The sequence below is a fragment of the Schistocerca piceifrons genome, chromosome 6, assembly GCF_021461385.2.
Source record: "Schistocerca piceifrons isolate TAMUIC-IGC-003096 chromosome 6, iqSchPice1.1, whole genome shotgun sequence".
Taxonomy (NCBI): Eukaryota; Metazoa; Arthropoda; class Insecta; order Orthoptera; family Acrididae; genus Schistocerca; species Schistocerca piceifrons.
In genome coordinates, this window is record NC_060143.1 from 487,698,121 (window position 1) to 487,842,299 (window position 144,179).

General features: G+C 41.9%; 1 protein-coding gene across 1 annotated transcript; it reads left to right on the forward strand.

Moving 5' to 3' along the window:
• Positions 1–2,751: 2,751 nt before the first annotated feature.
• Positions 2,752–82,658, forward strand: LOC124803068 (odorant receptor coreceptor-like). Its single transcript, XM_047264196.1, has 8 exons — positions 2,752–2,833; positions 14,605–14,859; positions 25,484–25,627; positions 38,112–38,617; positions 49,243–49,342; positions 55,292–55,405; positions 69,228–69,383; positions 82,430–82,658. Exons 1-8 carry the CDS (start codon positions 2,804–2,806, stop codon positions 82,475–82,477), a joined length of 1,353 nt encoding a protein of 450 aa, XP_047120152.1. The 5' UTR covers positions 2,752–2,803; the 3' UTR covers positions 82,478–82,658.
• Positions 82,659–144,179: the final 61,521 nt, after the last annotated feature.

Consider the following 144,179-nt stretch of genomic DNA (forward strand, 5'->3'; position numbering starts at 1 on the left):
TAGTTCAGAAGGGGCTGTAATTATGTAAATTGCCATGTTGATGTTATGTGCTATGACATGTAATTAACAATTCATCTTTTGTACCATGATGATACTGTAAACCGAAGACAGTTGTTACAAAAAAAGACAACAAACAGCTTTGTGTCATGCATTTAAAAAATGGAAATCGTTTCTCAAAAATAGAATTTTGCTAACGTTGAATGTAAATCGGAAGTCTTTTCTGTATGCCTTTGTCTATAGTGCAGTCTTGAACAGAAGTGAAAGGTTGATGTTAAAGAGTTCATCTAAGAAGAGAATACCATGTTTTGAAACGTGGTGCTATAGAAGAACGCTGAAGAATAGATGTATAGATAGATTAACTGATGACGAGTTGTTGCATAGAACTGGATAGCAAAGAATTATGTGGGACCACTGGACTGGGAGAAGGGATCCGTTGTTGCGACACATCTCAATGCATCAAGGCAGTGTCAGTTTGGCAATTGAGGGAACTACGAGAGTTTTAATTTGAAGAGCGAGTTTAGTAACATTTCTGGCTTTGCAGCCATCATATTCAGGTACAAGAAACTCTTCTTATAGCAGTTCAGAAGGCAGCAGTGGGAAGATTATGTGATGTGGTGCGAAGTACTGATGACCGATGGTTTGTTCCATATGGGTATCGTGAGAAAGACCGATTAAATTGTGGTCCTTCACCGCGATTGGCTGTTGCACTCGTAAGCTGCGAACCCAAAAGATAATCTTCTATTATTGACATTAGACAAGTAAACAGCGTATTTACTTGCATTCAAAATTCAAGCTTCTCTCGACAGCGCGCTATCATACCATTATTACGCAAGTATTAATAACCAACGGAATAATAAACAACTGCTAAACGATAAGGCAGACGAAACACTTCCGTGATTTTTGGATCTCGCATAACTAGGATGGCTGGCAAACAAATTCGGCTGTGAGCTGCTTCGACTGTGTCGGAGGACAGGCATGTTGTCTGCCGCGGTCGGTGTCAGTTAAGACTTTATTAGCAATTTTTGGTTATGTGGACATGTATCTGAGAACAGTGTGATAGTAACTACGGAAATACACAGTTCATTATTATTTTTTGAACAATGGAAATTATTTCTGACTCTAAAGTGGAATGAAATTGTCCAGTTACTCGTGTTCTGCTAATAAAAAGCGAGTGGCATCCAGTATAAACAAAATAACTGAAAATATCTTCACATACTATCAGTTCCTCATTAAGAGTTTCTTAAAACCTAAAGGTAGCGGATTCACGACCTATGTGCTGGGCAGCGGACAACAACCACAGAAGACTGAAAGTTGGTGAATATTTATTAGAGCATACGCGTTCCAATCAGGGGGTGGGAGCAAATAGGACCTTCGCGTGTACTGCAATCTTAGTACAAATGAGATGAGTGACACGTCATCTGTGGTAACAAAGCGGACTTATGAAGGAGAAAAGCTTTCGAGGGAAAGGGTTTATCACATATCGCTCTCTCTTCCTTCTCCTTTTCAACTTGCCGTAGTAGATCAAGCAGATTCAAATGTAAGTTGTAGTAGTTACGCAAAGGTGAAGTAACTTGTATAGAGTAGCGTAAAGAGCAGTATCAAACCAATCTTCAGGCTGAAGACCACAACAACAGTGATAGACCACTTATACAATTTTCTTACTCGTAAGCTGTTAATCGAGGAAGAAGAAATTCTTGTCAGTTATCAAATATGAATCATAAAGCGTCAGTCCGCGGCTCGTAGTCTTGCGGTAGCGTCTCGCTTCCCGCGCACGGGCTCCCTGGTTCGATTCCCGGCGGGGTCAGGGATTTTCTCTGCCTCGAGATGACTGGGTGTTGTGTGTCTTTCATCATCATTTCATCCTCATTCACTCGCAAGTCGCCGTAGTGGCGTTAAAGAACTTGTGGAGCGGCGGCCGAACCGCCCCGCGAGGGGTCTCCCGGCCGCCAATGCCATACGCTCATTATTATTATAAAGCGTCTGAGTGATTTGTCATAACTGCTATAAAGTCTTGTGGGTAACATTACTTGAGCTGTGAATCATATGTAAGAAGATAATGGTTTATTTGATATTATACAGTGTTCTTTGAGTACTAATGAATCTGGCAGCGATATAATTAATGCTCCTGGTAATCACATATGAGAGCGATCAAAGGGTCCCATTGGCAAAGCTCAGGCATTCGTTGGGGGCACTGCTAAGGAATGAGCTCGTTCTGGAAATTTCCGTAGAGCACTCGTAAATTCCCTCATGCATAAACAATATATCATGCGTGACAGCCACCGGAAGAATCTGAAGAGAGGAGAGGTAAGCGAATTGCCCCAGTACGTCTGTCAGTAAAAACTATAATCATCCGAGATTAGGGGTTCTGAATTCAAGTCTCGAAAAGAGCGGAGCAGCAGGGCCAAAAAATACTCCTGACTGTCACACGACATTACTCAACATTCTAGGGAACATCTCATAAATTTATGCGCTCCAGTAATGAATGACCTGAGGGACAAAAACCTGACCCAGAGACAACACAGTAGTCTGTGGCAAACGCCAATTAATGTCCGAACTCCACTTGCTCGAACTGTCCAGTAGTTAGCAGTCAGCAATACACGGCACTTAACAAGTTCTTCCCTCTATGAGCCACTACGTGATTGGAGAACTCTGCAGGGTAGGAACATCAAGGCCGGTACTTACTGGCCAGCGACCCAGCACGACGCTTAGACGCAAACAGTTAAGCGCCACGTCACGACACAAGCCTTGCCATTTAACTGCGACTTTTATACGTGGCTCCACTTGTTCTGGAGCAGCACAGGCGATGACAACTCACGTGCACACAGACGAAAAGGTATGACGGCAAATACCATCGATAGGAAAAAAAGAAAAACTGCAGATGTACTATTACACTCATTTATTAATTAATATTTAAGTCCGTTGTATCGAATATTGGTTTCTGTTTATTGCAATAATGTTATACTGCACTCCTCCATCTATTTTATGACGATTTACCACAATTATTCTTCCGCTTTTTATGCACTTTCACATTTATTGTGATGTATAACAAAAGACTTTTATGTTATTTTTTTTATGTTTGAATTAACTGTACTTAATAAAGCTTTGATTAAGTTTATTTGACAAATCAGTTACTATTCACAGTTGTTCGTAATTGATATTGCACTTACCACTTTTACTTTTTTGTTTATTCAAATGAAGATCGTGACTTTGTCAGTTGTAGCCACTAGCTCTTTGTGGATTGGATTTTGCCGTTTGAAAAAGAAAAATTAACATCGTGACTCAGTGTTACTACGTCATGGACCAGATATTGACGCAATAGCTGACTATATCGGCATTAAATGACAAGATAGTGTGTTCGGTAATATGTAATTCTTTAAAAAAGCAATTACGTTAAAGTCTCGTACTTGCGTAATAAATGACTATAGCTATCAGAATTAAATGGCAACATAATCTGCTTTAATATGTCAATTTTTTTAAAAAAAGCAATCTTCGTCTTTGCAAAATTATTATTATTATTTTATTTTGCTGCTGGCCGGAGTGGCCGAGCGGTTCTAGGCGCTACAGTCTGGAACCGCGCGACCGCTACGGTCGCAGGTTCGAATCCTGCCTCGGGCATGGATGTGTATGATGTCCTTAGGTTAGTTAGGTTTAAGTAGTTCTAAGTTCTAGGGGACTGATGACCACAGCAGTTAAGTCCCATAGTGCTCAGAGCCATTTGAACCATTTTATTTTGCTGGTCTGGAGCCTTTAACGCCATAGAACACGAAAGTTGTATGCAATGTCCATTGCATACAACTGTGAATAGTAAGTAATGTGTCAAATAAACCTTATCCAAAGCCTTACAAAGTACAATTAATTCAAACATAAAACAAAATAAGATATGACTCTTTTGTAAACTACCATAATACATACTAGTATTATTTAATAATTAAAACCTTGATTAACGAGTGACATACGTAACGGCCGAAACATATTTCAACCTAATTTTGATAGACTGCGCACAACTAAAGTCTGCTTAGCAGGCAGGAAACATACTGTATTTTTGGTTAATGTTTAACGCTCGAAGAGTTTCACCTATTTGCTGAGAAACTAGACGGTAGAAACGTAGTTCAACAAATCTGTTTAAATGTTACAGGGCACTCCATCGTCAATCGCTTTCAATTTGGAACACTGTTACATGCACCGTAAGTTCTATTTATGCTCTGGCAGTCAGTCGCTTCAGTTTGGGTTATTATACTTAGTCTGGCGTTTCTAACGATAAAATCACATAACTGTGCTGCTAGAGAAATAACGTAATGCAATACGTAGCTTGTTGTTTTATTGTAAATGCAGGAATAAACCACAGAATGTAAGATGAAAGTTAAATAGTTTGTAAGGTTTGCATACGCGGTGTACACATTACGATATTACCCTCAGTGCTTCATAAATTGGTCAACATATATGAAGAAGATTTATGTCAGGGATGTCAGACAAGAGAATGAATACTTCACCGTATCGGTTACCAATTTTAATTTTTTTCTATTTAGGTTTTATAGAAACAATTTCTTCCTTTTCTAATGTAGCAGTGTATTCTTCCTCACAACATAGGAATCGTCTTGGAAAAAGTAAGGAGTGTTTATTCTTCACAAAAATAGCTGCCACGTGTCCAGACGATCGTGGCCGGCAAAGATTTTTAGAAAGGGACTGCTTAGTTTCAATAGACTTTGGTGGACACTGGAAATGAAACTGCTGCTTGGAGGAAAATATCGGCCAGAAGTCGCGTTTCCTGAGTATTTTAGTACAAATCTCGACAGTAAATATTAACATGTAATGTTTGCAAATTACGTATCATTTTCAGTGTCGTCACAGTTAGTCCTAATGCTGGCCGAACTCCAAACAGAAAAAACAAATTATCTGCTGATGTGGCCAAAAAATGAGTAGCAAAATATATCCCTCCCCTCCAAGTTCATGATATTCATTCCCAAGTGACTTTCTTCATTTTCCAGCCTCTAAATTTGGTACGGAAAGAATATATTATCATCAGATCTGTACTGTAAATCGCAAGGAAGGGCGGTGCTCTCCTTTCCCCAAGTATAGACCGCAATTAAAGAAAAACCTATCGTCCATATGAAGAAAAAATTGAGGTCAGGACCGGACTTAAGTGCCCCATCGAGTTACCCAGAGTTAAATTCTCCGCTGTTTCCCTAAAATGATTAAGACGAATGTTGATGCGGTTCTTTTGAAAAGGATATGATCAATTTCCTTGCGCAGATTTCTCAGTTCGAGCTTTTGCTACGTCTCTAATAAAATTATTGACGGGCAGCCGTTTAAGCACAGTCTTCCTTCCTTCCTACAGTGAATTCAATTGTGGAAGGGTGGAGTAGGGATAAGAAAAATTGGTAAATAACAATGCAAACAATTATTTTTACTGTAATCTGTGTATTACTCACTACAATATCCCTGAGCTCGATGCATATGGTGCAGCTACAGACCAGTTATCTTTTGTTTCGTTGAGATAAAGGTTTCTAATCTTTCACAGTATTCTGTTGGTAGGGGCAGTGGAAGAAAGTGCTAACCATTAAGAGCATTTTTGAGCTACTGTGTGTTACATGTTTGGTTGAGATTTTCTACGTAAATAACCTAAAACTAAAAGACTTCTCACTTACATTTTTCTTTACATTACAATAGTTCTTAGGTACAATTACAAAGGCAATTTCTCAGATCGTTTTTTGCTGTAGGGCACCACAACCCCAAGGAATGTTCATCACAACGTGGTATAAAGAGCAGAAAGCCAATGTAAACATCTACAAATGCATATCTAAACGTGAAGAGCCGTCTGAAGATGAACCTGTCACTAAGGAAGGACAGAAAAACAGCTTGTGGTAAAAACTTCGGAAAGCCAAGATAGCGTATAAATTTAGTTATTTACAAACAACCTGTTTCGACAGACTATACTGTCTTCACGTCTTCATAACTTTGTTCATTTTCAGTTGGACTTCACTCCAAATTGTCGTATCCAGCTCAAACTGAACAAGTTTAAAAAAAATTTTGGAGACCTACAGCAAAGTCTGTCGTAACCAATAATTTGTAAAAAAGGAAATTTTATGCGATCTTCGCTATAGAAAATTTTTACTAAGTAAAACAGATCAACAATTTTCGAATAAAACCTGGATTAAATATTGACGATTTCAATTTTGCTATAACTGACAAAAATGCAACTATGTAGGATAAAAATGTTCCTTAGGCTATTGGGTCTTTTATATATCCTCCTCAGTTTCTAAACAGTTGAATACTTCGGTTTATGGGGGAAATTAGTAAGAGCGATCACATACGAGGTAACTCCTGATGGGCACGCAACACTCCCAACCCTAAAGGCAGCGTGGGGACGACCTTAACGGACCCTAGTTACTAGGAAAGCTATCGTTATCTACCCTTGCTTTGGCGGTCTGCGGTAATCTACGGTAGTTTTACAACACTAGGTAGGATATATCCTAAGGTGTTAAGGAATCGTCAACTTGGTAATACAGGGAGGCGAGGGGATGAAATTTGGCAGACGGGGGCCACAATTGGACTGCAGTATACTGGTCTATATGGATGTAGCATCGCAGCGTTGATGATACAAGATAGTAGCTGGAAGACAAGTCTACGGCTGAAGATCACACATCAGTGTGGGAGCTGTGGTAGAGAGTTCTTAGAACTATGATTGGGTAAGCCGCTACCGAATGCGTTGTTCGTTGACTTCTTGTATTTTTAAATGAGTGAATAGTTTTTCCTGGCCATTTGAATATGGCTCACACACCGCTGAAAGAATCGACGAACGCTATGACCTAGTGTGAGTATTTCTTTCGCAGAAGCACAAATCACAGATGTGGACTGCAAGGCCATCAAGCCGGGGATGGGGCGGGAACGGTTTCCAGGCTCCGCCTTTCTCCTTGCGTCAGCCAAAGCTCTCTTTCACGCTCATGACCACGACACGCTACCGTTACCGCGTTACACTGAGATGACAAAAGTCGTGGGATACATCCTAATATTGTATCGGATCTCCTTTTCCCTGGCGTAGAACAGGAGCTCGACGTGGAATGGACTCAACAAGTCGTTTATACTCCTCTGCAGAAATAGTGAGCCACGCTCCAACCATAGCTGTTCATAATTGCGAAAATGTTGCCCATGCAGAATTTTGTGCACGAACTGACTTCTCGAATATGTCTCATAAATGTTCGATGGGAGTCATATCGGTTGATCTGGTTGGCCAAATAATTCGTTCCAATAGCACAAAATGTGCTTCAAACCAATTGTGACCCGGTGGCATAGTGCATTTTCAGCCTATAAGTTCCAGCGTTGTTTGGGAACATGAATACCCTGTATGGCAGAAAATGGTCTCCAGGTATCCGAACATAAATATTGCCAGTCAATAAACGGCTCAGTTGGGCCAGGAAAGCAAGTTCATTCCATGGAAACACCGTCCGCACGATTATGGAGCCACCACCACTTCACAGTGCCTTGTTGACAACCTGGGTCCATGACCTTGTGGAGTGTCCCTAGACCTCACCATCAGGTCTCACCAACTGAAATGGAGCCAGACCATGGTTTACCAGTCGTCTAGGCCCAGGCGATTCGGTCACGAGGTCCGATGAGTCGCTGCAGGTGATGTCGTGCTGTTAACAAAGAGACTCGCGTCGGCTGACGGCTGCCATTGCCTATTTACGTCAAATTTCGCCGCACTGGTCTAACTCATACGTTCGTCGTACTTCGATTTCTGTGGTTATTTGAGCAGTGGTGCTTGTCTGTTAGCACTGACAAATCTACGCAGACGCCGCTGCTTTCGGTCGTTAAGAGAAGGTAGTGGGCTAGTGCATTATCCATGAGGGAAAAAGGTAATGCTTGAAATTTGATACCTCGGCCCACTACTGACACTGTATTATTAGGAATATTGAAGTCCCTGACGACTTTCGGAATGGAATGTCCCATGCATCTAGCTCCTACTACCATTCCGCCTTCATAGTCTGTTGATTCCCGTCATGCGACCATAATGACGGTGGTCACCTTGAAACTTTCCCGTCTCCACTATATGTCTTTTGTTACGCAACTTTCCCTTCTACAATAACCTACGAAACGTTCCCTTAGGATTTCTATCTCTTGCTTAATAATAACAAATGAAATCTTCCCTTCGAAATTAATTCTCTTTCTCAATAATAATAAGTGTAGTCTTCGCATACAAATTTAAATGCTGCTTATTAACAGTGATTTGCTGATTATTTCTACGAAACATAGAATGCGTCGTCGTCGTGGCCCTCAGTCGTTACCTGCAATAACCCAGGACTGTTCCTTATCTTTTTTACTGTTACTGGATCGCCGTCTGACTGCTACATCGAACTGCGACATGAATATGCTTACCAGTACTCTGTATTACTATACTCCATTAGCTGCTGGTGGGCTGTCTAATAAGTGGCTATATTTATTACCAAAGCTGACGTTATTCTTTAATAGCAAAGCTGAAGTTATTCTTTAATTAATTTGACTGAAGTTACGCAATTCATAGTTAAATTTTTTCTTGTACAACAATAAAATTTTGCAAAGTTTTACGTTGATAGTTTTTGATATGGATTATAATCAGTAATGCAACATTGTTGAAAAAAATTAATTATATTCTGAAAACGATTCTTCAGATATTCACTTTTGGTAATGACTTTTGGTAATGAAATGATGTTACAAACGTTCAAATGGGACTTACTTTTTACAATAATCCTAAAACTAGCATTGCGCAAACATACCTTCAGTAGTCTTGAGTTTCTTATAAAAGTAATTCAATAATATTAGTTCCTTTTATGATAATAGTTAGCTGATGTCTCTCTACATCCGTTTACAATCTCTAGTAAATCGTAGCTGGTGGCTGGCAAGCACATCGCTCCTCTCAACCTCTCGCTTCAGACCTGCTACCGACTCGCTTCACATCTCGCTTACTACTGACTTCCTACGAACGCTTAAGTGCGGTCTCTCCCGCCAAAAATGCTTTCTGGTGCAGACAATCCATGCTACCATTGCAAAATGTATCAATGCGCGGTCTTTACCGCTCTTTTCTTAAAATGTATCCATACGCGGTCTCTCCCGCCCTTTTTAAAATTATGTCAATGTGCGGTCTCTCCCGCCAACAATACTTCGGTGCAGACATTCCCTGCTAGCACAATTAATTCCATTATGACAAATATTAATTATTCCTACTTAATCCTGTTAATAAAATATCAACATCTTTCCGAAATTGTGGTTTGTCAATAGTAGAAATATACACGTCTTACAACCTCTTCACATGAATCGCCTGCGAACAAATGACAGCTCCACCAGTGCACTGCCCTTTCGTACTTTGTGTACGCGATACTACCATTATCTATGTAAGTGCATATCGCTGTGCTGTGACTTTTGTGACGTCAGTGTTCGCCATAGCGAACTGAATACCTGGTCAGGATGGCTGCACGCACAGTTTTCTCCACGCAAACAGGCAACGTTATCAGTAATATCGTATTCTTCAGTATCAGCACACTGCTACGGTAACACGCTACATGCCTATACGACCATTCCTTGCATTGCACAACAGTTGAAGACGGGCCAGCACTTTTGTTTGTGAATAGTCCACGCACACTTTGACAACAATTATTCACCGTAAAATGCACATGAATCGACACTTCGTCTGAATACACCAGTGACCATTTTCATACTTCTGCTTTATTTCTTCGTAAAAAATGATGTACAATGTTCCGTTTTTGACACCAGTCACCGCATTTCCTTGAAACGGAAATGTTGCTGTCCACAAACCGGCTTGCATTTAGGAACTATCGCTCTTGCAGGACACAGACTGTCCTTTTTTCGCTCGATACCCTGCGAATAATGGATGAAGGCGCAAATTGGAAAAAATCACATATTCCTACATTTCCTGACAGCGTTTGACTCAGTGCCGTAGTGTAGACCCTTGAGAAAGGTCAGAGCATTGCCACATACGTCAGTCGTTTGAAGACTTCATAAGTAACGTCCTGGACGATGAGTGATCATCAGAGACAAGAATGTCGTCAGGAGTGCCCCATTGAAGTGTCATATATCCTCTGTATTCACAAATAATCTGACGGATGGGGAGAGCATTAATCTGCGGCTGTTTGCCGAAGACGCTGTAGTGCACGGGAAAGTGTCGTCATTGCGTGAGTGGGAAGGATGCAAAATTTCTATCCGGTGTGAGGAATGGCCACTTGTTTTAAGTGAAAAATTTTATTTAGTAGAGGTGAGTAGGTAAAACAATCCCATAGTGTTGAAATATAATATTAGTGGTACGCTGCTATACACAGTCACGTTGATTAAATGCCTAGGCGTAACGTTGCGAAACAACTTCTAAAACAACTTAGCACAGCCACATTTGCACTTAGAATGTTGCAAAACTTGGGGAGAGATAAATCCGTACTTTGACATATCTTGCATATTTTCATTCAATGTCATATGCAACAATATTGCACTCGTCTTTAAGAAAGTCTGCATAGTTCAAAAACGAGCTGTAAAAATAATACGTGGAGCTCAGCCCATGATCATCTTGTAGACATCTGTTTAAGAGACAGGCCCTCTGGCCACGGTTTTACTGTATATTTATTCCCTCACGAAGTTTTTTGGAAGTAATTTACTACAGTTCAAAATGATCCAAAAAGAAAAATGAAATTCATTAATCCACAGTACGTTTACCTTTAGCGCAAAAAGGGATGAAAAATGCTGCAACTAAAAATTTCGATCACTTACCAGGGAATGTAAAATGCCTGACAGACATCAATGTAAAATTTGAAAAAAAAAGAAACTGAAAAACTTTCCTCTTGACAAGTCCTTCTATTCAGTAGAAGGATTTTTATTTCTGTAAAGGATGGTGGGTAGGATTTAGGTGCTCACATCTGTGTTTAAAATAAATAAATAAAGTACAATTTATAAATGTTCAACATGTGGCCACATTTACAAATTAATGTGAACGTGATATCACTCGCTGCATCTCATTACGATTTATCATGCAGAATGATCCACGGAATGTGAAAGTAACTAACTAGGTATCAATACGGAATGAAACAACTGACATTCGCGGCTGACTGCGCAAATATTCTGCTGCCGGCAATGTGTGTAATGCTTCGTGTAATGAACGCAGAGGCAAGATAAGAGAAATTAAGGCTCCATTTTCGAGTGCAATAGAAAAGTAGTACAAGATAGCCTCTGGCATGGTGGCTGGCGGTGTACGTATATAGATGTAGATGCATATTGCATCTTAGGCCTCAAAATTCAGTTCTGTGGAAAGACAAAGTGAAGTTTTCGCAAAGTTGAGGGTTGTATTCTTCATAACACTGCCGAAACTGCTGCGTGCTAACATATTTGTCAGTCAGTGGAATATTTACTGTGCACTTCGCTTCTTGATACTTGGCTCAGCATAATTCCTTCTCACTGTTCGCACACCATCAGTTTCCCTACGTATTGTCTTCACATTTCACCACTTTAGTTCTATCCTGCCAGTAATTTTAATGACGTTAACAGCAAGCTTTCTGTGCCGTTCGCCATTTTTCACTATTATTTTCCGTGCTTGCACTGCGGTGTAACGATGTGCGCTGTTTCGAACTGGATCGTGACTGTGTACTCACGAGGAGAACACGGTAAGTCCCAAAACCCGATTTTCCAGAAACTTCGCCCAGTGGAAGAAGGATCAAAGGAAGACATCACGTGTCTCGGTCTATCCGTAGGTGACCGTTCCTGAAAAAAAGTAAAAACTACAGTCAAAGTTTTCCAAGTGTTTTAGAGGTACTTTATAGCAAGTGATATCCTCAGCCGAAATAATGGATCAGTGGTTAGAGAGGCGCATTTTTAATTTTGTGCCATGTCTGAAATCAACTTATTACTTTTATTTTTGTTTTACATTCATTTATCCATGTCTGTAGAAGATTACTTCACCAATGTTTTATAGTGTATATGGACATGACGTTTTACTTACTCATCTGCTGACTATATGTCGTATGAACGAAGTAAAAAAAAGAGGAAATGATTCGAAAATGTTTTCGGTGAAATTCTTGTAGTGTATCTTGATTCTTACTCAATTGCAAGCCACAATTTTCTAAAAAGTTATCCGTTGTGCATGGTTTGTCGCGAAATTTTTCCCAACGCGCGAGATCTTCAAGATATGTTAACGACGTTTCTTACCCGAGTGGGACATGCACGAAGAAATGTCACTATGACTAACCTGCCTTCTTGCGTTGCTTGTGATTTTCGAAATATCTTTCTTTGGAATGTTTCTACGATTGGTATGATCCAAGGGAATGCACCAACTTTCTTCATGAAGAATGACGGTATGAATGAAACATAAGCACTATTATAAGTGCTGGTATGAGAATGGGATATCATGAAAAAGATTGTAAACGCTTAACGCACCATACACACATATATTATATAATAGATTTATGACACTTACGGCTAAACCCAGTTGCGATTTTACAATCACCATGATGCCCTGGCATCCCCGAATTTGATAAGAAACATTCGTGTAGTAACCTTCTACGAGTATGGACAGATAAATGAAAACAATAAAAATAGAGTGAAATAAAATAAATAAAAACAATAATTGGGTTTCGAAAACCGGGTGCAAAATTAATAAGCCTAAACGCTAACCACTGCGTCATAATTTTTTTGGTTCGAGACCACTTTTTTTTGCAATCCACCAGACGACTTTTCGTTATAAACACATCAAAAATAGTTTTGCATTAACCCGGGTCCCAAAACTACTGGAGATAGATGTTGACTGTGGATACTATATCACAGACACAGTCCCTTTGACTGTTGAGAGATGTCACTAAACCCGACCAAAGATGTAAACAACCATGCATGAACAGTGGCCTATTACACGGAGGGCGTCCGACAGCCGATCAGTTCCAGTCATTCCACCGGGAAGGAGGCACTCGTCTGTACTTCAACCATGCCCAGGTGGTCAATGCCGCGGTTCTATCGCATCCGCATTGTTACTTTGTGCTAGGAAGGGCTCTCAACAAGGGAAGTGTCCAGGCGTCTCGGAGTGAACCAAAGCGATGCTGTTCAGACATGGAGGAGATACAGAGAGACAGGAACTGTCAATGACATGAGCTACTACTGCACTGTTTTGGGATGGCATTTTGTGGAGTCGACGTACGCCGCTGGTGGTCATGGAAGGCGCTGTAACGGCTGTACGATACGTGAATGCCATCCTCCGACCGTCTTCATGGACGACAATTCGCGCCCCCATCGTCCACATCTTGTGAATGACTTCCTTGAGGCTAACGACATCGCTCGACTAGAGTGGCCTACATGTTCTCCATACATGAACCCTATCGAATACGCCTGGGAGAGATTGAAAAGGGCTGTTTATGGACGACGTGATCCACCAACCACTCTGAGGCATCCACGCCGAACAATAACTTGATAACGTATGGATAGTACGCCACACCGAATACAGGCATGCATCAATGCAAGAGGACGTGCTACTGGGTATTAGAAGTACTGGTGTGTACAGCAATCTAGACCACCACCTCTGAAGGTCTCGCTACATTTTGGTACAACATGCAATGTGTGGTTTTCATGAGCATTAAAATGGGCGGAAATGATGGTTATGTCGGTTCCGGATCTCCCAGAACCGAGGTGATGCAAAACTTATTCTGATGAGTGTGTTATAAAGAGGGGATGGAGGGGAGGGCACAGGGGGCAGAGTTCGTAACCAGCGGCCTGGCCACAGTATCCCTCTCGCCGTTAAGGTATTAGGAGTTGTGAGGGGAAAACAATATTGGGAAGGTTTTTTTAAGTTTTAGAATTTTTATGCATTTATTTTTTATTTTTATTTTATATATGGCACACTAAAATAAGTGTAAATATACACGCATCTTGCAGTAAGTAAACAAAACGAATAATCTCAGGACATTCCGACGCCGAGGTAATGTATATGGGGAAGCAAAAAATGTGCTTCGTACGCGATGCATAAGGATCCTCTGTGTTTACGTATGTTGGAGATTATCCCATCGATAATCAGTCGCGTTTCTGTCAGGTCCGTCAGTGGGCACCTTCTCCTACATGTTGATGATCCAGCTGCGGGGAGGTTCGCGTAGGGCACTCCCTAAGTAATTAGAAAATTATTGCCTGTACTTTGGGTTCCATACAATTTCATAATGACGTTCTTGTAGGTAGTTCCTTAAGTCCAATACATCTTTAGGTCCATTGTGAAATAAATATTTCACCATGTGCCCACGGACTCACGTGAATGCTTTGGTTTTGGTGCGTGGTAAATACAGTTAATCTGGGAAAAGCAGAAGCTGAGGTTCCTTTCAGGGTCGCCATTTCGTCTGATGGTGTCGTGCGGGCATACAGTACCTCAAAACAGCTCGAGAACTTTGACCGTAGACTTTTTTTTCAGAAACTGTTGGGTAACTACAGATAAGCCGAGACACATGTTCACTTTTTTTTATTTCTCTTTCACTGAGCGCAGTTTCTGGGAAATCAAGTGATGACACTTGCCGTGTGCCCCCTCGTCAGTCTCGTGACCACGTTAGCTGCCTCTACGGCAGTGTCTACAGGCAGTTCTCTTCTGTCTTTTACGCCTGTGCCTGGCAGCAGATGTGGGACACGACTGAGGAGGTGGACACGCTGCTGGGACCGTGCGCCGTCATCATGCGCAGAATTGGGATGTGGCAGCCGCCGGGCGGCGAACCCGCGGGCGCCAAGCTGCTGGCCACGGCCGTAGTGCTGCTCATGATTATCTCCATCGTCATCGCTGGCTGCGTGAAAATCATCGTCGACCCGCCGCCTGACTTCGATAGCATCAGCGAGGGGGTCTTCACAACCGCCTGCAGTTTCACCTGGGGAGTTAGGGTGAGCTATAAATCTGCTTTTAAAATTATTTTTGCATTATCTTCTGCCTTCTGATCGATTTTATACTGCCTGCCAATTTTGTTTGGTAGTGACCAGCAGCAGAAATACGAGGTCATGCGTGCGATACTAGAACCCCTGGAGTCTCGTTCTCATAACCGGCCAATCCTACAGATACGCAGGTCTAAAACTTACGGTTACTTCTTTTGCGAAACTAGAGATTTAGAGACACAGTGCTACGATACGATGAAATAAGCAGCCATACCCTACAACTTATCTTAGAAAATGGATTAAGGAAAGGCAAACCTATGTTTCTAGCGCTTGTAAACTTAGAAGGAGACGGCACGACCGTGGGGTCGGGGATTTGTCCGAAATTTTGTGTGCTGAAAGAAGACCCCTAACACCTCACGTGGTTAATATATTAGGACGCACTACTCGGAAAATCCCGAGAAAAATCGATCCAAAGTTTCTTAGGTCTGGCCTGGAGGGTAATAAATAAATAAATAAACAAATAAATAAATAATATCCACTGTGGTTCTTGTTTATAATTATTATATGTATAAAAATTGAATGTTTTCCAATCGACGTTGTTATTCTGATTAAAAAGCCAATTCTTTTCCTCATATACTTTACAATGAAAAATGGAAAACCCACCGCCATGAATTGTGTTGTTGACCAAAAAGAAAAGAATTTTTATTCAATAATGTAACTAATTTATTAAAGATCATGTAGGTTTGGGAAACTTCCTGAAAAATTGGTGGAATAAAAAAAGAAAATGAAACAGAAGAACAAAAAGTGCCAGAGGAGGAATCGAACCCGAGACCTCGGGCGTAAGAGTCTGAGCCATAACTATGCAGGCCAGACGGTGGCTCAGCAATGGACTAACATTTTATACTCATAAGGCACATAAGAAACTTTGGATGGGATTTTTCTCGGGATTTTCCAAGTAGTGTGTCCTAATATTTTAACCACGTGAGGTGTTAGGGGACCTCTTTCACCAGGGACCGATGACCGTCGTAGTCTGGTCCCTTTAATCCCCCAAACCAACCAACCAACCTCTTTCACCACACAAATTTTGTAACAAATCCCCGACCCCACGGTCGTGCCGTCTCCTTGTTAGAGAAAGCTTTTGACAATGTTGACTTGAATAACCTATTTCAAATTCTGAAGGTGGCAGGGGTAAAATACAGAGAGCGAAAGGCTATTTACAATTTCTACAGAAACCAGACGGCAGTTATAAGAGTCGAGGGGCATCATAGGGAAGCAGTGGTTGGGAAGGGAGTGAGACAGGGTTGTAGCCTGTCCCCGATGTTATTCAATCTGTATATTGAGCAAGCAGTAAAGGAAACAAATGAAAAATTCTGAGTAGGTATTGAAATCCATGGAGAAGAAATAAAAACTTTTAGGTTCGCCGATGACAGTGTAATTCTGTCAGAGACAGCAAAGGACTTGGAAGAAAAGTTGAACGGAGTGGACAGTGTCTTCAAACGAGGATGTAAGATGAACATCAACAAAAGCAAAACGAGGATAATGGAATGTAGTCTAATTAAGTCGGGTGACACTGAGGGAATTAGGTTAGGAAATGAGATACTTAAAGTAGTTAAGGAGTTTTGCTATTTGGGGAGCAAAATAACTGATGATGGTCGAAGTAGAGAAGATATAAAATGTAGACTTACAATGGCAAGGAAAGCGTTTCCGAAGAAGAGGAATTTGTTAACATCGAGTATAGATTTAAGCGTCAGGAAGTCGTTTCTGAAAGTATTTGTATGGAGTGTAGCCATGTATGGAAGAGAAACATGGACGATAAATAGTTTGTACAAGAAGAGAATAGAAGCTTTCGAAATGTGGTGCTGCAGAAGAATGATGAAGATTAGATGGCTAGATCACATAACCAATGCGGAGGTATTGAACAGAATTGGGGAAAAGAGGAGTTTGTGGCACAACTTGACTAGAAGATGGGATCGGTTCTGAGCCATCAAGAGATCACCAATTTTGTATTGGAGGGCAGCGTGCTGGGTAAAAATCTTAGAGGGAGACCAAGAGATGAATACACCAAGCAGATTGAGAAGGATGTAGGTTGCAGTAGGTACTTGGAGATAAAGAAACTTGCACAGGATAGAGTAGCATGGAGAGCTGCATCAAACCAGTTTCAGGACTGAAGAACACAACAACAACAACCACCTTCAAATTTCATGCAAGAATTTGAAAATCATTATCAGGACTTTCGAAAAAATGTTTAGAATTTTTGTATTCATGATACACCTTTTACAAACAACATAGATACGTTTCCATAAGATTTTCAGGTGGAATGAGTAGGCTAGAGATGCAGTCTGAAATCCAGCTAAAAGATATATCTTCCCAGAGACGAATATCCCAAGGTTCACGGTCATGCGTTATATATGTCATCTTGTTTGGAAGCACGTACGTTTGTGAAAGTTATTTTGAAGAGTAAACCACACAATGAGTAAAAATAAAACCAAAAACTCAGCTGAACACCTTCAAAACACTTTGAGATTTGGAACCACTTTGATCGAACCTGATATGCGCTCATTAGTTTCCCAAATTCAAAGATAAATGTCTCATTAATTCTGTGGTCTGTAATTACTTACACATAAAATTATTAATCAAATCTCATACGTTAAATGACAAATTAATTCCATCTTGCTGTTTTAGCATAAGGTACCAAAGTCAACAAAAATTGATTTTCAGTTTTTCAGATAATTATTGACCGAATTTAAAATAATCTACTAACTAAGAGCTACAATTATATGTCAAAGGTTTCAGAGAATATGTCAAGTATCAAATGGAGTGCAAATTACCCAGACTGTTTTCAGCCAGCAGTTGGGAATGTAACTAGCATATCCAGCAAATTTAACAATAACCTCAAATCTTTCCGAATCGTTGTCTTGTGTACAGCCCATAAAATAATAAAAGCAATGTTTTGACTGAAACTCTTAGGGACCACGTCCTTTCGCTATTGTAAGAACATGAAACACCTACGATCCTATTTATTGTGAAGCTACCAGTTTCGGCGCTTCAATGCGACACCTTCAGTCCGTAGTTCACGATGAAGGCAGTTGACGTTTGGAGTGCTGACATCACAGTTACAGATAGTCTACGTAAACCAGTTATATTGGGAGACCGATGACCTCGCTGTCTGGTCTCCTTCCCCAAACAACCCAACCCCCAGTTATATTGGCCAATGAGGCAGCGGTATATGGATCGTGGTAGCCCCTTCACCGTCAACGAAAGCCTGAAGATGGCTCATTGAAGCGCGGAAACTCGTAGCTACACAATAAATAAGACCATAAGGAAGACAGTAGGCGTTTTATATTCTTACAATAAAAGTAAACGTTCGTAGTTCATGCAATAAAACTTAACCAACAACCGTGAGGTTTTAATTCATTATTTCCTTACGATTTCGCCGACAGTATCCACGTGCAGCACTGAACATACTTTTTGATTACGATGTGGATGAATAATTCAACAAAAGTAAAACCAACCCATTTAGGGTATTCTTCACCATAAATGTGCTAGTCGTTTAACGTCAAATATTTAACACATGTCACTCATTTGCGAAGTAATCAGACGTTTCAAGCTATTTTATAACGGGAGTTCGACACATTAAAAGAACGGGGCTGGTTTCTGATTTAAAAAGTATTTGCTCAATTTATTATTATTAGAAGTTACCTGATTACCAACAATGAAACTGTTTTACTTGCTATACTTTTGTTAAAGAGTAATAAGAACGGATAATTTTTGGTGGGGTGGGAGGAAGGGCATCAGTCGGGTGAGTAGCTTGATGCAGGTTTCCACTATTACCTCTCCTAAGCGAACATAAGAGCAGAACTTAGACGTGAAGTCCTCGACTATTTGTTGGATTTATTCTAGTCTGTATAGCTAAAAAAATAGGATTTGCCAACAATTTAAAAGCATTCGACAATGTAAAGTGGTGAACAGCTGTTCGCAATTCTGACAAAAATAGGGGTAAGCTATAGGGAAAGACGGGTAATGCATAATATGTACAAGAGCCAAGACGGAACTATAAGAGTGGAAGACCAAGGATAAAGAGGTCAGATTAAAAGAGAGTAAGACAGGAATGTAGTCTTTCGCCCCTACTCTTCAATCTATACATCGTATGTCCAATGACGAAAATAAAAGAAAGTTGCAGGATAAGGATAAAAATTCAAGGTGAAAGGATATCAATGATAAGATTCGCTGATGAGACTACTATTCTCAGTGAAAGCGGAGAGGAATCTGTTGAACGGAATGAACAACCTAATGATTACGTAATATAGACTGAGAGTAAATCGAAGGAGGACGAAAGTAATTAGAAGTAGAATAATTGAGAACAGCGAAAAACTTAACATGACAAATGGTGAACACGAAATAGATGAAGTTACGGAATTCTGCTGCCTAGGCGTCAGAATAAAACTTGACAAATGACGCAAGAAGGAATTAAAACCAGACTAACACTTGTAAAAAGGTAATTACTGGCCAAGAGAAGTCTACTAATATCAATTTGAGGAAGAAATTTTTTGAGAATTTACGTTTGGAGTACAGTATTGCATGTCACTGAAATATGGACTAGGGGAAAACCGAAACAGAAGAGAATCGAAGCATTTGGGATGTATTGGTGTAGACGAATGTTGAAAATTAAGTGGATGATAAGATAAGAGTCGGTGAGGAGAAAAATATACGAATAACACTGACAAGAAAAAGAAACACGCTGTCAGGACATCTGTTAAGACATCACAAAGTAAATGGTTCAAATGGCTCTGAGCACTATGGGACTCAACTGCTGAGGTCATTAGTCCCCTAGAACTTAGAACTACTTAAACCTAACTAACCTAAGGACATCACACACATCCATGCCCGAGGCAGGATTCGAACCTGCGACCGTAGCGGTCACGCGGTTCCAGCCTGTAGCGGCTAGATCCGCACGGCCACTCCGGCCGGCTGACTATTTTCACCTTGCAGCATTAGTAACAAAGGTATAAACTCTGAACACCTTTTTCGAATGTTCCTTTACAAAGGTTGGTCTAGCTGTACTGGCCCTCTTCAATACTCACACCACTGAGACAAAAAGAAAGGGTGATGTAGATATTTGGGTCGATCCCATACTATTTTAGTGATCTGAGTTCTTTAACAGGTTTTCAGCGCCAGATAGAATCTCTGTGACACTCTGGAAAAAAATTGCATCTAACGGGTTTTATATGGATTTTGAGACTCAGTTAGCCCCTCTCTGTACGAAAATACACTGCAGATCCTCCGTTCAAAGAACTCTCCACGGAGGTTGGAAGAAAGCATAGCTGACGCCGGTCAACAAGAAAGTTTTCAGAAATAATCCACAAAACCATTGTCCAACATCATTCACGTCCATTTGTTTTATAATCTTAGAACGTTTTCTGAGCACTGGGGTAATAAAGTATCTCGAACAGAATGACCTCATTGTTAATCGGCATGGTTTCAGAAAGCATCACCGACGCGAATCTAAAGTGGCACGTTTCTCAGACGACATGCTGTAAGCAATATGGTGGATCTTATATCATACCACTGGTGTAGGAATCTCACCAGCCAACTGCAGCATACATTGAGAGTTCTGACTATTAATAATTTTATAAAAAATTTAACAAATTTCATTTCTTGCAGGTTTTCTTATGGTTTACCGATAATGGTGTGGGCAGAGAAGCTCTGTCGTTACATTCGACAGATTTCCAGCTGCGGCCAATGGAAACCCTTGCACATAGACTTGGGGGAGAAAATGTGCCTTTTGCCGAAATAATTACTGTGAACCACTCACAGATTTCGTACTCAGACTTAAAATATCACTCCCGCATGGTGCAGCTGCGACCATTAGCCAGATGCTGGGTCTCAAGCTCTGAGTATTTCACCTGGTTTTTAGATCTTACCTTGTCAAAAAGGAGTTCTTCCAATATCTTCTACAATGAAGTTTCTTTACCGGAACACAGGCTGGCCTTCTGTACCTTTCTCTGCAGAGACAGGACACTGGGGCTTCCCTGTTCTACAAACACTCAAGGACAGCTTTCAGGGTCAAACATTTGTAAGACACTGTGGCCCTTCTAAGTTAATTTCCTTGTCATGAGACAACTGAAGAACGTCCCAAGGCTGCAGAAAATAATAGCTCATAAAAGGAAAGGAGAATAAGAAGTTTGGCGAAGCAGTCATCAGCAGTTGTGAATACTGTCTGTAGTTTTCATGAAGCTTTGAAGTATGAACTATACTGACTATTGGGATGTACATATTCATTACAAAATAGGTTGTGTAGCAGTTTGGGCATGTAAAAGCTGGTAGAAAACATACACCTTCATTTGAAACGAAAAGGTCTGAGACTCTACGTCCCAAAAACAGCATAGTGTAGAAGTGGAGCTATGAGTAGTAGAGAAACAGGAAAAGAAGAAAGCTGAAGCCCTTCAAACTTTTTCAGAAACAGTTGAAAATTTAGTGGAACGATAAACTGAGAAATGAATGATTATTCTGGAGGGTATATTGTGCAATAGACCACAGATAACATAGACTCCCCATGACGTCATTTTACTGAAACCAACATCTAAGTCACGTGACTCGGGGCACGAAGCCGAGCATGTCATTACACATTTATAGTGCACATTTTTGTTACAGTCAAATGTTGTCCTTTTTACTAGATGCAGAAGTAAAGACCTTCACATATGCTTAGATTATAAAGTTGTTTCGTATCCTACAGATCAGGTAAAGTGACGAAAATCTCAGTTGTGTAAGCACTTTAAAGCACTTGCAGAGGTATTTCCATAAGATGAAAGGTAGTATGGATGTTGGTCCTTAGATCTAAAACTTGGTGATTGACTAAGATTTTGAGAAGCTATAACATTAATATCTAGCTCACTACACCAGTACAATCAACGTTTTGTAATATATTACGCTTCCTATCTTGATATCGTTTCGGTATCTGTACTGGATTAGGCAAAAGTCAGAGAACATACGTGCTTGTTTTGTGTAAATGCCTGACATTATGCCCATAAACGAATTTCCTTTCATACCAAAGCTTACTAAGGCATTTACACATATTGTGTTTGGAATCGTTAGAAAAATTATGCTGCGTTCGGAATCGTTATTTTGTCTTCCACTTCTGTGTTCTGTGGAAACGGCGAACTACAAGAATTCACAGCGAAAAAAAACTATTCACTAAAGAACAGCCATTCTGTCCAGAATGAGATTTTCACTCTGCAGCGGAGTGTGCGCTGATATGAAACTTCCTGGCAGATTAAAACTGTGTGCCCGACCGAGACTCGACCTCGGGACCTTTGCCTTTCGCGGGCAAGTGCTCTACCAACTGAGCTACCGAAGCACGACTCACGCCCGGTACTCACAGCTTTACTTCTGCCAGTACCTCGTCTCCTACCTTCCAAACTTTACAGAAGCTCTCCTGCGAACCTTGCAGAACTAGCACTCCTGAAAGAAAGGATATTGCGGAGACATGGCTTAGCCACAGCCTGGGGGATGTTTCCAGAATGAGATTTTCACTCTGCAGCGGAGTGTGCGCTGATATGAAACTTCCTGGCAGATTAAAACTGTGTGCCCGACCGAGACTCGAACTCGGGACCTTTGCCTTTCGCGGGCGCAAGAGCACTTGCCCGCGAAAGGCAAAGGTCCCGAGTTCGAGTCTCGGTCGGGCACACAGTTTTAATCTGCCAGGAAGTTTCAGCCATTCTGTCGCTTTTTACAAGGAATGTCAATGCGTTTCAACTTGACCACATGTAAAAACGATAACCACTGCTTTATTATCAGGTATTTCGAGAATATGTGTTAACTGCAATACTAAAAGTGTAAGAGTAGTACTACAGTTCGTTGACTTGTCAAAATAAATACTTGATTTCAGCTATAAACGACAGAAACTGTAACTGTCAGCTCCACTTCAGACAACGCGTAATGACAGCAACACGGCTTCCTGCCCGAGTCACGTGACTTAGCTGTTGGTTTCAAATGTTAACACAGCAGGGGTAGGGACATGCGCGGTCTACGTGTTGTGCTCAACATGCCTTTTTTTGCTTTTCCTGCTCCGTGGCTGTTAGGGGAGAAATGAGGGAATAGTTTATTCTTGACGTAGTGACTGGAGAAAGTGACTTTAGAATGACTAACTCGCAATAAAGACCTTATAACAGATTGTTTATTTGTCAACAACTTTTTATCTTGGCATAGATATTTGCTTTTAAGGTGAATAGGGTATATAAGGTGAGAACTAAAAATTCATTTTCCTGTACCATTTCGAGGTGCTAAAGGGAGTGGATAACCCATGGGAAGGACGAGTTGTTGTAAAGTGGTCGAGCGACTAAGAACCTGTGCTGAAGTCCAATTTCACTTACATTACGACAGTTACCAACTTTTATATATTAGCCAACAAGAAAGTGCATTGCACTCTGTACGACGGTCTTCGACATTTGGTTATCGAGTTCATGCATTCAGTTATTATAGAAACGTTCTGCGGATTGAAGAATTTTATTTCAGTTATAGACAACCACCAGATCCTTACTGCAGGAAGCCATATGTAAAGCATAGACACTATTATTAATTGTACTGCCCCCAAGTCTAAAAAAAAGCCTTTTGAGGACGTCTTCCTATTTCCTGTTTCCCTTAAGCTGGTCTATATCCTGCGGTGCAGCCATTAATTTATCCTGTTGTACTACCTGTACTTTTAATTTTTATATTTATGAACATCATAGTGACATCGTTTATAATCTGGAAGTTATCCACAAAACACCTTTCTACATTTTTATTGTCGCACAGGTTTTCCATCATAATATCGATCGCATAGGATTTGTCGGCCTAGAAAAGTGTTCATTAATATGAAGTAATGCAATACGTATGAAATTTTCAGTAAAACAGTCGGAAGCCATAGAGAACGACAATAATATACAAACAAGAACCATGAGGGAAAAACTACAGAATTCTTTGTATTAAAAAGGCCGTATGCTGTCTTTGACTTCTACTGCCTAGAAAGTGTATCGCGGAAGAAATTGTACAAAAAAGAACGATTCAGAAGTGGCGTTAAAATTCATGGTAAAAGGGTATCAATAATAAGATTAGTTGATGGTACTTCTGTCTTCTGTGAAAGTATGGGGAAACGGCGGAACTTGTTGAAAGGAATGAAGAGAGTATTTTGTTTTGTGTTGTCTGTTTTGATGTATCACGTCCAATTGATTGACGAACTGCAGGAATAAGATTAGCCGCCACAAAGTAGGCATAATGAAGGAATTCTGCTACGTTGGCAACAATATCTCACATGATGAACGAAGTAAGGAAAACATAAGAAACAGCCTAATACATGCAATGGAAGCATTCCTCTCTATGGAAGTTGGTTGGTGCAAAACATATGCCATAATTTGAATAAAAAAATTAGCTGAATGTACTGAACACAGCATTGTATGGAAGTGAACCATGAATTATGGAAAAACTGAAAAGAAGGAAACTGAAGTCTTTCAGATACTGTGTGACAGATGGATATCAGACGTTAAGTGCACTGGTAAAGTAAGAAAAGGAGAGCTCCTAAGTGGAATCAGCGGGGGAAAGAATATGTGGAACACATTGGCAAGAAGAGCATAAAGGCTGACTGGGTATAAGTTAAGAGATCAGGGAATAACGTCCATGGGAGGCGCAGAGGGTACAAATCTTACGGGAAGACAGCGATTGGAATAAATAATTGACAGTTTTGAACAGGAAGGCAGCGTTTAGAATAAGTAACTGAGGGCGTTGAGTGCGAGTGTTAATCTGTAATAAAAAGATTGGCACAAGCAGATGCAGATTGTTGTGTCATATTAAAGAAAATAATTGATTTACTTTTTAATAGTAGAGAAGTATTTACTGATGATAATGATCTCTAACGACATGATGTTAAAATCTAATTAATTACTTATAAATACTGTAAATAGTTTATAAAAACTAGAATTAATTCAGGGCCAAATATCGAAGCGTGAATAATTCTGTTATCATCCTTCTTTTATGATGAGAAATATGCATTTGGTCTCTATAACCCTGATTATTCACAAAATAAATTGATAGAAATATTTTGCTTAACGTAATGTCAAATGGTTCAAATGGCTCTGAGCACTATGGGACTTAACTTGTGAGGTCATCAGCCCCCTAGAACTTAGTATTACTTAAACCTAGCTAACCTAAGGACATCACACACACCCATGCCCGAGGCAGGATTCGAACCTGCGACAGTAGCGGTCGCGCGGTTCCAGACTGTAGCGCCTAGAAGCGGCCACGTAATGTCGCGCATGATATCTTAAAGCAAGTTAAAAACGGTTGCTCTAAATTATTTCCGACCTCAATCATGAATTTCCAGCTTAAAACCACAGAGCACAAAGCGTGATCCTGACGCATAACCGAAATTGATTCTGATTCTTGTTGCACATCTCTTTACACTCTCTGTATGTAATTACTAGTAGCTTCTCCAGCGCAACAGCACGAACTAGATTATTCATCAGCTTATAGCTGTTCCAGGTTTTTCGAATCACTAAAAAAAAAAAAAAAAATGTGCAGTTAAACACTAGCATTACGCTCTTTTCTTTCACAGCTTCCTAGTGTTTAAAAAGTCTCCTGTTTATATTATGTATTGTTTTCATTGCAGATAGTGTCGATTCTAGTACGTCAGAACCGAGTGCAGCAGCTGGTGGTGGATGTTCTGAACATGAGGAAGCGGTTCACAGAAAATAGCGCAGACCTACGCAAGTCCTACCACAGGCGCTCGATGATCGTCTGCGTTGTTTGGGTGGTATGACTTAATACAGTTACGTTATAATAGTTGTAATCAGCTACATAAAACCGTACGCACTGCACCTCTCGTGAGATTAAAAACATTTTTAATTTTGTGAGTGTCCACAGTATCCAGTCGTCAGCCAGCGGTTTCCAACGCCAAATCCTAAATACACTGCTGTCCAAAATTAAAGCAACAATCCGCCAATTTCCCGTCCTGTGCCTAATTCACAATATAATCACACAAACTGTCAACTAGATGTCCGTACGGTCGTGTTCTTCACGGAAGGTGGCATTCCGGTCACCGGAAAACCACACCACCGATGACGTCAAGACACCTATGAAACGAGATCGTATTTGCAGGGTAGCCCCATATTCCCAATCACTGTGTACACTGTTAAGACGGTGCAGTACGGCACAGAGGAGATGCCTAGCAGACTCTCTGCAGTGGAGGGCCATAAAAAGAAAGGAAGCAGAACAGTCGCAAATTGACTTTCCCCAATGGCTTAATGTGAACCTTTCTGTCGTTTCTCGGACCCGGTAACAGTTTACAGAAACCAAAACTGTATCCAGAAGTCCATGGTAGGGCCAACCACGAATGATGTCAGGAAAGAGGACCGTTATTTGGTTTAAGGGCACGACACTACTGTCTTAGTACCGCACGGCAACTGGCAGCTAACCTTTCAACATCCACTCGACTGTTGTATCGAGGCCAACAGCGTGCAGATGGCTTCGACAGAGTGGCCTTTATTGTCGAACACAAGCTGTATATGTGCCTTTGACGCTTCTTCATAGAATGGAGCGTCTAGAGTGGAGTGACCAACATGCCACGTGAATCGTGTGAAACCCAGCTCGCACTATTCTTCCACGAGACTCAGATGGCCACAGACACGGATTCCCAGGCAGATGCCGTGTTTCTTGACTTCCGCAAGGCGTTCGATACAGTTCCCCACAGTCGTTTAATGAACAGAGCATATGGACTATCAGACCAATTGTGTGATGGGATTGAAGAGTTCCTAGATAACAGAACGCAGCATATCATTCCCAATGGAAAGAAGTCTTCCGAGGTAAGAGTGATTTCAGGTGTGCCGCAGGGGAGTGTCGTAGGACCGTTGCTATTCACAATATACATAAATGACCTTGTGGATAACATCGGAAGTTCACTGAGGCTTTTTGCGGATGATGCTGTGGTGTATCGAGAGGTTGTAACAATGGAAAATTGTACGGAAATGCAGGAGGATCTGCAACGAATTGACGCATTGTGCAGGGAATGGCAATTGAACCTCAATGTTGACAAGTGTAATGTGATGCGAATACATAGAAATAATTTATCATTTAACTACAAAATAGCATGTCAGCAGCTGGAAGCAGTTAATTCTGTGAATTATTTGGGAGTAGATATTACGAGTGATTCAAAATGAAATGATAATATAAAGTTTATCGTTGGTGAAGCGGATGCCAGACTGAGATTCATTGGAAGAATCCTAAGGAAATGCAATCCGAAAACAAAGGAATTAGGTTAAAGTACACTCGTTCGCCCACTGCTTGAATATTGCTCACCAGTGTGGGGTCCGTACCAGATAGGCTTGATAGAAGAGATAGAGAAGAGCCAACGGAGAGCAGCGCGCTTCGTTGCAGGATTATTTACTAATCGCGAAATCGTTACGGAGATGATAGATAAACTCCAGAGGAAGACTCTGCAGGAGAGACGCTCATTAGCTCGGTACGGACTTTTATTGAAGTTTCGAGAACATACCTTCACCGAGGAGTCAAGCAGTGTATTGCTCCCTCCTACATATACCTCGCGAAGAGACCATGAGGATAAAATCAGAGAGATTACAGCCCACACAGAGGCACACCGACAATCTTTCTTTCCACGAACAATACGAGACTGAAACGGAAGGGAGAACCAATAGAGGTACTCAGAGTACCCTCCGCAACACAGCGTCAGGTGGCTTTCGGAGTATGGATGTAGATGTAGATGTAGACGCCACCTGGACGGTCGGACAGTGGGCAAATGTTGTTTTCACAGATGAGTGTGAGAGTGATTATCGACGGATAAGCATCTTGAGGGAACGTGGAACACGGTTTTGGGACCCAATCAGTGTGGAAAGAGACCGAGACTGAGGAGGATCCAGAAAGTGTGGTCAGAGATTATGTTTACCACTCGATCCCGTCTTCTTGACATGTGAGTCGGCAAGGTTTAACTGCTGTCACGTATCGTGACGAAATCTCGGGACCTCATTTGCGGTTCTTGCGAGCTGCTGTGGGCCCAGACGTCGTATTGATGGACGATAATGCTCGACCTCATATAGAGCGGGTGTTTGATGTTCTCTTGGAAGATATTGCACGCATGGCGTGGAGTGCGCCCTCTCCCGATCTGAATCCTATAGAACATGTCTGGTATGCACAAGGGAGACGGGTCGTATCACGTCAGCATCCACCAACCACTCTCCAACACTGCGAGCAGCTCTGCAGGAAGAATGGACGTTACTGCCTCAACATGAGACCGATGACACAATTGACAGCACGCCCCGTCGATGTCAGGCCTGTATAGCTGCCAGAGATGGTCACACCCCATACTGAGCACATTAAACAGCTGTCGAAAGGTGTATGCTAATCTTTTAAGGTGCAGAAAACGAAGAACATTTTTGTCTACCGTTATGCATGTTACCGATATTTACGTTCTGTATTCTTTATATTGTTGCTACTTTACTATCACCTGTTTATACTGTTTTGTGACAAAATAAACGAAATCTTGCAAAATTTCCTTTTGTCGCTTTAAGTTTGGACACCACTGTAGCGTTAATTTGGGCGCTTGGTTTAGACGTAGCCGATTCCAATTACGCATGTGCAAAAAATTTTCGTCACTGATAGATATTCGGCATTAGAAGGCCACAAATGGTAAGCCCAGGTCCTGAATCAATTCCAGTGCAACCCATATTGTGTCATGGTGGCAGGAGATGTTCCACTATCAGTGGTTACTGGTCAGTTTATCGGAATAGAAATTTAAGACCAGCAGCTCCATTGGTGCTACACGAGAACAATAGTCTGTGAGGTAGAACCAGATTTCAAACCTTCCGTTTACTCTTATCATCTATGACAACACAAACACCAGACTACATTATCGGTTCAAAAATTGCCAGACACCTAGTAGTGGTCATTAATATCAGGTATGTGCCTCTTCCGCCTTACGAAGGCCTAGAATTTGCTGCGGCCACCTTCTATGAGGTGTCTGAATGTCTAAGACGGAACGGCAGCCCATTTTTCCTCGCATGCCAAGACCAGGGACGGTAGTGATGTTGGACGTTGCGGTCTGAAGCGAAGTCGACCAACGAAGTCGTCCCAGAGGTATTCCTTTGCGTTCGTGTTGAGACTCTGGGCTGACCAGTCCATTTCAGGGATGTCACTGACCACAAACCATCGCCTCACAGATTCGGGTCTACAATAATCATTTCTATGGTAACATAAATAATCACCACTTCCAAACTATTTCGCTACCGTATGCAATATGCAATGGTATAAAGTGTGTTCATATCCTTCAGCATTTAGCGTTTTCTTATGTGCAATAATGGGACCACAGTCTAACCTAGAAAGACACCCTTATAAGGTAACACTGTCTCCTACGTACATCGTTGCTGACTCTACAAATGATGGCACGTGGCTTTCTCCAGGCATTCGCTAAACCCAAACGCTTCCATCGGTTTGCCGCCGAGTATGCCGTAATTGAGGGGGTCCGACGTCAAACGGCCGACTTGGAGCAGGAGAGGCACCACAGGACATTTTAATTTCCATTGTCTATACTTTTACAAATGAATTCATGAAACTCCGTCAGCATGACCAGAAAGGATTCAGAATTGACACTCACAGCAGTGTAAGTTCAAAAACATAACAAAATATTTTTTTTACGTGTGAAACTTCATTTTTTTCACTTACTATTGGCTGCATTTGTTGCTATAGGTACACTTTTCTTCATAAGTAAGAGATATTTTTAGATGAATTTTGTACAGCATACAAACCATACTCACAGGTATATGAAACTCTAGACTTTATTTAATTTATGGGAAAATTAATGACCTGTTACATTTTAAACTTCATGTTTAGAAAAAACTCAAATTTTGTAGTGAATTATCTCAATTTTTACCACAGTTTTCCATAGATTTGGACAATTCTAGAGTTTCATACATCTGTATGCTGTGTAAAATTCATCGAAGAATTTCTCTTACTTATGAAGGAAAGTGTACCTACAGCAACAAATGCAGCCAATAGTAAGCGAAAAAATGAAGTTTCACGTGTAAAAACAATTATTTTATTATGTTTTTGAACTTCCACTGCTGTGAGTGTGAATTCCGAATCCTTTCTGGTTATGCTGACGGAGGTTCATGAATTTATTTGTAAAAGTATAGACTATGGAAATTAAAAGTCCTGTGGTGCCTCTCCTGCTCCACGTCGGCCCGTTTGATGTCCTGTCCCCTTTAATCACTACAAATCACTGATTCCAGTTATGAACTGTTTAGTGACGTCTCTCTTTACACCACCTCAAGCGTCGATTAGAGCTGATTACATAGACGTATGTCTAATGAGGAGCTGGTCGATTATTGTATCCCATTATTTTTAACTCCATACTCATAGGCTAGTGGTAGCATTCTGCGACTCACAACTCAATCCTTCCGTTAATTTCACCCGAAGTTTACCAATCACCCTCTTCAATGTCCGACGGTCCCTGCCCTTCTCTATTTGAGACCTGCCTGGTCTTGGTTTATATCTGTGGTTGCTCCATCGCATTTGTGTTTACAAGGGCTGATATGTCCCTTATGGATGTATTACTCACGTGACATCGACTGTTGAAGTAATTGTGCTTTCCTGACCGACCCATTCTGTTGTTACTGATTCTCTAATGACAGCCTACCGTTCCCTGCCCCCTTTTATACTGCACAGCCTGCCTCTCGCGAATTAGAGCATACACAAAACTAAGAGCCAACAACAAAGACCAAAGACCAAGAACGAATTAGGATTAGAAATGTTGTAAAACATTGATACACACGTTTGCCCCTGCTGTTGAAACCGAAGAAACAGTGAAAGCCGGCGGGTGTGGCCGAGCGGTTCTACGCGCTTCAGTCTGCAACCGAGCGACCGCTACGTCCGCAGGTTCGAATCCTGCCTCGGGCATGGATGTGTGTGATGTCCTTAGGTTAGGTAGGGTGAAGTAGTTCTAAGTTCTAGGGGACTGATGACCTCAGAAGTTAAGTCCCATAGTGCTCAGAGCCATTTCTGAAACAGAGTAGTAAATATACGAGTGGTTTAAGAGAGGGATCAAAACTGAAGATGAATGCATATCTTTATTTGTAAATGTCCGTCTTGATAAGACTATTACCGATATCGGCTGCTGATATCTTAAGATCTCAAAAAAAGTGGCGCAACCAACCAAGTTCAGAAGTTCAGTTTCCTGAAGCAAAATTTGTAACAGACCTGACAATGACACATAACAAAAATTTAAAAAAATTTACAAGATTGACAACCATGCATACCAGCCATACATACCATAAAATATTCTGGTGTAGGTATCAACGTCAAAAATCTATACATGTAGGTGCATAATAAGTGCTGGTGATGGCCTGGATACGTCTGGTATTTATTAAAAAATCCAAGGCCAGCAGAGGGCACTATAGCCGGGATACGCGAGTAACTACTATCGTAAATTTAATAATTAAAATGCAGTATGCGTAGTCATTAATTAAAATTACTTCACATGAATAAATGAACGTCTGATAATAAAACATGAAAAGACATACAATATGCGGAATTAGATCCATACTTAAAATCGACATAAAAGGTGTATATGGTAATAATAGGAAGCTTCTAGACTGGCAACACAAATAACACTCAATCGCGTAAAACCCAGAATAAAAAGTTTCAAAAATAACATCACATCTATAAATTGAAACGTTCCAATGTGACAAAACACCTGAACCGTAATAGTAAGTGTAAAGTAGTTATCGAGACAGTTACCATTTACTAAAAACTCAATAGACGATAACACATCCGGAGTGGGTATCGAGGGTGCCGCGTCGTGTTTTCTCTGTATGTACGTCTTGTTTTCCCTGGCGGGGCTTGCGGAAGGATGCCAGGCTACGAGCTTCCCATTATTGGTCTTGATGATAAGAGGAACAGATGATCTTGCTATCCTCAGTGAAACTGAAGAAGAATTAAGGATCTGTTGACTGAAGTGGTCCACAGAGCAGAGAAATTGAATTGAGAGAGAACCGAAGAGAGAAAAAAGTAATGAGTAACAGCAGACAGAAGTTTGGCGATAAACATGACATCATATTTGATGACCGCGAAATAAACGAGATTATGATATTCTGCTACCTTGGAACCAAACTACGAGGGCGTGCTGAAAAGGAAGGCCTTCGAATTTCTTATCCAAGAACCCTTCAAGACTTTTAAATAAAACAGATTTCATTAACATTAACATTTAGTCTTCATGTCTATGTATTTATTTCAAAACATAGTCACTCTGGCGACGAACACATTTCTCCCAACGAGAGACCAGTTTGTTGCTACCGTCACTGTGGAATGTTTGACTCTGTTGACGGAGCCGCTAGTTGAACCGCTTCACAACTATCAAAGTGAAGTCTCTGAAGGTGTTCTTTAAGTTCTGGAAACAGATAAAAACCGAACGGGGCCAACCTAAGACTGGAGGATGAATAACAATGAATCCAAGACGTCAGGTTGCTGCAGGTGTCGCAGCGCAGTGCAGAACTCTCCTCAGACAGGTGTTATTCTTCTACGGATTTCAGTTGGAGGTACGTTTTCTGCGGTTAGAAACTCGATTACATCACGCTGTTCCTCACAAACCGACATCGTTACGTTACACACTGGCGCGTTACACGCTACAATTTGGAGTCTTTGTAAAATGACTTTTTTTAAATAGTAAAATCAATATTTACATATGTGTTTGGAGGGAGAGAGATTGATTTTTGATTGAGATTTTTACTTTAAGTCTTAACTGGTAAAGGAATTTTGGTTGCTGCCTCCTTGAATGATCAGCTTCTGCGCCAGTTGTTGACGTATTGCAATTTAGAGGAAGTTCTTGTTGTTTAAGGTTTAAAATACGACTGTATTAGTTACTTGGCCGTATTGCGGATAGATTTGAGCCCAAGTTTTCGTAGCTTTTCATACCTAAGGGACTACTGTTGTAAGTAAGAAAGATCAAACAGCAATCCGCTTTTCGTGAGAAAAGGAGATTGCTTAATACACAAACTTCCTTCAAACTACACGTCCTGCTACATCAGAATTGGTTAGTGGAGTTCAGCACCATACTATTGTACAAGAGCATAATCCAATTACTGCAATTAAGAAATTATGAGAGGTTGTTACTTACTGAATGAAAACTGTAGAGAATGCATTTCTTTTCCGGTATTTTAGTGAACTTTGTACACTTACAATTCTGTCAATTGATAGACGGCGACGACAATGTTCACCTCCTTTTCCAAAAACAAGATATTTCTATTCTTCACGTCCAGAAAATTTGTATACATAAATGTTTGACAACTCTTACACATACTTCACTCGGTTTTATCACTCAATAACAATTTTCATTAAATGTAACAATTCGTTCTGAGCGACGGCCTAGCAACACGTCCTCTTTCCACAAGATACAGCTTAACAGTTCTCTTTTTTTTTAATAAATCAATTGTCTTTTTTTTAGAGTCCGTACTCAAATATTCTCTAATACTGTCGTTGCGGGGATGGCGCGCTAAAGATTTTCTTGCTGTCCAGCTGCGCTCTACTTCACTTCAAATACTTTTTGAATTACGTTTACATTTTCGGTATTTACATACGTTACTGAGCTTCTCAGAATAAAATCAGGCAAAAATTAGTTAAAGAAAAAAAAGCAGTGAGTCACACTTAACATTACAACTTCTAGCAGCAGAGTGCTGCAAGGGGACATCGACCGAGTAATGTGCTTGCCACATAATCGTTCAAATGGCTCTGAGCACTATGGGACTTAACATCTATGGTCATCAGTCCCCTAGAACTTAGAACTACTTAAACCTATTAACCTAAGGACATCACCCAGTGATTGCCACACAATACTTCAGCCGAGTGTATGAAGAAGTTTTTCGCATAATCGGCGAAGAAAGGATCATATGGAAGACACTGACAAGACAGGATAATTGCACTTGAGTTAAAACGTCAGGGATATTTGGATCCGGTACTAGACTGAGCTGTAGAGGTTAAAACCTGAATACAGAGATTGAATACATCCAACAAATAATAGAGGACGTCGTGTGCAAATGCTATTCTGAGATATATTTTCTGCCGCAAGAGCTGAATTCTTGGCGGGAAACGCCAAACCAGTCAGAACAATGATTAAAAATAAATAAATAAGCTTATCTGAAGACCACAGACATGCATACAATCCTACCCAGACCACATACATAAGTCTGCCGGACCGGGAGTCGAGCTGAAAATTCTTGCTTGTCGTGAATAAGTACTCTGCATACTGAGCTGTTCGGGCACAATTCTTCCTTTCTGTTCGAAATCTTGAAGGCGACTATACACAGACACAACAGCAGTAAGATGCGGTTACCAACACTGCGGGTCGCCCCGATAGCTGAATCGTTAGCGTGACGGACTGCCGTTCTCAGGGGCCCGGGTTTGATTCCCGGCAGGGTCGGGGATTTTCTCCGCTGAAGGACTGGGTGTTGTGTTGTCTTCATCATCATTTCATCCCCATCAGGCGCGCAGGTCGCCCAATGTGGCGTCGGATGTAATACCTGCACCAAGGCGGCCGGACCTGGCCTGTAAGGGGCTTCCCGGTCAATGACGCCAAACGCTCATTTCCCATGTGTCTAGCTTCTAGTACCATTCCGCGTTCAGAGTCTGTTAATTTCCGTCACGCGGCCATAATCACGTCGGGCACCTTTTCACATCAATCTCGTGAGTGCAAATAACAGCTCTGCCAATACATTGCCCATTTATATCTTGGGTACGCGATACTACTGCCATATTCGTATAGGCATGTTGCTGTCCCACTACTTTATGACCTGTGTGTAGAGCCAAGCACTACCGAATGCAAGCTTGATGGTGAAGAGTTCGCAGCATATACCGTGAAGGAGTTCAACATCTTAGTTTTCATTTCCACTGTTGAGCAGATAAGTATTTTAAGCAGATAAATGGCTTTAGTAAATAAAATTGTTTTAATTGACAATTCGCAATTTTTCCAACATAATTTTTATTGATGTAAGTTCACAAGGTTGGTGATCGAACATACAAACGAAAGGCAACAATAACGAAAAAAGTCTCCTAATTGAGGCAAACCAAATTTCACTTCCTATTTTCCACAAAGGTTCGTGGTAACACACTCACACACTAGTAACAGTCAAATTCCGCGACGAAGGCGTAATCTTCGACGGTTGCAGTACACGAGATCGGCATCCGGCGTGAGCTGAACTTCGGGCCTGGTTCTAGCCTCTATTTAGCTGTCTCCAGCCAGTCAGATTTCGGCGTAGTGATACATCCTGCAGGCAGTGGCTCGAGCTCCCCCTGAAGGAAGTAGTGCTCGGAAGGCCTGTTTCGATTATGTTGTGTGTAAATAGCCAGTGTCTGCCACGCTGCTCTTGGGTACGCCTTTGGGCATAGACAACCTCGTCCTCTGTGTTGTTATATGGGTTGCCGGCCGTCAGAGGCTACCTTGGCTCCGGTATAACAAAAATGAAATGTAATTATTCTACAACGAGCCAGCAGTGACCATGAGTCCCTTACACCAGAGCGTTGAGGATAATGTACGTGAACAACTTCCGAAATTTTGTCTGTGGAACTTGGTTTCCCTCTCTACATCGGAAACATTGACACCAGCAGATGCCTCACCTGTTCGGCGTCATTGATACTTTTTAATCATCTGTGATGTTTGCGTATTTTGTAACTTTACATTATTTGAATTTGGTGTACATACGGTGAATCCAGTATCACGTAGCATTAGTAATACATCTCATGGTTGCAACAAACTCACCTTAGTTCAAACAGAGCATGTAGCAGCTAACTGTGAAGGTTTCTATCTCTTAAAACGTCAATTATTTTTTTGATAAATTTTGTAATACCTCATTCGAAGATCGTAGCGATATTAGTAACAAATTGGCGGTTCCATATGGCTCTAAATGACTCTGAGTACTATGGGACTCAACATCTTAGGTCATAAGTCCCCTAGAACTTAGAACTACTTAAACCTAACTAACCTAAGGACATCACACACACCCATGCCCGAGGCAGGATTCGAACCTGCGACCGTAGCAGTCCCGCGGTTCTGGACTGCAGCGCCAGAACCGCTAGACCACTGCGGCCGGCGGTTCCATATGGTTAGTCTCTTACACCACGCTTCTTACTGATACAACACCATGTTCGCTAAAAGATATACGATATAAATGAGTTTTTGATGGTGATACATACAAAAAAGAATGGGAGGTTTATAACACACGAAAGGAAGACTTGCCATGATGAAAACACGTCCTTTTTAACTGACGGTGGGTGCCGTCTAGAGCTTGCCCATATAACACGACGTTGGATGTTGGAGGGGGTTATGGGGGAGCGAGGATTGCAGCACTGGGGGAATTCACTGCCATTATGTTTTTTGTTACTCGTCTCTTACAGCCATTATGTTTCTTTTTTTTTGCGAGGTGCTTTGATATCGACGGTAAATAAGCGTTCGTTGTGCTTCCCGACAATTGGCAAGAGGTCTCACAAGGGAACATCACTCAGTTCATTGATGTTTCAGTCGGCTTTAAGTAGTCTCATTCGTCTAGCTCCAACTACCATTCTGCTATCAGATTCTGTTAATTCACGTCGGACATCATTCCACGTGAATCAACTGAGTAAAAATGTCAGTTCCGCCAATGCTTATATCTTGTGTACGCGATAACACGGCCATCTGTATATGTGCGTTTCATGATCCCATGACCTTTGTCACCTCAATGTATGAAGAAATAGTGTTAAAATATTTGTAGTATTGAACATGTGTGTTCATGTGTCTAAGATATAATGCACTCATATGACTCACTTCCTATTTGCGTAAAATATGTGTTGTCGAACAGGTTGGACAGATATGACCGCTGCCCCATTCTATTTACGTTGTTCTCTCTGCAGTATACGTAAATAAAAATTTCAAAATCCATGAACATGATGTAAGGCAAAATTGAAAATTTCATATACAGGTAGTAGGGACATCAGCTTGCCAAAATTCCATTACAAGTAGTGAGAAACGAATTTACAGTAGTCTTCATGTACGATGAGATTTAGTTCATATTTCTCACTTTTTAGTAAAACCCTAATGTCATACGCTGTTGGCAGCATCTTTAGAACCTGTGAAACACAAGACTAAATAAGAATGTGGAAAATATTTTACTGCAAGCTCTCTAGTAGATGAAGCGAATCGAGCACGCACACACACACACACACACACACACACACACACACACACACACACTCGTGCGAGAGAGTGCAGTTATATTATAGAACATAATTCTATCAACTCAACAAGAAAGTAGCAGAACCTGTCACAAAACGTGAAAGTGAATAAAACAAAAAGAAAAGACAACTAAATAACGTGTGGCGAACTTGATAGATCTTCAATGTGCCATTGCCTTGAGGTGGTGTACTTTGGTAACACGCATAGTAGCAAATCGAACCGATAAACAATGGATTTTCGAGATATCACTTTGCTAGTTCATTACCACGGTATATTTTCATAGAACTTCAAGTATGAGCTTCAACCGAAAACCAATAAAGCGTCTCCAAACTCTGAGCTGAGAGAAAATAGCGTGCATGTGACCTAAGTGGCGTTCTTCTATCTCACTGGTCTACGTTTAGACGCACATACAGAGAATTTGTCATGCTCGATATTGGCCTAACGTTCGTAATTACTCCCCACTGCTTTCTTCCACGCTGTCCCGTCGGAATAACGTTCGAATGTACGGTCCGCGTGGCGACTGCTTAAGGCGGTTGCAGCGGAGCGTAGCGGTTGACAGACAAATGTTTGGGCGACTGTTTAAAAGCGGCACATTCATATGGTCGGAACTGCATAGTGTCCAGATTTTGTCCCGGAATAGACGGTAAGTGAGCGGTTTTGTCAAATTATGTGGTCAAGTTCGTAACGTCACCTCGTCAGTATCATCGTGTTGGCTTGGCGAGGGTGACTCCAGTGAAAGCTCGCCGAAGTTCCATACTGTCGCAACGTTCTTAAGAGGAACAATGTGTTCCTGCACATTTCTGGGGTGTTGAAAGCTGATAGAGTACTTAATGAGTCACACGCCATAAATTGGTTCACGTATCCCCCTACAACGGCTCCACAAGAACACAAAAACGGTAATAGCTTATCGTTTTGCAACAATAATTTTGTCTATGAAAGACTAAGCGCAGCTGCTCCCATAATTTCCTTGTAACTGCAAGAGCATTTACCGCATATTCTTGTACCGCTTACGCACAGCTTCAACTCTATTTTGCAGATTTTCCCTCTGGTGGGCATACCGATGTGGTTTGTAGAACCTGCCCTGGCCAAGACGCTGATAACAACGCCTGAGAACACCACAATAGTCATACGGAAAACTCCGCTCATTATCTGGATGCCTATAGACACGCAGACGCATCCAAACTACGAGATAACGTACGTCTTTCAGCTGTTCATCCTCGCTACAGTGGTACAAGTGAACGTCGTAGTTGACCTTTTCTTCGCCTGCTTAATGATCAATGCAACAGCCGACATAGCTATACTGAATAACAACATCGCAAACATGCGCCTGCATAAAGAAGACGGGCTCGTGAAGAAGTCTGCAGAAGGGGACAAGATATCTGCTGCATGGGAAATCGTGTACAAGAGCAAGAAACCGGTGGCCGGCAAAGGTGAACCATATGGCGAGAATGCAGCCGTGCAGACACAGTACGACGCCAATCCTAGCACACAACTCTACAAGACGTTAGTGAAGAATATTCAGCACCATCAGGTTATAATGTCGTAAGTACATTTGTGCCTCATTATTTTTACAGTCTTTTACATCCAAACAGTTCACGTCGTATGACCTCAAAACACGGCAAAGTACAGCTCCAGTTAAATCATGTGCTTCTTTGTTAACCTGGCCAACTTTCCTGTGTGACTTATTTAGTGAATGATCAGAATGACTTAATAAGGATACCGAAGGTATGATATACATCTCTGGAAGTCGTCCCCCTAGAAAAATATGTAACATATTAGCAATGACTTAAGTCTATATGGCTGTGATGTTTTGTCTTAGTCATACCTATGTACATTTCAGAATGTTACTTTTGAATACATTGTGGGACTGAACAGTGATCAATGTGTTACAAATATTTACTATCAGAAACAGTCTTGATCAAAATTTATTTATCAGGGTGACCGGTTTCGACCACCACTGTGGTCATCTTCAGACCTAAAGTCTAATACAAATCTTTAATTAGAGGACTATATACATTAAAGAAAATGCATAAAGTTACAAAGGTATAAAAGGATGAATTACCAGTGAGTAAGAACCTCCTTCTGGTGGTAAATCGCTAATGGAGAAACCAGTGCACGCCTTACTATATATAATGGAGGCTCCGCCTGCTTCTGACGGAATTACACTTTTGCAACAACTTCGTTAGAAAGAAGCCTGCTGCCACATCTTTGGACTGGCGTTTATCCTCACCATGGCAACCAATAGTTTGCCTATCGACTTTACAACAAATTCAGTGGAAAGAAGCCTGCTGCCACATCTTTGAACGGCCTCCAACTTCACCATGTCAACCAATGGTTCCAAATGGTTCACTAACAGGCCTTGAGAAGGGAACCCATGTACTGTCAAATTGAAGTTCATTTATCCTATATGCTTAAATATTTTTAACGCTTCTTAATTGACAATAGCTGTTGAACAAGCTAAGTTTAGTGTGTGTTTATTTTCCTTTCTTGACAATGTTTTAACTAAGAAATTTTACATTGTTATTCGACCTATAACCCATTGGTTAGTAGTGACACCATTCCGTCAGAAGTGGGCGGAGCCTCCGTTACATATAGTAAGACGTGCACTGGCTTCTCCTACCCTCACTAACAACGCGTGGGATTAGCCGAGCGGTCTAGGGCGCTACAGTCATGGACTGTGCGGCTGGTCCCGGCGGAGGTTCGAGGCCTCCCTCGGGCATGGGTGTGTGTGTTTGTCCTTAGCATAATTTAGGTTAAGTAGTGTGTAAGTTTAGGGACTGATGACCTTATCAATTACGTCCCATAAGATTTCACACACATTTGAACATTTTGAACCCTCACTAACGTATGGTTCCTCTGCGTGGGCCACGATTAGTAAGTCCCGGATGCTGATGCTCCAGCGCCTACAGAATAAAGTTCTCAGGTGGAGTCTTCGCACCCCTCCGCTCACCAGGATTGTCACTCGGCATGAGGAGGCAAATACGGCCCTTTTCAAGACGACCATTCGCCGTAAGGCTCGCCAACTATACAGTAAAGTGGACGCCCTCCGTATCACTCTCGCAGGACTACAAACCATCGGCACCACACTTCCACGGCGCTGGCATCGCCACCCCGTTCCTCTCACCATCCTGGAGGACTCGGACTCCAGCTATTACTGGCGATAGGATCAATACGACAACGTTTTTCTGTCCGTTTTCGTACAGTTACTAGCAGTGGCCTATTCCCATCCATACACTTCCTTCTTTGACGATAGAGTTGGCGTATTACTTGCACCGTCGGAGGGTGGCACGGAACTTAAAGTTGCTCTGCCACACCTTCAACGTGCTATGTTCGGCTGTTATTCCACGGTTGCTTTGAGTCTCCTCTCACTTTTCCATCGAGACAGTTGGACCGGATCTGAACCGCTGTGTATTAGTCAACTACCATGAAAAAAAAAAAGTTTCTTCAGTAATGATTTGCCACCAGAAGGAGGTTCTTACTCATTGGTAATTCATCGTTTTATAGCTTTGTAACTTTATGCATTTTCTTTAATGTATGTAGCCCTCTAATTAAGGCTGTGTATACGACTTGTAGGTCTGAAGATGACCACAGTAGGGGTCGAAACCGGTCGCCGTAATAAATAAATTGTGATCAATTCTGATAGTAAAAATTTCAGAAGGTGGTTTGGCGTAAGGTATTATACACGATCCAGTCATATTAATGCGTTCACCGCCTCTGTTCTCGGTTAAGCGTTCACCGCCTCTGTTCTCGGTTAATGTACGATAACCACACACATATGGTAGGTGGCAGCACCAGCAGTGCAGGGTATATAGAGCGTGTCGAGGGGATTCGGAAACAGTGCAGTTGGTGTCGTAATGCAGAAACGAAGCGATTTATCTGACGTCCGAAAGTGCATGACCATTGGCTTTCGGGCCAAGGGTGGGAGTATTTCCGAGACGGCTGCGTCTGTAAACTGTTTTCGAGCAGCCGTGATTGAAGTACACTGTCCTTTGCTAAATGTTGCTATTCAAAAGTGATGCCGAGGCCCGTGTGATGCACAGTGGGCCATAGATGACTTGGGCTTTGCTAAATGTTGCTACTGAAAACTGGTGCCGAGGCGAGAGTGATGCACAATGGGCCATAGATGACATGGGTGAACGTCGTCCGCGGAGATGTGTACGGGTGAACAGACGTGCAACTGTTGAGCAATTGACGGACCAGGTAAAAATGTAAATGTCGTGTGACTATGGCCTCCAACTGGTAGACCGTTCGCCGGGTTCAAGTCTTTCGATTTGACGCCACTTCGGCTACTTGCGCGTCTATGGGGATGAAATGATGATGATTAAGACAACACAACAGCCAGTCCCTGAGCGGAGGAAATCTCCGGCCCAGCCGGGAATCGAACCCTTGATTGACATTCTGTCGCGCTGACCACGCAGCTACCGGGGGCGGACACCGACCAGGTGAATCAAGAGGCTACCAACAGTGTCTCCTCAATGATCGTTCAGAGAAAGTTCCTGGGTGTAGGCCAGCACAGTAGGCACCTGTTTAAGCATCTATGCAGAGTGCTGTTTGTCAGCGACGAACGCAACTGGACGTTCACAGAGTGGCGATAGGTGGCCTTTTCAGATCAATCACGCTGTGTGCCCAACCGATCAGGCGGCTGTTGGCACGTACGGCGTGATACGTCGGTAAACACACACACTACGACTATCGTCTGAACGTTACGGGCCTGAGGGGGAATGCTTTCGTGTCTTTCCCCTACGTGATCTCGTCATTCTGGAAGGCACAATGGATCAACACAAGTGCGCATCTATCCTTGTGTGACGTCGATGTCATTCGTTACGTCATATACAAAAAATTACATATATATTATATATATTTTTATTTTTTAATTTATCAGCATGCTTCTTTCTCTCAGGGATATTGGTCTTTCTTATCACTTTTACTTACGTGCATAAGTAAATACGAAACGGGTTCCTGAACGGCCTCAGTTATTCATGTACCAGCTTTAAATTTCGAACGTGATGACTAAAATATAGTTGCCGTTAACTGAATTGAATGTAATTTTGTTAATTTCTATCTATTGATTGCAACGCAAGGCTTGAGAGAATTTCGATTGTTGCCGTGGAGCTTACTTAACTTACTAAACTCATGGAATCTGTACAGTTTAAAAACTGAACTTTAACGTAAATTAATTATCTGTTGCAATTAAGAAAGGTTCTTACAACGAAATCTCTCGCATTTACATTTATTGTTAACACCTTGAAAAATAAATTAGTACTTCGGTGCGTAATGGCCGACCAGAGGCTGCATCGGAAGATGAGCTTCTCGCAGCGCAAATTACTGAAGAAATGCTTATTAAAAATAGTTAGCCACTGCGAGCATTTGAGGTGACAACGATTACAAAGAAATTCATTTTGTAATAATAACAACAAGTTTATTTTAGCAATAAATACGAATAACTTACATAAAATATGTGTAGCCGCTCAATGGCTGCCTTCCGTATAGCGAAACAAAAGTGTGCCCACCACAAAATACACCCTTCCTCCTCGGCCGTACAATCGCGTCTCTTTCGATCCTTTTTTATTTTCATAGACCTTAAATAAAGATGCTATCGCTGCATATCTGTTGTTTCAAGAACATTAACTATATCTTTTGCACTAATTACATTCATAAAATACGGAAACTACGATTTACAACCGCTAAAAACGTCAATATTTATGTGACATACCGTCACACTTGGATATCATATCCACACCCACATGCAGTTTGTTTTTCCTCGTCGCAATGGCATCTTTCAGCAGTACAATGCAACGTGTAACGCACCTCACTGGATATTTGTGTGGGACGAAGAACAACAGGACGAGTTTACCGTACTCCCCTGGCCACCAAACTCCCCGGCTTAAACCCAGTTGAGAGTCTGTGGAATCACATCGTTAGGGCTGTAAGCGCCGTGGATCGTCAACCGATAAACCTACTGCACCCGACCACGGCACTGGAGTCGACAGGTTGCACATCCCTGGCGGTAGCTTCCAGAATGTCATCGACTTTCTTCCTCCACACCTCGCAGCAATGCGAGCTGCCAAAGCTGGTTAATCACGCTTTTGACAGGTGGTCTCAATAGTGTGACTGGGCAATATAAATACTTATCAAGAACCTCGTAAACTCTATAAAATGCAAAGAAACCGCCTGAAGTTAAATCAGATGCAACAGCATAGTGCATAGTCCTCAACAGCGTTTTAATATTTCTTTTAGATAAGAAACCGTAATAACACTACACATTGTTTCCCAATTGCTCTGAATAAATTTCTTTTATGAAACAATAATGGTACCTATCAGTCGTGTGAATTTGACGTGGTGTAATGACTGCCAGTTATCTCTCAATATTAGTAAGTGTAACCTACTGCCTATAGCAAAGCGAAAATCCCCCTTTGTGTACGAGTACAAAATAAATGCCCAGTCTTTGGAAGCGGTACCATCCGTCAAGTATCTGGGTGTGACTATTCGAAATGCTCTCAAATGGAACGATCAGATTAACGGGTACGGCGAACTCTAGATTGCGGTTTATTGGTAGAATCCTGAAGCGATGCAGTCCAGCAACAAAGGAAATTGCTTACAATATTTTAGTTCGTCCAGGGCTAGAGTATTGTTCGTCTGTATTGGACCCTTACCAGTTGGGTCTGGTTCAAGAGATTGAGAGGGTCCAAAGAAGAGCGACAAGATTCGTGACTGGTACAGCAGTTAGCCATCGCGGGAGCGTTACAAATCCCATAGAAAGTTTGAAGTGGGACACAGTTGCAGATAGACGACGAGGTAATCGGAAGGGGCTGCTCACTACATGCCGGCCGTTGTGGCCGAGCGATTCTAGGCCCTTCGGTACGAAACCGCGCTGCTGCTATGGTCGCAGGTTCGAATCCTGCCTCGGTCATGGCTGTGTGTGATGTCCCTAGGTTAGTTAGGTTCAAGTAGTTCAAAGTCTAGTGGACTGATGACATCAGATGTTAAGTCCAATTGTGCTTAGATCCATTTGAACAAGTATTTATTTTTATTTTTATTTTTATTTTTATTTTTTTTTCTCACTAAATTCCTAAACCCGATCTTCGCCGAGGATATAGAGCATATATTATTACCACCAACTTTCATATCGCGCAATGGTGACCATTCGAACATAAGAGGAATTACAGCTCGTACTGAGGCGTTCAGGCAGTCGTTTTTCCCACACGCAATCCGCAAGTGGAACAGAGGGGGGATGGGGGGGGGGATATGACTTTGGCGCGAATAGTGCCCAATAGTGCCCTCCGCCATACACCGCTCACCGGTTGGTGGCTAGCGGAGTATAGATGTACACGTTAACGCAGATTTTCTTCTGCTTTTACTTCCTTTCATTAATACTGTTATTCAATATTTTTGTTTGCAGGTATACTGATTAAAACGGGTGCTGTGTATTTCTTGCCTTCTTAGAAACACAGGTGTTTTAGCGATTCATCTGAACATTCTACTCATGTACCTTTTATTCGAGATCATAAAAACTTAATTTAAATAATACTAAGATTTATGGTGCAATGTAAAAATTTTTTGATATTCCTTGGACAAAGATTCACTTATACCCTACTCCGCTAGTGAGGATTACTTTAGATTCGTTCTACAAGTTTCAACAATCTGTTATTAATTTGTGACATTTATGTGAAAATAACTGATAAGATAGCATGAATGTATTGGAAACTGCAAACTTTATGGTCACACTCAAACATGTAGATATACCACAATACAAAAATAATCTTGTATAATCTGTTGAGCGGCGATTTTATTTATTTTCGCCGCGTACCCCCTTACAGTAGCAGCTTCATTACACGCAATTTCGAAGTAGTATCAACGTCATAGTTTTCGACACGCTTCGTCATTCAAGTATTAGCCTATGATTCACTTCATTGCGACATCCAAACTATCAAAGCCATTCTATGAATAATATTTGCATTGTTCTCGCTTGACATAAATCAGCTTTGTATCGCACGTGCTCATGAGGTGACTCTCCAAGTTAGAGCGATAACCGATTTTAAACCAGTATTATCTGCCCTGTAATATTCTAGCACGCCAAACTGGACCGGTAAGTTAATTAGGTAATCACACCACTGATGTAAGGGAAATGTACTTGCCGTATAGAAGTAATAGAAGCAGTCATATCCAGTGTTCGGTGATGCATATTTAAAAACGTCAAACGTCATCGAAAACTTCAAACTGTCGTAGAACGTGACTTGACGAAGTGATTGAGGACAGGGACCGATATCCGCAACCGCCGATGCAACAGAGAATTGAAAATTTTGGAATTTGGACACAAGTGTGCAATATCACGTTATCCTAGCGTCTCTCGACACAAAAGTTACAGCAAAGAACAAACAAATTTAAAAAGTCTCTTTAATTTAAGGGACATTCTTATCAATACGATCATGAAGATATATAAGTCATCTGCTATATGAGCTAACACACAAAATTTTTTTTTAAAAGTAGGCTCTATTATTCAAGTTCATGGTGAAAGTGCAGCAACAAAATTTCTTAAAGGCTCAATTGCACATGTAACTACTGCAGTACCACAGACTAATATACTATCTCGAAGATGCGTGGTAGGATCTGAGCATCAGACGACAAATCAGTAATGGCTTTCACATGACTCCATTTCATTTCCTTACAACCAACTCTTCAGGTACTCATGGAAAACGAATCTCAGCCGCATTACGTCAATTGAATGAGATCTGTTTGCCGTGTTTCGATGGTCTGCAGCTTCGTTAGACAAAATTTGATCATGGATACCTGTCTACAATTTCCTTTTCTGTTAATACGTCATTAAGTAACTACAGCAGATATTTACTGCTATTTTCCCTTTAATGACATATAATAACGCAAGTAGTATCAGAGCCATATGCTGGTTAGTTACGTGGTTGTCTGAAGTGAACAGTCGTGATAGAGAGAGGTTAAATGGTCATTCTTAACACCCGTTTGCCTATCTGACCTAGTGAAACTACTGCCGTGTTCAGCAAATAAACAATCATTTCCTTTGCTAATTGAAGGAACATTCACTTAGTCTATCGTACTCAAGTTGTACCAACTATTTTTTCTACTGTTGAAGTCATTTTTTTCTGGTTGAGACACATCTTTGCTTTCTCCGGAAATAACAGTGCGTCTTCCATTACTCCAAAACAAATATACGTCAGTGTACTGTAAGGGTCTCCTTTTTCCAGTCGCGTGAAACGCTCCGTTGCTCCAGAAATCTACGGTAAACTGACGCTAGAAGAGACATCACATTCAATACAAAATCATACAGGGGTGCCATCAGATCTAGTGGCCTGTTGAAAGAAGAAATTTGTGAACAGTGTGTTAGAAAATTGATTTGTAGCGATTTATGTGTTGGATCTTACTATTGGTAACATTTCACGTCATTTGCATCATTTCACCATGTACAGAGCTTCGGACTCGTCTGGTGTTACCATATTTCTACACTGAAAAGCCTTATGTTTGAAGGCGGCAAGTAGACATATCGGAAGATTTCAAAGTTTGACTTGTAATGAAACAAAATCTTTTGCAGTACCAAAATGTCCCACAGGGCGAAATTGCAATTGTGAAAAAAATCTAAACTCTTCATGTCCATTATAATTATCCGGGCTGTGATGCCGTGGTCGGTTGATGAATTCTGTGTCAATTTCCAACGTTTCGTCCCCGTCTGCGGGGGACATCTTCAAGGGGGTCTGTAGCTCGATGGAAGGTCCAACACACCCACTGGCTCGCTACTGACTGCCGCTAAATTCCGTGTCTGCGCGCTCCCGCGCCCAGTCGTGACGTAATGTGTTTTGAAAACGTCAGTGCAATTGGCCGCTGTCCGCTGCCGTCGATCGCCGTTGCCATCACCCAGTGGTGGACGGGTGGTACTCGTACACATCTTCTTCAACACCGGCATCCATATACCGTTTAATTTCACGCCCTCCTCCTTTCGATTGAAATTATTAGGGTGTTTGGCGATTTCGATTGCCTCCCTGTAGAGCCCTTCGTAATATCCGCTTGTGCCGGCCGGCGTGGCCGTGCGATTCTAGGCGCTGCAGTCTGGAACCGAGCGACAGCTACGGTCGCATGTTCGAATCCTGCCTGGGGCATGGATGTGTGTGATGTCCTTAGGTTAGTTAAGTTTAATTAGTTCTAAGTTCTAGGCGACTGATGACTTCAGAAGTTAAGTCGCATAGTGCTCAAAGCCATTTGAACCATTTATCCGCTTGTGGCCGCTAGTACTTGCGTCTCCTCGAAACGAATATGATGGTTACCTGCCTGGAAAGCATGCTCCGCAACAGCTGATCGTTCCGTTTTCCTCTTCTACAGTTGCCCTTGTGCTCTTCCAAACGTTTTGAAACAGTTCTTTTAGTGGTACCCACATAAATATCTTCACAGCTGCATGTGATCCTATATACTCCAGCTTTTTCCAATGGTTTGCCAGCGTCCTTGGGAGGCTTAAGGTATTCCTGCATCTTCCTGGTGGGCTTGTAAATTACGGTAATATTCTGTTTCGTCAAGATCCTCCCTATTCTTTCAGTTACACTTTTAACAAACGGCAGGAAAACCTTAGATTTTGCAGTAGCCTGTACGTCACTATGCTTTCTGCGTGGCTGTCTCAACGCACGTTTCGTTTCGGCGGACGAATATCCGTTCTTCGTTAGTGCATTGTGGAGATGTTCCATCTCAGCGTCGAGCAACTCAGGTTCACAAATATTTCTAGCTCTGCCCGCTAACGTCTTGATAACACCCCGCTTGTGTTGTGGATGGTGGTTCGAATCCCGGTGCAAGTAACGGTCCGTGTGCGTGGATTTGCGGTATACTGAGTGGCCCAAACTACTATTTTCGTTTCTAAAAACAAGCACATGGAGGAAATGTAATTTACCTTCTACCTCCTCCTGCATTGAAAACTGAATTCTCGAGTTTATACTACTCAGATGTTCGTGGAACCGGCTTAGGTACAGACCCCCTTGAAGATGTCCCACACAGACGGGGACGAAACGTTGGGAATTGACACAGAATACATCATCCTACCACGGCATTAACATCACGGATAATTATAATGGACATGACATTTCCGGCCGTGAAAGTCTACATTTTAGTGTAATCTAAATTCTGCAGTCAACGGCGAATATGACGTCCTTTGCAAAATTCTACATGACCCTGAACCTCGACCATGAGAAGTTAATCAACTTATAAAATAATTCTCTATAAAATTTTGCGCAGGGATCAGCGAATTCTGTGCTGGCTGTTTATAAAATGAAGGTAGTTTTTACGAAATTCTATAAATGGATTCTAAAACCAAACTGCGCCAGAACAGACCATGAACGCCCAACGGTGCCGACCGGCCGCCGTGTCATCCTCAGCTCACAGGCATCATTAGATGTGGGTACGGAGGGGCATGTGGTCACCACACCACTCAATCAAGTAGCTCCTCAGTTGGCCTCACAAGGGCAGAGTGCACCGCTCTTGCCAGCAGCGCTCACAGACCGGATGGTTACCCATCCAGGAGCTAGCTCCACCCGACACCGCTTGACTTCGGTGATCTGACGGGAACCGGTGTTACCACACCGTAAGGCCGCTGGCATAACTGAATTATACCTAAAATTAAGGAAATAATAATATAAAGATTAATAAGAAATCTTCGTTTAACTATCTCTGAGTTTCGTGTTGGATGCCTTTCTAAAGCAAGTCGACTGCCAACGCCATGGCTATATCAGAGGTTCCACAATTTTTTCCCGAATCTTAATTTTGCCTTTTATGCTACTTAAACATACTCCAACTAGATTAATTCTATATAATTTCTTCGTACTTCAGTTACAAATCTCTTGACATGTTGAGTGACGACGGGCCAAATATACACGCTAGAAGTAAATAAAAAAAAGTGAAAAAAGATTCACACAAAGACAACATATGTGAATGAAACCACTCCAAAGCTAAGCACATATTTTAGTATACTCATCCACGAGTTACCAGCTTTTGGTACTTTATCCCAGGTCCTATCTCCATGTTATTTTTTTTCACTAATCTTAGTTACCGCTAAAGTGAAGACAATTACAGCGAGTTTGCTGTTGTTAGTTCGTACTAAGTCTGTTTATCCTTGCTCTTCTTTCGACATGAGACTGGTAAGAAACGGGCCGTCTTTGTTGTTACAGAATCATCAACGACTTGGAATCCCTGATGAGTGAATCGAGCGTCCTCATGCTGGGCGTAAATTCAGTAAACATCTGCTTACATGGCCTTGGATTTGTGGACGTAAGTACCGCAGCATTTGCTTAGACTACCCTCGGGAGGTAACTAAACGGATCACACACTACATCTCAGGGCAGCAGGATGGAAAAAAAATCAGAGCACTTTCTCATCAGTTAACTACCTCTAATGCTATAGTCTGTGCGACCAATGTGTCGTTTCTTCTCGACCTTTCAGTAATCGTAATTGTCAACAAATAAGGAATAATTCTCAATTTTAAATGGTTCAAATGGCTCTGAGCATTATGAGACTAAACTGCTGTGATCATCAGTCCCCTAGTAGTTAGAACTACTTAAACCTAGTTAGCCTAAGGATATCACACACATCCATGCCCGAGGCAGGATTCGAACCTGCAACCGTAGCGGTCACGCAGTTCCAGACTGTAGAGCCTAGAACCGCACGGCCACTCCGGCCGGCAAATGCTTTTTTTTATGGCATGTGACGTTTCTTGCAAGGATTCATTTAGGGTGTAATTAAATAACTGTGTACTGCTATATTCCCTATAGTAATAATAATCACTTTTACTGTAACAGAAAGGTGAAGACTTGTTGACTGCCGCGCGGGGTAGCCGCCCGGTGTGGGCGCCTTCCCACCGTTCACTCGGCTGCCCCCCTTGGGAGGTTCGAGTCCTCCCTCGGGCATGAGTTTGTGTGATGTCCTTAACGTAACTTAGTTTAAGTTAGATTACATAGTGTGTAAGCCTAGGAACCGATGACCACAGCAGTTTGGTCTCACAGGAACTTATCACCACTTCTTTACTTTGCCTATTTTTAGTCAGTAGTCTGCTAATATGGGGCGTCTCTGTCTGCTGGTAAAACCAGGAATCATTAACCAGGTTTCGCATCAGGGTCAAGTAATATCGATAACTGGGGGATTATATATGTGTGTATGTATGTATTATGTATGCATACTTTTGTAACACTTGGTCAAATTTGACATGAAGGTTTTGTTCACCGATGTATCCGTGACGGACACCATGAACATCTTAGAGGAACGCATGAAACCTGATACCTGCGAGCTAGTGCGCCACCTATTTCAGTTGGAAAGTGGATTTTTATGAGCAGACGGATGGTGTACCTATGGGTTCCCTCTTTTGCCTGCCGCAGCTGACATTTTTAAGCAAGCGTTCGAAGAAATAGCACTCCAGTCCGCACCATTACGCTAAGAATGCTGGCTACTATACGTTGATGACACCTTTGTTATCTGGCCACACGGAGAAAAAGAGATTCAGAACTTCAACTAACGTCTCAACCAGCAGGAAAGCAAAATTCACTTTACTATGGAGATAGAAAGAAAGGGGATATTGCCTATTCTCTACGTGGAAGTTTACCGCAAGTCTGACTGGAAGATTGGACACACACTTTATAGGAAGCCTACCAACACAGACAGGTACATGCATACATCCTCCCACCACCATCCTATGCAAAAGAAATCGGCCCTGCGAACTTTAACTAAGAGAGCCTACAGGATCGGCGATGAACACAATCTGAATACTGAACTACAAAACCTAAGGTCCATTTTTGAAGGTGATGGCTACGAGATGAGGATGATACACAAAATCTTGGCGCCGAAAGAGGAGGGCAATAGGGAAATGCAGAACGAAGCACCAAACACCGTCCTGCTATCATACGTGCAAGGGGTTACTGAACGCCTGGGCAGAATTCTCCGTCGGGCAGGTATTAAGCCGATTTTACCTGGCAACAACAAAAAATTGTTCAAATGGATCTGAGCACTGTGGGACGTAACATCTGAGGTCATCAGTCCCCTAGAACTAGGAATTACTTAAACCTAGCTAACATAAGGACATCACAAACATCCATTCCTGAGGCAGGATTCGAACTTGCGACCGTAGCGGTCGCAGGTTCCAGACTGAATGGCAACAACAAAATAAAAGAAGTTCTAGGCTCGACGAAGGATACAATTGACAAATGTCTTGCCGCCAGAGTTTATGAAATCGGGTGCGAATGTGTACTGGTGTATGTAGGTGAGACTGGGCGTCCAATAAGCGCAAGGTTAACTGAACACGAGAGATATATCCGCCTCAAACAATACAACAAATCAGTGGTGGTAGAACATCAGTAACAGTGCAGGATGAAGATCGAATTTTGAGAGGCCCGCGTATTAGCGTAACAGCCGTTTAGTTTGAGGAGGAAGACTAGGGAGGCTACAGAAATAGTCAAGGGACCCGACAACATGGATAGAGAAGACGGGTACCGACTTCCAGCGTCTTGACTGCCAACAGTGACAGCTTTGCGGAAGGACAGCTCTCGCAAAGCAACAGAAGCGCGGTAGGCGACAACGGCGGACGGTACACAGAGCGCTGACGCGCCCCAGTCTATACTAACAAGGGAACCTCCCCACCGCACCCCCCTCAGATTTAGTTATAAATTGGCACAGTGGATAGGCCTTGAAAAGCTGAACACAGATCAATCGAGAAAGCAGGAAGAAGTTGTGTGGAACTATGAAAAAAATAAGCAAAATATACAAACTGAGTAGTCCATGGGCAACATAGGCAACATCAAGGATGGTATAAGCTCAGGAGCGCAGTGATCCCGTGGTTAGCGTGAGCAGCTGCAGAATGAGAGGTCCTCTTCCCTCGACTTAAAATTTTTTATTTTCACAAAGTTATGATCCGTCCTTTCGTTCATTGACGTCTCTGTTCACTGTAATAAGTTTCATGCCTGTGTTTTGCGACCGCACCGCATAACCGTGCGATTAGTAGACGAAAGGACGTGCCTCTCCAATGGGAACCGAAAACATTTCATCGCAAGGTCATAGGTCAACCGATTCCTCCACAGGAAAACACGTCTGATATATTCTATACGACACTGGTGACGGCATGTGCGTCACATGACAGGAATATGTTGTCGACCCACCTAACTTGTACACTTGGCGAATGGGTAAAAAGATTCTTCTACCTTGCCCGATTTAGGTTTTCTTGTGGGTGTGATAATCACTCCCATAAAAGTGATGAAAACATAAGAGTTTGTCACATAAAGTGCAACAAATGAATGCAACAGTTTCACAGTCGCACAGTTTTCCCTGTGCTCTGTCAAAACATATGTTTTTAACGTTTTCAAATTTTTCCTTGTGTGGACCGTCAAATCCTGAATATGTCCAAGCAAATCTGAACATGTCCTGGAATTTTGGAGAGCGAAGTTGATTATGTGTGAGTGCCTGAACTTTGATAATTGACACACGATCACGTGAACAATACTGTTCTGTGTACCTGTGCAGCTTCGCAAAATAATTGTCTGTTAATAAAAAATTAAGCTTTTCACTCGAGGGAAGACCTGAACCAAGGACCTCTCGTTCCGCAGCTGCTCACGCTAACCACGGAACCATGGCGCTCCTGGGCTCACATTAGCCTTCATGTTGCCTATCTTGCCCATGGACTACTCAGGTTGTACATTTTGCTCATTTTTTTCATAGTTCCACACAACTTCTCCCTGTTTTTTCGAGTGATCTGTGTTCGGTTTTTCAAGGCCTATCCGCTGTGCCAACTTATAACTAAATCTGAGGGGGATGAGATGGGGAGGTTCCCTTGTAAGCAGTTAGTAAATAACGCTACGCTGCAGTCGCCCCTGAGTTTCCTTTTCGCCGATTTCCACCAACGGCAAGCAAGAAAGGAAACTCCAATGGAAAACGCCGATTTCCGCTAATAATGACACGCAATGCAAAGACCAATAAAATGAAATCGTAATACCCCTTCCTCCTCACCCTCATATCCGATGATAATACTCCTCCATAGTATATAAGTAACAAATAAGTTCTCATCAAGCAGTTGCTAATACACCCGGAGGAAGGCGCCTTGCAACAGTTGCCGCAAAGTCCGAATTTTATAGTTGACAATGCGGCCTCATACCCAGAAGAATTTTATTGACTGTGACAACGGCCGCGGAAGCCTACGTTTACATTGAACAAGTTATATTTCCCCACGTACCTGTACTGTGTGCTACGACAGTAGAGTCAAAATCGGACTTTTGTTACTTTTCTAATAATGTCATGTTATCGTGAATGGTTTGCTGTGTTACATTATTTAAGGGCCTTCAGGAGAGAAAGGCCCGAACCGAAAAAAGAAAAAAAAGTAATATGCAAATTAAACAAGAAGTACTGCTGTTCCTATCTCCGTAACGAACAAAATTATAAGGAAGGGACTCATTATGGTTAATCCACTGATAGCTAAGCAAGATTTATTTGACTTTTTTTATTTGCATTTTTTTTTACAAAGTAAGTTAGACATTATAGAGACAGTCCCAGAAACTTCTGTTGAATGTTGCGTTAGAGTTCAAAGGAACATCAATAAATGACAATGTTTTTCATAGTCACCACGTCTGCAGACATCCGGCACATGATTCTACCAATCGTTCAGTTCCTCGACAAAAGAAATCTGTACCTTGGTCACGTAGCCATTCGAGAACCGCTGCTTGAATGTTCACATCGTTGGAAAATCATAAGTAAACTTGGATGCGGGACTGCGGCTGATCACTAATTCGTAGAAAAAGTATACCAGCAGCTTTGATTCTTCCCAAAACATTATTAATTTCGAGGCTTTATTATTATCATCTTCAGGCCCCCAGGTGACAAAGACAACTGTCCTCGGGCGTGTGGAGTGTACAGGTAGAATAAATAGAAGTCCGCGGTATCCAGTTCAGTATGTATTGTACCTATTCTAAGTGCACCTAAGATCGGACGGCTCCTCCTGCCTCGGGCATGGATGTGTGTGATGTCCCTAGGTTAGTTAGGTTTGTTGTCGCTGTTGTCTTCAGTCCTGAGACTGGTTTGATGCAGCTCTCCATGCTACTCTATCCTGTGGAAGCTTCTTCATCTCCCAGTACTTACTGCAACCTACATCCTTCTGAATCTGCTTAGTGTATTCATCTCTTGGTCTCCCTCTACGATTTTTACCCTCCACGCTGCCCTCCAATGCTAAATTTATAAAGTTAAGTTTAAGTAGTTCTAAGTCTCGGGGACTGATGACCTCAGATGTTAAGTCCCATAGTGCTTAGAGACATTGGAACCATTTAGGACGGCTCAAATAATTTTCGTATAGTGGCCTGAAGATGTGGCTAATGAAGCGACGAAACTGTTTGCTTAAATAATAAAAGTGTTACGAAGACTTACGGTTAATAATACCCTTTTCCTACGAATTACCGTCTGTGATCAATGTCGATGCCCTTCCTTCCTGGTCAAATTGCTGGCACAGTTTCAGTACTCCTGGACGCAACATTACATTTGGTCCACATACCGCCAGAATTTCACAGTGATCCCTATGCAACTTAGCGTTTTGCTCACAAGGATCTTACTGTCCATCAAATTTGGAATGCGTTTCCAGTGGACGAGTCATTTCACTCTCACACTTCGGTGCACGTGTTTACCGCAATGCTGGTGTAAACGAACAAGGGTGAATGGTGAGTGGAAAGCAGATGATATGACTTCGAGGAACCGGGAATCACAGGAAGAGTAGAAGCAATGATGCTCAAACGCCAGTCTTTTACAATATTCGCTGGCTGGGGAATGTGGAGGGTTGAAACTGCAAAGTGAGAGCAAAGGCTTGAATACAGTTGGTAGTTTCAAACGGATATAGGTTGTAGTACCTATACAGAGATGAAGAAGGTTGCACAGTAGAGACTAACGTGAAGAGCTACACCAAATCATTATTCGGGCTGCACTAGATCCATACCAGAAACGTCATTGTGTTTTATATTACCTATGCCACATATTTATTTGAGAAATAGATATTGTTGTATTTAAAGCATGTAGACTGTCCTACTATTGTAAAGGTGATTCCTGTAAGCCCCTGTGAGTAGTCACGTAACTTTTTTTTTTTTTTGGGACATTTCAGCTAAAGAAATTTTACTTGAATCACTCGCTGCCTATGTTACAGGTACACCTCTTTCTAATAATCACTCCAGAAGCTCAGATGCAATGCAGATTTCTATTTGTATTTGCCAGGCTTTCCGTCCGGGCGCAAAGAGATCAACTGTTATGAAGAAAGTGCTCACCTTCCCAGCATACATCAACCAGACGGCCCACTTCTGCTGGTACGGCCAGGAAATCATAGACCAGGTACGTGGTGGAGCCGACTCAAGCCGATGATTGGGAGATCATGTGTCAATTTCGTTAGATGGATTGAGTGTTTATAGGCTTACTTTTGTAACTATATTAGCTTTCGTTTGTACTCACAAACAAGCGTTTGTACTCACAAACAAGCTATTGAAACCAGTTTTTCCGTTCCTTTCACTGAAGCTACTTGGCTAAAATTTTGGAAAATCGTCGTTTGTACTCAGGCTGCCGTACCACTGTTAAAGGAATGTTTTCGGTTACAATTGCACCAACGTTTGGCAGAATATGACATCATAATCGGATGCGTGACAAATCAAAAATTTTATCAGTCATCATATTATAAATTGGTATGCTAATTCAACTACAAAAATGGAGCATATACAACACTCTGAAGATCTGTGGCGAAGCATACGGAAGAATTATGTTTTATTCTGTAGGTCCGACTTCAAATTAAGAAATAAATTAATTTGTAAATTCTTGGAGTTGTTTCATTGGGCTCAATGAGTACCAGACTGAGGTTTATCCGATTTCAACGATATGATCCTCTGTCGACATAGGAGATATTCGATCATTTGAATCTTGGGGGTTCGAGAAAATACCTTCGAGTGAATATCAATGTAAATATAGTAATAAAATTGCCGAAGGTCATTTGGACTATGTTTTTCGGAAAATGTTTATTAACTAATTGATTTTAAGTCTACCGCTGGGTGACGTGCTGATAGCTTGTGCAGAGTGTCACGAACGTGCATTCAGAGAAGGAAAACTGAGTGTATATAGCACTGTAAGCATATGCTGCCAATCTTCATCGGTGTATCTAAAGGTTTAAAAAGCTTAAAAGCTTTCCCACAAGGAAATATATTCTCTATATGACTGTTAGCAACGAACAAGTGGGTCGTGAAACAGTGGCGAGGAATTCGGACGTCAGGTCTCGTTAAATGTAAATGTTGTCAAACACGAACTCCGGCCTACCTGCGATGTAATTCGCTTCATTGTATCTCATCCCAATATTCCAAAGAGTAACAGTAAAATGAGAAGATGGTTTTTCATCTCGATGAAGCATTTAACTACTGGAGGTAATGTGCACTTTCAGATACCGCGGGCCAGAAAAATCCAATTCTTAAATTACTTTACCACGTGATTCTTTTCCAGAGCTACTAAATATTTATTTCAAGGAATCTATTCCAATTCTAAAATTTTAAGTACAGTTTATGGAATTGTCTAGAAAAAACAAATTTGGTGGCTGTACTACGATTATTAGTATGGTCGCGGAGAAACACTGGTTGCATGTCATGACTCCTTGTAACTGTTTGTTAAGGTAGTTTAACGTGCAGCCACTCTTCAGTTTCACTTGGAACTGCCCAGCAGCATACCAGAATTTGCCGCCAGTAGTCACCAGACAACTGAAATAAGAATGTATGTATCTGCTCAGACGAGAATTTGGTCTGATCAGATATATACCTTCTTATTCAAGTTGGGGTAATGGGAACAGGATTGGCTTTGAGCAGAAAAGTAGGGCAGAGAGTGAGTTACCGCGTACAGTTCAGTGATAGGAATTATCTCATCAGAATCAACCAACAATTGTAAATACACTGTGAATACATGCAGAAGATGAAGAAGAAGAGAAATTATATGAGAATAATTAATAAAATATTAATAAAAATTAATAAAAATGTCAATAAAAATAGAAAGGGAGACGAAAAACTAACACAGCATAGTCCCGCTAATCCATACCCCAGTAATCCGACCGATCGGTTAATCCGAACATGAAGAATTTTAGTCTAAGTATGAACAAATGTGCGGTAAACTGCTGTACATACACACTACTTTAATTTACACATTACAGTAAACATGTATCAAAAAACTGGCAAGAAAACATTAGGTTTAAACATTGCATAAAAATGAAAGAATAGCTGTCAAACTTACTAAAATGCAGCGGACGTTTTATCCCTACATTTTAGATAACAAAATCTCAGTCATTGATTTTTTTGGCGTAATGAAGACAGTCTGTTATATGACGCATAGTTACGTCATGGTCTCATAAACATGAAATCAGCAGGTGTAGCAGTGTGCTGTTGCTGCATATAACGTAGCGCGAGGTCAAGGACTTCTGCTGCATCACTGCGTGGCACCAGCTCTCCTTTGTCACTTCCGTCACAGCAGTCCACTTCTCGAGTCACAGCAGCAACTAAATCAGCGTCAGGAAGTTTCTCCACACATGCCGCATCCGCTGCCATCCACTCATCTACGTCTCCTTCACTAGCTTCTTCACATCCAGGTATTGTCTGTAACATTTGCAGTAGATTTTCCTCTTCATTTTCAACTAGGTTGTCCTGAAATTCAAGAGATGTCCACAGTTTTCTATACTATTTCCCAGAGTATTTTCTGAAATATTCTGCCATGCCTCAGCGGCCCAATAAACAACATCCTTCACATTGGTCTTTTTATTTTGTCCAGTAAACGAATGCTATCATCTTGGATCAGCATTCTTAAAATTTGTTTTCTGTAAATACGTTTTAATGTTTGCGGTACGCCCTGGTCCATCGGCTGTGGAAGTGGTGTAAAATTCGGCGGCAAAAAACTTCGCCACTATTTCTCCATCACATAATTCCTCAGTGCTGGGGTGAGATGGTGCGTTATCAATCAAAAGAATTGCACGGGGAGACAAATGATTCTGCTTAGAAAACCGTCGAACGGAGGAAAAAAACTGGCAGTGAAACCATTTTTGAACAACTTACCACCCATCTATGCTTTTTTATGGTTGAGATAAAATACAGGCAGGGACTTCATGTTGCAGTTTTTAGAAGCTGTGAGCAGATTTGTCGATCAGCATTAAAGGCAGCCTGTGATTACCAGCGGCGTTGCTGCATGCTAGTAAAGTCACAAGATCTTAGCACATTTTAAAACCAGGAGCATGGTCTTCCACTTTTGATGCCAGGCTTTATGTTGGCAATGCCCTAAAATTAAGTCCAGTCTCGTCAGCGTTATAAATGTTTTGGGGAGAATACTGTCCCTTTCTTATCATTTTTTCAAACTCACCCAAGTATTCCCCTGCTGCGGAAGAAAGCTTCTCTCCAGTAATCGTTAGCTGACGGATTTCATGACGTTTTTTGAATCTGTCCAACGAAACTGTACTCGCACTAAAAGACTCATCACCATTCATTAACTTATTCAGAAAAACAGCCTTCTCCTGAACCAGAGATCCACTCAAAGGCGTTCCCCTTTCTATTTCCTGCGTAAACCAAAGGAAAAGAGCTTCATCCACTATATCGTACTGGGACTCTTTCAAAGTCTGCCGAATTTTGAGTGTTTTTCCTGAAGACATTGCACAGGACTGTCCAAGTTTCACTCGGTCCTTCTTCCAATCACAAATGGTTGCTTTACCATCACCCAGTTCCGTTACCAGTTTACATACATTCTCACCATTGTCTATCCACTTCGAAGCATTCACTTTTTGTTTGAGGGTTAACGTTGTATGTTTACGTTTACTCATGACGAAAATACGTACACCTCTACACCTGAACGAATATAATACAACTGTTACGCGTGCCAGCAAATGATAACTAACATAACCAGGCGCTTTGCGAGCCAACTTGGAAGTGCACTGATCGCAGACATTACAAAGGTCTCAACAATGCACAACAACAAGGACAGGTAGTGAGAGTGAGCCACTGTTCTCACACTTGTTCCCATTTGTTACCATGGTGTAACTAATTATCTTCTTGGTATATTTCATTCTAGAAGCTCATAACCGTAATTCGGGCTATTCCGAACAAATCGGTAATCCGAAAACAAGTTTCGGTCCCATTTAGTTCGGATTAACGGGATTCTACTGTAATTAGAGGGATTTGAACATCGTATAGGGGAGGGAATAGAAGAGGAAGTTATGAGGGGATATAGGCTCGGTAGCAACAGACAGGATAGGGTATACATGTACATATACAGAAAAATGGTTATAATTTTATAAGAATTGGATGATATATTCATTAAAAAGTGCTTCGCAAATTGAGTTAGTCAATAGAACATTGGTCTGTCTCTGGCCCTTATGCAAGCAGCTATTGGAACTGATTGACAGAGTTGTTGCATGACCTCCTGGGGGATACCGTGCAAAATTCTGTCCAACCGGCGCGTTATATTATCAAAATACCAAGCTAGTTGGAGGGCCTTGTTCATAATGATCTAAACGTCCTCAACTAGGGAGAGATCGGGCTACCTTCCTGGCCAAGAAAGGGTTTAGCAAGCACGAAGATAAGCAGTAGATACTCTTGCCGTGTGCGGCCGGGCATTATCTTGTTAAAACGTAAGTCCAGGATGACTTGCTATGAAGGGCAAAAAATAGGGAGTAGAATATCATCGACGTACCACTGTACTGTAAGGGTACCTGCATTGAAAAGCAGCGGCACCCCAGACCATCATTCCTCGTTGTCGGGCCGCCCGCTGTAGCCGAGCGGTTCTAGGAGCTCCAGTCTGGAACCGCGCCACCGCTACGGTCACAGGTTACAATCCTGCCTCGGGCATGGATGTGTGTGATGTCCTTTGGTTAGTTAGGTTTAAGTAGTTCTAAGTTCTAGGGGACTGATGACCTCAGATGTTAAGTCCCATAGTGCTCAGAGCGATTTGAACCATTTTTCCCTCGTTGTCGGGCCGTATGGCGGGCGACAGGTTGGTAGCCCACTGCTGTCTGAGGCGTCCGCAGCCACTACTTCGCTGGTCATTGGCTCTCTGATAGGAGCGCGACACATCCATGAAGATTCCAGTCAATGAGATTCCAGGCTGAATGTGCGCATACTAATGCAAACGTGCTTGTTGTACAGAGGTCAATTGCAGCCCGCTGAAGGCCCGTGAGCTTAGCCCCGTTCCTTTCAGGCGCTCATTAATGGTCTCTGTGGTCAGTGAAGCTCCATAAGAATGATCAAAACATTGCTCTTGTGCCTCCGTGACGATTGCTTCGCCCTCGTGTTCTGCCGTCTCTCTAGGTCGACCGTTGCCTTCTTGACGCTTGTTCAGCCGTGATTCACGCGTTCCAGCCAACATCATCGAATAGTGGCATCGCTCCTACTCAAATTACAGGGATTCACCGATTACTCAGACTGGCTTCTTTGAGCCCAACTTCACGTTCAGTCTCAAATGCTGACATTTGTGCATATTGTCCAAAATGTTTCAAATGGCTCTAAGCACTATGGGACTTAACATCTGAGGTCATCAGTCCCCTACACTTAGATCGACTTAAACCTAACTAACCTAAGGACATCACAAACATCCATGCCCGAGGCAGGATTCGAACCTGCGACCGTAGCAGTCGACTGGTTCAGAACTGAAGCGCCTAGAACCGCTCGACCACAGGGTGCATATTGTTCAAGTGCTGTCTGTGAGGCATAGGTACTGTCAAACTGAGTACACAGAATAAAATTTGCAAAGGCTTTATGCCGTAGTATCTACGGACGTTTCCAGATCTACCTCTTACTCCTGTAATTATTGAACAGTCTATTTAGTGTTCACACAGTTATCGAAGGAAAATGTACGACTCTAATTTTTGGCGGCCGATGTATGACTGTGTTACGCTGCTGCACGGTGAAATCACACAGCAGCGTCACACATTCATCCATCGGCCGTCAAAGTTTAGAGTCGTGCATTATCCGTCGGTAACTGTGTGAATATTAAATACGCTGCTCAGTCATTACAGGAGAAGAGATAGATCTGGAAACGTCCGGAGCTGTGAGAAAGTTCCAGCTGGATTACATCATGACGAGACAGAGATTCCGAAGTGAAGAATTAGATTGTGAGACGTACCGACGTACCCAGAAACGAATATAGAGTCAATTCACGATGTAGTAATAATGAAGAGTTGGATTTAATTTAAGAGAATCGGACCGAAGAACCAATGTAGAATGAATTGTGATTCTGAGATATTGTGGATTGGTGAAGAGCGTTTCAAATTCTCTTCGGCTAAAGTTACTGCGATACTGAACAAAACAGTGGGCTGCTCAGTTGAAGAGGAATGAGCATCTGTCGAAAGAGCAATTATGGAACAGGGGTAGACATAGGTGCGAGAAGGTAACTGGAAAGAAATCTTGGGTAACAGATGCGATACTTTAATTGGTCGTCCAAAGAAGAACGCATAAAAATGATCGGGAAAAGACAACAATAGAGCAGTTCAACATTTCGACATTTCGTGCAAAGGAAATACATGGGAAGTGCAGTAGCGCTAAATCAGAATGGCGCAGGGAAAACGTAAGAAGAAATTGTAATCGAAAGAACAAATTTATCATACAGAAAAGTTAATATAGCCGAAGGAGAAATTAAGGGCAAAGGCGCTAACATTATTAGTGCAAGAAGAATTGCTCTGTTAAATCCAGAGGAAAGAGCGTATCGACGGAAGGAGTGTATTCAAGGCCTCTACTGTCTAAAGCTACGTTCACACTGAGGGATGTGCCGCGGAGATTCGTGCCCGGCACAAGTCACGGAGAAAAGTTTCTCGGCACCGGTATCTCGCGACTTGGTTCAAGGACAAGTGCCCGGCACAAGTAGCAAACGTGTGCGTTCTTACTGGCGACATGTAGCCTGTCAGTTTCAAGGAACATGGCATCCGAGGCAGAACTTCTATTTCGTTACGCTAGCCCTTTGAATATAAAAGTGAACACGGGGAATAAGCGGAGAAAGGAACGTAGGTGATGGGTGCGTAACTTTCTCAATAAACGGGGTACTCATGGAGCTTGCACTTATGTGATGCGTGATCTTAAGCTTCAAGACAGACAGGGCTTCAAAAATACGACGGACTTCGAAGTATTGCTAAATATGACGGCACAGTACTACACACTGAATGACACAAATTTTCGAGAAGCTGTAACCCCTGCTGAACAACTTTACGCTTTTTACCTACTGGAGATTCGTACAGCTCTTTAATGTACATGCATAGGATCTCCAAATCCAGAATCAGTGAAATAATACGAAAAGTGTGTCAGGCTATTATAAAGGCAATTCAAAGTGCAATTGAGGTAAAACTTATTTTTAACGATTACTTAGAACAAAATAGTACTGAAGTTAACACACAGATGTAGATATTTAACTGTTTTCTCTTAAAATTTCCGTAATTTCACTCTGTTCAAATTCTTCTAGTTCTTCGAGTTTTGCCTCGAATATTAAATCCTGTATTTTCTTTTTCAGAATGGTAAGACGCTTTTTATTACGAAATTCTCGTGGTTCACATTCATTATATTTTGAAAATGACGTCAATTTATCTTCTTTTTACTTGAGGAGGTGCTCACTTGTCCTGTTTAAAAATTCAAGCGCAGCATCGGCAGACGAATTATTTTGAATCATTTTCGCTTTTTTCCGCGGTGGAATTTGGGATGGCTCCAAATGTGTACTAGAAGTACTACAAGTACGTGCAGTACTCTTACTCTGTATTTCTTCCAGTTGTGAGTCATCGTCTTCTCTTACTTCTTCTAATGTACCCTAAAAAAATGGAAAAAAATGTTCAGAATCCTTGTTTACTTTTTTCAGGTACCGTAGACTGAAGCACAATGGAAGCAAATTGCACGAGAATTAGAGTTTCGCTGGAATTTCGCTCACTGCATAGAGGCTTTAGATGGAAAACATATTCGAATTGTTAACCCTGTTCATGTTGAAAGCACTTATTACAACGATAAAGACACTTACAGCATTGTGTTAATGGCATTTGCGAATGCCGATTACCAATTTCTTTATGCAGATGTGGGAGTGCAAGTACGTATTTCGGACGGAGGTGTATTTAACCCAACAACTTTTAACAAACCCCTTCACGCAGGCGAGCTGCACATAACAGAACCAGAACTTCTGTCTGGAAGAGAAGTGTCTACCCCCTACGTAACTGTTGCTGACGATGCCTTTGCACTATAAGAACACATAATGAAACCCTTTCCTGGTAATCATACCAAAGGCAGCAAAGAAAGAGTGTATAATTACAGACTCTGTAGGAAATGGTTCAAATGGCTCCGAGCACTATGGGACTTAACTTCTGAGGTCATCAGTCCCCTAGAACTTAGAGCTACTTAAACCTAACTAACCTAAGGACATCACACACATCCATGCCCGAGGCAGGATTCGAACCTACGACCGTAGCGGTCGCGCGGTTCCAGACTGCAGCGCCTAGAACCGCTCGGCCACCCCGGCCGGCGACTCTGTACAGCCCGAAGAGTCATCAAAAATGCCTTTGGGATACTGTCGCCTTTTTCTCGTGTTCTGTGAAAACCTATTCATCTTGATCCTCATAAAGCAAATGTTGGGTTTTGTGCTGCATTTATCTTCACAACTTCCTAAGAAGAAATCGAGAAGCTCGCCTAATTTATTCACCACCAGGTAGTTTCGATTCTGAAAACCTAGAAACAGGGACTGTAGAACCTGGGAGATGGAGAGAACATCTACCACTTATCGCTATCAAGAATCGGCTGAAATTTTGCCGAAGACGCAAAGCAAGTGAGAAATGAGTTTGCAGCATATTTGTCACCGCTGAAGGACAAGTGGAGTGGCAACTTTTGTTTGCTTAGTGTCGAAGATAGTTCAGTGATTCCTCACCGAAAATACTTTTTTTCAGGCACTACAGCAAAGAACACATTCATCATTGCTACGTAAATGCAAAAAGTTTGTGATAAAAATCATCAGAAATAATTATGCTCTTACTTCCGTCAAACGTGGATAAACTCTTTCTTGGCGTGTTTATGTCCATCAATAGCAGTGAATGTAAACATTTTCTCTGTTCGATCGTGATGACTTTGTCGTTGATTTATTATATTCCCGGAGGAAATGAGATCTTCAATTATGTAGTTTACTGTCCATCTCTTTCTCAGAAACGCCGAATAAACACGTTAACAGATTAATTTCGTCCCGTTTGGCATTGCGAATTTTATAATCTGTGGATGACGGATCACACAAAGATCGCCTTTCACGAAATTCTTCAATTAGTTTCATTGTGTTGTTCTTCGTCCACTCCATTTTCGCAAGCGAAAGCAAAATAGGACGAGATTACAGGTTATAACACTAACTGCTACGTAACGTACACAACCGAACACGTGTACTCAAGATGCAACACTACGCGTCTGCATGTGAACTGCGCATGTGCAGTAGCAAATATATCTGCGATTTGTGCCGTGTTATCGCTCGGAGAATGGAGACAGGCACATGTGCCGGAACAGAGTATTTATCTGAATTCTAGCGTCGATGTTGCAGGTGCATGTCGCAGGAAGTTGCGACTTGTGCCATACCTCATTAGCTATACGTGCCGGGCACGAATCTCCGCGACAAATCCGTCAGTGTGAACGTAGCTTAACGACGTGACTGAAAATGAAATGGAAGACGATATGAAAGATAAAAGGGATTTAATGTTAGAGTCAGAAATCAGGAGATCTTTCGAAGATTTGAGATCATATGAGACGGATGAGACGCGAGGGATTACCCGAGCAGTCTAAGGCGCTGCAGTCATGGACTGTGTGGCTGGTCCGGCGGAGGTTCGAGTCCTCCCTTGGCATGGGTGTGAGTGTTTGTCCTTAGGATAATTTAGCTTAAGTATTGTGTAAGCTTAGGGACTGATGACCTTAGCGGTTAAGTCCCATAAGATTTCACACACATCTGAACATTTGACACGGAAGACACAGGTATCTCACGTCATTGGGAGAAGTTGGAAACAAAACGATTATTCAAGTTCGCCTATAGGATCTACGTTACTGGACACATAGCATTAGCATTCTAAAAAAAAATTATGTTACACACGTTTCAGAAGGTTGTCATGGCAGATACGTGTGACAACTATCATACAGTCAGCTTAGCAGTTCGTACATCAAAGCTCTCGAAAAAAATAAGATACAGAAGAACGTGAAAGAAGATTCAGTTTGGCTTTAGGAAAGGAAAAGACACTAGAGGGAGACAGCTGGTTTTGCGTTTCATAATGGGAGCAAGACTTAAGAAAAATCGTGACACGTTCATTGGATTTGGTGTTCTACAAAACGTGTTCGACAAAGTAAAATGGTGCAAGATGTTCGCGAAAGCCTAGTGTCTTCAAGCCCTCTTCAAATAATGTCTCCGCTTGCGAAACGAATTGTGGCCCTCCTGGTCTGCAAGATGTTGTCCATCAACTGCAGTAAGAGGTAACAGTCATTGCTTGCCATGTCGAGACCATACTGAGTGTGGTCGAAAAGCTTATAAAGAAAATCTGAGTCACATGACGTCCACTGACCTCTAGGAAACTCCAGTAACCTTGAATTCTAAATAAAACATAGTACTCGCAGTCTTGGAAAAGTTGGATTTTATCCTTCGGTGTGGACAGCAGTGTTTGGGCAAGCGTTAACGAGGAAGAGTACTATCCCGGACAACAGTTCCTCGTACCAGGCTCAGATGTTAGGTCTCACACATCTATTTCGCAATACACTGCAGCTGTAATACTTGAGCAATGTACCGTGAAATCAATCGAAAGAAGGCGTCTCAGAAACAATAGCTGTCATTTCTTGACTGGGCGGTCTCTAATTTATTCGGTATTGGCAACGTTGCACAATGCCACTGCTGTTTTGCGTTGGTACTGGTCATCAACGTCTAGTAGCCTGTAATAGCGCGGGAAAACAGGCATATTCATCTTGTAGATAGTGGTCCAAAACAACTCATTCGCAATTTTTTTTTTTTAATTTGTGGGGAGGTCTTACGGGACCAAACTGCTTGGGTCATCGGTCCCTAAGCTTACGCAGTACTTAATCTAACATAACCTAAGGAAAACACACACACTCATGCCCGAGGGAGGACTCGAACCTCCGACGGAGGAAGATGCGCGGACCGCGACAAGACGCCCTTAGACCGCCCGGCTACCTCGCGCGGCCCGCTCAATATTCTTCGTGTTTATAGATGGACATATTTGGCACCCACATTACACGTTTTGAGATATCTGAATTTTCCTGCGACAGGTTGATAAATAGCGGTGCACCCCAAACGACGTAATTCATCGAGCAGAACCCCAAAGTAAATCCATTACGTCGTAGTTTTATACACTACTTGAAATTAAAATTGCTACACCAAGAAGAAATACAGATGATAAACGGGTATTCATTGGACAAATTTATTATACTAGAACTGATATGTGATTATATTTTCTCGCAATTTGGGTGCATAGGTCCTAAGAAATCAGTGCCCAAAACAAACACCTCTGGCCGTAATAACGGCCTTGATACGCCTGGACATTGAGGCAAACAGAGCTTGGATGGCGTGTAGAGATACAGCTGCCCATGCAGCTTCAACACGATACCATACTTCATCAAGAGTAGTGACGGGCGTAATGTGACGAGCCAGTTGCTCGGCCACCATTGACTAGACGTTTTCAATTGGTGAGAGATCTGGAGAATGTGCTGGCAAGGGCAGCAGTCGAACATTATCTGTGTCCAGAAAAGCACGTGCAGGACCTGCAATATGCGGTCGTGCATTATCATGCTGAAATGTAGAGTTTCACAGGGACTGAATGAAGGATAGAGCCACGGGTCGTAACACATCTTAAATGTAACGTCCACTGTTCAAAATGCCGTCAATGGGAACAAGAGGTGACCGAGACGTGCAACCAATGGCACCCCGTACCATCACGCCAGGTGGTACGCCAGTATGGCGATGACGAATACACGCTTCCAATGCGCATTCACCGTCATGTCACCAAACACGGATGCGACCATCATGATACTGGAAACATAACCTGAATTCATCCGAAAAAAATGCTGTTTTGCCATTCGTGCACCCAGGTTCGTCGCTAAGTACACCATCGCAGGCGGTCCTGTCTGGGATTCAGCGTCAAGGGTAACCGCAGCCATGGTCTCCGAGCTGATAGTCTATGCTGCTGCAAACGTCGTCGAGCTGTTCGTGCAGATGGTTGTTGTGGTGTCACCGCCAGACACCACACTTGCTAGGTGGTAGCTTTTAAATCGGCCGCGGTCCGGTAGTATAAGTCGGACCCGCGTGTCGCCACTGTCAGTGATCGCAGACCGAGCGCCACCACACGGCAGGTCTACAGAGACGTACTAGCACTCGCCCCAGTTGTACAGCCGACTTTGCTAACGATGCTACACTGACGAAGACTCTCTCATTTGCCGAGAAGATAGTTAGCATAGCCTTCGGCGAAGTCAATTGCTACGACCTAGCAAGGCGCCGTATTCAATTGATATTTATTATATGAAGCATGTATCATCAAGAGCGATGTTCTACAATTATGGATTAAAGTTAAGTATTCCAGAAGCTAGTAACTTTTCTTTATAGCATTCATTACGTATCCTGTTTCAGACCTCACGCCAGCCTGCGTGAGTTTAAGCGCGTGCCTTTCGGCTTCCTCTCATTGTGTCTAGCCTGTCTTGTCTAGACACAACAGTTGTTGCCTTGCAATCGTCCCCATCTGTTAACTCGAGACGTGGCTGAACCATCCATTACAGTCATGCGGATAAAATGCCTGTCATCTCAACTGCTAGTGATACAAGGCCTTTCGGACCCAGCACGGCGTTCCGTATTACCCTCCTGAACCGACCGATTCCATACTCTGCTAACAGTCGTTGGATCTCGACCAACGCGAGCAGCAATGTCGCGATACGATAAACCGCAATTGCGATAGGCTGCAATCCGACCTTTATCAAAGTCGGAAACGTGATGATACGCATTTCTCCTCCTTACACGAGGTATCTTAACAACGTTTCACCAGGCAACGCCGGTTAACTGCTTTGCGTATGAGAAATAGGTTGGAAACGTTACTCACGTCAAAACATTGTAGGTGTCGCCACCGGCGCCAACCTTGTGTGAATGGTCGGAAAAGCTAATCATTTGAATATCACAGCATCTTCTTCCTGTCGCTTAGATTTCACGTCTGTAGCACATCATCTTCGCGGAGTAGCAATTTTAATGGCCAGTAGTGTGATTACCATTTGCTCGAACGCATTAGTCTTGACACTGGGCCTCGCGCTTCGTTATTCGTCTTGCACATTTGCACGGACACTTGTAAAGTGCCAACACAGTTTGTCTAACCTTCCCCTCACTCGTTGGTGTATCCACATAGACTAGGCACAAGCACTGATGAATTTGAGTAAGCGTAAATCCTGTGGCAAACAAAGATTGAATTACAACACACAGTTGAGGACCGGCGACCAACCTGTCTGTATGCTAGGCGTCCTAGACTTATATCTGAAGTTACTGTCTGGGGTGCGATTTCGTTTGACAACAGGAGCACTCTCGTGGTTATGCTGCGCTCACTGACTGCAAATTTGTATGCCAATTTTATGATTCGTCCTCTTGTGCTGACGGTCATTATCAGCATTACACCGGATGTTTTCCAACAAGATAAACGCTCACCCACATACCGCTCCAGTAGCCCAACATGCTCTACAGAGTGCCGACATGTTGCCTTGCCTTGCTCGATCACCAGATCTGTCTCTAATCGAGCACGTATGGGACATCGTCGGATGACAGTTCCTGCATCATCGACAAACAGCATTAACTGTCCTTGTATTGACCGACTAAGTGCAAGAGGCATGGAACTCTATTTGACAAACTGATACCGGCGTCCGTACAACACAATGTATGCATGTTTTCATTCAATATTCTAGAGGTTACACTGTTTATTGATGTACCAGCATGTCACATTTGCTATGGCTTATGTCGCGCTTATATTAATCTGTGACGCTGCAATGTTAGTAACTTAAATATGTTTCCTAGATAGATGTATTCCAGAAATTTCATTACTCTAAGTTAACTATTTTCCGGTGTTGCGATTTTTTTCTGTCAGTGCAATACTTATAAGTAATTTATTAGTTCCGATACGGCAAAAATGCCTTTTTTTGTTGTGTTTCAGAGCGAGCGGCTTCTGGAGTCTGCCTTCAGTTGTGGCTGGTCAGAGGCGGACAAGCGTTTCTGCAGCACCCTACGCATCTTTATGCTACAGGTGTCACGCCCGCTTAAGCTGCAGATTGGCAAGATATTCACTCTCTCCAGGAACCTTTTCCTTCAGGTACTTAAACCTGTGCATATGGTTTAAAATTAAAGGTTATTGGCAATCAGCTCATCTGAAAGGTAAACTGTATGTGAACATCCGGATGCTTTGAGGTTCATAGCTCTTGCAGCGCGGGATTAGCTCAGCGGTCTTAGGCGCTGCAGTCATGGACTGTGTGGCTGGCCCCGGCGGATGTTCGAGTCTTCTCTCGGGCATGGGTGTGTGTGTTTGTCCTTAGGATAATTTAGGTTAATGCCTTTGTCTTACATCCGGAAGGATGTTGCTGAAAGTAACATCGCTTGTGGAAAATTTGAAGAGCTATGAAAAAAAATGTTCAAATGTGTGTGTAAGCGTAGGGACTGATGACCTTTGTAGTTAAGTCCCATAAGATTTCACACACATTTGAACATTTTTTTTTCATAGCTCTTCAAATTTTCCACAAGCGATGTTACTTTCAGCAACATCCTTCCGGATGTACGACAAAGGCTTTATACGACACTAAAGCAATTTAACAACAGATGTTTCGACAGTCTCTGAAGGCTACTAAATTGCTGCATTCCGGGGATATATTTTGCCACCTTACGTCCCCAATTTCTTCTCCCAAGTTTTCCAATCTGTCTCCGTTTTTAGTTTTTACCCTCCACATCTACTGCCACGGAAGTTGCTCCCTGATATCTTTAACATATGCGTTGTTATCCTGTTCCTTCTTATTGTTAGTGTTCGCCGCATGTTGCTTTCTTCACCGATCCTGTGGAGAGCCTCCACGTAACGTAATTACTTCTACAGGACGACACTTGAAACGATTAGATTCTCTTCTTCTCAGGTTTCCCCATGTTCCATGACTCCAGACGTACATTCTCAAAAATTTCTTCCTCAGATTAAGGTCAATATTCAATACCAGTAGACTTCTTTTAGCAGGGAATAACCTATTGGCTTGTGACAGCCTGATTCTTACGACCTCCTTGTTTCGTTCATCTTGTGTTATTTTGCTTCCAAGTTAGCATAATTCTTTCTCTGCAGGTACTTCGTGGTTACCAACTTTGATGTTAAATTAATCGCTAATGTCATCTCTGCTACTCATCACTACTTTCGTCTCTCTTCGATCTGCATTCACTATAGCGACCTTTCCATTGAACAGGTCCTGTAACTATTCATCACTTTCACTGATGAAAGCAATGTCGTCAGCAAATCTTATGACTGAGGTGATTGATGCTTCTATTTCCGTCATTGCGTCTTCCATTTATAGACTGAAGAGAAGTGGCGAAAGGCGACGTCCGTGTCTTAACAGTTTCTAATCCGAGCACTTTGTTGTTGGCCTTCCGTTCTTATTGCTCCCGTTAGAAAAAACATGCGTTTTAGTCTTTCGTTGAAATTTCTGTACTTTGCCTACTCGGTTTCGGTACATAGCACCATCCTCAATCCATCCTATGATTAAATAATTCCAGTACCTAGAAACGTAGGATAATAATGTGAGAAAATTTACAAAATTAATTTTCTCTCTGTGATCGTAAGGCATGGTACACAGTGCCAACTCAAAATAACCCAGATTGCGGGCGGCAATGATAATAGTGCCGCCTAAGCATAGAGCTACATTTTTTACTTCTTACAGAAAATCACAACGTAAAAAATTACTAATAAATAAAAGTAACATAACATATGAAATTAACAAATTAAGTAACGAAGCAAAGTATAAAATAGTGCCCACTGCAATAAAACGTTAAAATCCATGTTTACACTTAGACAGTTTGTATACAGTTTATGTCACAATAAAAATCGATCTGACAATGAATCTTTTAATCATGTAAATGTCGTCAAAAGAATGGCGTTATATATTAAAAACCCTAAATTACTTTTATTAAAAAGATGTGAGCATTCAAAGGGAGTAGCGGCAATGTGAGGCTACCTATCAATCTTCTAACGTCAGATCATCCAAGCTTTGTCCACGTGTATGCTGGCGCTCTCAGCAACGTTACATCGCACTTCTCCACTTCTACACGGCCGTGATAACCACTGCACGTCGGTAATGGGCAACTGCGAAAAGCTACATCTATGAGTTTTGACATGAAGAGGCCACAAAGCTACGTCTATGAGTTTTGACATTGAGAGGCCACAAAGGACCACGACACTAATTCATACAAATATGCCGTGCTGTGAACGTTATCATATCGCAGCATTTTCATGCAGTTACTATATTCAGCACCTGGCTGTCCTGCACATCTGTAAGTGATGAGACCAATTTCGTCCGTAGCTACTTCCTGCATCTGCAGCTTACAACAGTAAGTCAAGCGCATTTAAAACATCATGGTGCTAGGGCCCCTATCGTCTCAAAATAAATCTTTCAGTCACTGATTTAAACTGATTTCAAGAGCTCAGCATTGACTTTTAATATGGGACATACGCATTTGGGAAGAGAGCGTGATGTCTGCTTTCCGGCGGTAAGGGGCCACTACACGTTTTAAGGTTGCAGTCCATACTATGCGCGTCCTCATAAAGGAATCAGGTTCACAAAATTCTCTTGCATTTTGTTCCAATTATTTTTTGAATGTATATTAGCCTGATGATCGTACTTTGTGCCTAGACCGGTAGCCAAATCAAAAATTTCTACAAAAATATATTTCTTTAAATTGTGTTGATCGCTGTTCGAACCTGCAGTATGTCGGGAATATGTTCCCTGTTGATTTTTGCTCGTGTTGTATATTACCCGTCTTTCCCTATTTTTTCAGAAAATCTCGAACATTTTGCGCCATTTTCATTGTCAAAAGCGTTTTCTATACCGACAGATCCAGTGAACATGTCTTTGTTTCCCTTACGTCTTGCTTCCGTTCTGAAACGGACATCAGCTTCCTGTCTGACACTCTTAACCTAGCTAAAACCAGACGGATAGTCCTCTTACCATATCAGCAGTTTTCATTCCCGTTCTTCACTGCGTCACTCTTCTCAGGGGTAGGGCTTCAACGCCATACTGAAGGTCACGGTGTAGCCTGACACACGCACTGACATCTGTGGAGTAGTTATGCCTGGTACCCTCAGTGTCAGAATGAGACATAATACTCGCCAATTCTTGTTGGGCCATTGCACGTGGTATATGTAAGGTGAGGTTGTAACACGATGTACGTTATGTATCATCCCCCCTCCTTCCACCACCCACATTTCTCTTTCAATTGCATGATATACAAATAGCGGGAAAATGGACGTCATGCATAGTGTGTGCCAGTTTTGGCTCAGATAATGATTTAAGATGATTCCACCCTCCACCTCCTACCCTTTCTCTCTCTAGATGAAGAGCATAGCTTAAATCAAGCCCTCATCGCCGTTTTATTACTATTCAACATGTTTGTGGATTTAATCATTTGAAGTCAGTACACTGTAGTCATCCTACTTAAAATGGAGGTGAATATTACCATAATTTATGAGATAAGACATCCTGGCACTATAGCGTGCACCTGTTGCGTGGCTGAGTTATTGCAATTTAATATCGTCATAGCATATTCTGCAAAAGCGCTAGGAAATATTAACGCAATTTATGAGGAAACATTCTTTGACATTACAGTGTGTGACCGAGACATAGCTGAATCACTATAATTTCATGGCATCATTTCATATTCTTCAAAATGATCTGAAATACTGACTTAATGTCATAAGACGATTTGGCATTGCTATGTGTGCATAGGCCACTCGTAAATTAATATAAATTAATGATTTCAAGGCATAATCAGCCAAATCGCAGAAATTAATAACACAATGTCATAAGTGATTTCAAATTAGAGTGTTTGACTGGGGAGCCGCTGAATTACTATAAAGTAGTGATATCATCTATTCTGTCAGCACTGTAAAGCCTGAACACATCTATCTACAACTTTTGACTGATATTACCAGACTTTTGAAGATCGTTTACCACAGACACGTCTAAGCATGGGACTGAATAATTACAGTAATATGATAACCAAACAAATCGATACCCTTGTTAAACAGTTTATGCTGGCTCTGAGCACTATGGGACTTAACATCTATGGTCATCAGTCCCCTAGAAGTTAGAACTACTTAAACCTAACTAACCTAAGGACATCACACACATCCATGCCCGAGGCAGGATTCGAACCTGCGACCGTAGCAGTCGCGCGGCTCCGGACTGAGCGCCTAGAACCGCTAGACCACCGCGGCCGGCACAGTTTATGCAAAGCATTATTTAACAACAAATGTATTCAAGCTGTGCATCGTCGACAAGCACTTTTGCGCACGAATAAATCCCATCGTTGCGTTTAACAGCCATTACAATTTTGCTGAATTTCTCACAGTATTTCAATGACACACACATATCTACAAGAGTGGATAATTATCACAATGTGATGTTTAAAAGAGTATAGCGATATCCCACGTTACATAAATAGTACACTGCAACAAATATATACCAAGATTGCAAGGGACACGCCCCTGTGTTATTAGAGGGTTAAAAAACAATGATCTCTCTATAACATTGTCTTAGAGAAATACGACACTTTTTTGAATGTAGTAACCTTGTAAATAATGACATAAAAATTCAAAGTTTAAACTTGAAAGTTTACCGTCTTACCTCCTTGCCTAGGGATGCCAGATGAAAGTTGATGTCGTCAAGCCCTGAATCAAAATTGCGCAACGGATAACTGGGGAGAGGAGCTTGAGAGCGCTACCTAGAGAGCGTGTCCTTTCAGTACGATACTAGGCAAGGGGCTGGAGGGCTCACACGCTGATGTGTGGGTCCCTGCATTCTATAGCTTTTATTTTAAATAAATTCCTTTAACTTGACTTCTTTGTGATTTTTAAGGTATGTTAAAGATTGATGACAGTTGATTACCTATTTATTTTAAACATTATCACTCGACTTTACTGCGATAGCCGCAATTGTTCCAGTTTACAGATATTACAATTTTACAACTTATAGCTCGGGTATATTATTTACTAATCTGCACGCACATTTCTACGAGTAAGACGGAATTGCGTTGGCCAAATGTATACCACCAAAGTCTCCCAATATTTTACATAGGACATTCACTATGTGAGGAGGATAACGGGCAAACTGGGAACCAGATACTTTAACACAGGGGGTCAAATTTCCGGAATTAAACGAGCACTTTCATTTCCTTACACAATCCGAAGCTGGAAATAAAAGAATTAGTACAAATATTCAAATACCTCTCTTCCATGCGTGAACACTGAGACAGACGCACTGAGGGCACGTCTTCTCACTTACGCGTCTTCTGTAACCCTCCTGGTATATGGCGGGCACCCGGAGGTCTTCCTGGGCCCCAGTGGAGGGGGTGGTCGAACCACTTGGCTGTGACCAACCTCTCCACCCCAAATCTTGTGACACTGGAAAGTCTTTGACTTTTACCTGCCTGTGCTGTCTCTCTGATCCCCTAGCCAGGAGTAAGGTTGGCACTACTATACTACAGAACTACTTCCCAACAAAGATTTGGCCACGCTTTACGGAAAGGTGTGAGGAGGATTAGGAAAGTTCATGTGCAGATTCACATCCACGTACAAGAAGTGCATAATACACGACACATATAAATACGTATTATGAAGCCTGACACATTTCTTTCCACCCGTCCACACGAGTTCTGTTGCACCCGCGGCCGGCCGCGTCGTGTAATAAAATTGGCTGGGGGAGCCGCCTCTGTTTCTATTTCCCGGTGCGAGCGAGCAGCGAAACCTGCTGCTTATGGAGCGGAAACTACTGTACCGTTTCACACTCACAACACGTAGCTAAATTGAGGACTGGTAGAGGAAGTGCACTTCATTTAAGGCAAACGAAAATGTGGTGTGTCATCACATCTATGATCAGGTGTGACACGGCAGATTGCCAGCTCAGAGCCTACTGCCGCCACTAATGTTCCACAAGAAGTAATGGTACAGACGCTAATTCTCTGCCAAAGGCTTCTGTACCTTGCATATATACATGTCATATCAGCTTTTAATCAGGGAACCACAATTTGATGGAGGTAGACAGAGGGAAGGAGGGATTAGCAAAGGGAAAGGCAGGGAGAGAGAGAGGGAGAGAGAGAGAGAGAGAGAGAGAGAGAGAGAGAGAGAGAGAGAGAAGGATAACGGCATTTCATGCGCTCTCTATTCCACTAACCACCAACCATCATAAATTCGTCCCCTTATGATACATAACGTCCATCTCTGAGACAGCCAAATGATTTGGGATTTACCGTCCGTGCCATGCACACTCTATCGCCATTACAATAGGTAGCGGCTAGTCGAGGAAATCGGCAGCACCGACGTTAACGATTATCACCCCAACAACTGCCCCAGTACTTCCCCTTGGGCACCGGAAAGAGCACTAGATACTGAGCTGGCAATCTCCAGAGTCATCCCTGACCATGGGTACGATTATAAATATAACATCGCATAACATTTTTGGTTTACCCTAAATTAAGTACGCCAATAGCCTCGCCGCAGAGGTAACACCGGTTCCCGTCAGATCACCGAAGTTAAGCGCTGTTGGGCTTGGCTAGCACTTGGATGGGTAACAGCCCGGGTCTGCCGCATTCTGTCGGTAAGTGGAGTGCACTCAGCCCTTGCGAGGCCAATTGAGGAGCTGCTTCATTGAGACGTAGCGACACCGGTCACGAAAATTGACAACAGGCGGGAGATGGGTGTGCGGACCACATGCTCCTCCGTATCCCCATCCAGTGATGCCTAAGGGCTGAGGATGACACAGTAGCCACTGGGTATCGTTAGGGCTTCAAGGCCTGTGCGGAAGTTTTTTTTTTATAATTCTAAATAAAGCAAACTAGGGTACGACGGTTCCACATGTCAGTGGCGGTTTACCGACAGCGTCTGTTCCACATGTTAGTGGCGGCTGATTTGTGTTTCAAGGCTCCACAACCTTGATCCTACCAACTGGCACATGTCAGACCAAAATACAATTACAAGTAAAATCATGGTTCGTGTATGTAATAACAAAAGTACCCCAGGTGGTGAAATCCACCCACCTAGCAGAAAGGTGGCAACCGGTCTATCGGATTCTGGGGAGACCGGACCTACACGACTTGTGAGTGGATCGGAGCACTCTGGAAAACTTCCCAAAAATGAAGATTACATTGGAACAGTAAACATACGGACACAAATACAAACCGGAAAATTATACACATTAACAGAAGAATTAAAGAAGCTGAAAATCCAAATCCTAGCAGTACAAGAGACCAGATTTCCTGATAATCAAATCACTGACTACAATGGCTTCAGAATTTTCAAACGTGGAACGGACAGAAAAATTGGTAAAGGGGCAAACATGCTTGGTATGGCCTTTATGGTCGAAAAATTCAGCAGTTAATTTTGTAAAATCTGTAAAAACTATTAGCAATAGACTAATGTTTCTTGGGTTGAAACACAAGAATAAATATTACACCCTAATTAATGTTCACGCACCCTGCAACGTTGACAATAGAAAGAACCTAGACAATGTGGATAAATTTTGGGAACGATTAGAACTTGAAATGTCAAAGATACCGAGGAATGATGTCAAAATACTTCTTGGAGATTTCAATGCACAGATTGACAGAGAAAAGAAATACAGGAAGACGGTTGGGCTATACCCAGCACACAAATTGACCAACAAAAATGGCATGCGACTAATCCAACTTTGTCAACAATTCAACATGAAAATCAGCTCAACGTCGTTCAATAAGAAACCACGAAAACAGAAGACCTGGAGATCCCCTATAAGCCAATTGGGAGAATTTCAAATTGACCATGTGGACATCTCATATAACTTCCAAAAAGAGATCAGAGATATCCAGGTTAGGAGAGGGGCAAATATTGACTCAGATCATTATCTCACAAGAGTTCGGGTCCAATTCACCCCAAGAAGGAAAACACCAAGAATTCCACCAGCAATCCCAAAATTTGACCTACAAAAACTAACAGAATCAGAAACAATTAAAAAATGGGAAAATTCTCCCTCAAACAACTGGGAAACATTCAAGGAAAAAATCACAAAAATAGCGAAGGAGCAAATACCACTGAAGAAGAAGCATAAACATCCATGGTGGAATATGGAATGCGAAAAGGCAATTCAAGTTCGTACAGAAGCCTTTGCGAAGTACAGTTCAAATAAAAATGAGAAAACTCTTCAAAACTTTTTAGAAACACGGAAACTTTCAAATAAACTTATTAGACAAGAGAAGAGAAGGTATGTAACTCAGCAACTGGAATCAATAGAAGCAGATTTTAAAAATTATAATACGCATGGATTCTACAAAACTTTTGCAAACCAAATTAAAGGGTACATCCCTCAAAATGCCTGTTTTCGGAAATCAGATGGGAATCTGGCACTAAGCGACGAAGAAAACTGTGAAGAATTAGCCAAATATTTTGAAACGCTACTAAACTGTCCAGAACCAACAGAAGCTCTTCCAATATCCAGCACTAAAGCCCCGCAACAGCAAGACTCTGTACCGCCAACTGAAGAAGAAATTATCAAACACATAAACAAACTCAAAAATAACAAAGTATCAGGAGAAGATGGAATTGTAGCCGAATTTCTCAAAAGTCTAGGGTCTAACTCAACAAATGAGCTAGTTAAAATTATTCAAAACATATGGGTTACTGAAGAAATACCAGAAGATTGGAAATGTGCCCTAATACATCCGTTACATAAAAAAGGGGATAAATCGGATGTGAACAACTATAGAGGAATCTCCTTACTTGCCGTCACATACAAGATATTATCAGCTTGTCTTCTTGAAAGAACACAAAAACTGCTAGAACCCAAAATCTCAGATTTCCAAGCTGGTTTCAGACCAAACAGATCATGTCCAGAACAAGTTTTAAACTTGAAATTGATTACAAGGATGAGACAAATGCGAAGGAAGCCTACAGTATATGTCTTTGTCGACTTTAAAAAGGCATATGATTCAATTCACAGACCCACACTATTTAAAATTCTTGAAGAACAAGGACTGGATAAGAAGACACGGAACATCATAGAGCAGACATTAACAAATACAAAATGCAAAGTGGAATTCATGGGAAAACTTTCAAAATCATTTGAGATAAAAACTGGGGTTAGACAAGGTGATGGATTATCACCTCTGTTATTTAACTTAGTTCTGGATAGAGTCATGGCAGAATGGGAAAAAGAACTCAAAAAAGATGACCTACAAATCCCCTACTTAGCCTACGCAGACGATCTTGCAATAATGGCAGATTCTAGTGCAATGGCAGTCAAACAGATAGAAACCTTAAAAGAGTGTGCAGGAAAAGTTGGCCTACAAACATCTTTTGAGAAAACGGTGTTTACAACAACAAATCTAGAAATTTCTAAGTTACAAACCAAATATGGAGAAATTAAGAGGGTACCATACTTTAAATATTTAGGAGAGATAATTTCTGAAAAATACTCACAACAAGAAAGAATATTAAAAGCTCGTAGGGGTCTAGGGCTGGTCCAAAACATTTACAATAAAAAATGTCTATCTATAAATACAAAAATTAAACATTGTAAGTCGGTAATTAGACCAATAATGCTATATGCCAGCGAAACCTTGACACTTAAAAGGAAAACAGATATGGAAAACCTGAAGAAAGAGGAAAGGAAAATCATTAGGAAAATTCTGGGACCAAGATGGACCAAAGAGGTGTATAGATTACAGAAAAATTCTAAAATTGAAGAATATTCTAACACAGAGATAGACATGAGGAAGAGGCGTCTAAAATTCTATGGCCACATAATGAGACTTTCCGATCACAGACTTACAAAAAAAATAGTAAGATACGTAGCATCCCTTGGTAATGGAGGAGAATGGATCAAAAATGTAAAGAAAGATCTGGAATTAGCCAACATTACTGCTGAAGACATGAACAAAAGAAACAATTTCAAACTTAAAGTTGACAAATGGGAGGTCAAACCAGAGACAAAAGCGCCGAGAACTGGAACAAAATGGAGCGAAGAAAGAAAAGCTGAATTCTCGCAAGGAATGAAGACCTGGTGGGCAAACAAGAAGAATAAGAAGCCCCAGAAGTGAACCATCTTTACTTAGCGTCTTCATGTTGGGAGCTTTACGACTAATAATAATAATAATGTTCATCTCCAAGACTATTCCTATCCAATACCGGCGGAGATGCTAACTGTTTACATTGTAAATTTAGCGAGTACTTAGATTTTTATTCCATGATTTACAAGTCTACTATAATCGTGTAGCGTTGTGTATCTCCAAAGCAGCCTTATAGTGATTTCATTGTTTTTAACACGCTGATAATCCAAGAGAGCCTTCCCTTTCGACCTGGTAGCTATTTGATGGAGTGTGCTATTTGTTTTGTGTGGGATATCACTGTATTTGTTTCAATGTCATGCGGAGTTAATTATTCAGTCTTGCACTTACGTTTGTATTTGGAATTCTGAGAGAATATCGACAAAACTGATTGAGTTATATATAGCAATGGAGGGATGTGTTCATACTTTCAAGTGCTTGCAGAATGTGCATGGTGGAAGTATATCTGTTGTTAACTAACGAAAGAATGGTTCAAATGGCTCTGAGCACTATGGGACTTAACTTCTGAGGTCATCAGTCCCCTATAACATAGAACTAATTAAACCTAACTAACCTAAGGACATCACACACATCCATGCCCGAGGCAGGATTCGAACCTGCGACCATAGTGGTAGCGCGGCTCCACACTGTAGCACCTAGAACCGCTCGACCACCATGGCCGGCGTTAACTAACGCTTTGTGGAATGTGTTTAATAGGGACATGTATATAATTTCGTTAAATGTCACAGTGTGGTAATTATCAGTCCTGTATTTGTGGGTGTACTTGCTTCACGATCTTGGAAAGTGGGAGAAAATCGATCAAAAATTGGAAACATGAATTAGAGTTGGTTATGCTTTAGAGTGCTTGCAGAAAATGTCAGGATGTCATTAATTTATACTAATTCAACAATTTCCGTGTCACAAAATGTAATATCAAAGTGTCTCACATCATAAATTGTTTTAATAAATCCTTCCATTTTGTAGAATGTGCCGTGCTGTCATTAACTGATAGAAATTAAGAAGTGTCCAATAACGCATGTGTTGTTAATATGTATGATGTCATAAATTATATTAATATTTCACGTTTTTGCAGAATATGCCATGACGTCATTAAATTACAGAAATTCAACCAAGCCCTGGCGACACACAGTAATGTCAAAATGTCTTGCCTCATGAATTATGGTAATGTTTACCAGAATTTTTTAATAGTAAAACTTTGCCGCTGACGATTCTTTCACTACACTACAGAGACCACGAAAGCTGTACCTCCCAGAACTGGATCGGTAATAAAAGGGGGATGAAGTAAATGTATACATTTTCTCATCATATCAAAACACAGCACAGCATTTTCTCCCTCACAGTCAGTTTTACTAGAAAATCTGCACGTAGTTCCTACACTATACATACGGGGTGCCTCTCCTTAGAGTCGGCAGCCATATTTTTTCTGGTATTTCAGCAGATGTTTGTAGTTTAGTTTTCGCATTGTGTAAATGGAGTCACCCCAAACAACTACTGCTAGCCACGTTTGTTATAGATGCCCAGTACAAACTACACTCCTGGAAATGGAAAAAAGAACACATTGACACCGGTGTGTCAGACCCACCATACTTGCTCCGGACACTGCGAAAGGGCTGTACAAGCAATGATCACACGCACGGCACAGCGGACACACCAGGAACCGCGGTGTTGGCCGTCGAATGGTGCTAGCTGCGCAGCATTTGTGCACCGCCGCCGTCAGTGTCAGCCAGTTTGCCGTGGCATGTGGAGCTCCATCGCAGTCTTTAACACTGGTAGCATGCCGCGACAGCGTGGACGTGAACCGTATGTGCAGTTGACGGACTTTGAGCGAGGGCGTATAGTGGGCATGCGGGAGGCCGGGTGGACGTACCGCCGAATTGCTCAACACGTGGGGCGTGAGGTCTCCACAGTACATCGATGTTGTCACCAGTGGTCGGCGGAAGGTGCACGTGCCCGTCGACCAGGGACCGGACCGCAGCGACGCACGGATGCACGCCAAGACCGTAGGATCCTACGCAGTGCCGTAGGGGACCGCACCGCCACTTCCCAGCAAATTAGGGACACTGTTGCTCCTGGGGTATCGGCGAGGACCATTCGCAACCGTCTCCATGAAGCTGGGCTACGGTCCCGCACACCGTTAGGCCGTCTTCCGCTCACGCCCCAACATCGTGCAGCCCGCCTCCAGTGGTGTCGCGACAGGCGTGAATGGAGGGACGAATGGAGACGTGTCGTCTTCAGCGATGAGAGTCGCTTCTGCCTTGGTGCCAATGATGGTCGTATGCGTGTTTGGCGCCGTGCAGGTGAGCGCCACAATCAGGACTGCATACGACCGAGGCACACAGGGCCAGCACCCGGCATCATGGTGTGGGGAGCGATCTCCTACACTGGCCGTACACCACTGGTGATCGTCGAGGGAACCCATCGTTCTACCATTCCTAGACCGGCAAGGGAACTTGCTGTTCCAACAGGACAATGCACGTCCGCATGCATCCCGTGCCACCCAACGTGCTCTAGAAGGTGTAAGTCAACTACCCTGGCCAGCAAGATCTCCGGATCTGTCCCCCATTGAGCATGTTTGGGACTGGATGAAGCGTCGTCTCACGCAGTCTGCACGTCCAGCACGAACGCTGGTCCAACTGAGGCGCCAGGTGGAAATGGCATGGCAAGCCGTTCCACAGGACTACATCCAGCATCTATATGATCGTCTCCATGGGAGAATAGCAGCCTGCATTGCTGCGAAAGGTGGATATACACTGTACTAGTGCCGACATTGTGCATGCTCTGTTGCCTGTGTCTATGTGCCTGTGGTTCTGTCAGTGTGATCATGTGATGTATCTGACCCCAGGAATGTGTCAATAAAGTTTACTCTTCCTGGGGCAATGAATTCTTATTTCAATTTCCAGGAGTGTATATATAATGTCCAAATTATTATTAGACTATCATATAAAAATTTTAAATTTGTACCACTGCTTCACATATGTCCTGAATTCTACCTTTCACATTATAAAATTTGTTTATCTTTTTTTTCAGATTTTGAACACATCGTATACGATCTTCAACATGATGATTAACTTCTAAAGATGAAAATGAAGCTGTTTTTGTTTTACCTTCATGCCGCTGTTTATTTCAAGGATCTCACATGTAAACCACTAATTAACGTACAAATGCTAGTATTTCTATCACACTTGACTGGATCTTTTTCTTCGAGATAGTCTGCAATCTAACACTAATAAAAGAGTATACCTCATATTTTTCGATGTACAACAGCAACATTTTGGTGCAATGTATTGTAGATATGCATTACAAGTAACCTAAGACATAATTACACCTGTACTGTAGTGATAGGAGTAAAATGTTAGTTGTACTACAGAATGCTACAAGACGTGTTCGACATTAACAAGATGCAATACAAAAAGTGATTTATAAGGTAAACGCAAACTGGAACTTAAAATTTTATTGTTAAACTAGTAAAGCTATGTCAAATATGAAGGCACTAACTGCACATGTCTGATAAATAAAATTTTATCTAGCATAAAATGTTTTTCCTGTGCAGTATTCTAACCACCTTTAATCCTACAAATTGCTTCCAATATCTATTACCAATTTTCTCATGGGAAACACACAGCTCCTTCATATGTGGATGAGCATCTATCTCTCTCTCTCTCTCTCTCTCTCTCTCTCTCTCTCTCGCTCCCTCTGTGTGTGTGTGTGTGTGTGTGTGTGTGTGTGTGTGTGTGTGTGTGTGTGTGTCTGTGTGTGGATGCACACGTGTAGGAACAGAGTAAAAGTGATTGGCTGGTGAAAAATAATACACCATCAACGAAAAAGTTTAATACTGCTTGAGGTAAGAATGAACAACTGAAAAATTATAAATATTCTCGAATAATAATAAGTGTACTGATTATAATGTACTGTCAATAGCGTGACATGCGACTGAAACAAAATCAATATGTGAAATGAAAATGACAGTAAGTATCCGGGAGGAAATGTGCGTATGTGTTCGGTGAATTAGATGTAAAACAACATGTTAATTCATATTGTCCAGTAATTATCTCCTTCCCACCAGTTCTGTAGTTATGTATTAAATGGAATATTTAAAATGGAAGAAGCTGTAGATACATTTTCCCTTTCTCTTTTATCAGTTGGAGAATTATCTTCGATTTGTTAACGGGAAAAGGGGAAATTTCTTCAATTTTTACTCAGTGATTCGTTTGTTGTATGAAGTACGGGTAATGTATATGATAGGACATATTCCCACTAAGATATAACTGTAACGATATGTGATATAGTTTTCATGTAAATTTATTAGAAACAGATAAAAATTATAACTTCGGTTACCGAAACACATTATACTGTATGTATACTGAAGTTTTGCATTTCCCTTATCAGATTTTGGGGTTCTCTTTACTGAAACACGCTATATCTGGATTGAGGTTTCACGATTTCCTTTCCAGATTTTCTCACTATGCTACTATGTATGCAGTCATCTGGCATTCGATTGTTCAACTTTCATTGATTTTTCAATCATTTCTCATGGTCACCTTCCTATTGGCCGAACCCGCCGAGAGATCATAATCACAACTAACTATTCCGTCACTTAGCGACTGTTTCCAGCAGCTAGAGAAAGAAAATGGTCATCCCTTTTTGACAAGGCTATTGACAGAACTAGGGTGACTCAGTGTACTGGAAGCCTACGGTAGCCGTTGTTGCTGACTTTCTTTCGGAATTTAAGCATTATCGGAGATTGAACCAGCGCCCTAAGATGCCCTGATCAAAAGTCAAATACGCTACCCACAGACCCCTATACTACGTGTCATGCATTCCAGGGTGAGCTGCATAAAAATATTGTTGTTCACACAAAGATAATAAGGAAACAGTGGCCTTATGATAGTAACAGGTGCACGATAAGTGGTATACATTACCAATGACATCTTTATTAGTGACATATAAACTGTGCTAGAAACTGAATGCTGATGATTCAAATTTGTATTAAGAGGATGATAACTGTCGCTGGTAGGAAACGTGAATTACACTATCTCCATAATAGTAACAGTTCAGCAATCTGGTGTGATGTGAATCGGCATATAATTTCTTTAATCGCTACATGCAGCCTAAATGAAATATAAAATATTTTACCTTTGTAATCAGAAGATGACTATCAGGAGCAAAAAGAGAAGCAAATTTCGTACAGTTCTGAATATGTTTTAAGATAGTCTTTGCATATACACGATATTTTTAATAGTTTATCGACTGCTGGGACTTTCAAAACTTACTTTATGCTCAAATTAGATCAGTGATACATGAATATTAAATGCCTGTTTCTTTACATAAAAGTTTTAAAAATATTTCTTTTTTATCTTCTACACAGCTTCAGGGGACCCTTCATCCTCATAAATTCTCCGTGAACTGTCATGCTACATCTACATCTACATCTATACTCCGCGAGCCACCTTACGGTGTGTGGCGGAGGGTACTTATTGTACCACTATCTGATCCCCCCTTCCCTGTTCCATTCACGAATTGTGCGTGGGAAGAACGACTGCTTGTAAGTCTCCGTATTTGCTCTAATTTCTCGGATCTTTTCGTTGTGATCATTACGCGAGATATATGTGGGCGGTAGTAATATGTTGCCCATCTCTTCCCGGAATGTGCTCTCTCGTAATTTCGATAATAAATCTCTCCGTATTGCGTAACGCCTTTCTTGAAGTGTCCGCCACTGGAGCTTGTTCAGCATCTCCGTAACGCTCTCGCGCTGACTAAATGTCCCCATGACGAATCGCGCTGCTTTTCGCTGGATCATGTCTCTCTCTTCTATTAATCCAACCTGGTAAGGGTCCCATACTGATGAGCAATACTCAAGAATCGGACGAACAAGCGTTTTGTAAGCTACTTCTTTCGTCGATGAGTCACATTTTCTTAGAATTCTTCCTATGAATCTCAACCTGGCGCCTGCTTTTCCCACTATTTGTTTTATGTGATCATTCCACTTCAGATCGCTCCGGATAGTAACTCCTAAGTATTTTACGGTCGTTACCGCTTCCAATGATTTACCACCTATGGCATAATCGTACTGGAATGGATTTCTGCCCCTATGTATGCGCATTATATTACATTTATCTACGTTTAGGGAAAGCTGCCAGCTGTCGCACCATGCATTAATCCTCTGCAGGTCTTCCTGGAGTACGTACGAGTCTTCTGATGTTGCTACTTTCTTGTAGACAACCGTGTCATCTGCAAATAGCCTCACGGAGCTACCGATGTTGTCAACTAAGTCATTTATGTATATTGTAAACAATAAAGGTCCTATCACGCTTCCTTGCGGTACTCCCGAAATTACCTCTACATCTGCAGATTTTGAACCATTAAGAATGACATGTTGTGTTCTTTCTTCTAGGAAATCCTGAATCCAATCACAAACCTGGTCCGATATTCCGTAAGCTCGTATTTTTTTCACTAAACGTAAGTGCGGAACCGTATCAAATGCCTTCCTGAAGTCCAGGAATACGGCATCAATCTGCTCGCCAGTGTCTACGGCACTGTGAATTTCTTGGGCAAATAGGGCGAGCTGAGTTTCACATGATCTCTGTTTGCGGAATCCATGTTGGTTATGATGAAGGAGATTTGTATTATCTAAGAACGTCATAATACGAGAACACAAAACATGTTCCATTATTCTACAACAGATTGACGTAAGCGAAATAGGCCTATAATTATTCGCATCTGATTTATGACCCTTCTTGAAAATGGGAACGACCTGCGCTTTCTTCCAGTCGCTAGGTACTTTACGTTCTTCCAGCGATCTACGATAAATTGCTGATAGAAAGGGGGCAAGTTCTTTAGCATAATCACTGTAGAATCTTAAGGGTATCTCGTCTGGTCCGGATGCTTTTCCGCTACTAAGTGATAGCAGTTGTTTTTCAATTCCGATATCGTTTATTTCAATATTTTCCATTTTGGCGTCCGTGCGACGGCTGAAGTCAGGGACCGTGTTACGATTTTCCGCAGTGAAACAGTTTCGGAACACTGAATTCAGTATTTCTGCCTTTCTTCGGTCGTCCTCTGTTTCGGTGCCATCGTGGTCAACGAGTGACTGAATAGGGGATTTAGATCCGCTTACCGATTTTACATATGACCAAAACTTTTTAGGGTTCTTGTTTAGATTGTTTGCCAATGTTTTATGTTCGAATTCGTTGAATGCTTCTCTCATTGCTCTCTTGACGCTCTTTTTCGCTTCGTTCAGCTTTTCCTTATCAGCTATGATTCGACTACTCTTAAACCTATGATGAAGCTTTCTTTGTTTCCGTAGTACCTTTCGTACATGATTGTTATACCACGGTGGATCTTTCTCCTCGCTTTGGACCTTAGTCGGTACGAACTTATCTAAGGCGTACTGGACGATGTTTCTGAATTTTTTCCATTTTTGTTCCACATCCTCTTCCTCAGAAATGAACGTTTGATGGTGGTCACTCAGATATTCTGCGATTTGTGCCCTATCACTCTTGTTAAGCAAATATATTTTCCTTCCTTTCTTGGCATTTCTTATTACACTTGTAGTCATTGATGCAACCACTGACTTATGATCACTGATACCCTCTTCTACATTCACGGAGTCGAAAAGTTCCGGTCTATTTGTTGCTATGAGGTCTAAAACGTTAGCTTCACGAGTTGGTTCTCTAACTATCTGCTCGAACTTGATAATCCTCACCAGTTGCAGAGAGTATGTCACTGTAGAAAGTTGCTGAATTCCAAGAAACGCTTGAGCTGCATTATACCCTTCTTCTTACCTACACTCACATGGTTTATCTTGGGAATAACCGCAGCATGTTTCATGGCTCTGAACGAGGGAATGTTTCACTTGCACCTCTTCCAGCTTCAGTTTAACACCAAGTATATTCAGAAATGTTACCAGGATCTTGTTTTTGTTCGTGTATCACCACAATCAGGTTATACCATACCTGCCATGCGTAAAAGGCTCCTCCAATAGAGAGCTCTGGCAGAGATCGATTTGTTGTATGTCGGAGACTACTTTTACAGTGTCTTCAGATTATATATTCAGGAATACCTATAACGGCTTCGGCAAGCTAAGTAGCATGAAGTAAGTTTTGTAAATACCCCTACATATGCATGAGGCAAGTTTTGCAAAAACAGGCTGTATTCTCTATTCTGTAAGTGTGAACTGAAACTAGTTTTGCTAAAGCCGGCTTCATAGGCTTGTAGAGGAAGTTGAACAGTATTTGTTAAGAAAAAAACGGTTCTCAATTATCAGATGAGGCGAAGTGCTGAAAGTACGTGTTGATGTAAAACACACGTAATACAAATACGCCTATCTATGGAAATATCTAGTGCAGCACAATGACAATCAAACCAGACTTTGTGTTGATAATCGTTGCATTTGCTTCATATCTGAAGGCAACTCAAACCGAAAGAGCCTTGTAATTATGTCTGAAACTGAGTATACCCGAAAAATCGTGATTTTACTGTCTGTGGAATCCATACAAACCAGATCGTTTAAAAGACTAATTTGCCTGAATGGTTACCACCCTGAAACCGTCACTTAATCTGAATCAGAAAGATAACGTTACTTGCAACTGTCTTTAAACCGAAGATTGGTTTGAAAACCACAGTGCTTTGCTAGGCATGGCCCTCCTAGAGGTAATAACCTGTTTTGTTTCTTCGACTTTTGAACTGACTTTTGAAGGGGACCTACATATTAATGCTGCGTTCACACCATGTTGTTATTTCATCAGGTGATATTCGATAAGGACACAGTTGTGATCAGCGACTGTATCCATTTCAAATAGTATAGGAGACACCAGTCAGTTACAATGATGTTTATTGTATACGTAGATTTCGGTCACTGTGTGGCTCTCTTCAGTGTAGAGAATGGAAGCTAAAACATTAAAAATACTTGTACCTGCAAATAGTCACAAACAGACTATGTTCATATACAAGTGTTTTTAATGTTTTTACTTACATTTGCAGCACTGAAGATGGCCACACAGTGACCGAAATCTAGGAACGCAATAAATATAATTGCGACCTATACTATTTGGCATGATGTAACTTGTCATTTTTAACATGTACAAATTACTGCCGAAGGTCAAATAAGCCCCAAGTATTCATAAAACTAGAATATATTACAGATTAAATGCCTAACGCCAGTACAATTCACTATTCGCATAATACGTACAATAGCTTCATTTCCATCATCTTACAAATTATCAGTCAGTGGAGGTGCAAGTTGCTGTTCCGATCTTGAATCCGAAGACTGGTATCATGCAGCTCTCCATGTTACTTTATTCTGCGCAAGCCTCTTCGTCTCGTAATAAATACTATAACCTACATGCTACTGAACCTGCTTCCTGTATTCAGCTCTTCGTCACCCTCTACAATTTTACTCCCTCATCCCCACCCCCCACCCCCCCTCTGATGTCTCAGATTGTGTCCTATCAACCGATCCCGTCTTTTAGTCAAGTACCACAAATTTTTTTCTCCCTAATCTGTTCAATAGCTTTTAATTAGCTACATGACCTACTAATCTAATTTTCAGAATTATTCTTCAGCGCCACATCTCAGAAGCATCCATTCGATTGTAGTCTGAACTTTTTATCGATCACGTCTCACTTCGATACAAGGTATACAAATACCTTCAGAAAATACTTCCTAGCACCTAAATTTATATTTGATGTTAGAAAATTTCTTCTGAAATGCTTTTCTCGCCATTACCAGACTGCATTTTGTATACTCTATATTTCGGCATCATCAGTTCTTTATTGCCCTAATAGCAAAACTCATTTACTAGTTTTAGTGTCTCGATCCCTCAGCATCGTCTGATTTTATTTGACATTTCATTAGTCTGGTTTTGCATTTACTGATCTTCAGCTTATATTCCGTTCCTCTCAATTGCTGTTCCAAGTCCTTTGCTGTCCCCGAAAGGTGTACAATGTCTTCTGCAAAAATCAAAGTTTTATTTCTTCTCCATGAACTTCATCTCCTTCACCCAGTTCCTCTTTGGTTTTCTTTACTGCTTGCTCAATCCACCGATCGAATACCATAGTGAACAGACTACAAGATTGCCTCAATCACTTCTCGACTAACACATTCCTTTCATGCCGTTTGGCTCTTATAATGGCCGCCTGAGTTCTGTACAAGTTGGAAATAGCCTTTCGCTCCATGTATTTTACCCGTGCTACCTTCATAATTTCAAAGAGTGTATTCTGAAACATTGTCAATAAGTTTTCTCTAATTCTAGAAGTACTGCAACGTAAATTTGTTTTCCCTAAACCGTCTTCTAAGAAAAGTCACAGGGTCAGTATTGCCTCCCGGTTTACAACATTTCTCCGGAACCCAAGACGATCCTCTCCAAGGTAGACTTCTACCTGTTTCTTCTTCTTCTGTAAACGATTTGTGTTAGTATTTTGCTACCATGACTTATTGAAATGACAGTACGGTAATTTTTACATTTTCTGCACCTCATTTCTTTGGAATCGGAATTATTACATACTTCTTGAAATGTGAGAGTATTTCGTATGTACTGAAAAACTTGCACATTAACGGAATAGTTTAGTAAGGATATCAGTAGTTCTGACGAAATGTTTATTCCAGGAGCCCTGTTTCGACTTACGTTCTTCAGTGCTCCGTCAACTGCTTCTCACCGTATCATATGGCCTATTTCATATTCATCTGCGTCATCCCCTTCTTCATTTGCATTATCGCTTTCATTTCCCTTGAATAGCCCCTCTATATACTTATTTCCCCTTTCCCCTTTCAGCTTTCACTTTTTCCTTAGTTTTCGTTTTTCATCTGTACTCTTGGCATTCATACAGCTGTTTCTTTTTCCTTGAAAGGCCACTTTAATTTTCCTGTATTTAGTTTTATCTTTCCTTTAGTTATATATGCATCTGTATCCTTACATTTGTTCTCTAGCCACCCTTGCTTAGCCATTTTGCATTTCCCGGCAATCTAATTTTTTAGCTGTTTGTAGTCCTTTTCGCCTGCTCCATTTGCTGCGTTTTTACATTTTATGCTTTGATCAGTTAAGTTCATTATGTCTTGTGTTTTCCAAGAATTTCTACTAGGCCATGTCTTTTTATGTATTCGATCCTCTGTTCTCTTTAGTATTTCACCTCTCAAAGCCACCCATTCATGTTCTACCGTATTCCTTTCCTATGCTCTAATCAATCATTGCCTAGTTATTTCAGTTCTCATCTCCTTAATTTCCTACCTTTTTGCTATTTTTTTCAGTTTTAACATATAGTTCAGGGTCCATATCTGCCACTGCCTTACAGTTTTAAATCTGGTCCCGAAATCTCTGTCTTACCATTATATAACCTATCTAAGGCCTTCCAATGTCCCTAGGTTTCTTTCACGTACACAACCTTCTTTCGTGATTCTTAAACCAATTGTTAGCGATTGTTAAATTATGCTCCATGGAAAAAAAATTTCAGGCGGCTTCCTCTTTCATTCCTTTCCACCATTCCATATTCACTTACCATTTTGGCTTTTCTTCCATTTCCTATCACCGAATTCCAGGCCCCCATCACAATTAAATTTTCCTCTCTATTAACTGCTAACTATCTGAATGATTTCCTTTGTTTCATCATACATTTTTTCAATCACTTCGCCATCTGAGGACCCATTTGTCATATCAACTTGTACTAAGGCGGTAGATTCGGACTTCGTGCCTATCTTGGCTACGGAACGGATTATCTGTGCTACTCATAATACCTTACCGCATTCCTATTTTGTTTTTCATTATTAAACCTATGCCAGCATTACCCCTAACTGATTTTGTATTTATAGCCATGTACTCACCTGACCGGAAGTACTGTTCATACTTCCACACAACATTACTTATCTCCACGATATCTAATTTCAACCTATCGAATTCCCTTTCCAAATTTTCTATCCTAACCACCCGGTTAGGGGATCTAAGATTACACGCTCCGTCCCTATATTGTTGTCAGGTAGTTTTTTCCGATGACGATGTCCCTCAGTGGCCTCTGCCCGGAGATCCAGACGGAAGACTATTTTACCTCCAAAATGTTTTACGCAAGAGTATACAGTACAACTGCATGCCCTCGGGAAAAATAACGGTAGTAGTTTCTACGTTCTCTGGAAGTGCACAGTCACCAAGAATAACGTCAACAGTAGCAACAAATCCTGCTATCCTCACACTGAACCTCCGCTATGAACTAATAAATATCAAGAGCAAATGGATGTGAATATGCTTCTTGACACGGTTGCGCCATAGGAAGCTTGAACCAAGTAAAAACAGAAAAATTTAACAAGTAATGAATGAAAACACATACAGCAGTGGTTAGTATAGTAAAAATAGATGTTTCAGCCACCAGCTCAGAGCTACACTAAATTTTTCTGGTTGTTAGTGCCGTAACTGTCACAACACAAAAGCCGTGTTCTTAAAACGCAAAGAAGAGAATCACTTTCTTCTTGAATGATGGTTGATACGTCAGGTGCATATACCGATGAGCTAAAATATTACGATTATCTGCTTAATATATTGTTTGTCCATCTTTGGAACGAAATACATCCCTGACTCTACGTATCAGGGCTTGGAAACTTTGTTGGTAGGTTTACGGAGATATGTGGCTTTAGATGTCAACTCACAGGTCATGTAATTCGCGTGAATATAGGTCGCTGATTTCCTTCCTCGGTGATGGCGCCCGATAGCGACCCAAGTGGGCTTCACAGGATTTACATTAGAACGAGACATCAATGTAATGTTCCACAGACCGCTGTAGCACGGTTCTGGGTCCGAGACACGGACACTTACAGGGCTGAAAAATGACACCGCTGTCGAGGATGACATCAAGCATGAAGGGGTTCAGGTGGTTCTCGATCTCACCTGTCTTCGATTAGTACCACAGGTCCTATACAAGCGCAGGAGAACGTCTCCCATAGCATAATACTGCTCCCGCAAGCCTGCTTCGGTGGCTCGCTGCGTATTTCGAGCCACCGCTCAACTCGGTAATGGCATTTGTGGAGACGACCATCGATCTAGTGTAGCTAAAATGTGATTCACCTCGCGTTGTGTTCTTTTGGCAGAGATTCCACAGCTCGCCATCTATCCTCCTTTACAGAGCAGACAAGCCTCCGAACCCCATGGCTGTGAAGAGTCGTGGACGTCCAAACGTTTAGCGCCTAGTGTTAGTTTCACTGTCCTCCCACCTCTTTCCATAGATGCTCGCAACAACAGCTCGTCAACATTCAACCGGCTTCGCCGTTTTCGCAGGCTCTGCGTAAAAATAATCTGCTCTTTGTCATAGTTGCTCATCTCAATGGATTTCCCCATTTGCAGGGAAGCAGTGGTTGAGAAGGGAGTAAGACAGGGTTGTAGCCTCTCCCCGATGTTATTCAATCTGTATATTGAGCAAGCAGTAAAGGAAACAAAAGAAAAATTCGGAGTAGGTATTAAAATTCATGGAGAAGAAGTAAAAACTTTGAGGTTCGCCGATGACATTGTAATTTTGTCAGAGACGGCAAAGGACTTGGAAGAGCAGTTGAACGGAATGGATGGTGTCTTGAAGGGAGGATATAAGATGAACATCAAAAAAAGCAAAACGAGGATAATGGAATGTACTCGAATTAAATCGGGTGATGTTGAGGGTATTAGATTAGGAAATGAGACACTTAAAGTAGTAAAGGAGTTTTGCTATTTGGGGAGCAAAATAACTGATGATGGTCGAAGTAGAGAGGATATAAAATGTAGACTGGCAATGGCAAGGAAAGCGTTTCTGAAGAAGAGAAATTTGTTAACATCGAGTATAGATTTAAGTGTCAGGAAATCATTTCTGAAAGTATTTGTATGGAGTGTAGCCATGAATAGAAGTGAAACATGGACGGTAAATAATTTGGACAAGAAGAGAATAGAAGCTTTCGAAATGTGGTGCTACAGAAGAATGCTGAAGATAAGGTAGGTAGATCACATAACTAATGAGGAGGTACTGAATAGGATTGGGGAGAAGAGGAGTTTGTGGCACAACTTGACCAGAAGAAGGGATCGGTTGGTAGGACATGTTCTGAGGCATCAAGGGATCACCAATTTAGTATTGGAGGGCAGCGTGGAGGGTAAAAATCGTAGGGGGAGACCAAGAGATGAATACACTAAGCAGATTGAGAAGGATGTAGGTTGCAGTAGGTACTGGGAGATGAAGAAGCTTGCACAGGATAGAGTAGCATGGAGAGCTGCATCAAACTAGTCTCAGGACTGAAGACCACAACAACAACAACAGCCCATTTCTTCGCTAGCGTGAGCCCCGGTACGTGTCTGCTCCAGTTAAATACTTTTGTTAACGCGTCACGTTTCTGCAACGCCACCAAGCGGAATACAACGTCGTGTGGGCAGTGGTCATGTTGTTTCGGTTTATCACCGTATTTAAATAAGCACAAACTCGTCGGTAGATAGTGTCTAAATATTATTACGAAACACACTATACGCATGATAGCAGGAATGAAACATTAAGGTAATAATAATTTATCATTAACCAAGCTGCACTGAAGTAGTAGTATTCATAAACGAGATGCTAAGAACACAAATGATCTGTGTTATTGAGGACTACACTTTATCGGGATCAACAGTAAGAACATTATTCTACTAATATATCTCTGCATGATGTTGGCAGTACAAACAAAGACACTGTAAAAACGAGGAGACGTTGCGAAATTTATCGCATTAACTTCATACATGATTTAGAATAGTATGCCGCGAGGAACATACGTTACAATTCTTTTCCTTGACTATCTTGTGCCTGGTTAGATACACCCTGCACCAATCACTTCTTCCTGTCCTGTCAATATCACTTCAGTTCAGACTGACGCTACGCCTTCAAGTATTTGCTGATTCTACCCCTACAGTTTCTTAGCAGTCAATGGCCACCTCTGATGTCAGAATAGTTATTTCCAGTCTTAACACAAATCCTGTTATCCTGTTCCTTTTTCTAGTCAGCGTTTTGCGTACATATCTTTACTCTCCACTCTTGAGGATAACCTCCTGGTTACATATGAGCCTACTTATCTTTTGTCATCCTTCGGTAACATCACATCCTTAATGCTTCAGTTCTCTTTACCGGTTTTCCCATAGTCACTTCGATGAAATTCTGAGCTTCAAACATACATTTTGCGAAATTGCTTCCTGAAATTGAGGCCTATGTTTAGTACTAGCAATATTCGTTATTGGAATTTACTGCTCTTGCATTGGAGATGTTAAGAGATAAAATTATTGCGTATGAGATCTCCACTCTTATGCAAGACACTTTTCTTTCACATGACCCAAGTGTGTCTCAGCACCCTTCTGCTATAATCAGTGGCTTCTATTTGTCGAAACCTGTGAAATGTGAACATATTTCAGGTGTCAATTAATCTACAAATATTAGGCCCAAAGCCAGTTTTTGTTTGTTGTTGTAATTACCTCAAGCTAACGTTATTCATTTACGCAGGACCTACTGTACATTTTCATGTATCTTCTCATATGCAACTAAATGATGTTAACATCACTTTGGTTGGTTAGTTTACACTTCATTTTATATCGAAACGCAATTTCCTTGTGTCAGGATATTTTGTGCGTATATTTGCTGTAACTTACGTTTTGCTTTGGCAAATCCTTGTTCATTTGCGTTCTCATAAGGTAATGGCAACCGCACAAAAATGCTACATTTATTTTTCAAAATTTCTTTCGTCAATAACTTTTCTTTTACTTTGGCAAAACACAGTGTAAACTGTACATACAATAATAACGTTCACAGTGTGTTTTGGCGAAGTAAGAAGCGTTATTTACAAAATTTTGCTGAGTATATTTAAAATTTGTATGTGCGGTTTTTCAGTATCTCATGAAAATGCAAATGCATTATGATTTGCCAAAGCAAAACGTAAGCAATAGACAATGTGGAAGGGATATATCTGGATCAAGGAAATTATGCTTAGGTAAAAAGTGATGCGTTAACTCGACAGTCAAATTCTCATTAACATCATTTAGTTGCAGATGACAAGCTTGTGGGAAAATGCTTTTCTATCTTAAGGAAACTTATTATACACGAAATGAGAATAATTTCGAGAATTATTCAGCAAACTGATGTGAAGCATATTTGCCAGTAATTTTTCGGGTCCGTTCTTGTACACTTCTTATATACAGGAGGCACCTGCTTTTTTTTCAGTCGCTTTAGACTTTGCGATGGGCGAGAGATTCGCAAGCTAATTAAGGGACTAGCGCCATAGAGTACTATTTGTAAAACCGAACTGGAATTCCATCAGAACCTGGAGACTTATTTGTTTGCAACTCTTTCAACTGCTTCTTTACGCCAGGTATGCCTATTAGTATGTCCACATACGGGAGTATGTGCAATGGTCAAACGACAGTATGTTTATATAATGCCCCTGCATGAACGACTCCTTAAACGCGACATTAAAACTTCGACTTTCCTTTTCCTACCTTCTATTGCCACACCAGACTGGTCAATGAGTGACAGGATAGAAGTCTTTGACCTGCGCAGTTATTTTACGTAGGACCAGAATCTTCTTCGATTCTCGGCATTATATTTTGGGAAGGTATGACGGTGGTAGTTGCATGCTTCGCTCAGTTATCTCCCTACAGACGCACGAAACGCTACTGATTTCTGCTTGCCGTCATTTCTGTGTTCTCATTTGAACCAAGAGTGAAACAGTCTTCGCTCTCTCATCATTTTGTGAATTTTTTTAGTAAATCACGTTGGTACTTTTTTCGCCTTAATCCACTTAATTCGCAGTCAATTCTCCACAGCGCGATTTCCAATCAGTTTAAACATTGCTCTTAATTCCTCTGTGGAACTGAATTATGTCCACTCGTTGTCTATATGGGATGCTAATAACCGCTTATCTGCTCTTTCTAGCAAAAACACTCTCCTAGACTAATTAATCGATTTATTAACTTTAGTAACCATTATAGCTGTGATGACGTCATGATCAATAATCCCTCTTTATGCCGACACCATCGATATAGACGGGCCTGTTCATAACTACCGAGGTCTGACACATATCCACAGCATGTGGGCTGTCGAACGAGCTCTTCAAGGCAGCTTTCTGGTAAGTGCTCAAAAGGACCTCACAGGACCACCTTCCCGTACCCTCCGTATTTAACCCTCAGATATCTTCTATACTCGATGTGTTAAAGTCACCTGAATTAATATTGCATGAGCTGGGTATTCCTGCGCTACTAAGCGTAAGACTGTCAATGACTCTAAAACTGTCACGAGAGAATCAGGTTGCCGGCAAAAACATCCAACAATTAACATGATTTCACGTGGATCTCTCATACAAGTCCAGATAACTTCACAGTAACACTCTAATTCGACCTGAGTAGGGTCAATGTTTTAGTAAACTGGAATGAACGCTTCCCCATCTTTGGCGTCTAATTTGTCTTTACAAAATATTCCATGAATCGTCAAATATTTCAGAGCTTCCTACTTTACGTTTCAGCCACACCTCGGTCCCAAGAATAATTTAAGTGCTAAAGATTTCGCCAAAGGCAGTAAATGAGGGAACTTTGTTACGAACACTTTGACAATTTACAGAAAAAATTTTGAGAGTCGAAATGTCTTTACTCTGAAAGCGGTCTCATTTCGCTATGTATGTATCGAATGGCGAGTGTTAATCAGAGTACTTCAAAAGAGCCCCTAGCCTAAAAAAAAGTCCGCATGTGCAGTCAATAAGCACCCGAGTAGCTGCTTCCTTTGTGTAGTATATTGCTATACCGACGCAACCTGCCTTAATAAATATCGATCGTAATATTTTTGGTTCAATCGCATAGTGAATTTTTGCTGTGACATTGCACTGTGAGATGACCCTAGTGGGAATAGTAATCCAAAAATTAATAGTTTCTTAAGGTACATATCTTTTTCAGTAATCGCTGAGTTTAAAGAAAACCCTCCTAACCAACAGCAATTTTTTTCAGTAGCACACAGCTGGAATCTACACAAGTACACGAAAAAAGAGTGGATATTCAAGTGACAGCTTAATGATACACTGACGGAAAAAAAGTCGCAACACCCAAAAATAATTAATGGAGAGTGATGAAATTTCTGGGAAAATTTTTTCTAGGTATCGTATTTAAGTTGTTAACATTTCAAGATAATGTAAGCAGGAGATAAGCCATTGGAGATGTGGAGCACCGGTTCACTCATAACCGGTGCAACCCCCTGAATGTTGAATGCAAGCGGGCAAACGTGAATGCATTGTGTTGTACAGGTCCCGGATGTCAGATTGTGGGATGAAATTCCACGTCTGTTGCACTTGGTCGGTCATCTCAGGGTGTTGATCGAGGAGGCCAAGGCAACATGTCGATGCTCTGTAGAGCATGCTGGGCTACAACAGCGGTATGTGAGAGAGGTCTGTTGCGAAAGACCCCTTCGTCTTCGTCGCCTTACAGACATTCTTGGCTTATATCAACTCACGTCCAATATTAATGTTAACTATCGCTCGCGACCGTTACAGCGTATACAGGGTGTTACAAAAAGGTACGACCAAACTTTCAGGAAACATTCCTCACACACAAAGAAATAACATATGTTATGTGGACTTGTGTCCGGAAACGCTTACTTTCCATGTTAGAGCTCGTTTTATTACTTCTCTTCAAATCACATTAATCATGGAATGGAAACACACAGCAACACAACGTACCAGCGTAACTTCAAATACTTTGTTACAGGAATTTTTGAAAATGTCCGCCGGCCGGTGTGGCCGTGCGGTTAAAGGCGCTTCAGTCTGGAACCGCGAGACCGCTGCGGTCGCAGGTTCGAATCCTGCCTCGGGCATGGATGTGTGTGATGTCCTTAGGTTAGTTAGGTTTAAGTAGTTCTAAGTTCTAGGGGACTGATGACCACAGATGTTAAGTCCCATAGTGCTCAGAGCCATTTGAACCATTTGAAAATGTCCTCCGTTAGCGAGGATACATGCATCCACTCTCCGTCGCATGGAATCCCTGACGTGCTGATGCAGCCCTGGAGAATGGCGTATTGTATCACAGCCGTCCACAATACGAGCACGAAGAGTCTCTACATTTGGTACCGGGGTTGTGTAAGCAAGAGCTTTCAAATGCCCCCATAAATGGAAGTCAAGAGTGTTGAGGTCAGGAGAGCGTGGAGGCCATGGAATTGGTCCGCCTCTACCAATCCATCGGTCACCGAATCTGTTGTTGAGAAGCGTACAAACACTTCGACTGAAATGTGCAGGAGCTCCATCGTACATGAACCACATATTGTGTCGTTCTTGTAAAGGTACATGTTATAGCAGCACAGGTAGAGTATCCCGTATGAAATCATGGCGGTGAATCGAGGAAGTACAGTACATTCTGACGAAACTAAAATGAGCTCTAACATGGAAATTAAGCGTTTCCGGACACATGTCCACATAACATCTTTTCTTTATTTGTGTGTGAGGAATGTTTCCTGTTAGTTTTGCCGTACCTTCTTGTAACACCCTGTATTTACATCCTCTGTAGCTGGTGAGATATCTGAAAATGGTTCAAATGGCTCTAAGCACTATGGGACTTAATCATGTGAGGTCATCAGACCCCTAGACTTAGAACTACTTAAACCTAACCAACCTAAAGACATCACACACATCCATGCCCAATTCAGGATTCGAACCTGCGACCGTAGCGGTCGCGAGGTTCCAGACTGAAACGCCTAGAACCGCTCGGCCACAGAGCCCGGCTAGAGATATCTGAATAGATATCATGTTTCATCCACATCTACATCCATACTGGGCAAGTCATCTGACGGTGTGTGGTGGAGGGCACCTTGAGTACCTCTAACTGTTCTCCGTTCTATTCCAATCTCGTGTTGTTCGTGAAAAGAAAGATTGTCGGTATGCCTCTGTGTGGGCTCTAATCTCTCTGATTTTATCCACATGGTCTCTTCGTGAGATATACGTAGGAGGGAGCAATATACTGCTTGACTTCTCGCTGAAGGTAAGTTCTCGAAACTTCAACAAAAGGTCGTACCGAGCTACTGAGCGTCTCTCCTCCAAAGTCTTTCACTAGAGTTTATCTATCATCTCCGTAACGCTTTCGCAATTACTAAATGATCGTGTTACGAAGCGCGCTGCTCTCCGTTGGATCGTCTCTATCTCTTCTATCAACCCTGTCTGGTACGGATCCCACACCGGTGAGCAGTATTCAGGCAATGGGCGAATAAGTGTACTGTAACCTACTTCCTTTGTTTTCGAACTGCATTTCCTTAGGATTCTTCCAATGAATCTCAGTCTGGCATCTGCTTTACCTACGATTAATTTTATGTGGTCATTCCATTTTACGTTACTCCTAATGTCTACTCCCAGATAATTTATGGAATTAACTGCTTCCAGTTGCTGACCTGCTATATTGTAGTTAAATGATAAAGGATCTTACTTTCTATGAATTCGCAGCGCATTACGCTTGTCTACATTGAGATTCAATTGTCATTCCATGCACCATGTGTCAATTTGTTGCAGATCCTCCTACATTTCAGTACAATTTTCCATTGTTACAACCTCTCGATACACTACAGCATCATCCGCAAAAAGTCTCAGTGAACTTCCGATGTTATCCACATCGTCATTTATATATATTGTGAATAGCAACGGTCCTGTGGCACACCTGAAATCACTCTTACTTCGGAAGACTTCTCTCCATTGAGAATGACATGCTGCGTGCCACCTGAAATCACTCTTACTTCGGAAGACTTCTCTCCATTGAGAATGACATGCTGCGTTCTGTTTTCTAGGAACTCCTCAATCAAATCGCACAATTGGTCTGATATTCGATGTGCCCTTACTTTGTTCATTAAACGACTGTGGGGAACTGTATCGAACGCCTTGCTGAAGTCAAGAAACACAGCCCCTACCGGGGAACCCGTGTCTATGGCCCTCTGTGTCTCGTGGACGAATAACGCGAGCTGTGTTTCACACGATCGTCTTTTTCGAAACCCGTGCTGATTCCAACAGAGTAGATTTCTAGTCCCCACAAAAGTCATTATACCCGAACATAATATGTGTTCCAGAATTCTACAACTAATCGATGTTAGAGATATAGGTCTATAGTTCTGCACATCTGTTCGACGTCCCTTCTTGAAAAGGGGATGACCTGTGCCCTTTTCCAATCTTTTAGAACGCTACGCTCTTCTAGAAACCTACGGTACATTTCGCTTCGTGTAATTTTTGTTTGTCTGCAAAGCTTTGGCTATGTTTATGTTTGTTGTGAAGTTCCCTTTTAATACATTTCAGATGTAGAAACACGCCTAACAACTTCCGGTTGGATGCACAACCTTTTTTCTTGGTGCTGCAATTGTTTGTCCGTGATGCACTAAAATCAGTGGATTGTTTTATAATGGAACGTCGATTTTGCTCCTAAAACTTAGTTGCGACGTATTATTATTATTATTTTTTTGTAATATCATTTGTTTTTCTAAAGGCCAGCAGTGTCCCTTTGTATTCATCTAACAACAGACGATTAAGGGACAAATGTCTGTAGACATAGTCATTCCACCTATATTAATTATACAGGCTGTAAAAGATAGTTGTTTACAACGTAGCGTAGTGGCGTAACTGAAGTCGAGAAAAAAACAGTTTCACATGGGACACTTTTAGTTTATCAGGCCAGGAATAGCCTCAAAATGGCCTGCAAAAGCCACCTCAGCTGCACGATATTTTGGCTAAAATCATTCACGAATATTAAAAACCCTTTGTTCATACATTTACAGAATGTAAAATTGAGATTCCTGTAAATTTTACCCCATAATTTTGTGAGTTTTAACAGCATAAAATTAACAATAAATCTTATTGCATCTACGGCCTTCGCACTACGAGAAAACCATGCTTTTAAGGATTTAGATTAGATCGAAATGGAAATGTAACTAGTTTTTGCGTAACTTTCCACAGTCATTGCCCTCACAGGAAACACTAACTTACTAATTACTAACAAAAACCAATGATATTAGAGGGCGAGAGGATACTGAAAAATCTGGAATGGCGCTCATGCACTGCAGGTGCTGTGGATAGTTATCGTTTACACCCTGCATGTATCATTTTTTTATGCGAGGTTAATTACTTTATTCTACTTATATTTTCGTTAATTTTGGGTAATATCTGACTGTCCTCGTCTATTCAAAACAAAACTGCTCTAAAAAATGCTTTCTGCGTTCCCTGACAACTCAAACGGTTCACGCAGCGATTGGGATTTCCTCGGCATCTAATGTTCATGTTATTAATAAAGAAAACTTATTTCGAGTCAGGAAAGACGAGCAGTACAATCCAACACTCAAGGAAGTCACGTTTTGCTTCCCATATAAATAAATTACGTGCCTATCGTAGCAGCCAGATTCCGCAGCACAACTCCACATGTTTTGGTACTAGAAGTTTGTTACGGGACATTGCCCACAGCAAATTAAAACTGAATGAGATTCGAGGTAAACTGTAAACGAGCACTGAATTACGAAGGGAATCTGTCCTCAGGTCATTAGCATTCAAGTCACTCGGCAATTTACAGATTAATTCATTCTGTCGTCGGCATTTGGACAAGAAGGAAATCTGGAAAATGACACAGTGGTCTGGAGCCGTTTATAACAAGCGTCAGTCAATAATTGATCTCCGCTTCGTTGTAGTCTCGGCCATCAACAAAGCGCGGTACTTAGAAAGTTCTCTACGTGCGTAGTTGTAATTGATGTCAAGCTGCAGACAGAGGACACAAAAATCGTCGAGAGCGGCACTTAATAAACCGAGACTACCGCCAGCACACAAAAGTGTTCGTCTGCAGGCAGGGTTGCCAGGAGTCAGTCGTCTGCTGACGTGCTCACTGCTCGCTGGCCTTCCGCCGTCGCAGGTCGACTCTTCGAAGACACAGTAGTAGTCAGGTATGACCTCCTACCATAAAATGAGGTGAAAGAGTGACTGGGTTTTTAATGAATACAAATAAGTAAATTCATACCCCCGTTAGTGAATTGGATCTATTTCGCACAACTGACTATTTTTCCTTGCCTAGTTTCAATGAACACAGTGTTGTTGTTACTTCTACGTACTGCCCATAGATGCCAGTTACGACTCTTACCACCGAATTTTGTTTTTTGTCTGTGTCATTTTAATTATTTTCTTTTAGGAATGTAACTATGTGCTCACAGAGGCTAATTTTGATGGATTTTAACCCAGACTGATTATTCTAACAAGGGAATGGTCCAATTCGACATGACGAATCCCAAACTGTCATGTTTAATGCAGGAAGAATACAACGAAAGAAACGTACTTTCAAAATTTTAGCTGCTGTTATGTTGATGCATAATTCGCAGCACTTTTTTTTTGCATGCCGTTATGGGTTTATTTATCGATTGTCTTTTTTATTTGCTGTTTGAGTTTACATACTGTTATTTCGTTATTTGGAGATAGTGAGTGAAGATGTGGACGCTGGAAAACAGGGCGTCAAGTGGAGAAATCCGAACATTTTCGACATATTCCTCTATTTGAGTTTAACGGACGGGTGGCAGTAATGCAGCAGCCAGGAACACTTGCGCCGTGTATCTACTGCACAGAACACAGCAAGAAAATGGTTTTCTCGTTTTAAGGTGGATCGTTTTGACATTAGCCTCTCTTCTCGTTCAGGAAGACCTTCGGCGTTTGATGAAGTTCGTTTAAACGCATTAATCCGCAATGATCCATGACAGTATACTCTATAACTTGCAAATATGGTGAAATGTGACCATTCCAACATCGTGTGACATTTGCACTGTGGACGTTTCAAAAACCTGATATATGTGTACCGCATGCTCTAAGTCAAAATCTTAAAAATCAGTAGGTGGCTATATGTACATCTCCGCCTGCTGTCGTCAACTGACTCGTTAACAACACCAACCAATGCTATTCTGCTGGTAACGATGTTGTTGTTGTTGTGGTCTTCAGTCCTGAGACTGGTTTGATGCAGCTCTCCATGCTACTCTATCCTGTGCAAGCTTCTTCATCTCCCAGTACTTACTGCAACCAACGTCCTTCTGAATCTGCTTAGTGTATTCATCTCTTGGTCTCCCTCTATGATTTTTTCCCTCCAAACTGCCCTCCAATGCTAAATTTGTGATCCCTTGTTGCCTCAGAACATGTCCCACCAACCGATCCCTTATTCTTGTCAAGTTGTGCCACAAACTCCTCCCCAATTCTATTCAATACCTCCTCATTAGTTATGTGATCTACCCATCTAATCTTCAGCATTCTTCTGTAGCACCACATTTCGAAAGCTTCTATTCTCTTCTTGTCTAAACTATTTATCGTCCACGTTTCACTTCCATACATGGCTACACTCCATACAAATACTTTCAGAAACGACTCCCTGACATTTAAATCTATACTCGATGTTAACAAATTTCTCTTCTTCAGAAACGCTTTTCTTGCCATTGCCAGTCTACATTTTATATCCTCTCTACTTCGACCATCATCAGTTATTTTGCTCCCCAAATAGCAAAACTCCTTTACTACTTTAAGTGTCTCATTTCCTAATCTTATTCCCTCAGCATCACCCGGATTAATTCGACTACATTCCATTATCCTCGTTTTGCTTTTGTTGATGTTCATCTTATATCCTCCTTTCAAGATGGCGTAGTTATGCTAACATAAGGAAAAGGAAGGAACTGCTGTGATCAAACAAAGCTGCTTCTCCCCGTACAAAGACCTGCACGCATCCACAAAAGATAATGTTATGCATCTTGTGGAACGGTGAAACAGCGGCGGTATGATGTATTACGAATTTCTTCCATGAGGTGTAACAATCACTGCTGAGATTTATTGACGACAACTGAGACGTCTTGCACACGCATTCCTAGAACAACCATCGGAAAGACTGCGTGAAGTGATGCTACTTCTCGATAACGCCCGTCCGCATTCTGCTAGACTTATACAAAACACAATACAGGATAAACTTCCTTTATTGTACGTCCATGGTCACAAATGTTTTGTAATCAGACTACCAGTTTCGGTCTATAATGACCATCTTCAGAACTGTTTTATAAAAACTTGTCCAAACATACTGGAGCCATAGTGGCATCGTTTGACGATGCCATTATGGCTCCAGTATATTAGGACATGTTTTTATGCAAGAGGTCTCAAGATCGCTATTATAGACCGAAACAAGCACTGTGATGACAAAAAATTTGTGAACCTAGACATATAGTAACGGAAATTTATTCTATATTCCGGTCACTGCTCAATTCGCGATCATGTCTCAGTTTGTGACTTTATACAGGAGTTGGGTTGCAATTCATTCCGTGCCTACGTTTTTCACCTGATTTTATGCCCTGAGATTTCACTTTTTCCGATCTCTGTCGAATAACCCTCAAGCAACTTCCTTTTCGGATAAAAATGCGTTCTGAACATGGCTCGATGAGTTCTTCGCCTCAAAACCACGTCATTTCTACAGTCGCGGAGTGGAAAAGTTACCCCTGGTTTGGCAGGCTGTTGTACATAGTGAAGGAGGCAACATTATTGATGGCCAAAGTCTCTGTTACGTGTATCTGTTGTGTTTATTAAACTTACAGTAAAACGCTACGAACTTAATCACCAACCCAATAAAACGCACTGCAAGTATTTCTGAAAAATTGTTGAATTTACGTGTATTTGTCGCACGAAGAACCGCTTAAGGCAGCGGTTTTTACAGCCCTTCTTGCCTAGAGCGCGATCAGCCGTGTGCAGCAGAGTGCTAAAATCCGGAGTGACACAAGCGAAAATGGAGCACCTTAACAACACAAAAAAGTCACATGTAATTAATGTTTTGAATAAGACGCAGTTCGTATCGACAGCTAAATTATTGCATCTGTAATTTTCACAATGGTGACTAGCAGAGGAAAATAAAACAAGGCAGTGTTTGATGTTATATCACAAAATGGTTCAAATGGCTCTGAGCACTATGGGACTTAACTTCTGAGGTCATCAGTCCCCTAGAACTTAGAACTACTTAAACCTAACTAACCTAAGGACATCACACACATCCATGCCCAAGGCAGGATTCGAACCTGTGACCGCAGTGGTCGCGCGGTTCCAGACTGTAGCGCCGAGAACCGATCGGTCACCCCGGCCGGCGTTATATCACAGAAGACTTAGGTCAATCGTCACTTTAATTTATTGACACGAAATATTGCTTACACGTGTATCATTGTACGACAAGTCCTGTAGCAATTCTTACGATAAATTTTGGATAATACACATTTTAGTAAGAATGAAATATTTCCCTATTTATTCCCGGAGTCGTCACAATGAAGCCAGGCGTCATTTCACTGACGAAAACATTCTCCTTACGGCAGGCACACCTGCCGAAAGAAAAATGAATGTTTTCAGGCCCGTCACAATAATTACTACTTTTGTTTGGACAGAAATGCTGTGGAGTAAGAATTGCTCTTGGCCGCTGCTCTGCTTATTGTGCTGCATACCAGCTTACTTAAAGCAATTCGTAAAATGTGCTGATGCAAACGAATAATGGACAAATGACTCAAATTTAAGAACACTGTTCTCCGGATAAACCTCAAATGACATGTAGCTGTCAGAAATTATATTGCCCGACAATTCCCTTTAAATACTTGCCACTGTCGAAAGCTTCTTTACAAAGAGTCCCATTGGTTATTCCGGGTACGGTCTGAATTACTTGTATATCAACAGTCTTTTCGCTGTCGTCGTGAACGACAGGGATGTCGTTATGTCAGGCCAAGAGCCCAGTAAAAGCAATGAATTAATTTCTGCAACTGGTTAGAAACCGTTATTAATGAATGGTTAAAATTTTTCTTCCCCATTTTTTCAGATTCTTATACAGTAAGTATAAGACTTTTGCTATTAAACAATCCTCTTTTTCTTAATGTCTGGTCCTAATCGGTCGTGGGGTCCCTGAAGACAGATATAAAACTGTGGAAACAGTAACCCATTAATATTTATCACTGTCATTGTTCTATGTGAATGCGTCATAGCATTAATTGATTGTAAAACAGACTCTGCCTTTTTTCATCCGCAAATGGTGAAGTGCAGATTACTCTCAGGTCTTTCATGAAACCTGAATGATTGGCGATAGACACTGCAGATGTGGGGATGACAGCAAGCTTCGTCTTACGTCAGCTACGAATTTATGTAAATCTCCTCCACACTTTTATTGAAGTAAACTTCGTTGTTTAGTGCCTTCCTATACTATACGATTTCTTGACTCAGCTTAACCAGGTTGAAGAAGACTTGAAATCACCAATTTCCATCTCAATTGGAATTAGGAGGGCCCAGTCCCATACATCTCCTTCGGTAGTGGTACAGTGATATTTGGTTTGTGGGCCGCTCAACTAGGCGGTCATCAGCGCTCGTACAAAGTCCTAATTTTTACACAGTCCATTTTCTTTTCGCAGTCCAATCTAGTCACTCTCACAAATGATGGTGACGATGATGAAATGATGAGGACAACACAAATACCCAGTCCCCGAGTTGAGAAAGTCACCAGTCCGGCCGGGAATCGAACCCGGGACCCCTTCATCCAGAGGCAACAACGCCAGATCCTAGCCCACGAGCTGCGGACATCTGTATGTAGTGGTACAAAGCCTCTCATCAACAGCTCTGCATGTTTCGTATCTCTAAAGAACTGTTGTTCACGTTATATATTCAAGTTTAGTTTATCTTGGTTATTCATGTGGGTTAACGGGACCTTGTGTCCAGCCTGTACAGTAAATCTGTCGGATAGTTTTTCTTTCACAGTTATGCGAGATTCATTCATTCAAAAGTAGAGATTCAATATATGGTGCAATTCAGGAAAACATGCATACACAATCGCTGTAGAGAATTTCATTAGCAAATTCTATTCTGGTTAGCCTTTAAACTGACGTTATTTCTTTCATTATGAACCGTTATGGCTGTGACTCAATAAACAATAGTGAAGTAACAAAAAGTATCTCCGTCCATGACTTTACTTACGTTCACGAGTCCATACAGTCAGGTCATAACGTAAATTTCGATGTGCTGTACGTCAAGAATAGCTTTTTTGGAGTGGACAAGTGATATATTTTTAGTAGCCAGGGCTGGGTGACGAGAAGGTTGAACGTCAAATTCCGCCAGTAGCGAAATACTGACGTCAAAACCATCATTATAACGTTAAATTGGCTAGTCACGTCCATGGCTATCAAAAACACTTGTGCATCAAGAATCCTGTTGTAGATGTAAAACACAAGGGAAATTGATTATGGCGGCATGGTAGTCGAAATGGAAATGAATTGAGATCGATGGAGATGAAGATTACCTCATCTCGTGAAAGGACGATTGAAAAATATGCTGTACTTTTTTATGGAGGAAGCTTCAATTACATGATCTTTAATGAATACAGGTGCCATCGCTCCCAGTCTTATACCAACAGCATTATATGGCTCGGTGGCAAAGATCTCCTTCGTATTCCATATCTCGTCGAGTAACTGTGTAGTTAGAGAGGCGTTCCTTTCCAACAGAGACTGAAAAATGTTTTTCGTATCATGTGAACGGTTGTTTGTCAGGAGCAGTAAACAGAGAACACTTTATTAAAAAGAGTCTTTAACAAGGTAATACGGAATATAATAACCGAAATAAGGTACAAGGTGCACAAATGGGAATAACAACGATTGTTCTCGTTAGCTGAACGACATCTCTTTCTACCCTTCAGTGTTGAAGTACTTTCTTCAGCATGGGATACGCTGTCATGCTTCCTTGTAGTAAAAATTCTGAAAATAGCCAAACAGGTGGCAACGTTTCATTAAAATTAGTAAAATGTTGCAAACGCGACTCGGTATTACCCTTTCATCGTCACGTCAACTGTTATCAGTAGTAAGTCCGTTATTTATTTTACTGTGACCCGATGCGTTTTTATGTGTGAACATTCTCTAGTCATGAATTGAATATTGCTGTCAGCTGTGAAGTGCCTATTGAATTATTAATTCCCCCATGTGAATATTGCAGATTTTTCGATGAACGTCTGCTGCCGCAATATTTCGCGCATTGAGGTTCAAATGGTTCAAATGGCTCAGAGCACTCTGGAACTTAACATCTATGGTCATCAGTCCCCTAGAACTTAGAACTACTTAAACCTAACTAACCTAAGGACATCACACAACACCCAGTCATCACAAGGCAGAGAAAATCCCTGACCCCGCCGGGTATCGAACCCGGGAACCCGGGCCGCAAATTGAGAAAACGATTTACAGTCCAAACTCCCACCCGATAGACCTTTTGATTTTACGCTTTTTATTAACACACGTCACGCCCACAGCTATACCCGCATGGTGTGCAGTTATGGCCAAAACAACAATTTTTGCGTGCTCCTGCGTATGAGCTACTCTGGCAACTCGAGAGAAGAAAAGGAAGAGGACACTGGCGAAACTAAGAAGGTCCAGCGAGTAATATATATTATTTTTGAGTATTTAGTTACTCATATCTTCTCTTTTTTCTCAAGTGCAGAGGTTGCACTTCTACGACAGGTGAACCGGAGCTCCACCGACGAACTTTCAGAGGTGAAAGAAAAAGCTAATATACATTTTCTTTAATATGCATACCTTAAGAGCTATCAGCTCTTGTTCATCTTCTACGCCGTGTAACTTGTCTTTTCTACAGCATGGTCTTTGATTACCATATTTACGGTGGAGGTAGTATGTATCAAAACAAAAAATAAAAAAGTGTCCAGTAAACATGGACTGTAAAACTCATACCTTGTGAGGTATGAGAACTTCTTCAGTAGAAGACATGTGTTTCACAGTAGCGAGGACGAACGAGTGCACATAGAGCTGGTTTACAGCCAGCGCGAAGCTCTCAGCTTCATCCCTCCTCCCTTGATAAGGAATAAGGTTGTCGTTAACCTATCTACGAAAAATAATGAGGTTGCTCATGATATCACCGTGAGAGTCTAAAACCTTTTTTCAAGATCGGTAGTACAGATGTAAACAGTAACTTCTGAAATACTGCGCACCATAGCTAGTCCATCTCCTCGACAATCAACAACGTGAAGTAGTTAAATGGAAGAGAGAGCTGCAAAATCTTGATCAATTCATATATTGCCCCCGTGCTAACTTCCTTAAATTTCAGGTGGTTTTATCGTATAATCTCTTGAGTCTCGTCTATACGAATATTGGTTTAAGGATTTATTATATCAAAGGATGGCAGAAAAGCACTTCAGGGAATATACGCAGATATTCCTGGCTCTGTTGGCTACGTTGGCTTCCAGTTTGATTTTGACTTGGTGAGAGGCGTGTGCAGATGGTGATAGTCTCTCTGCCAACATTTTATAAAGTTTGTGTTAACACTTTGATGTTCATTGTTGAGATCAAGCACTTCCAGTGCATCTATGATTGAATTCAAGCAACTAGTTTCTGTTACACTTGAACTGTTTACTGTACGTGTAATTCTATTTTGTTATTCACTGTTCACTGACGACTATATTCGTTTTTTTTGTTTTTTTTTTTCGTGGTTGCAGTAGGCCGGACTTGAAATGAACATGTAAGTTTTGAAACTAGTCGCCAAGTATAAATACTACAACTGTTGCCGACCGCTGTGACCGAACGGTTCTATGGCGCTTCAGTCCGGAACTGCGCTGCTGCTACGGTCGCAGGTTCGAATCCTGCCTCGGGCATGGATGTGTGTGATGTCCTTAGGTTAGTTAGGTTTAAGTAGGGGACTGATGACCTCAGATATTAAGTCCCATAGTGCTTGGAGCCATTTGAATCATTTGAGCAACTGTTGCACTATTCGTAAATAAACGCTTTACGAAATTTAATCAAGTTACTGGTTCCCTGTCGATATAATGCTGAAACTGTAAAACAAAAATCTTTGATTTCTACTTGTAATCTCTGACAGCAGGCGTACTACTTACACATTAGCGTTCATTATATGTTCTACTTTCCACTAATCAATATTTTGTTGCCTCACTGGGGTACTAATTCTGTATTTTTTCAGTTTACTGTGACGATGCAGATATCTAGTCGACCACAATTATAAGGTGAATACAAAAATTCAGTGTTGTTCAAATGGCTCTGAGCACTATGGGACTTAACATCTATGGTCATCAGTCCCCTCGAACTTAGCACTACTTAAACCTAACTAACCTAAGGACATCACACAACACCCAGCCATCACGAGGCAGAGAAAATCCCAGACGCCGCCGGGAATCGAACCCGGGAACCCGGGCGCGGGAAGCGAGAACGCTACCGCACGACCAGGAGCTGCGGGCAAAAATTCAGTGGAAAGGAAGATGTGACCGGCGTGCTTTTGCATAGCGTGTAATGTGAAACATATTACAAATGATTTAGTTAATAATAGTGGCAAGGACTAGTCTCACGTACAGTTAAAACTTCCAAGAATATATCATGAATTTAACGAATGTAGTAAAGTTGAAAAATATTTCGCATGTTGTAGTTCCAATGAGCCATCTCCCACAGCCACGTGTAGTTGTGGCTGGACGATTGTATTTTGTCTGGTCGTAAGACATTATTTATGCAGATTCTCCTGTTTATAGGCTAACATCATAATTCGAAACGTATCTACTTTGTGAACTATTAAAATAACGATGACGCATTTCTTGAGTAAAATGGCTCAAATGGCTCTGAGCACTGCGGGACTTGTCATCTGTGGTCATAAGTCCCCTAGAACTTAGAACTACTTAAACCTAACTAACCTAAGGACATCACACACATCCATGCCCGAGGCAGGATTCGAACCTACAACCGTAGCAGCAGCGCGGTTCCGGACTGAAGCGCCATAGAACCGTTCGGTCACAGAGGCTGGCTCATTTCATGAGTATATACCAATTGTGATTAATACAATGCCCGACACTGTATACCATAGTAGTTATTATAATGATCGTATTATGTAAATGTGTAGCGTTGATTTCAAGGCTTATAAAACCTAGATCGATGTTTTGGTAATGATGCATGTCATTTCTGTTGTTTATTGATAGGTGCTACATAAGTGGGGCCTTCATGTCACTTGTGTCAAACCGCAATGTTAGGTTGTGTTTAGCGGTTTTCTAATGCATGATACAGGTTTTAGCTGACTTGATCACACTGTTCAAACTGCATGATACATTTGACGCATTTTCTTCAATAAACGCATACTCTTGAGTAAACGTGTATTCTTGAGTGAATGAAGTAGCTATTTTTCCTAGCCGTAGCGTATGAAAGACAAGCATAGCTACATAAATCCTACACAGATAATAAAGGTAATGTATTCACACTTGGGAATATGAACCAACTTCGGACTATATTGGAATGACTGCAATAAAAATTTGTCCTCGAACGGTACTCAAATCTGGCTTTCCCACATTGAGCGAGCGGTCACCTTAACTGTTTTTTTTTTTCGGTATTGTTCGTTGCGTTTGATCTGGGCGGGCGTCACAAGACATCAGTTCAAGTTGATCGTTGATTTGTGTACTCAGCTTTTTTTTGTTACAGAGGGCCAGCGCCTCCCTGACCGACCACGCTGAGCTACCGTGCGCCGGCACTTCGGCCATCAGAGCCATGTGTCAAAACCTCTATTCGTACGTTATGTATATTTACGTTCACAAAGGACGTACTTATTGAGAATCGAGGGGCTGGTCTGAGCGAATAAATACGGAATAACAGTGCGTGTGTTATTAAGAACTATAATGCTTGTTCCTTCGGACGTGCGTGTATGACCAAAGGAGCTGGCAATGCAGCGACTACAGTCGTCAAAAAATACAGGGAATGCATTCGCAGCTGCGAAGATGAACCACTTTCGTCTGCATATTGGAATGATGACAATCAAAATTCCTCACAAACTTTCCTGTTGTCATTCCCTTACACGGCTGGTTTCAAACGGCTGTAGTCACCGCAGTGCGTATTTCCTCAGACTTTCAGTTAAAAAAAGGTGCTCTCCTGTACTGCAATTACAAAATGAGTTTACGAGTATATGTTGTGACGTCGGAAGACAACATAGCGATGTTTGAATCTGGCCATGGGCCGTGCACGGATAGCCAAGGCGGTTAAGGCGACTGCTCGAGTAAAGCGGGATACAGGGGTTCGAGTCCCGGTGTGGTACAAATTTTCATTGTCCTCAGTCCAACATACAGACAAAGGTAGTTCACATTCGCTACTATTAATATATTTTTTCTGTTTCTTGACTACTGTAGTCGCTGTAGTGCATTTTGCTTCATACACGTGTGAATGTCAAAAGGAACATTGCCTCGTACTTCTTAATAACGCAGTCACCGATATTTCGTATTTGTACAGATAAAGCTGCATTTCAAAGCCGACATATAATACAGCTTGATATGGCTGTCCTGCGTATGCAATGGTTACGTAAAATAGCTACGAAATTTACTCAACAGTATGTGTCACTATTATCGGGAGCCGGCCGCTGTGGCCGAGCGTTTCTAGGAGCTTCAGTCTGGAACCGCGCGACCACTACAGTCGCAGGTTCGAATCCTGCCCTGGGCTTGGATGTGTGTTATGTCCTTAGAACAGTTAGGTTTGGGACTGATGACCTCAGATGTTAAGTCCCATAGTGGTAAGAGCCATTTGGACCATTTTCTTATCACGTAAAAGTAACCAGCGTGAGCCAGTGGCCCACTGAAACCTGCATCTCTCAGTAGAAAATAGCTAGACCCAACTTAACACTGACGTATGACAAGATATCCCCAGTTATGCTGCGTCACTGATCCAAAACTTTGTGAAACATAGTACAGGTGCTCCTGGCATGAAGCCCCCACTTATGCTGGGTCACTGACCCAAAACTTCGCGAAACATAGTACAGGTGCTCCTTGTTACCTAGTTCGAGAGAAAGAATGGAACTCGTACTGGAATACGCCGATAGACTGTGCCCGCAGAGGAGTGATCGCACTCGCTGGCCTGTTGCCCAGATGGACGCTGAGGCGAAGGCGCTGCTGGGCCCCAGCGGGACGGCGCTGCAGCTGCTGGGGATGTGGCGGCCCCCCGGCTCGGGGCCGGCCGGCCCCTGGATGCTGGCGGCGCTCTTCGTCGTGGCCACCGACGCGCTCGTGTCCGCCTCCAGCTTCGTCCAGCTCATCGTCGACACCCCCACCGACCCGGAGACGCTGCGCGACGTCTTCTTCCAGTGCACGTGCAGCGGCGCTTGGGCCGTCAGGGTGAGTGATAAGTCTGATTGTGGAGCGACGAGAACACAGATTTTTGGACAACATGGTTGTGGAGAGAAGCAGCGATTACTATGATTAATCAATAATTCAAAAACAGTCTTAATCGCATTTATTATTATTATTATACCGCCAACCGGTTTCACCTTCTACATCTACATCTACATCTACATCTACATCCATACTCCGCAAGCCACCTGACGGTGTGTGGCGGAGGGTACCATGAGTACCTCTATCGGTTCTCCCTTCTATTCCAGTCTCGTATTGTTCGTGCAAAGAAGGATTGTCGGTATGCTTCTGTGTGGGCTCTAATCTCTCTGATTTTATCATCATGGTCTCTTCGCGAGATATACGTAGAAGGGAGCAATATACTGCATGACTCTTCGGTGAAGGTACGTTCTCGAAACCTCAACAAAAGCCCGTACCGAGCTACTGAGCATCTCTCTTGCAGAGTCTTCCACTGGAGTTTATCTATCATCTCCGTAACGCTCTCGCCAGCACTAAACGATCCCGTAACGAAGCACGCCGCTCTCCGCTGGACCCTCTCTAACTCTTCTATCAACCCTATCTGGTACGGATCCCACACTGGTGAGCAGTATTCAAGCAGTGGGCGAACAAGCGTACTGTAACCTACTTCCTTTGTTTTCGGACTGCATTTCCTTAGGATTCTTCCAATGAATCTCAGTCTTTCATCTGCTTTACCGACGATCAACTTTATATGATCATTCCATTTTAAATCACTCCTAATGCGTACTCCCAGATAATTTATGGAATTAACTGCTTCCAGTTGCTGACCTGCTATATTGTAGCTAAATGATAAGGATCTTTCTTTCTATGTATTCGCAGCACATTACACTTGTCTACATTGAGACACAATTGTCATTCCCTGCACCATGCGTCAATTCGCTGCAGATCCTCCTGCATTTCAGTACAATTTTCCATTGTTACAACCTCTCGATATACCACAGCATCATCCGCAAAAAGCCTCAGTGAACTTCCGATGTCATCCACAAGGTCATTTCTGGGCGTTTACACTGTGAAATTATAGATATCCGTCAGAAAGACTCTATTATACAACAGCTACAATTATGTAAATTTAAAATATGTTGCCCATTGGTCGACTGCTGGTGGTGTCACTCCTGTCTACATCACGGCAGGAAACTATCCGAGTCTAACTCTTCGTATGGGCTTAAATAGCGTACTGAGATCACGTGAATAGACGGCAACACCCCCACCGGTGATCAGCGGCATTTAATGCAGTTTATTAGGTGACAAGTAATTACATATAATAAACTGTTTAAAATACCGTTGATCGCCGCTGGGGGTGTTGCCGTCTACTCACGTGATCTCAGTACGCTATTTAAGCCCATACGAAGAGGGGTTGGACAGTTTCTTGCCGTGATGTAGACAGGAGTGACACCACCAGCAGTCGACCAATGGGTAACATATTTTAAATTTACGTAATTTTAGCTGTTGTATAATAGAGCCTTTCTGACGGATATCTATAATTTCACAATGTAAACGCCCAGAAGATGACCCCTACGTCGGGTTGAAACCAGTTGGCGGTATAATAACAATATTAAATTCGATAAGACTGTTTTTCAATTATTGACGAGAACACAGCCCAAGGGAGTTCAGTAAGTAATGAAACACATTTTTTCTGAAAGCAGGTTAGATATATTGAGAATTCCAATATACCAGGGCCGGCTACGGCGTGCCATACTTCACGAGTACAGCGTGTGTGGCCCTCGGACGGGCCAAGGCGAAGCCTGTCACTCAGCTCTGCTCGGTCTTTCTCGGAAGTACTCGGAGCAACGCGGAATTTAATTCAGCATTGCGGTGCGGCATTTTTCGGTCTCCACAACTCTCTTCAGTTTGGCACAATAGTGCTGTCAGCGCTGTTTAACCTTCACTATTCGTTTAAGCTATGAAGGACGTTCACAGGCCCAGTGGCTGTTTGCACAAAACGAGGTAATCTCGTGATGTATCGTCGCAATCTTTTAAAATGAATCGGGATGACAGAAGAGGGTGATAAGAATCCTCAGTTCGCATAAGTGACAGGTACTGTTTACTTGCTACGAACAGCATTAAATACCAACGAGAAATAATTTAAAGATTTTGTTGACAATGTAAGAGCAAAAATTTGTGACGATCGACGGACGGGACTCATTGTTCTGTACATCAAAAAGCATTTTGTGCTTATTTGCAGGCATGGAGCAAGTGAAGAAATTGGTGGTACAAATAGCGAAATATCTGAAGTCGCACGCATTATTCCATTGTCAGCTGCAACAGTTTTAGTGGAACCGAATAAAGAGTATCGAGAATTCAGATATTACAACAAAGTCCGTTGACTAAGTCAAGTGGCATGCCCGGTATGATTTTCTCGATTTAAAACTCGCTATTGTTGAATTTATAAACTAAAAAAGAGTGCAAGAACGAAAATGAGTCCAGACTTCGCATTTTGCACACATCGCATATTAACTTCTTATTTTGTGGGAATGTATTTAAAAAGAAAATCGCAATTTAGAATGTACACTTTCTGACAAGGAGTGTCCAATTCCCTCAGCTCTCTGGAGTTGGCCGGCCGCGGTGGTCTAGTGGTTCTAGGCGCGAAGTCCGGAACGGCGGGACTGCTACGGTCGCAGGTTCGAATCCTGCCTCGGGCATGGATGTGTGTGATGTCCTTAGGTTAGTTAGGTTTAAGTAGTTCTAAGTTCCAGGGGACTGATGACCACAGAAGTTAAGTTCCATAGTGCTCAGAGCCATTTGAACCATTTGAATCTCTGGCGTTAAAGGAAACGCGAGGTTTGAAGAATTTATTGTGGCCTTGAAAGAATTACAGGGATAGTTTTATAAAGATTTTGAGGACACTGCCAATCATACATCGGTTTCCGAGCTGTTTTCGAGACTGTTTGCCGTTTCTGTAGAAAGCGTTCCTGTGGATGTGAAAGTGTAACTGATTGGCCCTTAAGGTAATTCCCGTTCTAACGGAAAATCTTTCTGTGTTAAAACCGTTAAGGATGTCTACATAGCTTTCCTCACTAAGACTTTCAAAGTCTCCATAATGAGGTTGTAACAGTGCTACAATATTGCGATCGCCATATATGTGTGAGAGACCAATTTTTTTCGTTTATGAAACTAAATAAGTCACGATTACATGGCAACTTGAGTGCGATGCCCTATTAAGTTGTCTGCGTCTGTCCTTATGCCAACAGATTGTGCTGAGTATAATTTATGCATTCAGCGGGCCAAAAATAATGAAATAATTCTGAAAGTTTGTTTTGTTTGTCGCCAATGTTGTTGAGCAATGTGAAATATATAAAGAAGTCGTGTGCAGCGAGACTGCACTACCATTTGAATGCGGTGTGTTTGCAGTTTTCCGCTCTTCCTCTCCTCGCGCTCAGACAGCGTGGCGTGACGGTGGGGGAAAGGTGAAACGACACTGACAAGGGAACCTCCCCATCGCACCCCCCTCAGATTTAGTTATAAGTTGGCACATTGGATAGGCCTTGATAAACTGAACACAGATCAATTGAGAAAACAGGAAGAAGTTGTGTGGAACTGTGAAAAAATAAGCAAAATATACAAACTGAGTAGTCCATGGGTGACATATAGATTAAGGACAGTAGGATCGCAGGAGCGCCATAGTCTCGTGGTAACGTGGGCAGCTGCGGAACGAAAGGTCCTTGGTTCAAATCTTCCATGGAGTGAAAATTTTTATGTTTTATTTTCAGTTTATGTGACAAACTCTTATGTTTTCATCACATTTTTGGGAACCTAAATCGGGCAAGGTAGAAGAATCGCGAAGTGTACAAGTTAGGTGGGTCGACAACATATTCCTGTCATGTGGTGCACATGCCGTCACCAGTGTCGTATAGAATATATCAGATGTGTTTTCCTGTGGAGGAATAGGGTGACCTATGACCTTGCGATCAAATGTTTTCGGTTCCCATTGGAGAGGCACGTCCTTTCGTCTACTAATCGCACGGTTTTGCGATTCGGTCGCAAAACACAGACACTAAACTTATTACAGTGAACAGAGACGTCCATGAACGAACGGACAGATAATAACTATGCAAAAATAAATAAAGTAAAATTTTCACTCCAGGGAAGACTTGAACCAAGGACCTCTCGTTCAGCAGCTGCTCACGCTACCACGGGACCACGGCGCTCTTGCGCTCACATTGTGCATGACGTTGCCTATGTCACCCATGGACTACTCAGTTTGTATATTTTGCTTATTTTTTCACAGTTCCACACAACTTCTTCCTGTTGTCTCAATTGATCTGAGTTCAGTTTATCAAGGCCTATCCACTGTGCCAACTTATAACTAAATCTGGGGGGGGGGGGGGGGCGGGGTGCGATGGGGAGGTTCCCTTGTGAGTGCTTTGGCACTCGTGGCTGGGCACGGCAAGCGAGCCGAAACCTTACCCGCTCCCGCAGTACACCATATTATACCCCAATCTTCCGGCTCCAAAACGCTATTTTTCAACATAAACTCCATCCATTCAACGCGGCAACCTTACGCCACGTTACTGGGACGGCTAGTATGCCCGCAAGGTACCTCTGTACTGGTCGACGTCGGCGCCAAAGTTTTGTTGCGTCAGCAACCTCCAAATCAACCATGCACTGCTTCCTGTGGAGTGCATGCTTCATTGGGCAAAGCAGACAGGAAGTCAGAAGGTGTGAGATCATGGCTGTTGCGTGGATAGGAAAGAACATACCAATGAAGTTTTGTCGGCTCTTCACGGGTGTGCACACTTGTGTGAGGCCTTGCGTTTGGGAAGGTGATCTGCATTCTTGTGGCAACGAATCTGCGAAAGTCGTTTCTTCATTTTCCTGAGGATAGCACAATACACTTCATAGCTGATCATTGCACCATGATGGATAATATCAAACACAATAACATCTGCAGATTGCTACACAGCGTAGCCTTGACTTTAATCAACGGAACTGATATCTGGCGTTCCGCAAGGTAGTGTCACAGGCCCTCTACTGTTCCTGATTTACATAAATAATCAAGTTGATAATCTGAGCAGCTCCCTTAGATTGTGTGCAGATGATGCTGTAATTTACCGTTCAGTAAAATCATCAGACGATCAATTACAATTAGAAAATGATCTAAAGAGAATTTCTGTATGGTGCGAAAAGTGGCAATTGGCACTAAACAAAGAAAAGTGCGAGGTCATCCACATGGGTACTAAAAGAAACCCGATACATTTTGGGTATACGATAAATCGCAGAAATTTAAGGGCTGTCAATTCGACTAAATACCTAGGAATTACAATTACGAGCAACTTAATCTGGACAGACCACATAGATAATATTGTGGGGAAGGCGAAACAGAGACTGCAATTTGTTGGCAGAACACTTAGAAGATGAGACAAACCCACTAAGGAGACAGCCTACATTACACTTGTCCGTCCTCTGCTGGAATATTGCTGCGCGGTGTGGGATCCTTACCAGATAGGATTGACGGAGGACATCGAAAAAGTGCAAAAAAGGGCAGCTCGTTTCGTGTTATCGCGCAATTGGGGTGAGAGTGTCACCGATATGATACGCTAGTTGGGGTGGCAGTCACCGAAACAAAGGCGGTTCTCTTTGCAGCGAGATCTATTTACGAAATTTCAATCACCATATTTCTCTTCCGAATGCGAAAATATTTTGTTGACATCCACCTACGTAGGGAGAAATGATCATCATAATAAAATAAGAGAAATCAGAGCTCGAACGGAAAGATTTAGGGGTTCCTTTTTCCCACGCGCCATTAGAGAGTGGAATGATAGAGAAGTAGTATGAAAATGGTTCGATGAACCCTCTGCCAGGAACTTAAGTGTGAATTGCTGAGTAACCATGTACATGTAGATGTAGAACGGCTGAGAGTGTAGCTATCAACGTTTTCTTCGGAGGAGATTGCCGTTTTGTTTCCGTTTGGAAGTGATGAACCCGTGTTTCATCAGTTGTGAGGATGATTCACAATTATTTGTCACGATCAGCTTCATAACGCGCAAGAAATTTCACACGGGTGCTCCTATGTTGATCTTTATGGTCTTCTGTTAGGCAGCGAAGAACCCAGCGGGCACACACTCTCGAGTACCCCACCTGGTGGACGAGTGTCACAGCACCGCCAATAGAAATGTGCAATTGTGAAGCGAAGTCGATCACCGCGAAAGAGAGTGTCCGCACGTTCCAACAGTGCTGGGGTCAGCGCTATGTGCAGCTGGCCATCACGCAGGAGATCGGCCAGGTTTGTGCAACAGTGTTGCGATGATGACAGACGTCGCGCCCGACTCAGTGTGCTTTCGCTCACTGCCAAGTCTCCACGGACGTTCTCCAAGCACCTATGAATATCTGCGATACTCTGGTTTTCCGCCAAAAGAAACTCAATCACAGCTCTCTGCTTGGAAACCACCTCTGTTATGAATGCCACTTTGAAGCTTAACGTCGCCACCAAACGAAAATTCAAGAAATTATACATGCTGCAGAAGGAATGTTCCACGATGACCCACAACAAATTCTACACTGTTTCAGCCGAAAATGGCTGAGAAAAGAATGTGTTGCATCATACTTACTAAACACCCTCATAGAACAGTTCTATTGATAAGTATCCAAAACCAAAATACTCCACCTTTCGAGAAAGTTAATCAGTACAATAATTTGCGATGGTTCGTGATTCGCACTGCATTTGCACAAGTCAGAAACTTAGGCTGGAATCTTAAAGCGAAACACTCAACGTCTGATATGCAGTTGGAAAGTAGAACAAAATATCACGGTAGGGGTCGACAACCGATATTACATTCTTGGTCATCTCCAAAGGCGAGGGGTGGAGAGGGGACAGCCCTGCACGGTCTGTGGTCTGAATTTCCTCCAGCACTACTTGAGACATTTTTCGAGTCGATGCCACATCGTGTTGCGGCACTTTGAGTGCTCAGGAGAGACCTACACGGTATTAGGCGGGGTACCAGTTTCTTTGGCTCTTCAGTGTACTTGCCATCGTGTGCCCCCTTCCCTCCCCACCCCTTTCCAAACACCAACATACAGACATGTGGGCCAACGACCTCTGACTGTTGATCAAGGCGACGTGAATGAATGCAGCTCCGTCGCCTTCTTAGGGAACCTCCTCGAAGTTAGGCGGCTGATAAACCACTGCTATGAGAAGGGATGCTGTGTACAGTTTGTGCATGTCAGTGACTCACCCCAATTTATCAAGGAACGCTATCAAACATTCATCTAATTAACGAACCCCACCTTTTTGAATCATTTAATGTTCATGTGTGTGTAAATTCGTAAGGGACAAAACTGCTGAGGTCGTGGGTCCCTAGGCTTGCACACTACTTATACTTACACTGACTTATGCTAAATCAACACACACACTCATGCCCGAGGGAGGACTCGAACCTCCGGAGGAAGGGGCAGTGCAATCCGTGACATGGCGCCTCAAATCGTGCGGCCACTCAGCGCGGCTAATTTTCATGAAGCAACTACCGAATGGTAGCAAGACCATAGGCCTATGGCACAGTTCGCCTGGGAGTGCGTTTTTGTAACGAGCGAAAAATTGAAAGACAGAAGAAAATTACAAGAGGGAAGCTGGAGCAGGACTGAGAACGAGGAGGGGGACTAGCAATGTTGACATGAAAGTAAGCTTTCTGAATGAAACGTACGAGCCGGCAGCTGGTGGCCGAGCGGTTCTAGGCGCTTCAGTCTGGAACCGCGCGACCGCTACAGTCGCAGGTTCGAATCCTGCCTTGGGCATGGATGCGTGTGATGTCCTTAGGTTAGTTAGGTGTAAGTAGTTCTAAGCTCTAGGGGACTGATGACCTTAGAAGTCCCATAGTGCTCAGAGCCATTTAAACCATTTTTTGAAATGTACGAAGATTTTCATTTTGTGCTGGACTTGGAACGGCTCAGCTACGAGGCTCGCAGAAACTATCTCAAGGCCAAGTGAAAAGGACTGGCAAAATTTTCGAGCATGATGTAGACGCTGAACAACAATATGTAGAAATTTTGAGACGAGTTTGCTGATATCAAGCTACGATTTCAACAAGCTACAAAGAATAGAAGAGCTCTTGCAGTTCATTATTAACGACAGTTACGGAACCGTCTTTCAGAATGTATGAAAATCCGTCCAAGTCAGGATAACAATCGCTGTCTGCATTGCTATCTGCGAGACATCCTGCCATAAATGTAAGCTCATACGTTTTTCTCATTGGGCGTCTATGCGACAAACGGGAAAAATTTCGCTCAATGAACTTGTAACGGAAGAAAGAAAACAGAATAATGCAATTTTGACTAGTGGTTCAGCAATTTATAGTATCGAATAGATGAAAGTGTGCTCCTTTTTCAAACTGTGTGAACTGTAGTGATTACAAGTTCAGAATAAATTTGGAAGAAGTACACCATCCGCTGTGGTGCATGCCAAAGCAGTAAAAACCTATTTGTTCTCTACCACAAGCCAAGAAAAGGGGATGCTGTACGCACCAAATGGCTCTAGTGTTCTATATCGAAAACTGTTGGGAATAGAAACCATATTGTTTCAGGAAACTGTGGCTGTCACTTTGTGGTGTATTGATCTTTCCATCTTTGATTTCTTGGGTAAATGTTCATCTTGTTCAGTAAAGAAAGGAAGAAACAATTTTTCAAATGTTTATCCACTAATTAGGAGTACAAAATAATTGTGTATTCTGTTAATATCGTAAAAAGCCAATAAGAGACCTTTTTTTAAGGAATTTCCTATCTTCACTGCCTTTTGGATATGATGATTCCCGTGTCTTTATTCCCTAAGATATATTTGCTTCCCATTCGAGAATTCTAGTTTACGATGGACCAGATCTCTTCACATGACTGAATTTTATTGACTAAAAACAACTTTTTGAGCTAAGGGGTCAAACCTAGGCAATGGGATGTGTGGGGAAACTTTCTAATGCAACTAGTGCACTTTTGCCATCGCAATTGCTTATGCTCTAGCAGGTTCATTGTCATAGTCGATATGTACTGCTTAAACGCAAATCGCGACTTATTTTTTCAACTCACAGTGAGAATGAATGCGTAGTTTTATATAGAAAGAGCCAGTCTCTGTTATACCCTTTTTCAGATAACCGCTATTTATGGGATCCAGTGAGCCTCAGAAGGAAAAGGAGCCTTCTTTTTTCTCCTGTGTCATAATGGTTTTTATTCTTTTCCAGAGCGCTCTTACGTTAGTCAACATATTAATTTCACTGCGGTTCTGTCTTCATTTGAAATGGTAGAGCCACATTATCTGCAGCAACATAATGACGTTTTGCAGATGATGCCTCTACTTTTACAACCAAGAATTTCTCAAGCAGTTCCACCTCCAGTTTTGCGACACTCGGTCGAAAGGAACCAAGGTCTACAATGGGCTGGATGTCACACAGGGAATTGTTATCTCCCGTCGACGATGAGGTCATTAGAGACGGGGCACAAGCTCGGATAGGGCAAGGACTAGGAAAGAAAATGGCAGTGTCCTTTCAGAGGAACTACCCCATCGTCCCTCTTGGTTGGTTTAGGTAAATCTCGGGAAAATGAATCCGGATGGCCGGATGGAAAACTGTTGTGTTCCCACACACTATTCGAATGTCTTACCGCAACGTCAGCTCGCTTGGTGCTATCTCTTAGGAATGGGGTCCACCCCCTCCTAGATAATATGCAATGTCCCTGCCAGTCATCTGAGCTAGAAAGACTAAACAATGTAGAACATTAGCTGTTTTGTGCTTAGAGGTTTCAGAACTTTAGTAATCGCCTGTTTTAAATCCTGTTCTGGTTCATCTTTGTTCTGAAATCCGTCTATATTCCTGTTCTTCATGTGTGTTCCAACTTTTTACCACTCATGACTTACTTATATTTTTATACATATTCACGAATACTGCTCTCTCGACTCCAACTTCTGCTTTCCTGACGTGCAGAACGGGTGATCCCCTTTGCTTTTGATGTTGACAGGCGGTGCTCTTCATGCAGCAGAGAGGTCGCTTGGGACGTTTGGTAGTGACGTTGCTGGACACAAGGAAGAGATACGTTGAGCAAGTCCCAGGGATCAGGCGTATCTATGACCGGCGCGCCGCAACAGTCTTCAACGTCTGGCAGGTCAGTTTATTGGCGTGTTCGTGTTATTATTTTTGTTATTGTTATTATTATTTAGTAATAATTTACATTTCTCTTACCTGGGGGGGGGGTCCTGGCACTGGTTAAATCAACTTTCTTGGACAGTAAAATTTTTAAATGAAGGCATTGAGAAGGTACCAGTGGCGGATACAGAAATATTTCAAGGAGGGGGCGCTAAAGATATCTTGAGCTACCTTTACTTTTACCGTAATAAAAAATAATGAGGCCACATGCAAAGTTTAAGAAAGTTTTATTTAAACTGAATATGTACATGTAAAAGACAATGCCATCTTATGATATAAAAAAATTACAACTGTGGTTCTCTTCCTTATACAGGGTGGTCCATTGGTAGTGACCGGGCCAAATATCTCACGAAATAAGCGTCAAACGAGAAAATTACAAAGAACGAAAATCGTCTAGCTTGAAGTGGGAAACCAGATGGCGCTACGGTTGGCCCGCTAGATGGCGCTGCAATAGGCCAAACGGATATCAACTGGCTTTTTTTTTTAATAGGAACCCCCATTTTTTATTACATATTCGTGTAGTACGTAAAGAAATATGAATGTTTTAGTTGGACCACTTTTTTCGCTTTGTGACAGATGGCGCTGTAATAGTCACAAAGGTGTAAGTACGTGGTATCACGTAACATTCCGCCAGTGCGGACGGTATTTGCTTCGTGATACATCACCCGTGTTAAAATGGACCGTTTTCCAACTTCGGGAAACGTCGATATCGTGTTGATGTATGGCTATTGTGATCAAAATGCCCAACGGGCGTGTGCTGTGTATGCTGCTCGGTATCCTGGACGACATCATGCAAGTGTCCGGACTCTTCGCCGGATAGTTACACAGGAAGTGTTCAGCCACATATGAAACGTCATCCACGACCTGCAACAAATGATGCCCAGGTAGGTGTTTTAGCTGCTGTCGCGGCTAATCCGCACATCAGTAGCAGACAAGTTAAGCGTGAATCGGGAATCTCAAAAACGTCGGTGTTGAGAATGCTACATCAGCGTCGATTGCACCCATACCATATTTCTATGCACCAGGAATTGTACGGCGACGACTTTGAACGTCGTGTACAGTTCTGCCACTGGGCACAAGAGAAATTGCGGGACGATGACAGATTTTTTGCACGCGTTCTATTTAGCGACGAAGCGTCATTCACCAACAGTGGTAACGTAAATCGGCATAATATGCACTATTGGGCAACGGAAAATCCATGATGGCTTGACAAATGGAACATCAGCGACTTTGGCGGGCTAATGTATGGTGCGGAATTATGGGAGGAAGGATAATTGGCCCCCATTTTATCGATGGTAAATTCGTTAAGTATATCGTCAATACGACAATCAACGTCAGGGTGAGTGTTCAACAGATCTAAGCCATTAAGTAGATCCTACTTCATCGTCGACTTCAACAATGTCTTTCTACGCCACAACGCTGAAAAACGTTTTTCTACGGTAGCAATAAATGCTGGTAGACAAGCAAATATTATGCTCAGCAGGTGAAAAGCAGGGTAGTCAGACCTAGGACAAACAACAGCACTTGCATAACAGGATCACGATCATTAAGGGCGTTTATACTCGTTGCTTGCATTGAAGAATCTCTCCCTTTAGTCTCTTTTCTTAATCACAATTAGCTATCTACGTGCGAGACAAAGTTACGAAATACGATGACACGGACGCGCGTGCTACATAGGAACGTTTAACCACTCGATAACTCGATTCAGTCGAGTCAACTGACGAAAACAACGAACGATAGCGTGGCGGGCGCGGTGCGGCGCGGGTGGCAACGCGGGCGGCGTCCATCACATGTATCCGCCATTGAGGCACAATAACATGGTGATGTTTATTAGAAGATGACGGTGATCCAGCATACATTCTCGTTATGATAAGTAAGGTATGATGGCGGCTTCTGGTAAGGGGACTGAGTTGTAAGTAGAATTGTAGAGGATATTACACAGCTGGAAAAAAAAAGTGAAGCACCCAGAATGGGATAAGAAAACGATATAATACTTCACGGGTTGAGAGCGTGTATGTTGATTTGTCACCGATTGCCTTCATTGAGTCAAATTTGCGAAGCACTTGATAGTATGAGCCCACTTATCAGTATAACGTTTTACCCATTCTGGCCTGCATGCAGGCACTGATTCGGTTGGGAAGGGTCTCATAAAGACTCTGTATCTTTCCTGAGGCAATCTGGCCCACAACTGTTGTAACTGGTCCGTGACATCCTCTGAGTAGCCGTCCCAGCTGGGACAAATATAGGGATCTTGTTGACCAAAGGATAACCTCTACATCACTCAGGCAATTCATAGAAAGGCATTCCATGTGTGGACAAGCATTGTACTATTGAAAAATGGCACAATGATAGTGTCACACATGAGGACTCAGGATGTTCACCATGTACCACTATGCCGTCAGAGTTCCCTCAGTCACGACCAGCCGTGAATTGAATTAATACCTGATGGTTGCAAATACAGTTGTTAGTGTTGTATTAACACCAGGCTACACATGGGACAGTAATTCCTTAGTTATCCTGCTGCTAGTCTCCCACTAGTGGTCTGGGATGACACAGAATGATACATGAAGCCCATTTCTTGTTGTCAGATAGCAGACGCAGATTTATTGTACTGTGGTTGGCGCACTACACACCGATACTTCCTAGTGGCGGTCATATCTGGTTTATGGGGAACCTCGACAGCGAGTATGCCTGCTCTCAGGTTTCCATGCAGTCCAACATCGGACCTCTGTCATATCAGAATGCCCCATAAATTTTTATGTTACAGGATACGACAAGTCGGCTAATTCAAGACTCACAATGACGACTCTTTCAATCTCTATCAGGTACTGATAACGCTGTCTCATACGACTACGCATCTCCATATCCTTCACAATGATCACTCAACATCTGACGCTTTTCACGCTTCTTACATATCCTTCCAAGCCTGGTAAAAACGCTAAAAACGAGCGGCACTAATGCACTCTAGTGGCGATTCCATCTGTTGTAGAGAATTACAACTCTAATCATTTACATACTTGCCGATGGTGTGCATGTACGAAATTACATGTATAGTATATGGATTAGTATGGAAAAGAATGTGGGATTTCTTTGCTCAATGGAACTGGGAAGTGGAATGTTAGTGTCAGTAGATGTGTGGGATGTCAGTTGTGGAAGTAAACAGTGATTTCGAACCCTAATTACTGATGGGGTGCGATGAGACAAAGGGTAGATTTCAGAGATAACGGAGCGGAAGGAGACTGATATGGTGGGAAAGGACGTGGAGTGTTTGGAGATGAAGTAAAGATGCAATGTGTCGGTAGAGAAGGGGCTTCAGGACAGGTTCGTCAAGGCTTGTGGGGACTTGAGTGTTGGTGTTCAACTATATAGACGATGTAGCAAAGTCAAAGATGTTCTAGGTGTTTGAGAAAGTGTGAGAAATTTATAAGCTGGTAAAAAAGGTAGTCTGATAAGCAGTCTGGGTTCAGGAAAATCACAAAAATCTTCGGTGAAATTAAAAGCAAGGGTGGTACCATTAAGAGCGAAACGGTAATTCCACTGTTATATGCAGAGGAGGAAAAGCAGGTAGGTGGAAAGTGAGGGCGACTCGTCTGATGAAGTGACAGAAGAAGAAACTGGAGTCCAGTATTAGAATCAGAATTTAAGTGCGCTTTGGAAGACTTAAGATCGTATAAGGCCACAGGGATGGAAAACATTCCATCAGAATTTATAAAATCATTGGGGAGGGGGCAACAAAAATCCTATTCCTAAAATGTATGAGTCTCGCAATATGCCATCTGACTTCCGGAGAAAATTGTATTCACAATCGCGAACTTTGCAAGAGACGACAAGTGCGAGAATTATCGTACAATCAGCTTAACAGCTCATGCACCCAAGCTGCTGACAAGGATAATATACAGGAAAATGGAAAAGAATTGAGGATGTGTTAGATGACGACCAATTTACCTTTGAGAAAGGGAACGGAACCAGAGAGGCTATTATGAGGTTGCAGTTGAACACTAAAGAAAAATCAAGACATCTTCGTAGGTTTTGTCGACGTGGAAAAAGCGTTCGACAATGTCAATTGGCGCAAGATCTTCGAAGTTCTGAGAAAAATAGGCATAAGCTATTGGGCGAGAAGAGTAATATACAGTTTGCATAAGTACCAACAGGGAACAATAAGAGTGGAAGACGGAGAACCAAGTGCTTGGATTAAAAAGTGTGCAAGACAGGTATGTATTCCTTCGCCCCTGCTTGTCACACTATACATCGAAGAAATAAAAGAAAGGTTCAAGTGTGGAATTAAAACTCAAGTTGGAAGACCGTCAGTGATAAGATTCGCTGATGACATTGCTATCCTCAGTAAAAGTGGAGAAGAATTACAGGATCTGTTGAACAGAATGAGCAGTCTAATGAGTACATAATATAGATTGAGAGTAAAGCGAAAAGATGAAAGTAATAAGAAGAAGCAAAAATGAGAACAGCGAGAAATTTAACAACAGGATTGGTGATCACGAAGTAGATGCAGCAAAATAGCCCATGACGGACAAAGCAGGAAATGAAGAGCAGACTAACACTAGCGAAAAGGTCATCCCTGGCCAAGAGATATCTGCTAGTAGCGAACATTGGTCGTAATCTGAAGAAGAAATTTCTAAGAATGTACGTTTGGAGCACAGCATTGTGTGGTAGATAAACATGGACTGTGGGAAAACCGGAAGGGAAGAGAATCAAAGCCTTTGAGATGTGGTACTACAGAAGAATGTTGAAAATTAAGTGGACTAATAAGATAAGGAATGAGGTGGTTCTCTGGAAAATCGACGAATTAAGGAATACATGGAAAACACTGACAGGAAAAAGGGACACAATGGTAGGACATCTTTTAAGAAATCAGGGAGAAACTTAAATGGTTCTTGAGGGATATGTAGCAGGTAAAAACTGTAGAGGAAAACAGAGAGTGGATTGCGATGGTTGGAACTCAAATATTGGCAACTATGTACTCACAACCGATACAAAAGAGTTACATGTTTGCACCTGTTACTGTCTTTCAAATTAGTCACCAGCGTTGTGCAGAACCCGTTGCCAGCGATATGGAAGGCTTAGTATACCGTTGGCAGAGCCTGTTCTGTTGATGGTGCGAAGGGAGGAATAGAGCGGTCTACTGACGGTCGAATCTCTGGAACAGTTCTGCAGCGAATGCCACGAAGTGGTTCTTTCATCTTCGAAATCAAATTAAAGTCACAAGGACTTAAGTCCGGGGAGTATGGTGGATGGTACACTACTTCCCAGTCCCATCGACCAAAGAGAGCAGCTACAGCTTGCCCTGTCGTGCAAAATGATGGGCGGATTGCGCAGAAAGTGTCGCCGCTTCTTTCGCAATGCTGGTCGCAGGTGATGCTCCAGAAACGATCAGTTATGCTGTGCACTGACGGTCTGCCGTGGAAGAACGTAATGCGTTATGATAATACCATCACAGACATACACGAGAATCACCATAACTTTAGACCGGTCCTTTCGCACTATCAACAGAACAGGCTCTGCTAATGGTATACTACACCTTCCACATCGCCGGCAACGGGTTGTACACAAAGCTGATGATTGCTTTGAAGGACAGTAACAGGTGTAAACATGTAACTCTTTTGTATCGGTTGTGAATAAATAGTTGCCATTATTTAAGTTCCAAACCTCGTACATGCAGCTGATAATTTCGGATGTAGGTTGCAAGTGCTCCTCTGAGATGAAGAGGTTGACACAGATGAGGAATTCGTGGCGGGCGTCATCAAACCAGTCAGGAGATTGATGGCTTGAAAAAAAATAAAAATAAAAATCTGAATTTGGCAAATCTGCAAGCCGCTTTTACATGGCGCATTTCGTTCTGATGAGTCGAGGAGTGCAGCAGGTAATATACCTAACTGTAATTTGGACGACCGGTAAGAACTCTTCATCTTCTCCTTTTTTTTTCAGCTAACGTTATCTACAGTACGCACTGAGCCTTTTGTCCGGCCCCGGCAGCTGCGTGGTCAGCGTGACAGAATGTCAATCCTAAGGTCCCGGGTTCGAATCCCGGCTGGGTCGGAGATTTTCTCCGCTCAGGGACTGGGTGTTGTGTTGTGCTAATCATCATCATTTCATCACCATCGACGCGCAGGTTGCCGAAGTGACGTCAACTCGAAAGACCCGCACCAGGCGAATGGTCTACCCGACAGGAGACCCTAGCCACACGACTGAGCCTTTTCTGGGAGGGAATAAGTCAGTGGAAGACGGATGACTGCGGGTCGGTACGGAATGTTTCCGCTTATTGCTGACATTAACTGTTAAACAATACCACACTCCGTATTACTGTAGCAGGCAATGTGAATGCGATGTTGATCGTAGTGTGCTGCTTGCGATGACAGAAAGAAGTTTCCTGTACACTTCTACTTCTCCTGCTGCTGCCCGTTAACTTGAACAGGGCGTCGATCGCGTGCTTATGCTTCCAGCGTTTATTGCAAAACTGTCAACTTATATTGTGCGTACAGTAGCCGATGAGACTGTATCAGGTAGCAGTTGTTGCCCTCTTTACTACTGTTTTCTATTTAACTCTGTGTCCTTTTCTTACGATAAGTGTCAATACGTGTTACAGTTCCGATTTTTTTAAATCATATCAGTACATAAGATTTTTAATAATCATGTCAGTACATAAGAAGATTTCAGTTTCAATTAATAACAAAAAGGGTAACATAACCATATTAAGTCACAACTTGCTTACAAGGTCATTTACTCTATTTAAATTTGGATTAACCACCTCACTGTATTACAACGTGAAGAGTTCAAAAATATCAGACACAAGAAAAATGGATTCTTTTTGCTTATCAATTTGTTTATAGATTTCTTTATCCCTGTTCTGTTTAGTTAATATGTGGTGTTTTTAACTGTTTTTCAAGTTCTTACACTTTATAATTGGTAACGAAGTTGTGTCTCAGCTTAATAATAAACAATAACACCCACTCCCGATCCCTTAAAGAATAGAACTCATTCGTTTAAAACAGCATGAATCATGTGATTACATTACAAATGAGCTGAATATTTAAAGTTAAGCATACAAATGTTCATGACTGGAGACGCAAAACCACAAATACGTTGGTTTTGTTAGTTTCCTGGTTTTTCATTCGTAGATTGCTGAAATAGTTTAGAAATAATCTGAAATTATGTTCAAAGTTTTTTGGAAGTCGCTAAGTGCTGCCGTTATCAAACGCGGGATTGGTATCGTTCATGGTACCTTACGCACTGTGAATTACGCTGCATCAAGTCATACAACGGGGCTACAAAACTCATGGGATATCTCCTAATACCCCGTCGGATGGCCCTTTGCTCGGTGTAGTGCAGAAACTCGAGCTAACAGACACACCAAAAGCAGTTGGAAGGGCGAAAGAAGATACAGGATTTTGTGCACCAACTGACCTCTCAATTACGTCTGGTAAACGTTCTATTAAACAGTAGATTATGGCAGTATTTTTAATGTTTCAGTTGGTTCAATAACTGCGTGACATAGTGAAAATCAAATTTTTATTCTCGCTGCAAATGATGCGCTCGTCAACCTGCGACTGGTCAAAAATGGCTCTAAGCACTATGGGACTTAACATCTGAGGTCATCAGTCCCCTAGACTTAGAACTACTAAATCCTAACTAGCCTAAGGACGTCACACACATCCATGCCCCAGGCAGGATTCGATCCTGCGACCGTAGCAGCAGCGCGATTCCGGACTGAACCTGCAACTGAGATCGCGCACCGTGGACCACTGTAGTCATTTACTATTTCCGTTAATAATTATAGTAATAACGATTAATCAACCGTAAAAAATATGTATCTTTATCAATAGTAGCTGAAATAATACATTCGTATATATTGGCTAAAATTGAGAACACGAAAGTTTTGAAAACATAATGAATACTAGACAGACAATATTTGATAGTAACACTTCGTCCTCAATAAGAGAGCTACAGGCAAAAAGGAACATTTGGAATGAATACTGTCACATTAAAAAAAAAAAAAAAAAAGGAAATATGAATGTGATAGTATTCTTTCTAATTGTTCCTCTCTGCGCGTAACCTCCATATTTAGAAGTAACTGTTATATATTTCTGTTTATTATTCATTCTCTTTTAAACTTTCATTTGGTCTATTTTCAGCTGATAAATACCTGTATATTCTCTTGGTAAATATTGTTTCTTACCGTTGTTATTTACCGATGTTTGTTCATTATTACCATTTTCATCCTTAGAAGTAAACGGCTACAACACTGCACGGGGGGGGGGGGGGGGGGGGGCGATCCCAGTTGCAGGTTTACAGAGGCAACAAAAATGCCGCTGTGTTGTTGATCGTACATGCACATTCTGTAACGCAAAATTCGCCTTCAAATGTTCAGCAACACAAGATGCAATCGGTAGCACTTCTTCAATCACAACAACACATCTACGACAATGCTGTGTGGGATGGGAGGGATTATATAACTGTCATACCAAGGCAAATTGGTCTCTTTCGTGGCGGGAAACGGTGTGAGCGACATTGTGCAGTATTGATGACCATTAGTAATTTCTCAAAATATCGTGTCGAATGTGGTTAGTTTTTATTGGCTCCGTAATTCTGTTGAAGGCGTCACAATGAAATATAACGTGATCGAATGTTCCCGTATGACCACAGATGTCTGTTTTCTCTGTTCATAGAGTAGAGGTAAACTTGGATACAGACCGTTTGCTGCTTTATAACGTAGACAGGTGCGCAAAACGTAAGGACTAAAGTAACTTTCTCATGATGTGTCTCTGCCAAGTAGCATAGCCCAATGAAACTTGGTCAATACCATCTCTCGCCGTATGAGGATGCGTCCGTAGTCACTACTCAGACCGCATCTACTCTCATGCGAGAAGATCACGTGATCGCACTCTTTGCCGGTCCCGTCCTTATGCTTTTGGTTCCATCGCACACGGTGCCGCCGATGTCGCCGCTGGCAGTGGGGCAAAGAGAACGCACCCATGCAGTCGCCTGCCACTGTCAGATGTGAGATTACGTATTTTGCGATACATTTAAACAAAGTTGCAATTGCACCCGGTCTTTCGTGTAGGTCCTTTCTTGCTGTTGCACAACGTAGCGCTCATCTGCCGCTGTATCTGACCGTGGTCGACCACCTCCTATCTTTCGTCCTGCAGTGACAGTGTTTCGAAACGTTCCCCTTACACGTCAAACAGTGCTGCGAGGAATTCCAGACTCGTGGACTACACTCGCCACATTTCGTCTCTTCTCCACTTTCCCAGTGATTCTTTCCCGTGTGAAGTCACCCGGGTGTTGTCTCCGGGTCATATTGTAATGAAGAATACCACCAAAGTGCAATGTAAATGCTCGCTGGCTGACACACACTGCCCTACAGTCGTGCTGACCTTGCGCTATCTGGCGTCCAGCTTTCTGTGCACAACTTGGTGACCTCTGACAACATGCTCCATTACTCGCAGTCATTTCTGCCGAGCAGTTAATATGTTATCTTTCTTCATCTATCTCCTCCTTTGGTTTAGCAGAGCAGTGTACCATTCCCTGACTCCAATGGCTAAAGGCTAGGCGTTCGCGAATGCACGGAGACCCAACTCGCTTTATTTGTTCATTAGACCCAGAAAATATAACATACAGGCTCTCAGGTACATGCCATTTTCCTTGACTTCCGTAAGGCGTTCTATACAATTCCGCACTGTCGCCTGATAAAGCAAAAGCCTACGGAATATCAGACCAGCTCTGTGGCTGGATTGAAGAGTGTTAAGCAAACAGAGTACAGTATGTTGTTCTCAATGGAGAGACGTCTACAGACATTAAAGTAACCTCTGGCGTGCCACAGGGGAGTGTTATGGGACCGTTGCTTTTCACAATATACAGGGCTATTACAAATGATTGAAGCGATTTCATAAGTTCACTGTAGCTCCATTCATTGACATATGGTCACGACACACTACAGATACGTAGAAAAACTCAAAGTTTTGTTCGGCTGAAGCCGCACTTCAGGTTTATACCGCCAGAGCGCTCGAGAGCGCAGTGAGACATCAGTCAGTCATGACAGTGCAACGACACTTCAGGACGAAGTTCAACAAAGATCCACCAACTGCTAACTCCATTCGGCGATGTTATGCGCAGTTTAAAGCTTCTGGATGCCTCTGTAAGGGGAAATCAACGGGTCGGCCTGCAGTGAGCGAAGAAACAGTTGAACGCGTGCGGGCAAGTTTCACGCGTAGCCCGCGGAAGTCGACGAATAAAGCAAGCAGGGAGCTAAACGTACCACAGCCGACGGTTTGGAAAATCTTACGGAAAAGGCTAAAGCAGAACCCTTACCGTTTACAATTGCTACAAGCCCTGACACCCGATGACAAAGTCAAACGCTTTGAATTTTCGGCGCGGTTGCAACAGCTCTAGGAAGAGGATGCATTCAGTGCGAAACTTGTTTTCAGTGATGAAGCAACATTTTTTCTTGATGGTGAAGTGAACAGACACAATGTGCGAATCTGGGCGGTAGAGAATCGTCACACATTCGTGCAGCAAATTCGCAGTTCACCAAAAGTTAACGTGTTTTGTGCAAACGTTACAGGACACGTGTATCTGGTCATGCTGGAAAATTGGCTCATGCCACAACTGGAGACCGACAGCGCCGACTTCATCTTTCAACAGGATGGTGCTCCACCGCATTTCCATCATGATGTTCGGCATTTCTTAAACAGGAGATTGGAAAACCGATGGATCGGTCGTGGTGGAGATCATGATCAGCAGTTCATGTCATGGCCTCCACGCTCTCCCGACTTAACCCCATGCGATTTCTTTCTGCGGGGTTATGTGAAAGATTCAGTGTTTAAACCTCCTCTACCAAGAAACGTGCCAGAACTGCGAGCTCGCATCAACGACGTTTTCGAACTTATTGATGGGGACATGCTGTGCCGAGTGTGGCAGGAACTTGATTATCGGCTTGATGTCTGCCGAATCACTAAAGGGGCACATATCGAACATTTGTGAACGCCTAAAAAAACTTTTTGAGTTTTTGTATGTGTGTGCAAAGCATTGTGAAAATATCCCAAATAATAAAGTTATTATAGAGCTGTGAAATCGCTTCAATCATTTGTAATAACCCTGTATATAAATGACCTAGTAGATAGTGTCGGAAGTTCCATGCGGCTTTTCGCGAATGATGCTGTAGTATACAGAGAAGTTGCAGCATTAGAAAATTGCAGCGAAAAGCAGGAAGATCTGCAGCGGATAGGTACTTGGTGCAGGGAGTGGCAACTGACCCTTAACATAGACAAATGTATTGTATTGCGAATACATAGGAAGAAGGATCCTTTATTGTATGATTATATGATAGCGGAACAAACACTGGTAGCAATTACTTCTGTAAAATATCTGGGAGTATGCGTAAGGAACGATTTGAAGTGGAATGATCATATAAAATTAATTGTTGGTAAGGCGGGTGCCAGGTTGAGAGTAATTGGGAGGGTCCTAATGTAGTCCATCAGCAAAGCAGGTGGCTTACAAAACACTCGTTCGACCTATACTTGAGTATTGCTCATCAGCGTGGGATCCGTACCAGGTCGGGTTGACAGAGGAGATAGAGAAGATCCAAAGAAGAGCGGCGCGTTTCGTCACAGGGTTATTTGGTAAGCGTGATAGTGTTACGCAGATGTTTAGCAAACTCAAGTGGCAGACTGCAAGAGAGGCGCTCTGCATCGCGGTGTAGCTTGCTGTACATGTTTCGAGAGGGTGCATTTCTGGATGAGGTATTGAATATATTGCTTCCCCCTACTTATACCTCCCGAGGAGATCACGAATGTAAAATTAGAGAGATTCGAGCACGCACGGAGGCTTTCCGGCAGTCGTTCTTCCCGCGAATCATACGCCACTGGAACAGGAAAGGGAGTTAATGACAGTGGCACGTAAAGTGCCCACCGCCACACACCGTTGGGTGACTTGCGGAGTATAAATGTAGATGTAGATAAATATAGTGGGTATTTTGGCCAGTTTCTCTGTTGTCCCAGTCAATCCGTCATTTGCTCACTTCAGTTCGGGAGTTGGGCCTTGGTTTTTATCCTTTGATCTAAAGTTAACTGGAACAGCACACTGATTGCTGACCGATACTGTGTGCTGCAGCTGCTGCCACTCACCGCCTTATCGCTGTGGGCCCTGGAGCCGGTGACGGACACCCCGAAGCTGGTGACGGTGGGGAACTCCACGATGGTGGTGCGCCGCGAGCCACTGGTCCTCTGGCTGCCGCTCGACACCCAGCAGTCGCCCGTCTACGAAATCGTCTTCGCTCTGCAGGTCGTCGGCATCGTCTCAGTGTCCGAAGCTAGCATCCTGCTCGATATCTTCCTCGCCTCCCTCGTGATCCACGTCACGGCGGAGATAGCTGTTCTCAACAAGAACGTCTCCAGCATACACATTGCCAGATTGGATGAGAAATGCAGTCACCTTCAAGAATATGGAGACGTGACTGCTGTTGGTCGAGAGAAGGACAAAGGCGTGGTGCTGTTTCCGGGCAGTGAAGAGTGTGTCAAAGGGTCACCTGTAGTACCTGCACATCTTCCTAACAACACACTTCTCTACGACCAGGATGCAAATAGACGACTGTATGCCAGTTTAAAGACGAATATTCAGCATCACCAGACCATTATACTGTAAGTCTGTATCTTATTTGTAGTCGATCACGTATTTTCGTTCAGTACTATGAATATCTCATCTGTTGGTGACGTTAACCGTGTCAGATCACCTAATCACAGTTCTCGTCTAGAGGTCATCAGATGACTTGTTCTACACAATTTCTAATAATGTTTTGTCGTAGCTTCAAACCTTATTTCTATTTAAGCAAGCTGTTACAGTCTCCATCTCTCTCTCTCCCTCTCTCTCTCTCTCTCTCTCTCTCTCTCTCTCTCTCTCTCTCTCGAAAAAGAGAAAATTTAACAGAACGTAGAGGATGCTCCACTGAAGAACTTGAGGTAGGGAACCTGGGATCGGAGAAGCCAGCTTAAGGAGAGCATAGGAATAAAATCACATTACTGTGTATTTTTTATTAACATTACTTGGAATTAACTGCAAATACCATCACTGGCACAATAAACGTACCATTTGCACTGTACCTTACAAAATGTGCTGAAACTGACGGCCACCAACCTCAATGCAAGCATGACGAATATCCATGGTGTGTTTCGAATCACATTATAGGCAGCTACAATTCTGGCAACTAATCCCATCTTTTTATCCACTGGGATCTAATAAACAAGTGACTTTAGATATCCCCATAGGAAATAATTAAGGGAATTAAGGTCACGTGACCTGGCAGGCCATGGAATAGGACCTCCCATTCCAATCCAGTGACCAGGAAATACAACACTAAGATGGCTGCTGGCATTCAGTATGAAATGAGGCGGTGCACCGTCATGTTGTATCCCCATCCTCTCATGAGCAGCCGAAGTTACGTTTTCCAGCAAGTCAGATAAGAACTCCTTGCACGAACGTCGAGTACTATTGGCCATTCAGAAGGCCAGGTAGAAGATATGGATGTTCCGTCCTCCTTGTTTCATAGCAGGAAATAAAGAATTTACACATAAATAAACAGCACATTACGTGTAAACTTGTTCGCATGTTAGTTTTAAATGAGCTGGAAAGCAGTAATGCTAGACGAAGTGGTAGAAAGGTTTACTTACATATCTCCTTAAGCTGGATTCTCCGAGTCCAGGTTTCCTACCTCAAATTGTTCATTGGACCATTCTCTAAGTCCTGATACATTTGTGCACGCTCTTACGGAAGCACCCTGTACATGTCTAACGAAATAAGAGGAATTGTCTGCTATATGAAACTTAGAAGTCACCTATTAGTTGGAGTTTACCTCTTCGTCAATCCAGTCAAATTGAAGTTACCCGTAATTGCCGAAAATGAACTACAGACTCCTACCCCATACTTGTTTCATACAAGCTACAATATTATTATATCAATAATAATCGTTTTGACTATGGAGCATTAACGCCCTACCCTCCTTCCTTCAAAAACGGTTCAAATGGCTCTAAGCACTATGGGACTTAACATCTGAGGTCATCAGTCCCTTAGACTTAGAACTACTTAAACCTAAGGACATCCCACTCACCCATGCCTGAGGCAGGACTCGAATCTGCGACCGTTGCAGCAGCGCGGTTCCGTACTGTAGCGCCTAGAACCTCTCGGCCACAGCTGCCGGCCTCCTTCCTTCGCTCCTTCCACAAACCTCTACGTGATAAATCTACTAGAGATCAGTCGTCTTTGGTGGTTCGTTGCAGAGTAATTGCACTCCAATTCACTTTCTTGCTGTTTCTCCTCTTCATCGTCAGCGTTTGTTCGGCAATGTATCGGGTTCTTCTCTTTTGACTGTCTGTCTCTATTTGGTGCGATCTTGTGCTTGGTGAGAGCAGATGCCCGCAATCTTCAGGTCTATACGGATGGTATCTAGCCAACATTGCCTCGGTCTCCAGATAGATCGTTTACTGTTCAGCAAAAACCCACGGTTTGCTCCTCTGTAGATGATTCTTAGAGCTTCGAAACCAAGTTCTCAGTTCAGTCTGGCTGTTATTGATAATGTGTGTAATAATTTCGTACATTTGCATGTGATATGCTGTATATGGTCAATGAATCTGAATTTATCATAAATAATTATTAGAAGATATTTTAATCTGTCACCTTGATGCAATTATTTATTGTTCAAGAAGATGTTGATTTTTGTTTTCTTCTTTTCCTGTACTTTTTGTAGGGCCCGCTATTTATACTCATTGAAACAAATTTTATTTTCGCGCCATAATTCTAAATTTCATATTTCAGTATTCCAAACGCTCTTAGCTTTAGAGGTGCTGCTTCCTTTCGACAGTACGACCAAATTTTCAGCGTAGGCGACCAATTATGTTTGCGTTGTGTAATTGATGTTCAGCAAAGAGTCGCATGTTCCAGTTTCTAAACTCCGACAAGAATCTTGGGAGTATGCTTTGTCTAAATTTCTCTCAGTCTTGTTGACAGCCAAAAATGCTATCATCGAAACAACTTTGTACTAAATTGTATAACTTTTTAGGATACTGAAATTCCTGTAGTGTATTAACAAAGCTAGGCAACACAACGGTATCGAAGGCTCCTTGTACGTTCAGGCTTACCATTAACAGATACTGGCTATGCACCAAAGTGTCTTCAAGAAATTTCTGAAGTGTCTGTAGTGCTTTTCTGCCGAATAATCCTATCTTGACAGGTGTTTGAAAAGCTCTTTGAGGAAATCAACTGAATGATTATGTCTGTCAGCAGTTTTTCCACCACTTTTACCACCATATGCAAGAGGATGACAGGCGACATTTAGTAACATCCATACTGTTCTCCTTGCCAGGTTTTATTATTGGTATTATTTTGTCTTACTTCCATTTCTTCAGAAAAGAACCGTATTTCAAGAAAGTGTTTTAAATTTCTTGATGTACTTTATAAAATCACTGAAGGAGTATTTTCCTGCTGACACCGTTCTCACCAGCACTTTTATTTGGGATCACGATTTTTATTTATTCAACAATTTCTTGTTCTGTAAATTTTCATTCATCAGTCGTTTTTATAGATTTCGGTTTTGTTGAAGCATTTGTTTATGGTGCTCGCTAGCTGCTGTTTCTCCGTCTGACAGTGCAAAATAATCAAGCATATAACTCACTTTGTCTTCTAAACTAAACGTGGAAGTACTACCTGATTTCTTTACAGTTATCTTCAGCATTGTGTTTCTAATTTTTCTAGATAATAAACGATAGCCTAGGTTCCAAGGGTTAAGTCACCTCAGTGGATTTGCATGTTTCCTCTCTCCCATTAATTCGAGTGCCCACCAGCGAATTGATTTGTTCAGCGTGCGTCTCTGAATATCGTTCGAAAGCTTTATTTCAGACTTTTTCTAAAATTGTTTCGTTTTAATATACAATTTTCTCCACTTGTGTTTCTCTTTCAACTAGTTGGCTCATCTTATCGTCTATTTCCTTCATATTCGTCATGGCGCTGACTTGAAAATATTCGCTGGAAAGCTCGTCAACTACATACTCCTCAAACCACTGATGGGAATGGATGTGTTTCAGACTAAGTTTTCATTCTGCTTAGCCACATATTTAAGTATACTGAAGTGAATTATATATGACCCGAACAGCTTTCTCCTTCGTTATGTTCCCATTGATGCACTATAGGCAGCATGTGAGAGGTTCCTATTATGATGTCATTGTTACTCTTGCCTCTGCTACTTTAGAAAGTTGTTGTGTCACAGCCTTCGTTCATTATGAATAAGTCTCTGACATTCAAAAAGCTTTCCGTTTCTTTACTTCTGTTCTTGGTTACGGAATGGATCCGCATGCTCGATCTTGCGTTGTGCCCTGCGGCAGTTAAAATCGCAGCCTCTTTCTGCGTAGATAAAATTTTATCATTTTTTCCTAATTCAGATCGTTGAAAACTTACACGTTTTGTGACAAGTGTTATTAAATTTCACATGAAAATATGTACACGACTTTTTTTACCTATTCTACCTCAACCAGGGCCATTTCACTTGGGATCTGTGCAAGACACAGCAGCATATATGTTTTCCTTTAAAGCTATTTGTTCGGCATTCTTATTATCTAACGTGTTCTATATCCTGGACGATCGCCACATTATAGCTCAATTCGAACGTAAAGCACATCTAATCTAACCTTAGAGCCAGATGGTATTTCGTGCATGTACCGAAGTGCGCGGCCGTATTCTGGCGTTTGAGTACCAGATGAGTTGTTAGCTGTGAAAGACTCAAATTGGAAAAGGCAACTCATGCCCTTGAACTTCTGAAACGCCTTAAATGTGCAAAGGTCCCTTTATGTGTTATGTCGCCTTCATGCAGCAAGCAATCGACATGTTCATCTTGCTATACGAAAATAGAGAAGTTGCCACCTACGGTAAGAGAACATATCTGTGCCATATGTTATATCACTTACCGCCCGTAAGTAGTCATTAATGTCGGTGTCGCGTATATTCTCGATTAGGACTACTTTTACTGGAGAGATTGTGCTGTCACGGAATCGGAAACTTTACACTTCCACTCAGGATCTCCTATTAAACAATGTGACACTCGGAAATACTTCCAAAAATACTTATTCCTTGCAGAATATTTCGGAGAGCTCGTTCAGCCGTTGCTATCGTCGTTGCTAACCAGATATAATCCAGTTATGTTTTCTTTCCTCCGGGATGCACAACATAACCGGACTAAATAATAACTCGGTCTCTCCACAGAACACTTAATGGAAACACAAAAAACAATATTTACGATTCTCTCCATTCAACCAATAACATATGCACCTACATAACAAACAGACGAATATGAAACTGCATGTAGGCACAAGAAAACAAACAAATGACGATCGGAAAACGCACAGCAATAGTTAGCAACACTGTATACAGTAAATACCCACAACCAACACACAGTGAAACGTTTTCGCAAATTCGGATATCCCGGTGTACACACAACACCTAGAAACCAATCCAATGCGGCACATTTGAAAATAATATCACAAAATCGTAAGAACAATCCGTAATTTAAGATTATGAAACTAGCGCTCCAAAAGGTAATTTCTTGCCCAACAATAGAAAGTAATGAAACCACTGCAATATGGTAACATTTCTGGAAACATTATACACAGTGATTTAGTAATGATGTTACAAACATTTAGGAATGATACAGAAGGGTACATTTATCAATTTGAGGTAAGGGACTCAGATCGGAAAAGACCGAGTCAAAAATTATAAGCGAAGCTCTTTACCTTCCATATTTTTGGAAGAGGAAGTATAGACCAAAACAAAACAAAATAACTAATAAACATCCGTTATTAAGTGCATACCTCAAAGATGGTGTGTCTGTTCCAACTGTTATAATAGATAATTTGCATGGTGACGATGACCTAATATGCTTATTTATTTTTTTACAAGTTTTAGAAAGTACCGGTATGCTACTGAAAAATATCCGTTCTTCTCGCTCATTAACCTTTTTTAGTTCTACATAATGATTCCAGGAAGGCCAAAATTGACAAGCGTTGGTTAGGATAGTGATTGACGATTACTAACCTTTATCAGTAGTCTAGGATAACGGTTTCAAAAATTTCGTCAATCTGTTGGATATTCGGTATAACTTTGCAACGACGAAAAGGCTAGGTCAAATGACGGAAGAAACATACGAGCCCAATAGTAAGGCCCAGAAACAAGTGCCCAACACGTGTTGTTAACAACAGACATGTGGACGTCTTCGAGCGCTCAATCGTACTTAGATGTACCTTTACAAAGTCTGCCACCGAAAAATACACTTATTGTGGAGGCTCACACATCCTCCCAATTCACAGTATCCCTTTTGGAAACCATAAATGAATGAAATCCATGTGGTAAAGCGAGAAACATAGTAACTGACAATGCTGGAAAGATGAAAGATGCTTCCAGGTTCACCACAGGCCTTCAGCATTTGCTTTCTTTCAACCATACAGAAAAACGCATGGTAAAGGATATTGTATCCGATATTCAAAATGTATAAAAAAATTCAGAGACTAGTGCCGTCGAATTGATAGCTTTTTTAATTCTAGTTGTTCAGCAGAGGAGAAGCTAGAGACTGTACAGCAGTTGTTACAGAAAGAACGTCAAAAATTGGTTCTAGAAATGGAAACGCCTTGAACCAACACGTTTGCAATGATGATGATGATGATCATGATCATGATGTCCCATACTCCGAGGAGCGCAGGGGACGGTGTGGGGGACCCGCACCGCTGACTAGGCAAGGTCCTAGCGGAGGTGGTTTGCCATTGCCTTCCTCCGACCGTAATGTGGATGAATGATGATGCTGAAGACATTTGCAATACTTGACCGCAAATGTGAACAAAGAGAGTGTGTCGCTACTACTTTAGCTTGTTTTCGGAACGCTTCAGAGTCGCTCAGTGCTTCAGAATGGAAGACAGTACCGCGTCTAATTTAGGTCAAGGGCGAAAATATTGTTCCTCAAAATATCTTTTTTTGACTCTGAACACAACACAAGAAGAAATCACTTTTAATTTGTTTATAGTGATGTAAGGGAACCACACAGCAGTTCAGCTCGAATTAAATGGATTTTTCGGTTTTCATCATATTTCGATAGATTAAGGTTTTATTGAAGTACTCTGAAGAGAATTTTGCTGAAAAAATTTTTTTTCGATCGTTTAAAGAGTATTTTCCTTCCACGTGTGTTTATGTGCCACGCCCACTTTTCTGTCACCCTCTTTTCTGCATATATTTTAGATCTTTATATCCCCTACATCGCATGTTAGGGATAATTTTACTCCCAAGTGTGTTGGCTATCCTTGGAATGCAACGGTCGGTATTCTTTTGCTTCTGCTGTTTGTAAACAACACGCTTTCAAACACGCGGTTAGTTTTGTTCAAGTGTGATTGCGAGTAGGTGTTACAGAAAACTTGCAGGTACACTATGGGCAGGCAATTAGGAGAAATAAAGAAAACTTGGAGACAATTAAGAGGTATGTTTGGGCCATATTCTTCCATAAGTCCTCTACTGATGATAAGCCATGTCATGGATTGTGTCCATCAGGAGAAAATTCGTGGTGCAAATACAATAGGGATCAAGCAACTAGAGAATCTTATTCACACCAGCATTCTCTTCCTGATGCTGCTATTACAGCAATTAAACCTATTTTCAGAGACCTGGCGCATCCTGACCTTCTAAGGAAATGTCTGCATGGGCAGACACAGAACCCAAATGAATGTTTCAACAACATAATTGGGAACCGCCTCCCTAAAACTGTATTTGTAGGCATGCATACAATGAAACTAGGAGCTCAAGATGCTGTTATTACATTCAATCGTCGTAATACTGGGAAGTGTTGCGTACTGAAAAAGCTGGGAATTAATCCTGGTGGAAATATGACCACTGGACTGCAACATTGCGATAAAATGAGGATAGCCGTTGCAGACAGGACTGCATCTAATATGGCCAAGAAAGGAAGACTAATATCTGGGAAGGTGAAAATGATGCTAGAAGACCTGCTAGAGGCCAAAGAAGGGCCATCATATGCAGCAATTCAGTTTTAATTATCTGTAAGTAACAAATTTCAAAAGTTTTTTCTTTAAAGTCAATTTCCCGCAAATTAAAATTTTCAGTACATATGCCCCATTATATTAGAAACTGTCATAGTAAAATGAATGAAATTTACAGAGACTCTGCATAACATAAAAAGCCACCCTGGTACTACATTCATTAACATTCCTCCTTAGGAAGCTCACAAAAAATATTTTCCGCAGAAAAAACTTAATATTTTTTGTTAGTAAATTTAAAGAAGCATTTCTTAAAAACTATAAGATGGATAAAGTAGGTTTTAGTATAGTTGGCTTTGTTAGCATCATGTAATATACAGTAAAAATATGAAGGTCCTGCATCAAATAGTTTTTTCAGAAATAGGTCAAATACTTGTCTAATTTAACATGGGTTAGATGGGCAGGGTGTGGTCCCTTTAAGCAAAAGGTTGCAAATGAGCATTTTGGTCCCTGCTGACGTACAATAATAA

Excerpts from the sequence above, each read along its gene's own strand:
- LOC124803068 (XM_047264196.1), top strand. The coding sequence starts at position 2,804 with ATGACAACTCACGTGCACACAGACGAAAAG. Across the intron at positions 2,834-14,604 it reads ACGTGCACACAGACGAAAAG|ATGTGGGACACGACTGAGGA; the intron begins GTATGACGGCAA and ends GCCTGGCAGCAG. Across the intron at positions 25,628-38,111 it reads TCGTCTGCGTTGTTTGGGTG|ATTTTCCCTCTGGTGGGCAT; the intron begins GTATGACTTAAT and ends TCTATTTTGCAG.